At 49.7% G+C, this 122,829-nt stretch overlaps 5 protein-coding genes, 2 long non-coding RNA genes and 4 pseudogenes across 17 annotated transcripts; 7 read left to right on the forward strand and 4 right to left on the reverse strand.

The window, feature by feature from the left end:
- The first annotated feature begins 7,565 nt into the window (after window positions 1–7,565).
- MIF (macrophage migration inhibitory factor) lies at window positions 7,566–8,404 on the forward strand. The gene is made up of 3 exons (XM_045364408.2): window positions 7,566–7,767; window positions 7,957–8,129; window positions 8,225–8,404. The coding sequence occupies exons 1-3, from the start codon at window positions 7,660–7,662 to the stop codon at window positions 8,289–8,291; spliced, it is 348 nt and encodes a 115-aa protein (XP_045220343.1). The 5' UTR covers window positions 7,566–7,659; the 3' UTR covers window positions 8,292–8,404.
- A 27,998-nt stretch (window positions 8,405–36,402) lies between these two features.
- Window positions 36,403–40,204, forward strand: LOC102141452 (uncharacterized). The gene is made up of 3 exons (XR_006690191.3): window positions 36,403–36,565; window positions 38,728–38,803; window positions 40,069–40,204. It is a non-coding gene; the product is annotated as an uncharacterized lncRNA (long non-coding RNA).
- A 525-nt stretch (window positions 40,205–40,729) lies between these two features.
- On the forward strand, window positions 40,730–43,124 carry LOC141407862 (uncharacterized). The gene is made up of 2 exons (XR_012418941.1): window positions 40,730–40,951; window positions 41,226–43,124. It is a non-coding gene; the product is annotated as an uncharacterized lncRNA (long non-coding RNA).
- Window positions 43,125–63,420: 20,296 nt separating this feature from the next.
- On the reverse strand, window positions 63,421–63,915 carry LOC102141047 (eukaryotic translation initiation factor 4E-binding protein 1 pseudogene; annotated as a pseudogene).
- Window positions 63,916–64,856: 941 nt separating this feature from the next.
- On the forward strand, window positions 64,857–70,579 carry LOC102140658 (glutathione S-transferase theta-4). Its single transcript, XM_005595379.5, has 5 exons — window positions 64,857–65,084; window positions 65,369–65,456; window positions 67,587–67,737; window positions 68,676–68,852; window positions 70,245–70,579. The coding sequence occupies exons 1-5, from the start codon at window positions 64,961–64,963 to the stop codon at window positions 70,440–70,442; spliced, it is 738 nt and encodes a 245-aa protein (XP_005595436.3). The 5' UTR covers window positions 64,857–64,960; the 3' UTR covers window positions 70,443–70,579.
- A 5,441-nt stretch (window positions 70,580–76,020) lies between these two features.
- On the forward strand, window positions 76,021–80,308 carry LOC135965316 (glutathione S-transferase theta-3-like; annotated as a pseudogene).
- A 1,880-nt stretch (window positions 80,309–82,188) lies between these two features.
- Window positions 82,189–83,232, forward strand: LOC135965259 (D-dopachrome decarboxylase-like; annotated as a pseudogene).
- A 4,564-nt stretch (window positions 83,233–87,796) lies between these two features.
- LOC102140262 (D-dopachrome decarboxylase) lies at window positions 87,797–90,833 on the reverse strand. The gene is made up of 3 exons (XM_005595378.3): window positions 90,701–90,833; window positions 90,179–90,354; window positions 87,797–88,043 (listed from the first exon to the last, which is right to left on the reverse strand). Exons 1-3 carry the CDS (start codon window positions 90,806–90,808, stop codon window positions 87,971–87,973), a joined length of 357 nt encoding a protein of 118 aa, XP_005595435.2. The 5' UTR covers window positions 90,809–90,833; the 3' UTR covers window positions 87,797–87,970.
- A 2,491-nt stretch (window positions 90,834–93,324) lies between these two features.
- On the reverse strand, window positions 93,325–95,307 carry LOC135965472 (glutathione S-transferase theta-3-like; annotated as a pseudogene).
- A 1,652-nt stretch (window positions 95,308–96,959) lies between these two features.
- LOC102142224 (glutathione S-transferase theta-2B) lies at window positions 96,960–100,443 on the forward strand. 3 transcript variants are annotated; one of them, XM_045364386.2, is made up of 5 exons: window positions 96,960–97,183; window positions 97,815–97,902; window positions 99,177–99,327; window positions 99,420–99,593; window positions 99,943–100,443. In XM_045364386.2, exons 1-5 carry the CDS (start codon window positions 97,072–97,074, stop codon window positions 100,150–100,152), a joined length of 735 nt encoding a protein of 244 aa, XP_045220321.1. In that variant the 5' UTR covers window positions 96,960–97,071; the 3' UTR covers window positions 100,153–100,443. The 3 variants fall into 3 exon arrangements, 2 of the variants coding, with proteins under 2 accessions (XP_045220321.1, XP_065378445.1); XM_065522373.2 differs by lacking the exon at window positions 96,960–97,183 and having other exon boundaries at window positions 97,543–97,902; XR_012418940.1 differs by lacking the exons at window positions 99,177–99,327; window positions 99,420–99,593; window positions 99,943–100,443 and adding an exon at window positions 98,536–98,669 and having other exon boundaries at window positions 97,815–98,210.
- A 6,614-nt stretch (window positions 100,444–107,057) lies between these two features.
- Window positions 107,058–116,403, reverse strand: LOC102142998 (glutathione S-transferase theta-1). 9 transcript variants are annotated; one of them, XR_012418942.1, is made up of 6 exons: window positions 116,249–116,403; window positions 114,411–114,495; window positions 113,142–113,229; window positions 110,793–112,052; window positions 107,741–107,917; window positions 107,058–107,536 (listed from the first exon to the last, which is right to left on the reverse strand). XR_012418942.1 is itself a non-coding variant. In XM_045364382.2 (6 exons), exons 1-6 carry the CDS (start codon window positions 116,358–116,360, stop codon window positions 107,342–107,344), a joined length of 747 nt encoding a protein of 248 aa, XP_045220317.2. In that variant the 5' UTR covers window positions 116,361–116,403; the 3' UTR covers window positions 107,058–107,341. The 9 variants fall into 9 exon arrangements, 7 of the variants coding, with proteins under 7 accessions (XP_045220317.2, XP_073860293.1, XP_065378446.1 ...); XM_045364382.2 differs by having other exon boundaries at window positions 110,793–110,882; XM_074004192.1 differs by having other exon boundaries at window positions 110,793–110,943.
- Window positions 116,404–122,829: the final 6,426 nt, after the last annotated feature.

Here is a 122,829-nt window from a genome sequence, read left to right on the forward strand (position 1 = left end):
TAAGGACACCAATCCCGTTCATGCAGGCTCTGCCCTCATGACCTAATCACCTCCCAAGAGGCCCAAAGGCCCTACCTCCAAGTACCATCATATGAGGGATTAGGTTTCAATGTATGGGGAGGTTACCTGGGGAGGACATAAACAGTCAGTCTAGCTTTTTGGGTAAATGAATTGCTGGGCTTAATAATAAATGCATATTTAACTGTATACAAATTGTTTTCAAAAGTGATTGATTATACTATTTCACATTCTCGTTAACAATGTGTGAGAGTTCTGGATACTCCAAATCCTCACCAGCACTTGGTGTTGTCAGTCTTTTCAATTTAGCCATTCTAGTGAGTGTGTAGTGGTATCTTGTCATTTAATTGTGGTATTTCCCTGATGACCAATAATGTTAGACATCTTTTCATGGCCATTCGTGGGTTTTCTTTTATGAATAATTTGTTCAAATCTTTTGTCTACTTTTTTTTTTTGAGACAGGGTTCTCTCTGTTGCCCAGGCTGGAGGGCAGTGGAATGATCTCAGCTCATTGCAACCTCTGCCTCCTGGACTCAAGCGATCCTCCCACCTCAGCCCCCCAAGTAGGGGGGACCACAGGTGTGAGCCGCCATGCCCTGCTAATTTTTGTATTTTTGGTAGAGATGGTATTTTGCCATGTTGGCCAGGCAAGTTTCAAACTCCTGACCTCAGGTGATCCACCCACCTTGGCTTCCCAAAGTGCTGAGATTACAAGCATGAGCCACCGCACCCAGCCCTTATCTGCTATTTTTAATCAGGTTGGTTGTCATTATTTTTGAAATGTGGACATTTTTTATACATTCTGGAAGCTAGCACTTTGTTAAATATATAGTATCATAAATATTTTCTTGCAGTCTGTAGCTTGCCTTTTTTATTTGCTTAATGCTACCTTTCTAAGAGCAGAATTTATTTATTTATTTATTTTTATTTATTTGTTTTTTGAGACAGTCTTGCTCTGTCACCCAGGCTGGAGTACAGTGTCGCAATCTCAGCTCACTGCAGCCTCTGCCTCCTGGGTTGAAGCAATTCTCCTGCCTCAGCCTCCTGAGTAGCTGGGACTACAGGCACACGCCATCACACTGCTAATTTTTTTGTACTTTTAGTAGAGACGGGGTTTCACTATGTTGGCCAGGATGGTCTTGATCTCCTGACCTCGTGATCCGCCCGCCTCGGCCTCCCAAAGTGCTGGGATTACAGGCATGAGCCACCTGGCCCAGCCAAGCAGAAATTTTTATTTTGGTAAAGTCTGATTTATCAATTTTTGGTTTTTGTGATTCATGCTTTTTGTGCCATAAGATATCTTTGCCTATCCCAATGTTGCAAAGATTTTCTTCTAAATGTTGGATAGTTTTAGCTTTTACACTTATGTTGCTGATGTTGAATTTCAAGTTAATTTTTGTGTATGGTGTGAGGGGTTGAGGTTCCTTTTTTTTTGGAACAGGGTCTCACTGTGTGTTGCCCAGGAGTGCAAGTAACATGATCTCAGCTCACTGCAACCTCCACCTTCCAGACTCAAGCAATCCTCCCACCTCAGCCTCCTGAGTAGCTGGGACTACAGGTGCATGCCACCATGCCTGGCTAATTTTTGTTTTGTTTTGTTTTATTGTTTGTTTTTGTAGAGACAGAATGTTGCCATGTTGCTCAGACTGGTCCTGAACTCATGGACTCAAGCTATTTGTTTGCCAAAGTGCTGGGATTACAGGAATGAGTCACAGCGCCTGGCCCTTTTTTCTTTTCTTTCTTTTTTTTCGGAAATGGCTATCTGGTCGTACCAGCACCGTTTGCTTAAAAACAGCCATCTTTTCTTCATTATTTTACTTTGGTGCCTAAATTAAAAAATCAATGGACTATTGTTGTATAAGAAATAATTTCGCTTTTGTCAGGAAACAGTGACTGTTAAAGAGAAATGGTGGCAGTGGGTTCTCTGGAGAGAGAAATATGTGGGTCAGGGGATCAGTAGGGGTCTCAGGGAGATGGTGACTCTGAGCTGGCTTCCCAAGGATAGGCTCAGCTGGGAGCCTTTTAAAAGCTAGAGCCTTGGTGGCATATGCCTGTAGTGCCGGCTGAGGTGGGAGGATCGCTGGAACCCAGGAGTTGGAGATTACAGTGAGCTATGATTGCACCAGTGCACTCCAGCCTGGGCCACAGAGCAAAACATTGTTTCTACCAAAAAAAGAAAAAAAAAAAAAAAAAAAAAGCTGGAGCCACTCGGAGGCAGCAGCGTTGCGGGATGGGAATGAAGCCCCCGTGTCCAGTCACTGTGGAGTCTTCAGTTGGCAGGGGCAGCCCTCCCAGGAGCCCTGTGTGTGGTCACTCTGACCCTCTGTGTCCATCCACCCTGATCCTGCATCTGTTGACCTGCTCCCCAGCTTACCTTTGTGCTCCAAATGGCTTCCCTGGCCGCCCTGGCTGCAGACCTCCAATGTAGAGTCATGAGTAAGAATCCGTTGACAAGCACCCCTGAGATCCTGGGGTACATGCCACAAGCAGAGCAGGCATCAGGTGACACCCAGGTCCCGGCCTACCTCAGACCCACTTGGTGACCTGGTCCCCAGCCGGAGCCCTGCCCTCTCACTCACCACCCACCCAGCCGCAATTGGCTCTGGCCACTCTGGGAGCACAGGGTGGGGGTTGCAAGTCCCTTGTTGCCCAGGGAGCCCCTCAGTTAGGGAGAGGAGACAGGATCTCAGGACAGGACCTTGAAGACAAGGAAGGGCAGCGCAGAGAGGGGCGGGAGAGCCAGACTGGGTTTCTAGGGGGTGGTCCAGGGTGGGAGCTGACCTGTCTCTGCTGAGCCTGCGTTCCAGGTGTGAGCATCGATGTCTAGCTCATGTAGCTGGAGAGGAGCCACAGCCATGCTCCCCAGCTCCAGCCCACCTCCCCAGACCCCAGACCCAGTGTGGCCTCTCCGCACCTCCCAGAGCATGTGATCAAGCCCCTCAACTAGCCCGAATCCCTCCAGGACCTTCATGTCCCAGCTTCCCAGGGCCAGGAGACAGGGCCCAGCCCATCTGGCAGGCTCGAGTTGACTGCCTGGCCGCCAGGATCCAGGCGGCGCTCACAAGGATCTGGGCTTGCACAGCCTGCAAAGGGCCGCTGTCCATTCTCTTGTATTTGCTCTCATCCTCTCCTTTCTTGGACCCTCTGAGTCTCTGGTTCCCTCTTGTTGGGACCCAGATCACTCTGTACCTCAGCTGAATCATTTTTCCCTTCAGTTCACACATATCCACCTAGGGTCCACTACATCCAAAGGCTTCCGCCTCAGTCCTTGTCCTCAGGCTGTGCCCAGGCTTATGAGGATGGCAGTCATCCTTACCTTGCAAAAAGTAAAACAGTCTCCCAGTGACAACAATGTTCAGGGATAACATCTATGGAGGGCTTTCTACGTATCAGGACCATTCTGAGTGTCTTCCAAGTGTTAGCTCCTTTAATCCTGGAAAGGACCCCATGAAATTAGTACTTTTATCCCCCCTGTTGTACATATGAGAGACTGAGTAGAAGCCGGTGGCTTGTCTAGGGTCACCCAGCTAACTGGAATGGCCAGGAGTAGACCTGGTGACCATGGACCCCAGACCTTGATCACTGCACACGCTGCGTCTGGGGCCTCACCTGGTATCTGAGGTCCGTGGCACGCTGGTGCTGATCATTCAGAGTGCTCATGGGCAGTGTAGTCTAGAGTCTGTGTGCTTCCTGATTTCCTTGATCTCCATTTTATTGAGGAGGCCTTTAGGCCACCCAAGGGGTCCAGAGTGACCCGGTGGATTAGCAGTGGAGCTGAACTTGAGCCAGTGCTCTTCGAGGCTCGTGTTCTGCCCCCACTCTGGTTCATTCTGCAGGTAGCAGGGAATCATTGAAGATTAGAGAGAATCAAACACCTAGAGAGAGATGACTCTGCCCGGGGAACCCAGGCTCCTGTCTGGGTGCACACTCCAGGGCTAGATGGTGACTTCTCAGCTACTCTAGCTTCATAGGCTCATACGTGCATGTGAGCATGCGTGTGGACACACACACACGTGCACGCATACACACATGGACACACACACACACTGCTGTCTTTAGAATCAGACCATGAAAATGCTTCCTCAGAGGCCTAGGGGTGAGAAAACTGACAGGTGGGTGGTGCCTCCAGCTGGATGTGCTAGGATGGGGTGGGAGATGAGGTGACCACACCTGGGTGGCAGGGGCTCTGGGGCAGTGAATCTTCTAACTAACAGATCTGGGATGCTGCCATGAGGAAGAAGAGGGAGTCAGCAGCCATGCCTGCCAATGCCTCCTGGAGCATTTGCCCATGGTTTGCAGATAATTATTGTGTCCCTATGGGTCCCAGGTTTATTATTTTTATTGCTGTTATAACAAATCAACACAAACTTTTAGCAGCTTCAAACAACACACATTTATTATCTCCCAATTTCTGTGGGTCAGTAGTCCAGCGTAACGTGACTAGGTCTTCTGCGTCAGGACTCGCATGGCCAAAGTCAAGGTATCGGAAGGGACAAGGGAAAAATCCACTTCCAAGTTCAATCTGGTTGTGAGCAAAATTCAGTTCCTTGTGGTTGGTTATACCATGAGGTCTCTGGTCCCCTTCATCTTCAAAACCAGTAATGGACATCGAGTGCTTCTCTTGCTTCGAATCTGGCACTCTGGCTGGAGAAAATTATCTGCTTTTAAGAGCTCATGTGGTTAGATTGGGTGTACCCAGATACTCGATGCTAATCTCCCTATTAGGTCCATAATCCTAATTGCATCTGTGAAGTACTTTTTGCCAGGTAACATAGCATACTCATAGGTTCCAGGGATTAGTGCTTGTCCTCCTCCTGCTATTCTTTAGTGGGCAGGGGGTCATCTGCCTACCATGGAGGTAAGGGGTCAGGAGGTAGGCATACAGCAATGCCCAAAAAGAGACTGTCCCCACTGGCACGGAGTTTACCGCCTAGACATGCAGTCTTAACTCAGAAATATGGAGATAGCCTTGAAGGACAGGACAGGTGCTGGGCACATGTGGGAATGGACCAAGCCAGGTGCTCCAGGGGCTTTCCCAAGGACCTGAGGCTGAGTCAAGAACTGGAGGATGAGTTGGAGTCAGACAAGGGAAAATGTGGGCAAGCTGGATTTTAGGACCAACCCCAACCCTGGAGCCAGGAGCCATGGTACTGAAGGACAGTGTGCCATGACTCAGAGAACAAGGGAGGGTTGGGGGAGGCTCACAGGGCCTTGTGACAGTACAATCCCTAGTATCAGAGGAGACTGTTACTGGCATTTAGGCCACTTGGTGCTTATAATACCTCTATGTCAGGTGAACACTATTGTCATCCCCAAATTACAGATGGGGAAACTGAGCCAAATGCCCATGCTAGTAAGAGGCAAATCATATCACTTCTTTGGGTACCCTTCTAGAAAGATGAGGCTGACTGCCACTGGAAACAGCTGGGGAGGGTACAAGGAGATGACAAGTGGCTCAGAGGCTGTCCTGGCTGTAAGAATTAAAGAGGAAAGAAACATGGTGGCTCAACAGTCAACATGGACAGGTTTATTTTAGAAAACAAACTTGAGAGGGGCTTCTGGTCGAGTTAGGTCAGAGCCACACTCTCTTACAAACTAAGGATACTTAAGGGTTTTGGAGGGGGTGCTTATCATAGGTTCCAAATGTTTCTGTGTGAGGGAAAGTTTATTGCAGGGTTGGAATGTCTCTGGTTGGAGGGGAGGCTGTCTCGGGGTTGGCATGTTTCTGGTGAGAGAGGGGTTTATCTTAGGTTTGGAATGTTTCTGGTTATGCTGACATTAGCCATTAGGCTGATGTTTTGGGGCTGGATTTAGGCAGCTTTTAATTAAGGGGGAACTTAGAATGGTGGTGTTTGTTCAAGGTGGCAATGCTCCTGCTCCGTCACTGGCCAGGTAAGGCAACCCTCTGTTATGATAACAACCTGAGATTGGCAGGGGCTCACATCCAGGGGGAGCTCAGGTGCTTGCTGGCGAGGCTGCACCTTGTCATTCAGGTTCACAGGGAACAGGTCAACCAGGCCCTGGCTCTTCAGTCTTCTGCCTGGAGTGACTTATGTAATTCTGTTCAGCTTTCACTGGGCACAGGGAGTCATAGCTAAATCTGCTGCCTGGGGCTGGGAAACAGACTCCTCCCTCGAGAAGCAGCAGTCCACCATAGGGAAGTCACAGTGGTCCAGGCCAAAGGCAATGCAGCTAGTGCAGACTAGGCAGTAGTGCAGGGAATGGAGAGAAGTGGGAATAAAGGGATAGTGAAAGGAGGCACATTTCACTGGCAGGTGATCAGGTGTAGGAGGACAAGTCATATATCTGGACTTTACAGAGCAGTGGACACTCAGTCGGCTGCTGTCAGCGCCTGGGGCTTAGGGGAGTGCCCCTGGCTGGAGACATGGCATGGAGTGCCATCATTTAGGGAGCCCTGGACACAAGTAAGAGAAGGTGCGACAGCAGGAGGGAAAGAGTCTGGGGCCCAGCTGCAGGAACCAACACCCATAGGCTATTTGTATAAATGGGCCATGGGGCCTCCCAACTGGAGGCTTGGCTGGTGCCACGAGGATCCCACAGGCATGGGTGTCCCTACTATATCACATGGCCTTCACCGAGACTGGTATATGGACTGCACCTATCAGAGACCAAGGACAGGACCTCCCTGGAAATCTGAGGACCTGGCCTGTGATCCACTTGCTGCCTTGTCCTCTTCCTGCTATGTCATGGCTTATCTTCTTTCACCCATTCATTCATTCATTCATTCGGCAGTATTAAGTCAATGTCTCTAGTATGCTTGGCACCTGCTAGATGGTCCCCGAGTTTACCATTAGTGGAAAAGACAGTTAAGAAATTCAGCAAGGGCTCTATGAGAGGGCATACACGGTGGACCTGACTAGGGTGTGGCTTCCCTGAGGAGCTGAAGTTGCCCAGAGGCCCAGAGAAGTGGAGCTGCGCACGTTTGAACCACTGAACCTGGTCTCGACCTCATCTCCTTCCCTTCGGTGCCTCCCAGCATCCTATCCTCTTTAAAGAGCAGGGATTCAGGGAAGTTCCCCGGATGGTGATTCGCAGGGGCAGCTCCCCTCTCACCTGCCGCAGTGACTGCCCCTCCCCATCTCAAACACACAAGCTAACGCGTGCAGGGACTGGAGCCCTTGGGGACGCGTGGCCCAAAGACTCAGGAGGTACAGGGGCTCAGTGCGTGCAGTGGAATCAACTCGGCTTCATCTCTGGAAGGGCAAGGGGCCATCTTCCGAGTTCACCACCGCATCCCCACTGCCGGCACAGCGCCTCCTGGCGACTATCATCGGTGACTTAGTGAAAGGACTAAGAAAGACCCGAAGCGAGGCCGGGACAGGCCGATTTCTAGCGGCCAGGTGGAGAACGGTTTGGAACAGTGCGCCGGGCTTAGCGGCGGTTGCTGGAGGAACGGGCAGAGTCGCCCAGGGTCCTGCCCTGCGGGGCGGAGCCGAGGCAGGCGGTGACGTCCCCACTGGAGGCGGAGCCGCAGCCTCGCGGGGTCGGGGCCTGGCGCCGGTGGTGGCGTCACAAAAGGCGGGGCCGCAGTAGTGTCCGAGAAGTCAGGCACGTAGCTCAGCTGCGGCCGCGGCGCGTGAGTTTGTGCTTCTGCGCGGGTGTCCGGGTTCTTCTGCCATCATGCCGATGTTCATCGTAAACACCAACGTGCCCCGCGCCTCCGTGCCGGACGGGTTCCTCTCCGAGCTCACCCAGCAGCTGGCGCAGGCCACCGGCAAGCCCCCCCAGGTTTGCCGGGAGGGGACAGGAAGAGGGGGTGCAGGCCGGACGAGGGGGTCCCGCGCTGGGAGCTGGGGAGGCGACTCCCGAACGGAGCTGGGGGGACGGAGCGGGGGGAGGACGGTGGCTCGGGCCCGAAGTGGACGCTTGGGGCTTGGCGAGGTCGCTGGGGCGGGCTGACCGCGCCCCTTCTTGCAGTACATCGCGGTGCACGTGGTCCCCGACCAGCTCATGGCCTTCGGAGGCTCCAGCGAGCCTTGCGCGCTCTGCAGCCTGCACAGCATCGGCAAGATCGGCGGCGCGCAGAACCGCTCCTACAGCAAGCTGCTGTGCGGCCTGCTGGCCGAGCGCCTGCGCATCAGCCCGGACAGGTACGCGGAGGCGCGGAGGCGCGGGGGAGGGGCGGCGGCGCGCGGCCAGGCCGGTGACTGAGCCGCCCGCTGAGTCCAGCCTCCTCCCCGCGCAGGGTCTACATCAACTATTACGACATGAACGCGGCCAACGTGGGCTGGAACAACTCCACCTTCGCCTAAGAGCCGCCGGGCCCCACGCGGTCCGCGCTGGCTGGACCCGGGAACCCGCCGCACGCAGTGTTCTAGGCTCGCCCACCCCAACCTTCTGGAGAAATAAAACGGTTTAGAGACCAGGAGTGCCTCGCTGTTCCTTGGCTTGCGGGAGGAATTGGTGCAGAGCCGGGACATTGGGGAGCGAGGCCAGGAACGGTGTTGGGGACGGGGGTCAGGGTGGGGTTGCTCCCCTCGGAGCCTGTTCGGGAGCCCTTTTGTCCAGTCTTTCCCTCCTACGCTCCCAACAGAGAAGCCCCAGTGTCTTTCCATTCTGTGGCCTATGAAGGGATGAGGAGAAGTTGGCACCCTGCCCTGGGCTGCAGACTGGGGATCTAAGGCGCTTTGCCCGCCCGAATCTGTTCTACCTAGGGCCACCACGTGGGGTGCTTGAGGTGAGCCCACTACGGAAGTGGGGGAGGAGGAGTTGGAGTTGAGAGTCCCAGGTCTTCTAGGCCTAGACCTTTCTCTCAGCCCCACCTCCCCCAGCCTTCTTGATGGGCAGAGGATAGCCAGAAGACAGAAAGATCCCACCCAGAGCCATTCACTGCCATCTGCTTTGTTAAGTGACTTCAGTAGAGTTTTCAGGCGGGTGGGTGGGGGAGGTGCGGAGTTCTTGGTTATATCGCTCGGTCCACCCCTGAACCCTACGCCTGGGTTCTGCTCCCTTCAGCCACCCAAGCCCCCGCCACAACAGTTCCCTGAGGAAATTGGGCGTGGGGTTTCCACTGAGACCGTTCGTGTTCTGTGGTGCCACAGACATGTCTGTAAAGCCTTCAGTTATGTTTGGGCGCGGTGGCACACGCCTGTGATCCCGGCACTTTGGGAAGTCGAGGTGAGTGGAGTGTGACTCCTCTGCTTCTCTTAGTCTCCAGCCACGTCGCCTCCCCAGTCCCGTGTTCACTCGGTCATCCCGCCCAGCACCGGACAGCAAGATCTCCTTCCAGAAGAGCAGTGGGGCTGGGTGGGGTGAAGATTAGAAAGAGGAAGGAGAATAGAAGCTCCAGGGAGCCTGGAAGGGTGGCACCCATCTTGGGGTGGGGTACCCCTTCCATAAAGGTCTCTAAAGCAAGGCCCTCCTTAGCTTACTTCCTGCCAGCCGAGGTCCCCAGTGTCACTTCAGTCTCGTTAACTCAGTGAGAGGGCGGTGGAACCCCTTGTCTGCCTCCCGGGTGGGGGAGGCATGGGGGGCATGGCATGGCTCCAGCTGTAGCAGAAGGTCCCACTCCTCTCAGCCTGGCTTTCCGGCTGGAGGTTTCCTTCTTGGATCTGAGTACCTGCGGTGTAACAGGCACCCTCCTCGGCCCTGGCCTTTGTCACATCCCCTCAGCTCCTGGGTGCCCCCAGCTCCAGCCTCCCAAGGCCTGAGGCAGAGCTTTGCCCAGGACCCCAGTTCCCCCCACAACAAGCTCTTTCTGCCTCGGGCCCCACACCCCACCAAGCCCTGGCTGGCCCCCGGCCCCCACCCCACCTCAGCAGTCTTCTCTCTCAGCTGTGCCACGGATGGGGAGAGCAGGGCCGCAGGGCTCCATGAGCATCTAATTCAACTCCCTCATTTCACAGATGAGGACACTGACCCCAGGATCCAGGGCATGGCCGTACACTCAATGCCATGCCCCCTACAAGGGCCCTGGCACCTGCTGTGTGAGGGCAGGAGGGTTGATGGGAGAGTCGCCCTCCAAAAACAGGTGAGTGTCTGAGGTTCTGTGGCCCCCTGGGGGCATCTACAAGGTCATGGCTCCTTGGACTGCAGGAACAAAGTGAATGTCTATGGGTCGGGGACCTATCCACTCGCCCTGCTGAAAGTGTTCCTAAGTCCCCTGGACTGCCTGCTGGGGAGGGCAGCTGCTACATCCTACCTTCAAGCCATACTTGCCCCCGTCGACCCCCATCCCATGGCCAGCTCCATTTCCTCCAAAGCACAGGCTCCACTGCCCGCCAGGTGGTGGGTCTCTTCCTCAAACCCCGGTTTGACTGCCCCAGAACCTGCAGGGTCAGCCTTGGAAATGCATTTCCAAGTAACACCACAAACCTCGAGGTACAGGACAGACAGGTGTGGGGCCATCATGCTGCCTGTTCTCCATCACTCTGGTGGTACCATGTCATCTGCTGAGAAAGACTCCTGGCCTACAGGGTGACCCTCACTTTCCTCAGGGCCACTGTTTGCAATGGACAGACAGCCTGGCAGGCCTTGAACCTCATTTTGTAGGTTCAAGGCCTGTCCCCCATCTGTCCACTATAAGTCTCACACACACCATTCTTCCGGGATACCCTCCCTGAGGCCACCTGGTCAACGCCCACAGGCCCTTTTGCTTCAGCCCAGGTCCTGTTAGCCGAGATTTCCCTTTCTGGGTGTGTCTCCTGCACGTAGCTCCACCCAGTTCTGTCATCCGTTGAGCTTGTGGCCCCAGGGGCCCCCTCGGTACTTGTCCATTCTGGAGAGTCCAGCAATGTAGGCTTTTCCCAAGACTTCCCACCCTGCACGTCTCCCACCTCATCCCCTCCTGGAACAGCTTCGTTGCAGAGACTCCCTCCCCACCACCCCTCACTGCCAGCCTCCATTCAGACCCCACTCCCTTCTGGGAGCTCGATTCCAGCAAGATCAGGATCAAGCCCCCACTCTGCTCCTTCTCCGGGCCTCAGTTTTCCCCATCTGTGAAATGAAGGGATTCATCAGAAGTCCTTCCCACATACTCAATCATGTAGGCATGACAGGGACATGTCACATCCTCAGAGGCACGATTAATCCAAGGAACGCCATGGGAGGGGAGGAGAGAGCAGGTGGCCTGTGCCTGCACTCAGGTCTTGATAAATTGTGAAATCTCTCCCTTACCCCTTCCTCAGAGGGCACTATTGTTCCTGATGTGCCAGCCTTGATGGCAGTGGATAGGGAGGCAGGGACAGAGACAATGTGGAAGTGTGGTCAGGTATCTACTTAGAAGTCTCCAGATGGAGCCGGGAAGTGCTAGGAGGCCAATGAGGCCAGTCTGTGGAGCAGTATCCTGCTGGGATGCAACTGAAATGCATTCACTGGGAACTGCTCCCCCACCAGCCCCACACTGAAGGGCTGGCTCTACCCCTCACAGGAACTGGCAGGGCAGGCAGTGAGACAACCCTACAGCCTCTAACGCAGTAGATAAGATTAATGCAGGGCCAACCCTCATATCAGAGTGGTTTTTCAGTTACCTGGACAAGTACTGAGGGAGGGGCCCCTGGGGCCACCAGCCCAAAGACCACAGAATTAGGTGGAGCTCTCTCTATGCAGGAGACACACACAGAGATCAGCTGATCCCTGGAACTTGGGATATCTCCAGGATTTTTGGGCCACTGACACTATGTTTCTATAAAGCCCTCTTTGGCCATCTCAGTTCCTTTCCAGGCTGAGCAGTGAAAGCCAAGTCTTAGTTCTCCAGGCCTGGGCCTCCCTGAGTAATTTCCAGGACAATGTGGGGGACAGTGTCAACCCACCAGCCAACTGCCCAGATTTCCCCTCCTGGTGAGTGAGGCCAAGCCACTTCATTTCTGTGTTTGAAGCCCATGTAAAAGAGACAGAGATTGTCCGTTTCAGAAACTGACTCTGTCCCTTCAGTCCTGGAGCCTCAGGCGTCATCTGGTGACCATGGGGTCTCAACTCAACAGTTTAGCTCTCAAAACAGCCAGATAGAGCACTGAATTGAAAGGCTACAAATGAGAAGCTTCATCCCCCATGTCGTCCCCCCCGCCCCAGTGACTTGGCTTCTTGGGTACCTAGCTCTCTTCTCAGTTTAATAGGTAATAGATTTACATAGGTCAAATTCAAAGCATGCCAAGGGGCTCCAGAGAGAAGGCTCCCTCCTGTTGCCTTCCTCCACAGGGTAATCCTCTCTCAAATTCACCAGATCACTGCATCCAGACAAGGAGACACTGGATCTCTTGGTTATCATGGTTGCTTTCTTACCCCTCTCTAATTCCTTCCCAAACATAGCTACATCCCTTCCACTGTTATATAATCCTCCAATTTTAGTTGGTCAGGGAGATGGATTCAATACTTATCTCCCATTCTCCTTGAGTGCAGCACCCGAATAAAGCCCTTCTTCCCGGCAGTGATTGGCTGTGCAGCAAGCAATGGGACCTAGATGAAACCCCTGGTGTTTCGGTAACACATTCAGACTGCGGAACAGATTAACCCCAGCTCTCTATAATTTGTTTTCTGAAGAAGAAACAAACACAGCAATAATGTCTTATAAAAAGGCATGAGTAACCCTAAGCCTGTAAACCCCATCCATCTGTAGGGCACCCCATCTCACAGCAAAGCATGAGTGACAGCTATGTGCTGAGAAGAATCTGAAAAGTAGCCATGCTTCCAAGAATGTCTCCCTCATAACATGATGGGATGAGTCCTTAGTGAATTGCCAAACAAAACAAAAAACACAGTTGCTAAAAAAGAAGGTTCCTCCTTTAGAATCCTTGTACTATCATATCAAAATATTGAGAAGGAGCATCTCTTAATTGACAGTAAGGACGCTGATGACTATTAGTGAATAAAAAGCCAGAAGAAGACATGAAGGACAAGAACTTATACACCTTTAACATTTCGGCCAGGTCAAGTAACTACAATAACCTATATACAAGACAAACAAGACAAAGTATATTTAGAATACATGCGATGAGTATTAATGCAGAAATGGACATTTCTCAGAATAAGATATGACTTTACAGATTACCATACAGAGAATATGATTTCATGCAGATGGAGAAGATGTGGGAGTTGTAGGGGAGCAATAGAAAATAAATTTCCTGGTTGGGTGCAGTAGGTCACGTCTGTAATCCCAGCACTTTGGGACGCCAAGGCCAGGAGTTCAAAGACCAGCCTGAGCAACATAGTGAGACCCTGGTCTATATAAAATATTTTTTAAAAAGTTTCCTGTACCTAGAAACAAATCCAAGATGTACTCTACAGAGAACCTCTACAGAGAAAAGTAACACCCTAAAGGTTATTGGGGAACTAAATAAATGAGACTGACCATGTCTCTGTGTTGGGAACAGGCCCCCCAAAATCTGGCCATAAACTGGCCATAAACAAAATCTCTGCAGCACACTGTGACATGTTCATGATGGTCATAATGCCCATGCTGGAAGGTTATGGGTTTACCGGAATGAGGGCAAGGAACACCTGGCCCACCCAGGGCAGAAAACTGCTTAAAGGCGTTCTTAAACCACAAACAATAGCATGCGCAATCTGTGCCTTAAGGACATGCTCCTGCTGCAGATAACTGGCCCAACCCATCCCTTTATTTCGGCCCATCCCTTCATTTCCCATAAGGGATACTTTTAGTTAATCCAATATCTATAGAAACAATGCTAATTAATGACTGGCTTGCTGTTAATAAATATGTGGGTAAATCTCTGTTCGGGGCTCTCAGCTCTGAAGGCTGTGAGACCCCTGATTTCCCACTTCACACCTCTGTTTCTCTGTGTGTGTGTCTTTAATTCCTGTAGCGGCCACTGGATTAGGGTCTCCCCTACCGACCGAGGTGGTCTTGGCATCTCTGTACTGGAGGCAATATTGTGCTGGTAACAGTTCTGTCTGGTTGATGATTCAGCACAGTCCCAATCGAAATTCCAACAGGTTTTTCTGTGGAAATTGACAACCTAATTCTAACATTTATATGAGACTCTAAATGACCAAGAAGAGTCAAAACATTTTCTTGAAGGAGGCAAGATGTGAGGACTTGCTTTCTCAATATCAAGACACATTATCAAGTTACACAATTAAGGCAAAGTGGAATCAGAACATAGCAGACAACAGACCAATGGAAAAAAGAGTAATCCAGAAACAGACCTCTCCACACACATGGACACAATATCATACTGGGGGAGCATTGAAATTCACGTGAAAAGAAGAACTCATTCAGCTAGGGGTGCTGGGCGGCTGGCTACCATGTAAGAAGAAAGATCAAACTGGACTCCTATTTAACTCCCACACAAAAGTCAATTCTACATAGATTAGAGCCATAAAGAAAAGGCCACAAAGATCTTAAAAGATGATGTAGAAGAATATCATCTTTATGATTTAAGTAAGATAAAATGAGTACATACAATAAGGAAAGATTGACACACTGATGTTAGTAAGACACCGTAAGAATAAAAGACATGGTACAGTTTCTGCAACTGGTCTTAATGCAAGTGAGCCCCCCAACTGGGGCTCAGCCTGAGAGCGTTCTTGGCTTTGCACAGGAAATAATTTGTGACCCAACAGAAAAAAGTGAAAGCAAAGCAGGTTTATTAGAGCACCAGAGTACAGAAAAGTGGGTTTCACAGAGCATCCATACAGATAGATGGGGTTTAGAGGGCTACCCCACAGGCAGAGCAGCATTCCTGGACTACCAGCTCTCTATATGTATAGCTACTTCTTAATTATATGTTAAATAAGGGGCAGGTTTTTCATGAATTTTCTAGAAAAAGGATCCGGAGTTCCTGGACCTGAGGGTTCCTCCCCCTTTTAAACCACATAAGATAACTTTTGGGTATTGCCATGGCATGTGTAAACTGTCATGCTGCTGGTGGGAATGTCTTTTAGCATGCATTATCACTAGCATATAATGAGCAGTGAGGGCAACCAGAGGTCACTTTTGTCGCCATCTTGGTTTCAGCTGATTTCTTCATTGCATCCTGTTCTGACCAGATTCTGTTTTGATCAGCGGGGTCATGACCAAGGTCTTGACCAGTGCTTGGAAAACAAGTTCTGCTGATCTCCTACCTCAACATTACATTATTAGGAAACCCTATTAAACAGTATGAGCAAAGGACTTTAGAAGCCACTTCACAAAACAGAATATCCAATGGAAAACTTGTTCATCCTCAGTAGAAATCAGGGAAATAAGAACCACTATGACACACCACTACCAACCCCATCGGCTGTAACTAACATGCCCACAATCCCACTCCTCGGTATATCTATCCTGGAGAAACTTGTATCTGGAAGCAACCCAATGTCCATCAAGCATTGAATAGATAAATTATGCTTGTTCATTCACGGAATTATTCAACAGCAGTGAAATGAACAAGCTATAGGTACGAATATCACCACAGACAAATCTCAAACACATTGAACAAAAGCCACAAGATGCATATAATGCAGTTCCATTTATATGAAGTTTGAAAACAAGAAGCCCCAAATTGTATTGTTCAGAGGATGATGTGTAGGTCGGAAAATTGTGAAGAAAGCCAGGAAAATGGTTTCTATCACGGTCAGGACAGCAGTCCCATTGACCAGGGGCATTTGGGAGGTGACGGGGTGCTGCAGTATTTTTCTGTTCTTACAAGTGTCTGTGTATATTTATTAAACCTTATGCATTTTTCCATATCTCATATTCCCTGATACAAAAGTTAACATGCACAGTAGAAGGGAGTGAACAGGAAGTGAAGAGCACCACCACCAGGTCGACGGTTGGGTACTGTGCCATGCAGAGGCACTGCCCAACTGCCCCATCCTTCTAAGACCTTGCCAGTCACTGGCCCATATGGAGGGCTGTTCCCACTTTGTTGGCCTCTTCCCCAGCCCACCTCCAGCCTCCCTGAGCTTCCCACCACTGTTTCTCCTGGGATTGGGGGCCTCATCCTCCTCACCTCCTTGTTTCCCCATGAGGTGCTTATGTCCCTAAACAAGCACCCCCTTAGCGCCCCCTGTCTAGCTCAGCCTTTCGGGGCCCTGCTTTGCCGTGTGCTCCCTGCCTTCTGGCAAGTGCTGTGACCCTCACAACTGTGGTGGAGGCCCCAGGATTGGAATGGGAAGAAAGGCGTGTTCTATTTAAGCCCCCTTAAATCCAGCAGAGGCTTTGAGCTTTGAGTCCTCAAGTAACCACATAAAAGTCTGAGGCTTTGGGATGCCTGGTGTGTGCACCAGGGCTTCACGGGGACCACACTGGCTTCTGGCCTTGGCAGTTCCCCACAGTGCTTTGGAGCCATGAGCTGATCCTTATGGTCTTAGGGTTGGCTTTTAACTAGTGGCCCAGGCCGGAGGTCCCACCTTGCTGATATAAATAAGGTCCATGTGGGGGTATGACCTTGGCAACTCAGGACAGTGCTCTGGGGACGGTCACGGCTCAGAGCCATGTTCTCTGCCTACCGCACAGGTCTCCTATTAATCCAAACAGAGATGGTGCAGAGGAGGCTACAGAACCTCTGAGGCATGAATGGAGGAGGGCAGGCCCAGGCTTGCTGCCTTTCCTGTGCTCTCAGCCAGGTCTGAGGTCACCACTTCCAACTGCGAAGGCAGCAAGGGGCCGGTGCACCCTGGTATGACTCTTGTACCACCCACAGTGGAGTTGTGCCAGATGAGCTGCCCCCGAAGCCTCCTGCCAGAACAGGGACTGGGGAGGGTCCCTCCTGAACCCACAAAGCACATCCCTAGGCCTGCTGAGTTCGTCCCCTTGTGCGGCTCAGCTTTGCTGTGGATTTGTGCCTTATGTACATTTTGTTTTTATTTGTTTTTTCTTTTTGGAGACAGGGTCTCACTCTGTTGCCCATGCTACAATGCAGTGGTGCAATCAAGCTCACAGTAACCTTGAACTCCTGGGCTTAAGTCATCTTCCCGCCTCAGCTTCTTGAGTGACTGAGACTACAGTTTTGTACCACCATGCCCAGCTAATTATATTTTTATTTTTGTAGAGACGGGATCTCACTAGGTTCCCCAGGCTGGCCTCAAGTGATCCTCCCGCCTTGGCACCCCAGAATATTACAGGGATCACAGGTATGAGCCACCGTGCCCAGCTATTACATACATTTTGACCCAGGAGTTGGGAGAGTCATGGCTTTGCCCATAGAAAGGCAAGAGTTTGTTAATGGACAACAGCATTAAAGGGAATCAGAGCCCTTCAGAGAATATGCTGTTTTCTTGGGTTGAGATAGAGAAACAATGAAATCAATACACATCTAAAGTTAGCAAGGGCCATCCAAATGGCTTTTGTTGAGAACCGCCTGTCCCAGGGAATTGGGTTTACTTAGGAGATCCAGAAGGAACTGGAATAGTTTGAAACACACACCACAGTCTTACCCTTAGAAGGGTAGCAGTGGTGTCAGGAGGCAGGTTGGGCAGAGATGAGGGATCATGGGACCCTGGAGTGGGCCAGACCAACGTAGGGGACAGGAAAGCTCCCTGATGTGAGGGGAGGGCAGACGTTGGGAACAGACAGGGTCACCACCAGGGAACCAGGTGACCCAGAACACTCTTGAGGGGTGGCCATTCAATGCTGCAGACAGTGACTCTGTAAGAACCAGAAGCCATTCCATGAGCCAGGGCAGCCCTCAGAGGCTGTAGGAAATTTGGACAAATTAAAGGACAGAAGATCAGCATCAAACATTGAGAATATTTTGGGTACACTTGGGGAAAGCGCAGTTACTGTGGGTGGGTGCCTGGGGTTGCTCAGGTCCTAAGGGAATGCATTTTTTAAATGTAGGGATTAGGTGGCAAGGAGGGTTCAGTGGAGTCCTCCCTGAGGAGAGCACAGCCAGTCAGGAGAGAGGGGCTGACGGCAGGGAGGCTGATGGCCACGGCCGCCATCTCTTGGGTGCAGCCGTGGGACTGTTTCAACGGCAATTCTTGTGGCAAACCTGGGATTGCCTGGTTTTGCTTTCTGTTGCCAGGGGAGACCCCCAAGTGACAAAATCTAGAGGAATATGTCAGAAAAAGTAAATATATGGGCCGGAAAGCAAAGAGAAAGTAAAAGGAGGGAAGGCACTGGGGTTGAACACAAATGACTAGCCCTCTGTGTGAAGACGGCCAGCAGCCAGCACAACTACCAGGAGCCCAGCTGAGCCGTGCTGGGGATACGAGCCAGCAGTCGCGTGAGGAAGCACAGCTGTGGACATCTGTCCCTAGCTGCTGACAACTGTGCTGCAGAAACTGTGCTGCTTAGTTAGGGCTGGGAACATCCCCAGTGGAGGACAGCTAGTGTCCTGAGAGCCAGTGGGACATAACCACTGCTCCCTGGTGCTCAGCTCAGCAACCTGCCGGGCTGCGCTCCACTGACTGGGGCGGGATCTCTTAGGGCCGAAGACACCCATGCAATGGGCACACAGAGAGAAATGGAAATGATGAGATTTCACACATATGAAAAGGAAGGTGGTGTTATAAATAAGACCCAGGCAGATGATGACTGCTTGTACACAGACGCTCAGGGAGGAGGACAGCAGAAGTTGCTTCCTGCTGCACCACAGCGGGGTCGCCAGGGCTAATGCTAACCCTCCACCTGGTCAGCTATGCCATGGGGTCTAGGGTTTGTCTTCCCTGTCTACTCTCTTTCCATCAGCTGCCAGGGCATTCCTGCTGGAGTACTAAGGTAGCAGGAAGAGAGGGCTACGTGGGGCTGGGTCCGGGATCCTGGAGACATCTCATGGCCTGCACGCTGCTCTAAGGACTTCCCTGTGGTTGGCGAGCAGGAAGCTGAGGCTATCACCATCCGCTCATTCCTAGTAACCCTAAGTCTTTTAAAACTGGAGCACATGGCAGGCCAGTGAAAATGCTGAGATGTGGAGAGAAGGATCTCACTTTCCAGGAGACACCCAGCCCTCCCGTGCCCACGGGCCACTTTGCTCACTGGGTAAGCACAGAGCCTTGGAGAGGAGGTTAACGCCACTGGGCTCTAATGGGCCCCTGGGCTCTCTTTGAATGCTTTGGGCTTGAATCCTTTGACCTTAAGACTTTTTTTTTTTTTTTTCCCCCTTTGGACTTTAACCTAAAAGGACAAGGGAACTTAATTTTTTTACTTGAATTTGACCCTAGGAAATTTATGAAAGACATTTCTAAGGTTGACTTTTTATCTAGGTATCTGGCATATTTGCAGAACCTCTGACTCCAATTTGAACTTTGAGGTTGGACCTAATTTAGGATGGGAAAGTAGGAAGAGTAGTAAAATAATTTGTAGTCTGGGGTCCAAGCTACCCTTGGAATCAAATAGCATTGAATGATGACTCATTCCAAGTCCTAGGTGGGGGGAATCTATGCTGCCCCACGTCTCCAGCGGGGAGTGGATAACACAGGGGCAACTGGGCTTAGCAAGTAGCAGCAATATCGCTGACCCCTGAGGTTCAGGAGCAGGGGGCAGTTTCAACTCAGCTCCCCGGGCCTTCCCTTGGGATTTGGCCACTTTGCCATGTGGGTATCCTGTGGTGCCCTCTAACCTGGAGTGAAGCAGAGCAGCCTGCCCAACTTGTGAAGGTCTCTCTCCACCAACCCAGACCCCTAGGAACTCCCAACTGGCTGCTGATATCAGACTTCCTGCCTCCTTCTGGGCCCTAAAGAAGTGGTGTCCTATGTGGTCCCCACCCCACTCTGGGACTCCTCCTTTTAATCCCCAATGCTACAGTCAGCCTCAGTATCACTCCCGATTTCCACAGGCCTGTTCCAGAACCCCTTACACCTATTTTTTCTTCTGGAAATGAGCCCTGAACTATCATTTTAAGTAATTTTTTTTAAAGACCCACTCTGTCCATATTGCAACAGGCAGAATATGTTCTGATAGTAGAGGCCATGGGGAGCGGGAGAGGGAAGAGGAGAGCTTACAACAGATATCACCCACTGTCCATGCTGTGAGCGTGCGGTCCCCTGCTGCTGGGGCCTCTGCAGGGAGTTGGTGAGCCTGATCCCTGGGCCTAGAGACTGAAGTAAGACTTTGGCTTTGCAGTCCCTTGCTGAGTGAGACCCCTTGTTGATCCCTGCCTGGTGGGCTCCCAAAGCCCCCCGTTGCAGCCCCTGCTGAGCATCCTCCTGCATGCAAGTTCCAACCTTGGGGGACCCTTCTCCTGGTACCCCCAGCCTCAGCTGGTTCTCTTCCCTGAAGGCGCTTGGAGGGGTAGGCTGGGCTACCCCAGCAGCGGGGACCTGGCTGCATCAGCAACTCAGTTTTCCAGGTGCAGGTTCTAGGGTACCCATACGTTGAGCTCAGTCCCTCTGACTCCCAAGCCAGGACTCTCTGACGGCACTGCTTCGGTCAGGGCGTGGGAGGTTGGCTCGGGCAGGACTCTTCCTCCTAAGGTAGGGTCAGTGTTGAGTAAAGGCCAGGGCCATTTCCCCAAACAGGCAAGGCAGGGCCCAGGCCTGGGTCCAGGGCCTCTGAGTCCACATCCCCACTTTGGCCAAATGGGTCATGAGCAGTTTCTGTGTAAGTGGCCTTTTACACTTTCCCAAGCAATTTCCCCCGATGTTACCTCATGTTATCCTCATGAGGACCACCCTGTGAGGTAGGAATTAGCAACCCTGCTTTAAAGGGGAAACTGAGATAAGGTATCAGGCTTTCCTGGCAGGGCCAGCCTCCGGCACGGCAACAGGGGGACAGTGAGGATGGCCTGATCTGGGTGCCCCTCCACACTGCCCTCCCTTCCAAGCTACAGTCTTTTATTCCAATTCTTCTACTCTTTTTCTCTCGTTTCCCCTCCCCTACTGCCACGTTTTTATGCTTGTGGACGTCTTATGTAAGAGTGTTCAATAGCTCCTCCCAACAGTCTTAGAAGGCAGTGTAAAGGTGACCAGACGCGGAACCCCGAGAGTTCATTCAGGGTTCCCAAAGGCATGTATAGGATCCAACGTGTTTTTTCTGCCTCCCACTCTGCCCCCTTTCAAGAAGTGCACCTGTGGTTCAAAGTTCAGCTTTGACTGCCCGGGCATGTGCGGCATAGGACAGGGCAGGCTACAGCCCTGCTAAGGGCCAGAGAATCTCATCCCGCCCAGAGGAGGGTTCTTTTAGGGGGTGGGTACAAATCTCAGAACCTCCCCACTGTATGTGTTGAGAGTGGGGTGAGGTGGGACATGTTGGGGGGAAGAGCAAGCTGCAACGGGTGCAGCTGCAATTATTCAGAGCAGAGGTGGCTTCACAGACAACATGAAGCTTACCCCTCAGGGGTCCTCTTTGCCTTGGGAGGAGCCCTATCAATGCTTTTGTCATGTGCTTTTGGAAAATATGTAGAAGACATTTTTACAAGTTGGTTGAGGCCCACTCTCTCTTTTCAGTTCATATTCTCCCTCATGCATCTGTCCTGTTGGAATGACTGTGGCTATTTTGGATATGGCTAAGGGAGAAGGTAAAATTGGGGATCATTTTGTGTGTGTTTAAGTGGGATGGATTTCTGGGCTTTGAAGTCACTTCTGTATCTACTAAAAATTGCTATAGTTATCTTTGTGCATAAATTATTTCCGGCTGACGCAGGCGAACCCCCATATAGGGACTCAGCCCGGAGGGTTTTTGGCTTTGCTCAGGAAAGAATTCAAGAGTGAGCTAACAGACAAAACTGAAAGCAAAGTAAGTTTATTAAATCAACACTGTACAGCAAAATGGCTGCTCCATAGACAGTAGCACTCCAGGATCGCTGGCTAGCTATATTTATTCCCACTGTTAATTATATGCTAATTAAGGGGCAGCTTATTCATAAACTTTCTGGAAAAGTAGCAGGAAGTTGCTGGAACCACATACGGTAATTCCTGGGTTATTGCCATGGGATCATTTGTAAACTGTCATGGCCCTGGTGGGAGTATTTTATGCAAATGCATTATAATTCCTAATCCGAACTGGTTTTGGCCGTTATTTGTTATTGTTATGTTCTGTTTTGATCAGCAGAGTTTTGACAGGTGCTTGAAAAGTCCTGCTGAGCTCCTACCTGACAGGGACATGCCTACTGCCAAAGGAGAGACAGAATTCTCTCTCTATTCGCTCCATCGAAAATATTACAAAATCACTGTCACACAAAAATGTGATCAGAGTCTGCAGCCAAAAAATATGGGGGGGACAGAGTATTTTAAAGGCGCAGATGGGTCTGTCACTTAGTAAAAATGTCAGGATGTTTTTTTCCCGGAGTTTGTGGTGTTTGTCGGCTTTTCAAAATTTGTCGTTCCTTTTCTTAATCTAAATAATCACTTTATAGAGAAAAAAAATTACTCATCAGTGTTGATGATGCCCTGGTTTTCTGTTCAACTTTGTTTTCCAATCAACTCTTCACCCAAGACTGAATCCTCCACCCTCCAACTCTTCACCCAAGACTCAATCCTCCCCTCCCAGTGCTTACTGATCAGCCTCTTATCAGTTATTAATGGGACCTCAAACATTCTCTATGGCTCTGTTCTCATGCCATGCAATCTGCTAATCTCTAGGAACTGAAGACCCCACTTAATGCAAATGTGACCCAATCGCTTCTTTATCCTAAGCTTATTGATTCCTATAAGAATCATCATCCTCAAGTTGCACATGAGGAAACTGAGGCCAAAGCCAATGCTAAGGCTGATGGAAGTGACAGATGTTGAAGATGACACAGCATGACACGAGGGATGAGGTCAAGGCTATTGATGAGGTCAAGACAGCTGCTGTGCTTTGTCCCAAGGCCATTCCAGTTGGTGACAAAATAACTGTAACAGATTCCTGACCAGGGCTTCTCCCTCAGAGCAGCTGCCTCCTACTGGAGCCAGAAATGCCTTGGTTTATACAGTTTCATTCATAGGCTATCTTAGCTCTATTTAAGCAGGAAAGGACTGAAATGACTTGCCCAACATCACTCAGATAGTAAGTGATAGATGAAGGTTTCAAATCCAGGTCCCTGGACTCAGGGCAGGGCCAGGGAGAATGAGGGCAAACAGACTGGCAGCTGATCAAACTGACACAGCCTTCCTGGTAAAGGGGACAGTGAGGAGAAATTGACAATAGCAGGAGGCTCTGGCCACAGCAGGCTGCCTCCAGTCTCTTCTCTCACCAGTGGCTCCCAAAGCCACGTGAGCTGGGTTTTCTGACAACACTTTATCGCATTTGCAGACCCTACACACTTTAAACACGCTTTTAGTATCTCACTGGGTCTCTAACAACCCCAGGAGTGGGCAGAGCAATAGTTATTTCACAGTTGACAAAGCAGCTTCACAAAAACATTGGAAGCTCAATAACTTCCCTATCGCGATGCACCCCCAGGAGCTGTTCACTTAATGTCACAGCAGGTTCTGTAGGGAGAAAACCAACAAGGTCTTCCCTGTGGGACATGGGCTTAAATCCAAAGATAACCTACACCATTTTGTAAGCCTCCCAACATTTCCCATCCAAGTACTAACCAGGCCAGACCCTGCTTAGCTTCTGAGATCAGAAGAGATTGGGTGTGTTCAGGGTGGTATGTGAAAGATTCTCCCCAGCACCTGAAAGCTTAGGGGGATGAATAACTCCTCCCTTCTCAGGCCCAGTCCCAAGGCTCAAGGCCACTTGCGCTAGCTAGCAGCATGTGTCAGCAAGATAGCAGAAGCAGGAAGAGAGCTGGCCAGAGGACAGGTACCCCTGAAGATCGAGAGAGAGGTCAACTGGGTACCACATAGCCATTACGTCGGACTGGGACACTTCCTGTTTACAGGAGACTATAAAACCCCTGCCCCATCCTCACTTGGGGCTGATGCCATTTTAGGCCTCAGCCCGTCTCCACCCAGGCGCTCATTAAAACAGTGTGTTGCTCCACACTGCCTTGTGCTGTTTGTTGGCGCGCTCTCGGGGTTTGAACCAATGCAAGAGCCTTACAGTATGGCCATAGACATTTCCCAACATTTCATAGACCCTGGTTGGAGTAAAACATTCCATGGGGGTTCAGGCCGTAAAGAAAATATTGCCTAACTACCTAACTATAGGAAAACCTCTATCAAATCCTCCTGGACGAAGGGCCCAAGGAACATCTTCAACATCCTGCTGGGCAGCAAGCCATACTGCCTATTCTCCCCGCTTCCAGACCTATAACTGACAGAGCAGGAGCACTGCCATCTTGAACAAACACCACCATTCTAAGTTCCCCCTTAATTAAAAGCTGCCTATATCCAGCCACAAAACATCAGCCTAATGGCTAATGTCAGCATAACCAGAAACATTCCAACCCTGAGATAAACCCCTCTCTGACCAGAAATATGCCAACCCCAAGACAGCCTCCCCTCCAACCAGAGACATTCCAACCCCGCAATAAACTTTCCCTCACACAGAAACATTCGGAACCTACGATAAGCCCCCTTCCAAAACCTTTAAATATTCTTAGTCTATAACAGAAGTTAGTCTGAGCTAACTTGTCCAGAAGCCCCTCTCAAGTTTGTTTTCTAAAATAAACCTGTCCTTGTTGACTGCCCAACCACCCTTTGTGTTGCTTTCCTCTTTCTTACAGTAACTGTCCCAGTCTGTAAGCGGGACTCGTGATCTGAGACTAAGCTGGTCCCCACTCCACAGGTTTCTGCTGGCAATAAACCTGTGTTGCTGTTAAGCTGCCAACTCTTTCTTCAACCCTCACCTTTCCTTTAAAACCTAACAAGGATGAATGAGGCATGATCATCAAGACAGAGGTCAAACCCAAAGAGCAAATTCCATGAGAAGTTTCCCTATTGACAAGGGTTACTAAGGATGGGGTCTTCTCTGGACCCCCGGTCTTAGACTTAGTCCACCACAACCAGAAGCTCTTGAAATACGATTGCAGTGCTTCCAGCATAGCCAAAGACATAGATTTCTCTTAAAATCAGTGCCTAGCTCTCCCCAGGCTGGGCCCTCACTGTTAGTCCAAGCTGTATTATTTTGTAAATCTTACCAACATTTCATAGACCCTGATCAGAGTGAAACATTCTGCAGGGGTTTGGGCTGTAACATCCTCCCCAACTGTCTGACTTCTTTATCACATCTCGTTGCGACAAAGGTTTAAGAAATATTTTTATTAACATCCTCTTGGGCAGTAAGTTGTACCATTCCAGATCCCTCATCCAGGCCTATAATGATTCCAGGCTGTAAGTGCTAGTGGGGCTTTGGCATTAAGTTAGTCCCCACCTCTCTAGGATGTGTTAATAAACCTGTGTTGTAGAGTCGTCAACTCTGTCTTTAACTTTAACCCTCGTCTTTTTTCAAAAACCTAACACTCATGTGTCCTCTCCCTCACCTTCTCCTGGCATTCCTTGTCACTGTCCCTCTTTCCCTTCCTTGACCCGAAGGGAAATCTCTCCCGAAGGTAAAAGTCTCCCAGGGGTTAAAAGGGAGCTTGAGGCACCAGAAAGAGCTGCAGTCACAGCCACCTGTGAAAGCCGTCTCTGAGGTCCCTTCCTGTCCAAGAGCTGGGCTCCTGACTCAGACCAAGACAGCTTTTGTTTCTTTTCCTTTCTAGCCCCCGACTCCCCACCCACCTTTCTGCTTTCTCATATGGGCTCATTATGGTTTACAGGGCTAAGTAACGTTGCCCCTTCTGCCCGCCATTTCTCCCATCTCCCATCTCCCTTCTTTCGCCTCCACCTTTTCTGAGTCCACCCCTTTTCCCTTCTCCTTCCTTCCCTTTGGGACGCTGCACAGTTCCTTCTAGACTCTCTCTGAAGGCACGAAAGTATTTCCTTCCCTCCCTCAGACCCGAGCTTTCGGCCCTTGATTCAAAACAATCTGAGGTCCCTAGGCCCTTCCCTTTCCGCCTCTGCACTCTCCATGGGGTCCGGGGTAGTTTTCCCGCCCCTTCCCTGCAGCTCCCGAGGCACTCGGACACAACGGAACCATCCAGCGCCCTCAGAAGCCCTGGGCACACTGGCAGATGGTCACCGCCTCCTAACGGAGCAGCGCGCGCCCGTTGCCCGCTGCCGGTTGCCAGTAACCGGTAGCCCCGTGGGGCGGGGCTGGCGAGGAAAGTGAGTCCGTACTTTCCCAGCATGCTCCACGCGGGGCCGGGGCTCCAAGGGGCCAGGGAGGGCGGGACTGGCGTGGTCAAACCAACCTATCAGCCTCCAGCATGCTCCTTGGCGGGGCGGGGTTCCCGGGGGCGGGGTTCGGTTTGTGTGCCCTTCCGGCGTTTCACCCGTCCATTCTCTGAGATGCTCCCACGCAGATGTATGGGCCTAATTCGCTAATTTCCACTCTATATCATGTTCCATCCTCTTGTAATGTGCGTTTGGAGAGTTGCCAATTATTTGCTCTTATAATGATTGTAATAGCGTATTAAATAACTTGAACATAATTTGATTGTAATAACATTAAATATAGCATCTTAAACATACAATTTGAGCGTGCCAACCTGATGGGTGTGGAATGTAATATTCATCATAACTTTGATTTTCATTTCCCTACTTTGAGTAAGTTTGAACTTTTTTTTTTTTCTTATTTTTTTTTGAGACAGAGTCTCGCTCTGTTGCCCAGGCTGTGGTGCAGTGGCTCAATCTCGGCTCACTGCAAGCTCTGCCTGTCAGGTTCACGCTATTCTCCTGCCTCAGCCTCCCGAGTAGCTGGGACTACAGGCGCCCGCCACCACACCCAGCTAATTTTTTTGTACTTTCAGTAGAGAAGGGGTTTCACCCTGTTAGCAGAATGGTCTCGATCTCCTGACCTTGTGATCCGCCCACCTTGGCCTCCCAAAGTGCTGGGATTACAGGTGTAAGCCACCACACCCGGCTGGACTTCTTTTTATGTAATTATTGGCTACTCTGTTTTCATATTCTGAGGATGCCTGTTTATATTTTTTGCCCATTTTTCTATTGGGTTGTGGTTTTTATTGACTGGTAGTTCTTTATAATTTTATGGATACCAGTTCAGTGCATTAATTGCAAATATTTGCTCCTACTCTCTGGCTTGCTTCTTTTCCACCCCTAATTCCTAGGGTGTGTTTTTGAATCTCAAATTTAAAATTGTAACACAGGCGACTATCAATCTTTTCCTCTATGATTTGAGCATTTTGTGTTTTGCTTAGAAACTCAGCCCTTGTCCCAAGGTCATAGAGATATTCTCTTGTATTTTCTACTGATTCACCCCCCATATTTAGGTCTTTGGTCCATCTGTATTAATTTTTATGTGTGATATGAGATAGGGATCCTACTTTATCTGTATTGTGTTAACCAAAAAATAACTGAGACAGGTGTCTCAAGCAATAAAGGTTAATTTAGCCAAAGCTTGAGGTTATGCCCGGGAAAAATGCAAGTCTCAGTTCCTAATATTAACCCCTTGCATTTAGTAGAAATGACCTTCAAGGTTCTCTGTAGCAGAGATGTGGTTGAAGAAGGAAATGAAGACATGGGGTTTGTAGATGGCCGTAGCTTCATGGAAAGAGACGGAAGAAGGGCAGGATATGTGGTTCTCTCCCTATGGAAAACCACAGAGGCCAAAAGCCTCCCTGCCCAAACTTCAACCCCAAAGACTGAGATAATAGCCTTAACCAGAGCCCTGGCACTAAGAAAGGACAAGGCTTTGACTGTTTTTACAGACTTGAGATATGTGTTCGCTGTGATCCATGCCCATGGTGCAATCGGGTAAGAAAGGGGACTTCTAAATGCCAATAACAAATAAATCAAATATGCAATATAAATATTAGCACTACTGCACAGTGGAAATGACTAGACAGATCGCGGTGGTCATCTAATGGGGGACTTTGAAATAATGAAGGGAAGCAACCTGGCACGCACAGGGAGGGAAAGTCCCTGCTTCATTCAGAACCTCTTTATGAATATAAACCAATAAACCAAGACACTCCCCTGGGGAATTACAGGAAGCCATGCGAGAGGGAGATCATCAGAGTTCCCTCTCAGAGGGATGGGCCCTAAATAAGAGAAGCAGGATTTGGGTGCCCAGAAATCTGAGTTGGGCTATTATAAAGCCTGTCCATGATCTCTCAAACTATGGCAAGGAGGCTATGCACACCTAGCTCCTCAGGATAATAAGGACCCTAAAAAGCAAAGAAAATGATAGGTAAAGTGGCTGACCAATGTGTCTATTGTCAGAGAAACAATGCTTAAACCAGACCTCCCATATCTCCCTTGGCCAAGGTGGTACAATTCAGGGGAGCCATGTGAGGGGAGGGACTAGCAAATTGACTCCACTGTTACGCCTATGTCTTGTAGAGGATTTAAATATCTCTTGGTGCTTTCTTGATGCCTTTACTGGTTGGATAGAGGCTTTTCCATGCTGGACTGAAAAGCAGAAGCCATGAAGGCTTTACTAAAGGAATTTATCCCTCGATTCAGTCTCCCTGAGTCAGTCCAGAGTGCTAATGGACCTGCATTCACTTCTAACATAGTGGTAAAAACTACCCAGGCCTTGGTCATACAGTGGAAGTGGCATGTAGCCTGGAGACCAGACTCCTTGGGAAAGACTGAAAGGTCTCATAGAACTCTCTTTTTTTTTTTTTTTTTTTTTTGAGACGGAGTCTCGCTCTGTCACCCAGGCTGGAGTGCAGTGGCTGGTGGCCGGATCTCAGCTCACTGCAAGTTCCGCCTCCTGGGTTTACACCATTCTCCTGTCTCAACCTCCCGAGTAGCTGGGACTACAGGCACTCGCCACCACGCCTGGCTAATTTTTTTGTATTTTTAGTAGAGACGGGTTTTCACCATGGTGGCCAGGATGGTCTCGATCTCCTGACCTCATGATCCACCCGTCTCGCCTCCCAAAGTGCTGGGATTACAGGCTTGAGCCACCGTGCCCGGCCCTCATAGAACTCTCAAAGGTATCCCAGCCAAGTTATGCCAGGAGGCCCAAGATAATTGGTTAAAGCTGTTACCCATAGCCTTGGCCCAAGTATGGGTAGCTCTCAGAGGAAGAATGGGTCTTAGCTCCTTTGAAATGTTATATGGGGCTGGGCGCTGTGGCTCATGCCTGTAATCCCAGCACTTTGGCAGGCTGAGGCAGGTGGATCACTTGAGGTCAGGAGTTCAAGACCAGCCTGGCCAACATGGTAAAACCCCATCTCTACTAAAAATACAAAAAAATTAGCTGGGTGTGACGGCATGTGCCTGTAATCCCAGCTACTCAGCAGGTTAAGGCATGATAATTGCTTGAACCTGGGAGGCAGGGGTTGCAGTGAGTCGAGATCATGCCACTGCACTCCAGCCTGGGCGACAGAGCAAGCCTCCATCTCAAAAAAAAAAAAAAAAAAAAAAAAAAATAGAAAGAAATATTATATGGGGTTGGGTGTAGTGACTCACACCTGTATTCCCAGAACTTTGGGAGGCGTACCCGTGAAGAGGATCACTTAAGCCCAGGAGTTCGAGACCAGTGTGGGCAAGAGAACAAGACTCGGTCTCAAAAAAAAAAAAAGGAAGCATTATATGGGGCCGGGCGTGGTGACTCACACCCGTATTCCCAGAACTTTGAGAGGCCCGCCCATGAAGAGGATCACTTAAGCCCAGGAGTTCGAGACCAGCCTGAGCAACATAGTGAAACTTCATCCCTATTTAAAAAATAATAATAATAACCAGGCATGGTGGTGCGCACTTGTAATCTCACCTACTTGAGAAACTGAAGGAGGAACACTGCTTGAACCCAGGGAGGTCAAGTTTGCAGTGAGCTATGATGACACCACTGCACTCCAGCCTGGACGACAGACCCGGTCTCAAACAAAAAGAAATGTCATACGTAAGGCCTTATCTAGGCATGGCCAGCCCCTTCTCTTGCCCAGATGGGGAGATAGAAAGGGTGATGAAGCATTTCATATTATTCATCTGGAGTCATTGGTTACTGTTGTCAACCACCTCTGCAACCCCAGCCTCCTGGTCCCCTCTAGGGTAAAACTTCATCTGTACAACCCAGGAGACTGGGTATGCCTCAGGACCCGGAAGGCTGAGTACCCCCAGGACCAGCTCAGCCTGGTATGGATGGGGCCCTACCTAACACTTCTAACCACTCATTCTTCTCTTAAACTCCATGAAGTAACCCCTTGGATCCATCACTCAAGAGTGAAGAGGCTGGGCATGGTGGCTCACACAGAGTGGGGAGGATCACTTGAGGCCAGGAGTTCAAGACCAGCCTGGGCAACATGGTGAGACCTTGTCTCTGCAAAAAATAAAAGAATGAGCCAGGCACGGCTGATTGGTGGTGCACGGAGGCTGAGGCGGGAAGATCCCATGAGCTCAGGCGTTCAAGGCTGCAGTGAGCTGTGAGTGAACCCCTGAACTCCAGCCTGAGTGATATAGCGAGACTCTGTCTCTAAAAAAACGAGTGAAGAAAACCCAGAAGCCCCCAGAAGATGCCTCCCCAGCATACATTTGTGAACCCATCTCAGACCTCAAATTGATTTTTAGAAGAAAAGGCTCAGACAAGTCAAGCGTGCCCCTTACGCTTCTCTTGCCATAGTAGGCATCTTCCTTATCCCTGCAGGAACCCTCATGGTGTTGCCCTTTTACACTGTGGAGATGCTTAGGTGGTGGCAAATCCCTTCATAAAACATCTTAAAATGGCCCCTCTCCTTCCCTTATGCTTTTTGGCCCTTTTGGTTGCCATGGCCAGTGGTCTCTGGGAGGCCAATGTAATAGTCAAGGTCTCCCGTATCACAGCTGGTGGGAACAATCTGTTCGAATGTTGGATGTGCCATAGGCATCCCCACACTTCGATGGGATGACCTGTTGCTTATCCTTTGAGAGGAGTTGTTAACATCACAGGGTTGGCCAGGCGCGGTGGCTCATGCCTGTAATCTTAGCACTTTGGGAGGCCGAGGTGGGCGGATCACAAGGTCAGGAGATCGAGACTATCCTGGCTAAGACGGTGAAACCCCGTCTCTACTAAAAATACAAAAAAATTAGCCGGGCGTGGTGGCGGGCGCCTGTAGTCCCAGCTACTTGGGAGGCTGAGGCAGGAGAATGGCATGAACCTGGGAGGCGGAGCTTGTGGTGAGCAGAGATTGCACCACTGTGCTCCAGCCTGGGCAACAGAGCAAGACTCCATCTCAAAAACAAAAAACAAAAAACAAAAAAACAAAAAAAACAAAACATCACAGGGTTGTGTGGACCTCACTTGCTAGGGCAATGTCACTAGGAGAATAGGCCAAGTTTATTTACATTGTTCAGGAAAAGGAGAAAAGAGGCAAACATACTACAAAAGAGTATTTACAGTGTCTCACCCTTGTTTAGGCAATGTAATATGCCTAGGACAGTATACTGTGGGCTTTCTGGGGCCCCTCGGGGTAGCAGCCCATAATGCAACCAGCCATCATAAGAAACCAAAAAAAAAAAAAAAAAAAAAAGGCAGGGGGCGCTATTGGACAAACCGTGGAAGCTGCCAGACTTGCTGTGGGGTGGCCGCCCTTTCTTGCAGGGGGGTTGCCTGTTATGAGGTCACTCTAAGAAATTTAATCTGAATACCCAAGGCTCTGGCAGCTTAAACTGGAGAGGTTCTCCAAAATATGCATATTTCTCTAAATTCACTAGCCAATGTAGTGTTGAAAAAGCAATTGGTCTTAGACTATTTACTAGCAGAACAGGAGGGTTGTGTGTGGCACCAATACCTCCTGGTGCACTTGGGTAAATACCTCCAGAGGAAATAGAGGCTAATGTAAAAGAAATATTCAACACTTTGGGAGGCCAAGGTGGGTGGATCACTTGAGGTCAGGAGTTCAAGACCAGCCTGGCCGACATAGTGAAACCCGGTCTCTACTAAAAACACAAAAAATTAGCTGGGCGTGGTGGTGCACGCCTGTAGTCCCAGCTACTCAGGAGGCTGAGACAGGAGATCGATTGAACCCAAGAGACAGGGGTTGTGGTGAGCCGAGATTGTGCCACTACACTCTAGCCTAGGTGACAGAGTAAGACTCTGTCTCAAAAAAAAAAAAAAAAGAGGCCAGAAATCGTAGCTCACACCTGTAATCCCAGCACTTTGGGAGGCTGAGGCAGGCAGATCATGAGGTCAGGAGATCGAGACCATCCTGGCTAACACAGTGAAACCTGGCTCTACTAAAAATACAAAAAATTAGCCAGGCGAGGTGGTGGGCGCCTGTAGTCCCAGCTATTCAGGAGGCTGAGGCAGGAGAATGACGTGAACCCAGAAGGCGGAGCTTGCAGTGAGCTGAGATCGCACCACTGCACTCCAGCCTGGGCGACAGAGCGAGACTCATCTCAAAAAAAAAAAAAAAAAAAAGGAAATATTTAAACAAGCAGAACAGCTGCATTCCTTCAACCAGAAGGGTAGCTCAACCAACGAGCTACCCTTAGAATGCAGTGAAGTCTGCTATACCTCACTTCACCTCATTGGTACTGTGGCCTCTAGTGGCCTCTGTTCTGTTCCTTTTCAGTCCCTGTATATTTAAACTGATAGTAAACTTCGTGTCCTCATTTTGTATAACAGCAGCAATACCAGCTCCTTTGAGCAACTTCAGGTGACCCAAAAACTTATTTGAACTCAGGACCGTGAGAGTTTCACTCCTCTAACTTTAGTAGCCTCACTGCTCCCTGTCAGCATGAAGTAAATAGAGAAGAATGACCTTCATCCCTAACCCCTCAAGAATGAGGGGTGGGATGTTTCGGGGGGGTTTGTAACTGCATCCAACCCAATCTGGCTTAGCTTTTGTGTGTGTGCATGTGTGTCTGTGTGTGTGTGTGTGTGTATGTATGTGAAAGAGTCTTGCTCTGTCAACCAGGCTGGAGTACAATGGTATGATCACAGCTCACTGCAGCCTTGACCTTCTAGGCTGAAGTGATCCTCCCACCTTAACCTCCCAAGTAGCTGGGATTACATGTGTGTGTCAGCATGACGAGCTAATTTTTTAAATTTTTTTTTGTAGAAATAGGGTTTTGCCACATTGCCCAGGCTGGTCTTGAACTCCTGGGCTCAAGCAATCCTCCCACCTCAGCCTCCCAAAGTGCTGGGATTATAGGTGTGAGCCATGGTGCCCATCCTGGCTCAACTTTTATGTAACAAAGTTGTGAGTTTTTTTTCAGTTGCCGCGGTCCTCAGGTTGAATTTGAAGGTCATTTAACCTGACTATGTCCAGATGAACCAGGTATGCAGCTCACAACTAGTTGCTGTAAAACAGCCTACCCCTGCCTGGCATGGTGGTTCACACCTATAATCTCAGCACTTTGGGAGGCCGAGGTGGGTGGATTACCTGAAGTCGGGAGTTTGAGACCAGCCTGACCAACATGGAGAAACCTTGTCTCTACTAAAAATACAAAATTAGCCAGGCATGGTGGCACATGCCTGTAATCCCAGCTACTAGGGAGGCTGAGGCAGGAGAATCGCTTGAATCTGAGAGGCGGAGATTGTGGTGAGTTGAGATCGTGCCATTGCACTCCAGCCTGGGCAACAAGAGCGATACTCCATCTCAAAAACCAAAACCAAAACCAAAAAAAAAAAAACAGCCTACCCCCTTCCATCAGTTCTGATCAATAACCCACATCTGTTCCCTTGGTTACCTGCAACCATTGTTCCCCTAAAACTGCATGTCTCACACTCTTCACCACTGTACCTCATGCCCACCTTCCCTTCCATATTTAGAACAATATTTACAAATAGCCAATCAGGTCAGCTCAGATTGTGTAGTCTGACCCCAGCCCATGGGGGAGTGACATAGAGGTAAGGACTATGTGTCAGAGATTAAAAAAACCCTTGCTCTCCTTTGTTTGATGTGCTCTTACGATCTTGATTGATGTGACTGGCACACTTCTGCAGAAGTAAATTGCCTTGCTGAGAAAACTTTTGTCTGACTGCTGGTTTCACTTTGCGGCACCAAGCATTTATTCCTAGAGCATTTTTGTATCCAACATTTCTGGGGGTTCCTCTGGGATCCCCTTTCTCCTTTGGGAAGGGGTCTTTGGTCACCCCACCCAGGGGAGATGTGTCCCACTGCCCCCGTTGTGGTGGCCTCAGGGATGGAAGGTCGAGACCCACCCGTTTGGACGAATAAACCCGGACTCCCAGCAATGTGGGGAGGAAAGGCTTGCAATACTGCGGTGACCAGGTAAACTCTGTGCATAGACCAAGGTAGGAAATGTCACAGGGGTGACAAAGTACTTCCTTGGTGGTCGGGGGAGGTCAGGGCATTCTGGAGGTTGAAAGTGTGAACAAGCACTACTGCTGTGTGGAGTGAGTGAGTCTAATCTGCGGTTCTGTGGTCACCTCATATGGCTTAGGGTGGCCCTCCAGGGGTCCCCTCAGGGGTTTATACTGACCTGCCTTAATGCTAAGAGGGACCTGAAATATTCCTGCAAGGGAAGTGGCCAGAGTGGACAAAGTGAAAGAAGGATGCAAGGAGCTTTCATCAGGTGGGGTTAAAGGATAGGCAAGACATCTCTAATATGTGAGAATTGAGCCTTAGTAAAGCTTCCAGTGAAGGATAAGCAAGATACCCCCTAATATGAGGAGCTGAGCCATAGGGAACCCCCAAAATTGGCAAGAAATCCTTAATATGAAGGGTTGAGCCACAGCAAGCCTCTGCTAGGCAAGAAATTCCTAATACAAGGGATTGCACCTAGCCAAGACCCAATATGGGAAATATTACAAGCAAAAAGGATAAGAATCTTAACAAAGATATACCACCTGATAGTCCCTAGATCTCATGAGAAAAAGATAAGAATAGTAACAAAGATATACCACCTGATAGCCCCTTAGGTCTCATGCTAAAATGTTGGAAAGATAAGAACTAAACATAAGAAAAAGCAACAAATGATAAAATACTGCTGTTATATTTGGACTCAAAGACCTATCCTTAATGCCTCAATCTTCTGGCCAAAGTTTGGGTTGACTGAGGATATACTATGTCAACTTTTAATTCAACATGTGAATAATAAAAGCCCAGTTTCTAAAAAAGAACTGGACTATGCTCTTTGTTGGAGCATAAGACCTCTTTGTTGGAGGCAAAGACCATCCGGGGTCTTTTCCCTTATGCACCTGCCCCTACTGTAAAGACAGTGAAGAAAGGGGCTCAGGGGATCCTGGCAAAGAGAACAGCACACAGGATCCCCTAGACCATCCTCCACCTAATATCCCCAAACCTTCCCCTAGTCCCCCACCTAGTATCCCCTACCCTTCCCCTCAGGCCCTGCATAAGTCCCCTTCCCTGAAAGGACACCAAGCTCCTGATTCGCCAGATGGCTTTTGCTGGGCTAGCAACATCAAAGATCCGCCACAACATGTTGTTGGCATTATCCGGCTCATAGTGCCCCCGCCATGAGAGGCAAAGCCCATGCTCCTGCCCCCCGGCTGGCCCAGAGTCCCGGCACCGTATCGACAGTGGCTCTGTGGGACACGCGGGCCAGGCCACAGCCTATGCCCCAAGCAGACACCTGCCTTACTTTTGCCAGGGCCAAGTAGTACAGGGCTTCAGCCATAGCTCCAAGCAACTAGGCATCCCTGCAGCTAAGTTTCCTAAGCAAGTAATAGATAATCTTTCAGCTGATATATCCACTAGCATTTATTGTGGTCAGGCCAGTGTTAAAGGTAAAAATAGCCACTAGAAAAGAAATTTGATTCTCTAAAGTCACTTGTATTAAAATGTACCACCAGAAAAGTATTACATGTGTATAAGTATGAGGCTCTTCTGTTAAAAAGGATGATCTAACATTAGCTTCTGATAATTCACTTAACCTAGCAGGTTTCTTAACAAGAGATCCAAATCTAAAAAGAAAGCACACATGTTTAGATTTAACTAATTACCATACAAACATCTGGTCAAACTTAAGAGAAACCTGCTTCGAGAGTGATTAAGGGATAAAGGACACAACAGGTGTTCAGTAATGAATAGAGAAGTTCCTAGAGAAATAAAGTGAAAAAAATTGTTTAATAATTAGTCCACCCAAATTTTAAGCTGTTTGCACTTAGTCAAGCTTTAAAGTACCTGCAGGACCAGAAAAAGGAACCATCTATAGTGATCTATACTGATTCTAAATACGCCTTTACAGTAGCTCCTACATTTAGAAAATTTCAAACTGAATTAATAGTAAAGGTTAAAGCCTTGTTCATAAGGAGTTAATCACCCAAGTGTTAAATAACCGGTTACTGGAAAAGAAGAAATAGCTATTGTCCATGTCCCCAGGCACCAGAAAAGCCTGTCTTTCAAAATAACCTAGCAAATAAGATAAGTGGAACAGGCTGCCGTTTCTCCTATAGGCACTAAAGAGAACTCAGAGAAGTGTTATTCAAACCTTTTATGAAGGAAGTCCTATCCCACCTATATTGGGGGACTCATTAAAGACCCCAAGCTATGTATAGCACAAAGTTTAATTTATACCCTTAGCCAAGTTTGCCATAGATCAAATGTCTTCTATCCTCCTATTCCCCTAGTAAGAATGCAAACTACCTCTCAAAACAATCCACTGACAACATTCCTACATACTTGGCTTATCTTCCACTTTCTCTTCCTTCACAGCTTAAAATTTTCCAGTACAGGCGCTGCCCCTAGAGTTCCCAGTACATCAACACCAGCCTGAGGAGCCGGCCTAGTTCTTCTAACCACTGAAACTGACGTCCAAACAGCAAGGAAAGATGGAGCCGTCACACCTGAGTCAAGAAAGCACTGCCAACCCTGAAGTCGTGGGCCATTATCCAAGGGAAAAACCCCCTCAAACTAAGGTTAGGAAAAATTTAACTCTCTTTTATCTATACTATTACCCTTTCTTCTTTCCTCATTCTATTGCTGACCTTGTTATCAATGTAACTAAGCCAGACTCACCCCAAATCATTACCTTTGATGCTTGCCTTGTTATACTTGTTATACCTTGTGAGGAGGATGAACAATGGCAAAGGTATGTTTCTACTTTAGAAAAATACCTCTACCGCTTCAGAGAAGCCACTGACCCTGCACCTTGTTCATGGAGGGGGTACCAAGGCACCCAAAGTTAGGAGATATGTTTTCAATGGGCAAATGTCATCCTGACTACCAGTGAACACGGTGGGACCTCCCCAGAAGGCTATACTGACCTAAAATCTTACCTCCACCTTACCAAAGGAACCACCACCTCTGACTGTCAGCCTTACCATTGTAACCCAGTAATTATCCCTATTAACGCCCCTACCTCCACCAACCCTGCACCCCCTTTAGAACGTTTTTATGGCTTAGGAACAGAGGTCAATGGATACAACCCTATAGGCTTCTTTAAAATAACACTTTATTGACCTCCCTTCTCCTTCTCCTTCTAAACCTTCTATCCTGCCCCAAAACAATGCCAAGGTAAATATTGTAGAAGTGAAGGCTCTAAGACAAACTCCAGCAGCTGCAACAGGGTATCAAGATGTAAATACCTGGTTGGAATGGATTCAATATTCCGCCCGCACATTGAACAAAAGCAATTGTTATGCTTCTGCACACAGCAGACCAGAGGCCCAGATTGTCCCCTTTCCACTAGGATGGTCCTTCAGTCGACCAGACAGCTCTTTTCCAGGATTCCACAGCCAGAGGCAACAAGTTGTGTTGCCTCTCTCTCTATCATATCCTGAAGTTTAACACCCTGTGGGTCAGCCCTCAAGGGCCATCCAGCTTCCGTCTCCCAACATCAATTTCACCTCGTGTCTCACATGACAGGGGGAGAATTTGGTGTTCCTTGGAAGCTTAACAGGATGTAGTGAGTTCAAGCCCTTCCAAGAGTTTACTCATCAGTCTGCCCTTAGTCATCTTCAAGCGGATGTACAGTAGTATTGTGGTGCAAGTAACTGGAGAAGCACTTGTGCTCTTGTCCAATTGGCTATCCCTTTCACCCTGGTATTTCATCAACCTGAGAAAGAAAAACTACAACACCAAAAAATAAGAGAAGCCCCTTATGGGTCCTTTGACTCTCAAGTTTACATGGATGTCATTAGGGTCCCCCAAGGAGTGCCTGACAGATTCAAAGCCCATGACCAAATAGCTGCCAGATTTGAATCCATATTTCCACAGGCAACTATTAATAAAATATAGCTTGGATAAATTACATCTATAATAATCAGCAGCGGTTTATTAATTACACGAGGGATGCTATCAAAGGAATAGCCGACCAATTAGGGCCTAATAGCCAAATGGCTTGGGAAAACAGAATAGCTCTAGACATGTTATTAGCTGAAAAAGGGAGTCTGTGTTATGATTAAGACCCAATGTTGTACCTTCATCCCAAACAACACTGCCCCCGATGGGAGCATAACAAAGCACTTACAAGGACTTACTGCTTTACCCAATGAATTAGCTAAAAATTCTGGAGTCAATGACCCTATTTCAGGATGACTAGGAAATTGGTTCAGTAAATGGAAAGGAATCATAGCCTCAATTCTTATGTCTCTTGCAATCGCAATAGGTGTACTCATTCTTGTTAGGTGTTGTGTCATACCATGCATCCGTGGGCTAATACAAAGGATTGTACAAACAGCACTTACTAAAGCCTCCCTTAGTTCTCCTCCACTTTATTCAAGTAAGCTTTTCCTTTTAGAAGATCAAATTGAACAGCAAAGCCAAGACGTGTTAAAAAAGTTTGAAGAGAAAGAATCGTAAGAAAATTAAAAGGGAGGACTTGTAAGATACAATGAATTTCTCTGAGTTTCTCTTCAAAGATTTAGTCTGCTAACTTCCTTGTCCTTTGTTCTCAAACTCAACTTTCGTGTTCTTTCTTGCCCCTGGTTACTGTAAAACAGCCTACCCCCTTCCCATCAGCTCTAATCAATAATTCACATCTGTTCCTTTGGTTACCTGCACCTGTTGTTCCCCCAAAACTGCATGTCTTACATGGTCCATCACTGTACCTCACATCCCCCTTCCCTTCCATATTTAGAAAAATATTTGCAAATAGCCAATTGGATCAGCTCAGATTGTGCAGTCCAACCCCAGCCCATTGGAGTGACACAGAGGTAAGGACTATGCATCAGAGATAAAAACCTCCTGCTCTCCTTTGTTCAGTGTGCTCTTGCAATCTTGATTGACTTGACTGGCACCCTTCTGCAGAAGTAAATTGCCTTGCTGAGAAAACTTTTGCCTGAGTGCTGGTTTCACTTTGTGGCACCAAGCATTTATTCCTAGAGCATTTTTATATTCAACAGGCTGGGTGCTGGGGCTCACACCTGTAATCCCAGCACTGTAGGAGGCCCAGGTGGGCAGATCACCTGAGGTCAGGAATTCGAGACCAGCCTGGCCAACATGGGGAAGCCTGTCTCTACTAAAAATACACAAATTAGCTGGGCGTGGTGGCAGACCCCTGTAATCCCAGCTACTTGGGAGGCTGAGGCAGGAGAATCACTTGAACCTGGGAGGCAGAAGTTGCAGTGAGCTGGGATTGTGCCACTGCACTCCAGCCTGGGTGACAGAGTGAGACTCTGTCTCAGAAAAAAGACTTAAGGAAAAATCTGTTAGGAAACTGAATTGAAGGGAGGAAAAGCATTACCTCTTGCCTTTACCTCTTATAAAGTTTAGAATGCTGCCAATGGGAGGCATGGATTAATTTCTTTTCAATAGTGCTTGGTTGCCCTTTGCCTATTGGCATCTCTAATCCTTTCATTCCTGGATCGAGTGATCCCTGGATTGTGGGGACTTCTTAAGTGAACAGTGCAATGCTATGACAGCTACATAAAGGAACTAACTAGTAATCTTGGAGCATATAAATCAACAGGTAAAAAGGGCATAGCTTCTGCCAACTAACAAGTCTTGCCATCCTTTTTGACCAGGAGATTAGGTGTAAATCAAGGTTTTTAGAAGAAAGCATGCACTGTCACCAATGTTTCAGTCAACAATGGACCAAATATACAATGGTGTCCCCATAAGATTACAATGTCAGTGAGCCACCACACCTGTTATCCCAGCACTTTGGTAGGCAGAGATGGGTGGATCATTTGAGCCCAGGAGTTTGAGACCAGTCTGGGCAACATGGTGAAACCCTGTCTCTACAAAAAATACAAAATAAACCAGTCATGGTGATGCACACCTGTAGTCCCAGCTACTTGGAAGGCTGAGGTGAGAGACTCACCTGAGCCCAGGAAAGTCGAGGCTGCAGTGAGCTGTGATGGAGCTATTGCACTCCAACCAGGGCAACAGAGTGAGATCCTGTAAAAAAAAAAAAAAACAAAAACAAAAACAAAAAAACTATAATACCATATTTTTACTGTAGTTTTTCTATGTTTAGACACAAAAACAATCATTGTGTGGGCTGAGTGGGCAGCCAATTGCGCAGTGTCGGGACTGATGGGTGAGCCAGTCTGGACCCCCATCCACTCACCCGCCACCTGTGGGCCACCTGAGGACTCTGACCCCAGTCCCACCGCCTGGAGCCGCCTGATGGATCAGGATTGGCTAGCTTGGGGCCACCAGCGCCGGAGGTGAGGCTGCCAGGAAGGGGTTGGGGGCACGTGAGCATCCCTCTCTGCCCTCGCCTTCTCCACTTCTCCACCCCAGCCCACCATGACTCCCGGCAGTCTCCGGAGCCCGACGCGGACTTCTTGTGGTAGCCAGATGTTATCATCCTGTAATACAATGGAACCGTGTTCATCATTAATTTTTCCAAGCCCTTTATTATGCCGAACAAGCATTTTAAAAAATGGAAAACTATTTGAGACATACACAGTTGTGCCATGTAATTTTTGTTACTGGTGATTGCGAATTCCAGCTCACAGACTGGTGCTCTCCTCTGGCTCAGACTATTTTGCTGCCATGTTTACTAATGATGTCACAGAAGCAAGACAAGAGGACATAAAAATGGAAGGTATAGAACCAAATTCATCATGGTCCTTGATCCAGTATGCTTATACAAGCCACCTTGAATTAAAAGAAGATAATACTGAGTGCCTGCTATCTACAACTTGCCTTCTTCGGCTTTTGCAGGTTCTAAAAGCATGTTGTAAGTTTTTTTTGTTTGTTTGTTTTGAGACAGAGTCTCGCTCTGCCACCCAGGCTGGAATGCAGTGGTGCAGATCTCAGCTCACTGCAACCTCCGCCTCCCAGGTTCAAGCAATTCTCCTGCCTCAGCCTCGCGAGTAGCTGGGATTATAGGCACCTGCCACCACGACCAGGTAATTTTTTGTATTTTTAGTAGAGACGGAGTTTCACCATGTTAGCCAGGCTGGTCTCATGCACCACTAGCTTTCTACCCCCACGTCCTCATGCCCTCACCTGTTTACCCTCACATCCTCACCACCTGCTTCTTTGTTTGATCACCAATAAATAGTGTGGGCTCCCAGAGCTCCGGGCCTTTGCAGCCTCCAATCTAGCGCTGGCCCCCTGGACCCATTTTATGCACTTCTAACTTGTCTTTTCTTATTCCTTTGACCACACCGGACTTTGTAGCCCCCATGGCCTGGTGTTGGGCCTGATCACCCCAACATGTTCACTGTGTGTACAGATGTCAAAAAGGAGAGGTGGCATAGGAGTAACGACCTGGAGCGGACTGCTGTATGCTATAGGGGAACACGATGCTCTCGCATCCAACTTGACTTCCAGACTCTCTGACCGTGTGGAGACATCTGATCCCAAAACAGATATGTGGACTACAGTAGAATCAGTAAGCATCAGCAGAGATGCAGTGGGGGTCTGTTTACTTGGTGATAAGTTATATGCCATTGGGAGGTATGATGGACAAGCATACCTGAATACGGTGGAGGCTTATGGTCCCCAGACCAATGAGTGGACCCAGGTTGCTCCACTGTGCCTAGGAAGAGCTGAAGCTTGTGTTGCGACTGTAAAATTATAATTTAGTGCTCTGTTTTCTACATGAAGACACTCTTCCTTTATTAATTTAGTACAGTTATTCTACTATCAATGGATACATTTTTAGTAAACATGCATTGCCACAATCCTGGGCACAAAGTGCCTGATCTCAAAGCGAAGATGGTAAAATCAGGGAGGAAGGAGTGGATGGACCAGGATTAATTGCTTTCATTTCTTAGTAAATGAAAACTGCAGCTGGTGGATTGTGAACATACATTCCTGACATAATATATTACAACAAATGCACTGCTCTGGCACATAGCCCACTGCTAGCAGGGGATTCATTTATTCAGTCAAACACATCTTACTCACATCCAGATTTATTTTCTTACAGTGCAAACACACCAGATGGAACTTCTAAAATGTTGCTTTCTGTAAGTTTATCATATATGAGTTGTAGTAATGTGTTTGTTTGCTTGTTTGTTTAACCATAACCACTATTTGAATGATATACAAAAGATAATATTATTTAGTGTTTTCAGAAACATTGGCATTGTGTGTGTGTTGGTTGTGGATTTTGTTTCTAAAATTGGCTTAGTCCAATAAATAAAGAAAAGCATTAAAGACTTAAAGTGATGATAACCAAATACAAACTTGATAAGATCTTTGAAGCCGATTTAAATATTCATTCCATCTAGACTCACCAAAAACTATACGTCAAGAAGTTGAAACATGATGTTTCACATTAAATTTAAGATGTGCAGCCAGGCGTAGTGACTCACACCTGTAATCCCAGCACTTTGAGAGGCCGAGGTGGGTGGATCATGATGAGGTCAGGAGTTGGAGACCAGCCTGGCCAACGTGGTGAAACCCTGTCTCTACTAAAAATACAAAAATTTGCCGGGCATGGTGGCGCACACCTGTAATCCTAGCTATTCAGGAGGCTGAGGCGGGAGAATTGCTTGAACCCGGGAGGCGGAGGTTGCCGTGAGCTGAGATCGTGCCACTGCACTCCAGCCTGAGTGACAGAGCGAGACTCCGTCTCAGGAAAAAATAAAAATAAAAAATAAATAAATTTAAGATATGCAAATGTATGTAGAGAAAATAAATGTTATATACCCTATAATGTTATTTCACCTAATTAGTACTTAACTATATGGATTTCTTTTATATTATAAAAGATGTTTAGATTTTGTCTTTTGATATTGACAAAATTGTTTGGATATTCTTATGTTCTCAAGTCAGCATCTGCCTCCCCTGCCTTATTTCTTTTGTTTTGCCACAGTTAACCCATTGTGCTTCTTTGCAATCAAACAGTTTGGGGAGGGGGGAGAAGGGGCTTTGGGGAGGGGGAGAAGGGGCTTACTGAATGTCTATAAGTTTAAAGTGTTTGTTACCCAAAGTTTGGTACATTTGTAAACTCTAATTACATATGTGAATGTTAATACTCTCAGTGAATTGTTAGTTTGCAAAAATGCACTGGGCAGTAACATTTTGTGATAAATCCTACACTACAAGATATAAGTAAAAGAAAATACTTATCACTGTGTTACTCTGTGTACAGTATTCAGTACACTAACACGCTGTATGGGTTTGTAGCCGGGGAGCAGGTGGACCACACAATATAGCCTAGGTGTGTAGTAGGCTATATCATCTAGGTCTGTGTAAGTACATTCTGTGATGTCTACACGACAAAAATACCTAATGATGCATTTCTCAGAATGCATCCCTGTCATGAAGCAATGCCTGGCTATACTGCTAACCACCTACACTGCCATCAAGTTAGGGAAAAGTCCTCCTGGATTCCTGTGAATCACACCAAGCTAGACCCAGATCAGCACTCTGAGGACAACTGGAAGACAGACCCTCCCTACAGGTGACCTTGAAGTAACCATTTCCCAGACTGGTTCCCAGGCCTCAGAAGCAGATGACATTTTAAAGTAGATAGCTTTTCTCAAGATCATGGATCAAGAAACTTCACTTCTACCTATTTTCTCACATTGGGACTCCTTGTCCAAAAAACAAAAGCCAAAAGAACCTCTTCCTTTTAATGAAGCCTCTTTTTTCTCTGGCCATTTTTTTTTTTTTTTTTTTTTTTGAGACGGAGTCTCGCTCTGTCGCCCAGGCTGGAGTGCAGTGGCGCGATCTCGGCTCACTGCAAGCTCCGCCTCCTGGGTTTACGCCATTCTCCTGCCTCAGCCTCCTGAGTAGCTGAGACTACAGGCGCCCGCCACCGCGCCTGGCTAATTTTTTGTATTTTTAGTAGAGACGGGGTTTCACCGTGGTCTCGATCTCCTGACCTTGTGATCCGCCCGCCTCGGCCTCCCAAAGTGCTGGGATTACAGGCGTGAGTCACCGCGCCCGGCCTCTCTGGCCATTTATTAAAAAGCTGACTGGAAATTGCTTATGTCAATCCTGTCCTCTGATTCTCCCTCTGATCCTCCACTCTGGGTTCTCTTTCAGATTGTGTCTTATTCTTAGGAACCCTTACTGTTTTCTCAACAGGTCAAAAACAGAACTGACACCCCTCTACACCAACTCTCCAAATCCTGTCCACTTTAATTAATCTGATTGCTGGTTATGTCAACATCTAGATCATGCAGAAGAACTTGAACCAATTTTCATTCCTGCCAACGCCAGGACTCAGTGGGCCAACTATGAAAACTGGGTATGTGACAAGGTGTGGCATCCACAACTGAGAATACAACATCGCTTTACTTCTTTTGATGGATTAATTGGACATGGACAAACCTCTATGGAAGCTCAAGGTCTGTCCTGTGCTCAGGTAGTCATTAGAAGGAAATTTGCCAGGTACGGTGGCTCAAGCCTGTAATCTCAGCACTGTGGCAGGCGGAGGTGGGCGGATCGCTTAAGCTCAGGAGTTTGAGACCAGCCTGGGCAACATGGTGAAAACCTGTCTCTACACAAAATACACAAGAAATTAGTAGGGTGTGGTGATGGGTGACTGTGGTCCCAGCTACTCAAGAGGCTGAGGTGGAAGAATCGCTTCAGCCTGGGAGGTGAAGAACGCAGTGGGCTGTCATCACACCACTGCACTTCAGCCTGGGCAACAGAGCAAGACCCTGTCTGAAAAAAAACAACAACAACAAAAAAACCACACACACACACACACAGAAAAGGACATGTTCCTTTTGTTTTAAAAACAGGTATGGGCCGGGCGCGGTGGCTCAAGCCTGTAATCCCAGCACTTTGGGAGGCCGAGACGGGCGGATCATGAGGTCAGGAGGTCGAGACCATCCTGGCTAACACAATGAAACCCCGTCTCCACTAAAAATACAAAAAAATTAGCCGGGCGTGGTGGCGGCGCCTGTAGTCCCAGCTACTCGGGAGGCTGAGGCAGGAGAATGGCGGGAACCCGGGAGGCGGAGCTTGCAGTGAGCCGAGATCACGCCACTGCACTCCAGCCTGGGCGACAGAGCGAGACTCCGCCTCAAAAAAAAAACCAAAAAACAAAAAACAAAAAAAAACAGGTATGGTGCTGAATGATTTATAGGTGACATAGCAAGATGATATTACAGTTGAATCCTGTGATTTGGTTCCACAGTATCCTCAAGCCTCCCATGAAGGTTATAGAAGGTTCTGGCACTGACTCTTATGGTACAAATACTTGTCGTATCACCAGATGTTACAGTAAGCTCACAATCCTCCTGTGTGTAACATGGCGTAGCTCATCTGCTCTCTTCGTTAGACTGCCAAACACCAGACATTAAATATGGGTAGACTCAAAATCTGGATGAACTTGATCACATGACAAAACCAAGCCACATACATGCAAAGGCCAAACTGCAGGCCTCCTATATCAGATATTTTACATCCCATTCTTCTCCTATAGACTGACAAAGACACATGGAAGATGGACGTGTGCAGATGCCTACATGATAGGTGACAAGACACCAGCCCCCAACCTGGTGGGTCATGAGTTCCGCTCTGACCTTATCTGTCAACAACACTGATCAAAAATTTTTATCTTATGTGGCAACAGATTATATAAAGGTTCTCACCTAAATGGTCAGGTCAATGTAGACTTGGATACCCAACACCTTCTGTCACCAGGTATCACCTTAAATGCCAGCCAAATCACACACTTGGGCTCGTTTATACACAAAGTAATACTACATAAACATACTAGATATGACATCATGGAAAACCCACTTGTGCATTACAATTCTAAGTTATTTTCAGTATTGAGATCCTTTTTTCCAGGTGTTGGAAATTATGTGATGGAAAGGGCAGTTCTAAATCTTTCCATAGTAATAGAATAAGAATTCAGTATTACTCTGCAAAAATTGAAAGCACTCCAATTAGAAGTTAATAGTTTAGGAATTTGTGGCCCAGGGAGGGGCAGTCTCTCTCGGATCAGCAAGGCCTCAGGATGTCAAAGCAGTCCGGGCGCGGTGACCCACACCTGTAATCCCAGCACCTTGGGAGGCTGAGGCAGGAGACCCACTTGAGGCCAGCACTGGGCAACATGGCAAGACACCAGTACTACAACAACAACAACAAAAATTAAAAATTAGCTGAGTGTGGTGGTGCATGCCTGTAGTCCCAGCTACTCAGGAGGCTGAGGCAGGAGGATCACTCGAGCCCACAAGGTCAAGGCTGCAGTGAGCTATAACTGCACCACTGCACTCCAGCCTTGGTAACAGAGTGAGATCCTGTCTCAAAAAACAAAACAAAACGTACGAATGAACCTAGAAAATCAATCAAAACCATAATACAAATTTTAATTAAAAGTAATGGCATGCCAGGCACGGTGGCTCACGCCTGTAATCTCAGCACTTTGGGAGGCCAAGGCAGGTAGATCACTTGAGGCCAGGAGTTTGAGACCAGCCTGACCAACATGGTAAAACCCCATCTTTATTAAAAATACAAAAATTAACTGGGCATGGTGGCACGCACCTATACTCCCAGCTACTTGGGAGGCTGAGTCAGGAGAATCACTTGAACCCAGGAGGTGGAGGTTGCAGTGAGGTGAGACTATGCCACTGCACTCCAGCCTGGGCAACAGAGTAAGACCCTGTCTCAGATAAACAAATACAATAAAAATAATGGCAAAAACCACGATTACTTTTGGATCAACCTAATATAATTGCACCACTGCACTCCAGCCTGGCAGAGTGAGACCCTGTCTCTACACAAACGTAAAATAAACATTAAAAAATGTTGGCCGGGCTCGGTGGCTCAAGCCTGTAATCCCAGCACTTTGGGAGGCCGAGACGGGTGGATCACGAGGTCAGGAAATCGAGACCATCCTGGCTAACACGGTGAAACCCCGACTCTACTAAAAAATACAAAAAACTAGCCGGGCGAGGTGGTGGGCGCCTGTAGTCCCACCTACTCGGGAGGCTGAGGCAGGAGAATTGCGTGAACCCGGGAGGCGGAACTTGCAGTGAGTGGAGATCCGGCCATTGCACTCCAGCCTGGGTGACAGAGCGAGACTCTGTCTCAAAAAAAAAAAAAAGAAAAAAATGTCAAAGCATGATAAAGTACAGGCGATAAAGACCATGATTAATCTAAGACCCATCACTCCAATCTTTGCCTCTGTTCTGGCGTTCCCCTATGTGTCTTCCCATCACCCTCCTTCTGGGTGACTCCTTTGTGGCGTGTTTTGTTTGTTTTGTTTGTTTGTTTTGAGATAGATTCTTGCTCTGTTGCCCAGGCTGGAGTGTAGTAGTGTGATCTTGACTCACTGCAACCTCTGCCTCCCAGGTTCAAGCGATTCTCGTGCCTCAGCCTCCCGAGTAGTTGGGATTACAGGCATGCGCCACCATGCCCTGCTAATTTTTGTATTTTTAGTAGAGATGGGGTTTTGCCATGTTGGCCGGGCTGGTCTCAGACTCCTGGCTCAAGTGATCTGCGCACTTCAGCTTCCTAAAGTGTTGGGACTACAGGTGTGAGCCACCGTGCCCGGCTACCCCACTCATTTTGAATGTAAGTAGATTACCAGTTCTGAAATGGGTTTTGAGCAGTAGCAACATTGACACAAATTTATAATATTTTCAATAAGATACTTCCTTCAATATGTAAAATACAACAGATATCATTTGCAATCATACATATATACATACACACATATATATGCGTGTGTGTGTGTGTGTGTGTGTGTATATATATATATATATATATCACCATGGAATAAGTTTGAGCTGAAATATGCATTACTTAAAAAAGAAAAAGCTTATAGACAGGATCTTGCTCTGTCATCCAGGCTGAAATACAGTGGCATGATTGTGGCTCACTGCAGCCTCGACCTCCTGGGCTCAAGTGATCCTCCCACCTCAGGCTTCCAAGTAGGTGGGACTACAGGCATGAGCTACCTCGCCTGGCCTGCATGACCTTTACGAATAATGTCATAGAAAGTTTTTTGAAAGCCATTAAAGTTGACCTAAACAAGTGGGGATCTGTGCTGTATGCCATGCTATTATTGGGGAGGAAAAAATTCTCCTCTACATTCTTAGGGTCTCTGGAGATCTGGGCCTAAGAATTAAACTGAAATAAGATAGATTAACAGAAGAAAATCATTCAAGTTTTATTAAATTTTCAGTGTACATGGGTACTTTCACAAGAGAATGAAGGCCTAAAGAAGTGACTAAAGTAGAAAAATTTTCCATCTTTTAGATAGAAAAACAATGGTTCTTTCTTTCTCTTTCTTATCTTTTCTTTCTTTTTTTTTTCTTTTTTTTTGACAAGGCCGGGTGCGGTGGCTCATGCCTGTAATGCCAGCACTTTAGGAGGCCGAGGCAGGCAGATCACAAGGTCAGGAGATCGAGACCATCCTGGCTAACACAGTGAAATCCCGTCTCTACTAAAAATAAAAAAAAAAAAATTAGCTGGGCGTGGTGGTGGGCGCCTGTAGTCCCAGCTACTCGGGAGGCTGAGGCAGAAGAATGGCGTGAACCCGGGAGGCAGAGCTTGCAGTGAGCTGAGATTGCGCCACTGCCTTCCAGCCTGGGCAACAGAGCGATACTCTGTCTCAAAAAAAAAGACAAGACAAAGGGGTTTGGATTATAGGCAGTAAATTGTGGAGAAGGGACTAGGACATATATGGGGGCAAAATTAAAAGATAAGGATTATTTTGGTTGTGTGTTTATACAGATCCATTGGAACCTTGATTCACAGTCACTTGTGATGACAATGTTCTTCTCTTCCTAGTAAAGGGAGGGTGCCTTTCTTGTGGGCAATTGTGCGGCCTATTCTTAGGTAGAAAATGGCAGCCCAGAGAGGCTTTCCTGCATGTGCTATTTCTCAAGTGCCTTCAACTCAAAATAACTGATACTCCAAAGCAGCATATTTGGGATGACATGCCCTGAATTCCTTCATTTCCCCTGCTGCAGACTTTCCTAGAAGTTTCACATATTAAAAGCTGAGTTGGTGGCCATGGAGATAAGAGCCAGATTAATAACCAGGGATCTCCAAAGGGGGAGAAGAGCATAGATTAGAATAGGAATGAATAAGCTGAAAGGAACAGATCTAAGCACATTTCCCCATAACCTGTCAAACCAGTATCCCATTGCTGGGACTAGGTCAGTGAAACAGAATTAATGCACCTCTTTTATTTGATGGAGAGTGTTTAGCTTGTTCTTTAATAGGTGCAGCTTAGGCGCTATTTGTCCCAATGGATTTACAAAGAATAGCCGTATCCACCAATGATCATGCAAACTCCTCCTTTTGAGGCTGTTAGTGTGTCGAGGGTGCAACAATTTTGGAATACATCAGAAGCTAAGCTATTAACTTCTTTTGTTGTTGTTGCTGTTGCTGTTGTTTTGAGACAGAATTTCGCTTTGTTGAGTGCAGGCTGGAGTGCAGTAGTGAGATCATGGCTCACTGCATCCCCGGCCTCCTGGGCTCAAGTGATCCTCCCATCTCAGCCCCCAGAGTAGCTGGAACTACTACTACGCCCTGCTAATTTTAACATTTTTTGTAGAGACAGTCTCACTATGTTGCCCAAGCTGGCCTCAAACTTCTGGGCTCAAATGATCCTCCCTTCTCAGCCTTCCAAAGTGCTGGGATTAGAGGTCTGAGCCACCATGCCTATATTGCTTTGACATCTCGAGGCCTTACTGATCCAAGAGAGACTGCCCCTCCCTGGGTCAGCTAATTCCTACAGAGAATAAGTGATTTACTTATTATGTGCCTTTGATGTGCCAACCAACCAATTCATATCTTCAACGTAACTTTACCAGCCACCTTTCAACAGGTTCCTGCAACCTGCAACTATTTCCCTGCCCCAAATCACTCCAGGGACAGGTACCAGGTAACAAGGGACCACTCCTATAGCCCAGAGCCCATCAAAATTATTCAAACTAGCCAGTCCTAAGTCTGTTTATCCTGTCTGGCCTTCTTACAAAAAACACAGTAAAGCCTTTTGTCCACCTTTTGCCCTCACTCATTCTGCCTCCTGACTTACCCTGGTGCTTCCCCATGGCCCTGCATGGTATGGCATGTCCCCCCATCGTCTTGGGAACTGTGAGTAACAAACTGTCTTTTAAATGGCTATCACCTCTGATCTGTGGCCTCACCATACCTGAATAAAGCCAAAATCCCAGGTACATTTTAAAACAAGTCTACAAGTCAAGGAATGCCAAGGATTTCCAGCAACACCAGAGCTAAGAGATAGGCATGGAACAGATTCTTTTTTAGAACTTTCAGAAAGAGAATAGCCTTCTTGATACCTTAATTTTGGACTTCTGGTCTCCAGAACCATGAGAATAAATTCCTGTTGTTTAAAGTCACGCAGTTTGTGGTACTTTGTTACAGTAGCCCTAGGAACCTAATACATTGTGTTTCTTGAATTTGAAGGTTCATGTCCTTCATTAATTTTCACCATTCTCAGACTCCATATCTTCAGTATTGCCTCTCCCTGTCATTTCTCCTCTCTCCTACTGGAACTTGAGTTAGGCATATGTTAGACTTCACTCTGTGTTCCCATCTCTTCTCTTTCATACTTTTTACTTTTTCTCTCTGTGTGCTACGTTCTGGGTAACTTCTTCAGATCTTCATGAATTCTCTCTTTAGCTCTTTTTACATTTAATGATTGTTTTTGATTTCTAGAAGTCACATTTGTTCTTTTTCACATCTACCATGTCTTTTTTGATTCATTGCTCAAGTTTTAAACTGTCTTTTGTTTCTTTAAATATTTTCACTGGGTGCAGTGGCTCATGCCTGTAATCCCAGCACTTTGGGAGGCCAAGGCAGGCAGATAGCCTAAGTTTAGGAAGTTGAGACCAGCTTGGAAACATGGCAAAACCCCATCTCAGCAAAAAAATACAAACATTAGCCAGGCATGGTCCAGCTACCTGGGGGGCTGAGGCCAGATCTGGGGCTTGTCAGGGGGTGCGGTCCGAGGCTACAGTGAGCCATGCTTGTGCCACTGTACTCCAGTCTGGGTGACAAAGCAAGACACTGTCTCAAAAAATTTTTTTCAGTATACTTACTATGTATTCTACATTTTATAATTCTAATATCTGACACCTTTTGGTGTTCTATTTCTGCCTCTGGTCTTACCATTGCTCTTTACTCACACTGTTTGTTTCTTCTGTGGTTTATGACTTGGTTATGTAACCTTGAGACAGCCCAAACTGGTCCTACTTTGTTGATAACACAGTGACCTTGTAGGTATAACAGGGCCAAAAGCTGCAAGTCCTATAGTCCAAGCATGCACAATAGAAAAAGCTTTGACCGGCCGGGCGCGGTGGCTCACCCCTATAATCCCAGCACTTTGGGAGGCCGAGACGGGCGGATCACGAGGTCAGGAGATCGAGACCATCCTGGCTAACCCCGTGAAACCCCGTCTCTACTAAAAAAATACAAAAAAACTAGCCGGGCGAGGTGGCGGGCGCCTGTAGTCCCAGCTGCTCGGGAGGCTGAGGCAGGAGAATGGCGTGAACCCGGGAGGCGGAGCTTGCAGTGAGCGAGATCTGGCCACTGCACTCCAGCCTGGGCGACAGAGCGAGATTCCGTCTCAAAAAAAAAAAAAAAAAAAGAAAAAGAAAAAGAAAAAGAAAAAGAAAAAGCTTTGACCTTTAACAACACCCAGAACCAGTGATCCTCCCCTCAGAACCAAGAAGACAGAATGTGACCAGAACCACCTCGAAATTTCTTTCTGTCAGTGGTCAAATTTAGAGCCCTCGAATCAAACCCTGCTTAGCCCACATTCCTAAATCCTTTCCCTGGCCCTCTGAGCCCGTAAATTTGCTGCAGACCCCAAATCGAGGAGACAGATTTGAATCCACTGTGGTCTCTTTGCTGACTAGTTTTGCAAGAAAGCCTTGCTCTTGTCAGAACCCAGTGCCACAGGTTATTGGCTTTTGTGCACCTCGGGCAGACAGCCTATTTGCTTCGTAACAGTTCTAAGGTTGTATATAAGCATTTGGAATTTACAGGTCAGAGTCCTGTGAGGCCTGGTTAAGGGGGTGGGGTGGTGCCCCTCTAAAACAGATTTATGTTGGCTTCTGAAAAGTGCCTTGAAAGTGCTACCAACCGGAGGCCACAGAAAATTAACGTGTCAGCTTGGGGTTTACGGAATCATTCAAGTAGTGTAGCACTGCACCCCAAACCCATGAGTTCAGCCTGTGGTGACAGGTTCTCAGGGGGTGATTTCGTGTTTGCTTCCACCAAGAAGCCCAGGTCAAGATGGGCTTGTCTTTGGTCTCTGCCGAGATCTGACAAGATCCTTGTCTTTGGTCTCTGCCAATGGGCATGTTCCTGAGCCCCAGGCTCTGGGTGGAGTCTCAGTTCCATATCCCCACGGGGTAGCACAGACCCTGGAATTCTAGGTCAAGAAAGACAGGTTCCCCAGGCAGTAGCAGCTTCAGTTTCTCTCCCCACCTAGATCGTACTGCTTTTCAGCCCCTTCTTAATTATCAACTCTCTAGGCTTCTCTTCTTTTTTTTTCTTTTTCTTTCTCTTTCTTTTTTTTTTTTTTTTTTTTTTTGAGACGGAGTCTCACTGTGTCACCCAGGCTGGTGCGCAATGGCGTGATCTTGGCTCACTGCAAATTCTGCCTCCCGGGTTCAACTGATCCTCCTGCCTCAGCCTCCTGAGTAGCTGGGATTTAAAGGGATGTTAGTTCAATCACATACAGCATGTTGAGGTAATTTATAGCAGTAGGACATTTTAGGTTACCCATCCCTCTCATTACTGCTGCGTATATTTTATTTTATTTTATTTTATTTTTATTCCATTTTATTATTATTATTTTTTGAGACGGAGTCTTGCTCTGTCACCCAGGCTAGGTGGTGTGATCTCAGCTCACTGCAACTTCCACCTCCCAGGTTCAAGCAATTCTCCTGACTCAGCCTCCCGAGTAGCTGGGACTACAGGCACCCGTCACTGCACCCAGTTAATTTTTGTATTTTTAGTAGAGGTGGGGTTTCACCATGTTGGCCAGGCTGGTCTCAAACTCCTGATCTTGTGATCCGCCCGCCTCAGCCTCCCAAAGTGCTGTGCTGGGATTACAGGCGTGAGCCACCGCACCTGGCCACGTATATTTTATTTTTATTTTTTATTTTTTGAGACAGGTCTGTTGCCCAGGCTGGGATTGCAGTGGCACAATTAGAGCTCACTGCAACCTCCGTCTTCTGGGCTCAAGCCATCCTCCCATCTGAAACAGATGTGCCACCAGGCCCAGCTAATGTATATATATATACATATTTCTTTTTTTGGTAGCGACGAGGTTATCCCATGTTGCCCAAGTTGGTCTTGAACTCCTGGGCTCAAATGATCCACTTGCCTTGGCCTCCCAAGTGTTAGGATTACTGGCATGAGCCACCACGCCTGGTTACTGTGTATTTTTTAAAGACTGCCTTAGAGGGTCATGCTAGATTTTCTCTGATTTTCCACCACCAGCTCTAAGATTCTATGATTTGTGGTCAAAATGACTTTTCAATGCTCCCGTTCCCCAGTGCCTGTTTTCCAGTCAGCGCTCTGGACTGCTTCCGACACATCTCTTATTGGTGCAAGATGGACATACTTCCCTGGGCACAAATTAGAATTTTCAGAGAGGACCCTGGAAAGGGCAATGCATGCATTACCAATCAGGATCTGTGGGTTGCTCATTAAGCTGCCTTCTTCATTGGCACTTCCCCCAGCCCAGAGGACTGTTGGGTATCCAGGAAGTCTCAGTAAATATTTGCTGTAAAGAGTGACCCTATGGGAAATTTCAGATACCTGTAGTCAGACAAATTAGAGTAAAAAGAGTCATATTCACCTACCCATGTACATGGCAAATGCACACATATATGTTTTTACACACACACACACACTCACATATATGCAGAGAGATGCTCAATATATACATACACATATACTCTTACATACACATGCACGTGTACATATGCACTCTCACAATGTACAAATACGTATGCACGGATACATGCACACACACACAAATACACATAGATCTATACTTTCATACACATGCACACACACACATACACACACAAACACACAATTGTCTTCAGACCTCAAGGCTTTATTTCTCCATGTTGTTCTTTGCAGCCAGGCATCTGCCCAGAACTGGGGGCTGGGCTCCTCTTCCTCAGAGAACAGGACACTCTCTTTAGCCTGGGTGCTGCCAGCAGTGTCCCTGCTCTATAATCCCCCAGACTTCTGTCCCCTGCCACTCCTGGGCCCTCCACCCGTCCAGGTTTCTCCTGTTCCCAGGTGATGCAGGGGCCAATCTCTTTGCTCTGATCTGTCTAGACCTGTGCTCTGTTGTGTCTCAGAAGACAGGATTTCAGGGACTTCGACTTCCATTTTTTCTGCTTCTCTGTATTTCCTAATTTTGGTACGATGATAATCTATTATTATTATTATTATTATTTTTGAGACAGGGTCTGGCTCTGTCACCCAGGCTGGAGTGCAGTGGCACAATCTCGGCTCACTGCAACCTTTGCCTCCTGGGCTCCAGTGATCCTCCCACTTCAGCCTCCTGAGCAGTTGGGGCTAACAGACACGTACCAATGCCCAGCTAATTTTTTTCGAATTTTTGGTAAAGACGAGGTTTTATCATATTGCCCAGGCTGGTCTCAGACTCCTGGGCTCAAGCAATCTGCCCACCTTGACCTCCCAAAGTGTTGGGATCACAGGTATGAGCCACCATGCCCGGCCCAATTTTTACAGATATTTTAAAAATTATGTCTTACAGCAGACCTATAAGTGTCAGAACTCTCATTTCATTTGACAGCAAGGATACCAGGACTCAAAGTAGTTAATGGCATACTTGAGCTAATGAATGACAGAGTCATTCATTATGCCAGCCAAAGTCAGGATTTAAATTCAGGGTCTTGGCTGGGCGTGGTGGCTCATGCCTGTAATCCCAATAAGGGAGGAGACCACCCCTCATATTGTCTTATGCCCAATTTCTGCCTCCAAAGAAAGCAGTAAAAACTAAAAGGCAGAAATGAAATCCACAGGCAGACAGCCCAGCGCCACACCCTGGGTCTGGTTAAAGATTGACCCCTGACCTAACCAGTTATGTTATCTATAGACTCCAGACGTTGCATGGAAAAGCACTGTGAAAATCCCTGTCCTGTTGTGTTCTGTTCTGTTCTGATTACCGGTACACGCAGCCCCCAGTCGTGTACCCCCTGCTTGCTCAATCAATCACGACCCTCTCACACAGACCCCCTTAGAGTTGTAAGCCCTTAAAAGGGACAGGAATTGCTCACTTGGGGAGCTCAGTTGTTGGAGATGTGAGTCTTGCCGAAGCTCCCGGTCGAATAAAGCCTTTCCTTCTTTAACTTGGTGTCTGAGGGGTTTTGTCTGTGGCTTGTCCTGCTACACCAATACTTTGGGAGGCCAAGATGGGCGGATTACTTGAGGTCAGGAGTTCAAGACAAGCCTGGCTAACATGGCAAAACGCCGTCTCTACTGAAAATACAAAAATTGGAGAAGGGTTTCGGGATCATAGCAGACAGGAGGCAGAACTAGACTGCAGTTCTGGAAGAAGCAGCATGCGGAGGCTTGCACTGTAAATTTTAGCTCCAGATCGACTGAAAGAACAAACCAGCAATCCTGAGAGGATCCACAGACCCTCTGAAGGAAACAGACCTGCTCCTGCGGGGCCTGGGAGACACTCCAAATACTGTGAGTGCCCCAACTATGGAAGTGGGAAAGGGAGACCCTCCTCTTCTGAACACACGCACCCACTGGAGAAGCTGAAGGTCTGTTCGTGGGAGAAGTTTCTGACTTTTCCTGGAGCTGAGTCAAGTTAGAAAACTGAGCTGAGCAAAATACAGGGGTCAGAGGAGGCAGCAGAGAGGCCCTGGGAGCTCACTGGGTCCCCAAGCAGCCCATTCCTGCCTGGCACCACAGGGATCCATCAGGAGGGTGGCCAGAAAGCAAGGGGTAAAACTCCACAGCTCCACAGGGAGAAGGAACTCGCTAGCTGAACTTTGTAACAATTTGAATGGGGTGAGAGGCCTCCTGGCCAGAACCCAGGGGAGGACGTGAATCTGGCTTGCAGACTTCACAGGCCGGGGAAGAACTAAAGCCCTTTTCTTTCACAGCTGGGAGGTGGAAAGCCTCAGGCAAGCTTTCAAGTTCGTCTAGTCGTGCCCTCCACCTGGAAACAGTCTGGGGGCTGTTTGTGGGGCTTGGTGGGAGTGAGACCAGCCCTTCATTTTACATGGGAGCTGAAGGAGGTCTGGGACGGCTGGCTTTCCCCCACTTCCTTGACAACCTGCATGACTCAGCAGAGGCAGCTGTGATTCTCCTAGTATAGTGCTGTCAGTGGAGTATTGAAGTCCCACAAAGGACTAATATACAGAATCTCCAACAAACTCAAACAAAAATCAGTGAGAAAAAATTCCATCAAAAAGCAGGCTAGGGACATGAATAGACAATTCTCAAAAGAAGATACACAAACGGCCAACAAACATATGAAAAAAATGCTCAGCATCACTAATGATCAGGGAAATGCAAGTCAAAACCACAATGCAATACCACCTTACCACCTGCAAGAATGGCCATAATTAAAAAGTTTTTAAAAAGTAGATGTTGGCATGAATGCGGTGATCAGGCAACACTTCTACACTGCTGGTGGGAATGTAAACTAGTACAGCTGCTATGGAAAACAGTGTGGAGATTCCTTAAAGAACTAAAAGTAGAACTACTATTTGATCCAGCAATCCCACTACCAGGGGATTAGTCCTTTGTGGGACTTCAGTACTCCACTGACAGCACTATACTAGGAGAATTACGGCTGCCTCTGCTGAGTCATGCAGGTTGTCATCTACCCAGAGGAAAATAAGTCATTGTTTGAAAAAAAAACTTGCACACGCATGTTTATAGCAGCACAGTTCACAATTGCAAAATCGTGGAACCAACCCAAATCAATCAACAAGTGGATAAAGAAAACTGTGGTGTGTGTGTGTGTGTGTGTGTGTGTGTGTGTGTGTGTGTGTGTGTAATACTACTCAGTCATGAAAAGGAATGAATTAACAGCATTTACAGTGACCAGGATGACATTGGAGACTACTATTTTAAGTGAAGTAACTGAGGAATGGGAAACCAAACATCGTATGTTTTCACCGATATGTGGGAGCTAAGCTATGAGGACGCAAAGGCAGAAGAATAGACTTTGGGGACTTGAGGGGAAGAGTGGGAGGGGGGTGAGGGATAAAAGACTACAAATATGGTGCAGTGTATACTGCTCAGGTAACAGGTGCACCAAAATCTCACAAACTGCTACAAAATAACTTACTCATGTAACCAAATACCACCTGTACCCCAATAACTTATGGAAAAATAAAATAAAATAATAAATAAATAAAATAAAAATACAAAAATTAGCCTGTCATTGTGGTGCGCACCTGTATTCCCAGCTCCTTGAGAGGTTGAGCCGGGAGAATCACTTGAACCTGGGAGGCAGAGGTTGCAGTGAGCAGAGATTGCGCCACTGCACTCCAGGCTGGGTGACAGAGGGAGATTTTTGTCTCAAAAATAAATAAATAAATAATAAGACTGGGCATGGTGGCTCATGCCTGTAATCCCAGTGCTTTGGAAGGCCGAGGCTGGTGGATCGCCTGATGTCAGGAGTTCGAGACCAGCCTGATCACCTGAGGTCAGGAATTTGAGGACAGCCTGACCAACATGGTGAAACCCCGTCTATACTAACAATACAAAAATTAGCTGGGCACGGTGGCACATGCCTGTAGTCCCAGCTACTCAGGAGGCTGACGCAGGAGAATCACTTGAACCACCCCGGAGGTGGAGGTTGCAGTGAGATCGTGCCATTGCACTCCAGCCTGGGTGACAAAGCGAGACTCTGTCTAAAAAATAAACAAATAAATTCAAGATCTTTCCACTGTGCTCCCCCCACCACGCTACACACACACACACACACACACACACACGGAGTTCAAGCCCCTGTAAATCTGGTTGTCCATGGATAAAAGTCTTGAGTGATCCCCAGGACAGGGATAGAATTGTGTTTTCCAAACCGCGAATCTTCTAATTTTAGCATCTTTTGCAATCTGCACAGGCTGATAATTTCCCAAATCATAAAACCTTGGTTTCTTTTTGCTTAAGAGCTTTTTCCTCACTTTATCACTTTCCTCTTGCTTTTTACCATAAACAGCAAGAAGAAACCAGGCTTCACCTTCAAAACTTTGCTTGGAAGTCTCCTTAGCTAAATATCCAACTTCGTTGCTTCAAGTTCAGCCACCACATAACTGTCTAACACAATTCAGCTAAGCTTTCTACCTCCCTATGGGCTCCCTTTATAGGAAATGATCCTCTTTCCTCCTCTTTCCAGAAACACATTTCTCATTTCTTCAGTCCTCAGCAGCAGCATTTCCTTTTTTTTTTTTTTTTTTTTTTTGAGGCAGAGTCTCGCTTTGTCGCCCAGGTAGAGCATAGTGGCGCAACCTTGCCTCACTGCAACCTCCGTCTCCCAGGTTCTAGCAATTCTCCTGCCTCCGCCTCCTGAGTAGCTGGGATTACAGGCACCCATCACCACACCCAACTAATTTGTGTAGTTTTGGTAGAGATGGGGTTTCGCCATGTTGGCCAGGCTGGTCTTGAACTCCTGACCTCAAGTGATCTGCCTGCCTCGGTCTCCCAAAGTGCTGGGATTACAGGTGTGAGCCACCACGCCTGGGTGGAGACCAGAAATTTAAAATGGATTTCTCTGGACCAAAACCCAGGTGCCAATAGGGTTGCACATTCTCCAGAGGCTCTGAGCGGGGAAATGGTTTCCTCGATTTTTCCAGCTTTTGGAGCTGCCTGTCTTGGGTCGTATAGTCCCTTCTTCCATCTTCAAAGCCCACAGTGTAGCGTCTTCAAATCTCTCTATACTTCCATCTTCTTCGGCCTTCTGTGTCAAATCTCCCTCTGTCTCCTCTTATACAGACACTTGTGATTGCATTTAGGGCTCACTCAGATAATGCAGGACAACGCCTCCATCTCAACATTCTTCATCCATTCGGCAAAGTTCCTTCTGCCACAGAACGTAATATTCACAAGTTCCAGAGATAAGGACTTGGATATCCTTAGGGGTCATTATTCAGCCTACCACAGGAAGGAAAGAGAAGGTGTCCCTGTGCTATGGTTTGAGTGGGTCCCCCACAAAACATGTGTTGGAAATGTAATCCCCAATGCAACAGTGTTGGGAGGTGGGGCCTGATGAGAGCTGTTTATCTCATGAGGCCTCCACCCTTATGAATGGATTGATGTGGATTCCAAAAGGACTTTGAGGCTGTGAGTTCAACCTCTTGCTCTCTCTTACCCTCTCTTTTTCCTTTCACCATGGGATGATACAGCAAGAAAGCTCTGACCAGATGCTGGCCCCTCGATCTTGGGACTTTCCAGCCTTCAAAACCATGAGCCAACAAATGCCCACTCCTTATAAATTATCACTGGGCGTGGTGGCTCATGCCTGTAATTCCAGCACTTTGTGAGGCCGATGCAGGCAGATCACCTGAGGTCAGGAGTTCCAGACCAACCTGGCCAATATGGTAAAGCCCCATCTCTACTAAAAATACAAAAATTGGCCCGGCACAGTGGCTCACGCCTGTAATCCCAGCACTTTGGGAGGCCTAGGCAGGCAGATCATGAGGTCAGGTGATCCAGACCATCCTGGCCAACACAGTGAAACCGTCTCTACTAAAAATACAAAAAACTAGCCGAGTGCAGTGGCGGGTGCCTGTAATCCCAGCTACTCTGGAGACTGAGGCAGGAGAATCGATTCAAACTGGGAGGGGTCCCGGTGCCAGGGACCTTACCCGTTACCCTGACCCAGAAACGACTGGGCCCCGCATTCCTGGAAAGGCCCCAGCGCACGGTCATCTTAGGTTTGAGGTTCGTTCAGAGTTTTGTTTCTCGGCACTGCAAGGCGGCGGACGGGAGGGAGTGAATGGGATCTTCTAAAAGGGATCTTAGAGTTTCACCCAGTTGGATGTGACACTTGCAGGTGTCCCAGACTGGTGGGAACCTTGACTGGAAGGCTACGGTTAAGGATGAACTTTCTACCGTCCAGACTGTCCCCTGCAGAGCAGCTGCTGCCAGACAGCGGGAGCTTCCGCTTTGTGCACAGGACGAGGCAGGGAGCCCGCAGCAGCCACAGGGGGCAGGAATGACTGCGCGGGAACCTCCTTTCTTCTCCCTGAATCCCAGCCCTGGCATCTCACCATGGGGCACAGTGATGGTCCAGGGCTGGGCCCGGCACTCTAGCAGAATCTTTCAGAGTATCCCATCCCTCTGGCCAGTGGCCCAAGTGACTGAACCAGAATGCTTCCTTCGGGGTTTTGAAATTGGAACTGGAGAGAGGAGCTCCCTATGGGGAGGTAAATGGGAGCTGGGGCCACCTGTAGTGACATTTCCTGAGTTCATGGAGTAGGCGAGTCTCAGAGAGAAAAGCTGACTCAGAAAAAGGGAGTGGTAGCCAGGTGTGGTGGCCCACACATGCAATCCCAGCTACTCAGCTCAGGAGGCTGAGACCCAATGATCACTTTAGGTCAGGAGTTTGAGATCACCGTGGACGACATAGGGAGACCCTGTTTCTCTCTCTTTTTTTTTTTTTTTTTAAGACAGAGTCTGGCTCGGTTGCCTGGGCTGGAGCGCAGTGGCATTATCTTGGCTCACTGCAACATCTGCCTCCTGGGCTCAAGTGATCCTGCCACCTCAGTCTCTTGAGTAGCTGGGAATACAGGCATGCGCCACCATGCCTGGCTAATTTTTGTGTTTTTTGTAGAGACAGGGTTTCGCCATGTTGCCCAGGCTGGTCTTGACATCCTGGGCTCATGTGATCAGCCCACCTTGGCCTCCCAAAGGGCTGGGATTGTAGGCATGAGCCGCCGTGGCGGGCCCAAGGTTTTGTTTTTGTTTTTGTTTTATTAGTGGGTTATGGTGGTGTGCACCTGTAGTCCCAGGTACTCCAGAGGCTGTAGGGGAATGACTGCTGGAGCACAGGACTTGGAGATTGCAGTAAGCCATGATCATGCCACTGCACTCCAGGCTGGGTGACACAGCAAGATCCCAGGTCAAGAAAGAGATAGAGGCTGGGCACGGTGGCTCATGCCTGTGGTCCCAGCACTTTGGGAGGCCGAGGCGGGCAGATCACGAGGTCAGGAGATCGAGACCATCCTACGTAACACAGTGAAACCCCGTCTCTACTAAAAATACAAAAAATTGGCCGGACATGGTGGCGGGTGCCTATAGTCCCGGCCTTTGTGGCAATGGAGCAGCTCTCCCTGGAAGATTGATGCTGACGGAGGTGAAGCTCTCCTACCCACCTGCCCTCTGGGGAGACTCTGGGCATGGGGCTGAGCCCCAATCCCAGCTGTCCTGTCTTCCCTGCCCACTGCTGTTGGCTGTGACCTCTGCCAAGACTGGCCCAGGCTGGCAGTGTGGCAGACCCATGTGGAGGCCGCCCTGGGTACTGAGCTCTTCCTGGAGGCCCATGAGCTCATTCTCTAGCCTCAGAACCACAGTGAGGCTCGGCGGGACCCCCAGCTGGCCCAGAAGCAGGTGCAGTTGCTGCAGGAGTGGCTCTGCTGAGTGGGTGTAGCCCACTCCAATGCACCCTGCTGTCTGCAATAAACACACTGCATACTCTTCGCTTGTCTCCAGGCTTACTCTGTCACTGGAAGTGGGGTCAGTCCAGTTTCTGAGCCTAGACATATTAGATCACACAGCATAGAGTGAGTGGCACTCAGTCCCCCATGTGGGGCTCTAGTTACTTTCCTGGGCCACCAGGTGCACAGTCTGGCCACTGCAGCCCCAACCCAGGCCAGAAAGTTTCCAGGCTCCTCTGCATGGCACACACTGGAGGATTAATTAGTACAGGAAGGGTATAACCACCATTTTTGGGGTATGGGCCCGATAACTTACTTAGCTGACATTACTGTGGGGTGATAGGATGTGGTGTATTAGGTAGCACGGAGAATTTTGGATTCTCACGGGTAGGTTCAATTCCTGTAACTCGAGAAATAAGAGGGTTTAAATCTCTGTAATTTATTCTATCAAAGTAACTCTTTTTTTTTTTTTTGAGATGGAGTCTCGCTGTGTCGCCCAGGCTGGAGTGCAGTGGCGAGATCTCGGCTCACTGCAAGCTCCGCCTCCCGGGTTCATGCCATTCTCCTGCCTCAGCCTCCGAGTAGCTGGGACTACAGGTGCCCGCCACCACGCCCGGCTAGTTTTTTGTGTTTTTAGTAGAGACGGGATTTCACCATGTTAGCCAGGATGGTCTCGATCTCCTGACCTCGTGAACCACCCGCCTCGGCCTCCCAAAGTGCTGGGATTACATGGGTGAGCCACCGCGCCCGGCCTTCAAAGTAACTCTTTTGTGGGACATATTTCTTATGTTTGGGGTGGGATGCTGGAGGTTAGGACTGGCATGGAGAAATGTCATATGAAAGTACTAGTGTGAGTGGTAGAAAATTTTTTCATAGGAGATGTATGAGCTGATCATAATGGGATCGGGAGTATGATGTTCCAATTCATTAAAAAAGACTTGTTAAAATGAGAGTTCGAGTGACAAAATTTGTGGTATAGAGTTCTGGCATATATATATTATGCAGTGCTCCTAGGAAGACAATAGTGGTTAGGGTGTTTATTATTTATTGTTTATTTATTTTTTGCCCTAGGGCGAATGTGGCTTTTATTTCCTCTCTTAGGGAAGGAGGGGAGGGGAGCTTTCCCAGGCACATCAACCTAAGGAAGGGGTGGTTGGGCCCCCAGCAGCGAGGGGCTGGAAGAGCTGATCATTTGGAAGGGTTTGTTCTTGTCCATTTCCTGGCCTTCAGCTGCAGGGTATGCTGGCAGGGGTCACTCCCCTTGGGGCAGCAGCTCCTGCATCAGCAGAGGCAAGGAGCTACCTGCTGGTGTTCACAAAGAGGAGGGGGCAGGTGCCCTGAGTGAGGGAGAGAGGGCTGGGGTGGCCAACCCCAGGCCAACGCTTGCCCAGTATGATCACTTTCATAAGGTCTGGCTGGTGGGACTCCTCCGGGAAGGGCCTGAGGGGTCCCTTGGCAGTGCTCCACACAATGGCTGGTTTTTTTTTTTTTTTTTTTTTTTTTTTGAGACGGAGTCTCGCTCTGTCGCCCAGGCTGGAGTGCAGTGGCTGGATCTCAGCTCACTGCAAGCTCCGCCTCCCGGGTTTACGCCATTCTCCTGCCTCAGCCTCCTGAGTAGCTGGGACTACAGGCGCCCGCCACCTCGCCAGGCTAGTTTTTTGTATTTTTTAGTAGAGACGGGGTTTCACCGGGTTAGCCAGGATGGTCTCGACCCCTGACCTCGTGATCCGCCCGTCTCGGCTCCCCAAAGTGCTGGGATTACGGGCTTGAGCCACCGCGCCCGGCCGGCTGGTGCTTTAAATGTCCATCTGAAACTGTGCTTCTTCACCGCCCACCCCTCTTATCTTCTGGACTACTGCGCAGGTGGCCCTGGTTGGCTTCCGTGGAGGGGGATCATCACTGGCAGAGCTGATGACCCCGGAAACAGCGGGCTGATCCCTCGGGGGTGTTTTGGTCACGGGTCAGTTTCGACACTCCATCAGGAATTTCCGGTGTTAGATGACCCTGGTACCTCCTGGAGTGGTGCTGAAGAGCATGCCGCTGGGGGCCAGTCATGCTGTATTCCCCGGACGGGCCGGAGCTGCATGCCTTTTCCGAGCACCACCTGGCAAGTGGCGGGGGTGGCCCGGCTTGGGGTCTGGCTGCAGCTGCTTGCCGCAGACATGGTCTCCTGTGCACTGCACCCAGAAACCTCTCGCGGCCCTCCGGGCATTTATTATAATGATATTTATATACTGTGCTGTAGGCAAATGGGCCTGCAGCATATTTGACATTAAAGCTCGAGACTAATTCTGATTCCCCCTCTGTTAGGTCGAAAGAGGCTCAGTTGGTTTCTGCTAGTATGGAAATAAATCATATTACGGCCGGAGCTCATGATGGTAGGAGCAGCCAGAGAAATTCTTGTGTTACAATGAGTATATACAAATTAAATGAACCACTTATTAATAGGACTGCTAGGAGGATAATAGCTAGAGTGACTTCATATGAGATTGCTTGGGCCACTGTGCGTAGTGCACCTATTAATGCATATTTCCAATTAGATGCTCATCCGGATCACAGGATAGAGTAGACAGCTAGGCTTGATGTGGCTAATATAAACAGGAGACCTATGTTAACATTAACTAGAGAGTGGGGTATGGGCAGAGGGATTCATGTGAGGAGGGCAATACATAGGGCTAGAGTTGGAACAATAATGTATGGGGGTGTATTTTTATACATTATTGTACATTATACAACAATATGTTAAAAGTTTTATTGCATCTGTGACTTTTATTGCCGCGTGCCCCCTGACTTCCTGGTGGTGGTGTCCCCACTACTCCCGAAGCTCCTGGGCTCCTGTGTCTCTTTCTCCCAATTCCTTTTCAGTCTAGTTCAGGCTCCATTCACCTGTGGATACTCCCAGTCTCTACTTCTAGAATCTTCCAGGGATCATTCTCGTTGCCTCTTCCTCATTCTGGACCCTGCAAAGCCCCTTTCGTCAGGTTCTGCAATGCAAGTCCAGCCATGGGAATTCCCAGACATAATCCCTTCTCAGACAGGGTGTCTGTGAGGTGGTGCCACAGGGCACAGGCACACGTGGAAGAGGGAGAGAGTAGGGTCACAGCTGCCACACCTTTGCCACAGGTCTCTCCCCAGTGTACTCCTGGGCCTCCTTAGAATCCTTGCTGCCGTAAGAATTGGAGGCTTCCTGGCCTTATGACAACACAAAGGGGAACAAGAAGTTTCCCTGGGAAACACAGGGTCCTGGGCCCATATTGGAGAGGGCACAGGGCCAGGGACTCTGGCCAGACATAGGCCCAGGTCTGTGGCTGGCCAGCTGCGGCTGTGGGGCCCTGCATGTGTCTCAACATGGCCCTGGAGCTCTACATGGACCTGCTGTCAGCACCCTGCCGTGCCGTCTACATCTTCTCAAAGAAGCATGACATCCGGTTCAACTTTCAGTTTGTGGATCTGCTGAAAGGTTAGCTCCCAGTGCTACCCGGCAGGCCTGGTCCTGGGGGAGGCAGGGCACACACATTGGGCTTGTTTTTTTCTTTTTCTTTTTCTTTTTTTTTTTTTTTTGAGACAGAGTCTGGCTCTGTCACCCAGGCTGTAGTGCAGTGGCACAATCTCGGCTCACCGCAAGCTCCACCTCCCAGGTTCATGCCATTCTCCTGCCTCAGCAGGAGGCATTTGTGTCTCTGGGAGTCTCAGTTCTCTCTCCCCTGGAGTCCCACAGCCTCAGACCTTCCCTGCCCCTCCCAGGCCACCACCACAGCAAAGAATACATTGACATCAACCCCCTCAGGAAGCTGCCCAGCCTCAAAGATGGGAAATTTATCTTAAGTGAAAGGTAAGTCTTCCCCAGCCAGGGCCCTTGCACCATCTGTCTCTGCTCCTCCTGGGAGACACAGTGCGCGCATTTGTCTATTTCACCATGGAAAACCTCACACATACACTAAAGGAGAGTGAATACTAACTAATGAGGAGCATGAGGAACCCCACAAACCCATTGTCCAGCTCCGACTGTTGCCAACTTGGGGTCCATTTTACATCATTTCTGTTCCCCTGCTTTCCAGATACCCCATCATTCCAGTCATAAATGTTTAGGGGCCAGCACACACCTGCAATCCCAGCACTTTGGGAGACTGAAGCGGGTGGATGGCCGGAGCTCAGGAGTTCAAGACCAGCCTAGCCTGGACAACATGCCGAAACCCCCATCTCTACAACAAATATAAAAATTCGCCAGCATGGTGGCCCACACCTGTAGTCCCAGCTGCTCAGGAGGCTGAGGTGAAAAGACTGCTTGAGCCCGGGAGGCAGAGGTTGCAGTGAGCCAAGATTGAGCCATTGTACTTCAGCCTGGGCAACAGGGCGAGACCCCATCTCAAAAATAAAAACAAGTAAGTAAATAAATCAATCAAATGTTTAGGAACATACCTCTCAGAGATAAGAGTTCTTTAAAAAAAAAAAAAAAAAAAAAGCAACAGGCTGGGCAAGGTGGCTCATGTCTATAATCCCAGCACTTTGAGAGGCTGACACGGGAGGATTGCTTGAGGCCAGGAGTTCATGACTGCAGTGAACTCTGATTGCACCACTGCACTCCAGCCTGGGCTAGGATAGAGGGTAGGAACACTACATTACCATTAAGATACCTCATAAAATTAACAATAAGTCCTGGATTTTATCTAATGTCTGGTTCCTGTTCAAATCTCCCTGATTATCTCGTAAATATTTTCTTGGCAGTTTGTTTGGATCAGGATCCAGACAAGTTCTGAATCTTGCAGCCAGTTGCTGTCTCTCCCGCCACTCTCTAATCGGTAGCTCTCTCCATGCCCTAACTTTTTTACCTTGGCAAGGTTGCTGTTGATGATAACAAAGGAGCACTTGTCCTGTGGAGGTTCCCACACCAGCCATCAATCAGCAAGGCCTAGGATACCCCTCCGAAGCATGTCTCCCCTCCGTCCCCTTCCCTCTGTCCCCATGACCTCCACCATTCCCGGACACCACAACCTTCCTGATAGTTGCTGGCCCCACTGTTGTCCATTCTGCCCCCTCGGGCTCACCCTCCATCCAGCACCAGAGAGATGGATCCTTTCATGCCCTGGCTCATATAACACTTAATCTTATGGATTAAGTCCATAACCTCCCTGCATCTCCTGGGGCTACCCTCTGTGGCCTCCACAGTGTCTCTTGCTGCCTCGCCACTCCCCAGCGACCCCCACCCTCCTTCCAGTTGCACCCACCTACTCTCCGTTCTTCAGATTCACCTTGCTGCCCTTACCCTGGTATTTCAGCATGTGTTTTTCTTTGTTGGTTTTTTGAGACGGAGTCTTGCTTTGTGGCCCAGGCTGGAGTGTAGTGGCACAATCTTGGCTCACTACAACCTCTGCCTCTCAGGTTCAAGCAACTTCTGTGCCTCAGCCTTCCAAGTAGCTGGGATTACAGGTGTGTGTCACCACACCCAGCTAATTTTTGTATTTCATTTTAGTAGAGACAGGGTTTCACCATGTTGGCCATGGTCTCCAACTCCTGGCCTCAAGGGATCTGCCCACCTTGGCCTCCCAAAGTGCCAAGATTACATGTGTGAGCCATCGTGCCCGGACTGTTTTTGTTTTTCAAAAAGGACTTGCTCCTTCACCCAAGCTGGAGTGCAGTGGTGTGATCTTGGCTCACTGCAGCCTCAGATTCTTGGACTCAAGCGATCCACCCGCCTCAGCATCCTGATTTGACATGTGTTGTTCCCCTTGCTGGCCTACTCTTTGTTATACTACCAGCCCCCAACTCCTACTCACCCTGCAGGGCTCCTTCCCTGCCCTTACTGACTGTCAGACAGACAGCCCTGGTGAAGGCCTTTCCCAGGGCCATTTGGGCTTCTCCTTGCTCTGGAAGCCCCAGCAGTTGGGCCCAGTCCACACCAGGGTAGTTGACGCAGTGCACTCAGGAAGGCAAGGGCAGTGCCCCTGACCGGCCCTTTCTGCAGTGTGGCCATCCTCTACTACCTGTGCCGCAAGTACAGCGCTCCATTACACTGGTACCCGCCAGACCTGCACACACGTGCCCGTGTGGAGGAGTTCATGGCTTGGCAACACACAGCCTTTCAGCTGCCCATGAAGAAGATAGTCTGGCTCAAGGTGAGCAGGATCACTTCCGGGGCCTGGGGACAAGGGCACAAGGGAGTCAGGGAGGCTGGTGGCCAGTTCTGGCCCTGTTGATTGCCGGTGAACTCTAGTAAGTAAGTCTCCCTCCCTCTCTGGGCCTCATTTCCTCAGCTCCTTCTCCTGCCTGCCTTACAGAGCTGTCAGGGGTGTGAACTGAAACAATGGGCATGAAAGAGTCTTATTAGGGTGAGGGGAAGGGCATACAGGAGCGGCTGATATGACTCACCCAGGACAGCATTCGAGGCATTTCATTCCGAACTAGAGAATCTCAGCGTCAAAAGGCCCACAGAAGGCCGGGCGCAGTGGCTCACAACTGTAATCCCAGGACTTTGGGAGGCTGAGGCAGGCGGATCACTGGAGGTCAGGAGTTCAAGACCTACCTGGCCAACATTGTGAAACACTGTCTCTACTAAAAATACAAAATTATTCACTGTGTGTGGTGATGGGCACCTGTAATCCCAGCTACTCAGGAGGCTGAGGCAGGAGAATAGTTTGAACCCAGGAGGTGAAGTTGGCAGTGAGCCAAGATTGTGCCATTGCACTCCAGCCTGGGCAACAGAGTGAGATTCCATCTCTAAAAAAAATGAAAGAGAGAAAGAAAAAAGAGAAAAGGCCTATAGAAAATTGGAAGATGACAAATAACCAGTACATGTGTTCCTACTTCGAATTCTATGCCTGTGATAGGCATCACTAAACAATCACAGGATTTACACCTGCTGAGCTCCCCAAATCCTTGTGAACACATGGTTCCCAGCAACTTCCACCAATCAGAACTGCTACAAGAGGTGAAACTACTTTATGTCCTGGGAACTGTCCAATATCTATCCAGCAGGCAAGAGTACAGAGACCAGGCAGGGCAGGTGGCCCTGGAGTGCAGCCTCCTCTTCCCTCCTCTTCCCAACCCTGGCCAGTTGCTGATCCCAAAGATAACAGGGGAGGAAGTTTCAGCTGAGAAGATGGAGCATGCAGTGGAAGAGGTGAAGAACAGCCTGCGGCTCTTCGAGGAGTATTTTCTGCAGGATAAGATGTTCCTCACCGGGGACCAAATCTCACTGGCTGACTTGGTGGCCGTGGTGGAGATGATGCAGGTGTGGGTTGGGGTGGAGGAGGGTTAGACCTTGGGCAGAGGTGGGACTCCTCTGTGACCAGTGGGGCCATCACTTGAGGATAGGCTGGAGAGGCGGGAAAGGCAGGTAGAGCTGCCATGGGGGCTGTGGGAGCCAGGTCTGGGGGCCTGGACTCAATCTGGGGGCAACAGGAAGCACAGAATGTTATCAATCAGGGAGGATCACAGTTCTCCACATTTGACAAAGATTCTTCGGTGTGGGAGGAGCTGGAGGGTGAGCCTGGGATAGAGAAGAACACTGCATTTCCTGGTCAATCCACCAGCATCCCAGATACCGCCTCCTCTTGCTGGACTCGCCAGGAAATGTTCATTGGTGCCGTGGGGGTCCTTCTGGCCCTGCCTCGTTCCCAGAGCTCCAGACAGACAGCTATGGAGGACAGCTCTCCTGGCTGGGTCTGAGGGGCATCCACTGTGCATTTGGAGGCACACCTGAGTATGGGGCATTTATGTGGCCTCTCCATGCAGGGGAGGGTGACCAGTTCTGCCTCTCAAGACACTGGCCAGGGTCTAAACTGGCCATCCTGAACACCAGCTAGGGCACTGCACACTGACCGAAGAGACTAATTTTCATATCAGCCAGAGCTATGCCCAGGAGGAGGCACCTGGGATCCTGATGGCTTGGCCAGGAAATGCAGTGTTCCTTTCCTCATCCCAGAGATCTCTGGCTCATATGAAAATTAGTCTCTTTGGTCTGTTTGCAGTGCAGACCAGCACCAGGAAAAATCATTCTGGCCTGCCCCGAGGGCTCAGACATATGCTTTGCCCCCACCCCTTACATTTCACCCACCACCCACCCCTTCTTGGGCTTCCCAAAGACCTTGGGTGCAAAGCCAAAGTCCAGGGTAGACTGTCTTAGTGAACCAGCCAAACTGCAGGGTAGACTGTCTTAGTGAGCCAGCCAAACTGCAGGGTAGACTGCTTGCCAGGTCTCCCATTCTAGCCCCTGAGCCTGATCACAGTGGGAGGTTAAACATGGGGAAAAAAACCTGAGTTCTCTCCCTCATCCACACATACACCCCTGGGATAAGGGGTTTCCTTGGAAGAAGGTAGGATTCATGCAAAGTCACCATCTGGAGAAGTGGGAGCTGCCTGGGCCAGGAGCCCTCTCAGCATGGTCCAGAAGGCTTAGAGCAAGAAGATCAGTGACTAAGGACCCTGAGGGATTCTGCATCCTCCATCCCCAACTACATCTAGTACATAGTCTGTAACCCAAAGCTCAGGCCTTGGGGGTCAGCAGCCTAATTCTTTGCAGAGGCGGATGTTGCTGGGGGAATGGGGGCCTGAGGCTATGGGAGAGGACCGAGGTGGGGCTGGTCCCCAGGCTGACCACATCTTCCTCTTTGTCTATCCACAGCCCATGGCAGCCAACTACAATGTCTTCCTCAACAGCTCCAAGCTAGCCGAGTGGCGCATGCGGGTGGAGCTGAATATCGGCGCTGGCCTCTTTAAGGAGGCCCACGATCGACTAATGCAGTTGGCCAACTGGGATGTTTCAACATTGGATCCGATGGTCAAGGAGAATATTTCTGAGTTGCTGAATAAGAGCAAGTGACCCTAGGCCCAGCCCATCCTGCAGGGCCTGGCTGGCTTAGCAATCTGAGCCACCTTCCTCAAAGGAAATGCTAAAAAAAACACAAACACAAACAAAAAAACTGTTCTTTGCCTAATAAAGAACTGGAACAACCATCACAGCTGCTGAGCAACAGACAATTGGCGCATGCATAGGGTCTGATGTGGGAGTGGTTGGTGGTTCCAGATCCTTCCAGTGTCCAAAAAGAATTTTAAAAGTAAAGGGTTAATATGGTTACATTGTCAGTAATAATAGTTGGTGACTTCAATACCTCACTTTCAGTAATAGATAGAAAAACTACAGAAGATCATCAAGGAAATAGAGGACTTGAAAAGCCCTATAAACCAATCGCACACACTAGACATGAACAAAACGTTCTACCTGACAAGAGCAGAATAAGCATTCTTCTAAAAAGCACATGGAATATTCTCCAGTATAGAACATATAATTGGTCCTAAGTCTCAAATTTAAGAAGATTGAAATCATACAAAGTATGTTCTCTGGACATAATGGAATAAAGTTAGAAATCAAGATCAGAGGGAAAAGTGGAAAATTAACAAGCACATAGAAATTAAACAACACACTCTTAACCAATGGGTCAAAGAAGAAAGCCACAAGGGAAGTTAAAAAGTATCTTGAATGAATAAAAATGAAAACACAACATGCCCAAATTTATAGGATCCAGCAGAAGCAGTGCTAAGAGGAAAATTTATAGCTGTAAACACATAAGTTAAAGAAGAACAATCTTGAATCAATAACCTAACTTTATACCTTAAGGAACTAGAAAAATAAGAGCAAACTAAACCCAACACCAGTAGAAAACAGGAAACAATAAAGATTAGAATGGAGATAAATGAAACAGAAAATAGAAAAACAATAGAGAAAATCAATAAAACCAAAAATTGGATCTTTGCAAAGATCAACAAAATTGGCAAACCTTTACTTAGAATAGCCAAGTGAAAAAAATAAGGCTCAAATGATTCACCAAGAAAGAAAGTGCAGGCTGAGTGCAATAGCTCACACCTGTAATCCCAGCACTTCAGAAAGCAGAGGCAGAAGGATCACTTGAGGCCAGGAGATTGAGACCAGCCTGGGTAACACAGTGAGACTTTTTTCTAAAAGAAAAAAAAATTTTTTTTTAATTAGCTGGGTATGGTGGTGCATGCCTGTAGTCTTAGCTAATTGGGTGGCTGAGGTGGGAGGATCACTCGTCCAAGAGTTCAAGGTTACATTCTGGGCAACACAGAAAAACCTTATCTCAAAAAACAAACAAAAACAAAAACGAAAAAATGAAATGGAAACCAGAAAGAAAGAAAATGGAGACATCACATTGGTCATAGAGAAATACAAAGGTTTAGAAAGAAATACCATGAATAATTATATCTGAACAATTCAGACAACGTAGATGAAAAGGGAAAATTTTAGAAACACACAATCTACCAAAACTGACTTAAGGAGAAAGATAACATTTTAATAGACGTGTAACAAATAAAGAGATTAAAATATTAATTATTTATTTAAATTCCACAAAGAAAAGCCCAGGACCAGATGGCTTCCCTGGTGAATTCAACCAAAAGCTTGAAGAACTAACACCAAGCCTTCACAAACTCTTCCAAAAAATAGAACAGGAAGAAATATTTTTCAACTCATTCTATGAGGCTAGAATTACTCTGATACCAAAGAGAAAAAGACATTACAAGAAAATAAAGTTACAAAGCAATATCCTTATAAATATAGATGTAGAAATCCTCAGTAAAGTATTAGCAAATCAAATTAAGCAGCATATTAAAAGGATTATACACCTTGACCAGGTAGGATTTATCCCAGGAGTACAAATGCGGTTCAACATAGAAAAATCAATTGGCCGGGCGCAATGGCTCACGCCTGTAATCCCAGCACTTTGGGAGGCCGAGACGGGCAGATCACGAGGTCAGGAGATCGAGACCATCCTGGCTAACATGGTGAAACCCCGTCTCTACTAAAAATACAAAAAAAAAATTAGCTGGGCGTGGTGGCTGGCGCCTGTAGTCCCAGCTACTGGGGAGGCTGAGGCAGGAGAATAGCCTGAACCCGGGAGGTGGAGCTTGCAGTGAGCTGAGATGGCGCCACTGCACTCCAGCCTGGGCGACAGAGCAAGACTCTGTCTCAAAAAAAAAAAAAAAAAAAAAAAAAAAAAAAGCTTTTCTTGAGGGACTGTGCTAGGCTCTACAGCCACAAACATCATGGAGGAAGCTGTCTGCCCATTAGAAGCCCAGAGCCTAGAGCAAATCCTCACTCTCATTGGAGCTAGATGGGAACACAAAACTATCTGATAACTAAGATGCAATTTTACATCTCTTACCTTGTTTAATCCTCACAACCACCCTGGTGAGTAGCATTATTATCCCCATTTTGTAGATGAAGAAAAAAATTCTTCAAGGGGAGGGAATCCTCAGAGTAGCATATGAATGAGAGGCAGAACCGGAGTCAGGACCTATATCTTGTCTTTTCCTCCCTAAAACTAGAGAAGTACCCACAACCAGGCAATGTTTTTGGTGCAGAGGAAGCAGTAGTGAACAAAATAGACAAAAATCTCTACCTTTAGTGCTCACATTATTGTGGAGAAAGACAAACAATAAGCACAGTAGAGAAGTAAAAATTAGAATGTTTTGCTACAAAGTCCATACAATTATTATTCAGCCATAGGAAGGGATGAAGTACTTTGATATGCTACAACATGGAATGAACCTTGACAACATTATGCTAAATGAAAGAAGCCAGTCATAAAAGGCCACATATTTCATTATTCCATTTGAATGAAATCTCCAGAATAGGCAGATACTTCCTGTCCACAGAGGTAGAAAGTAGATGAATGGTAACCAGGGGCTAGGGGAAGAGGGAAAATGGGGAGTCACTCTTTATTGGGTACAGAGTTTCTTTTTGGGGTGATGAAAATGATCTAGAATTAGATAACTGTGATGGTGACAAAACTTGTTAATATACTAAAAACCACTGAATTGGTTTTAAACCAATTGAATTTGAAAGTATACTTTGAAAGGGTGGATATTATGGTATAGGAATTATATATCATAATGAAAATAAGATTACATTGTTCAAAAGCATATGGAAGCAGCTACAAAAATATGAAACATAAATTGTGACTCTTTATATAAAAGTGTAGAAATTGAACATTTATCTCGAGATATAAAACAAAAACGAAGAAAGCTAAAAGCCCTTCCATTTGGCCATCTTGGAGTAAGACCTACCGCAGTCCAGCGCCTTTTACTCAGCCCCACAGCCTAGCCTATTCTTTGGATGAAACCCTGAAGCTTCCACTCCTGTTTGAGTGTTGGGTGTAAAGTTATGAGTGACCATATTGGGGGAAGGGAGGAAAACTCCCCATAAAAGTATATCCTGGGAGCCTGAGGAGAGACTTTGACCCAGGTATCAGAATGTGATATGCATTCTTGTCCCTATCTCCTTGTCCACATATACAGCTTGGAAGATGGCCATGTATTGTATCATGTGATTTCCAACCAATGAGCTGATTGGCTTCTTCAACAAGAGCCCAGGTAGAGATTGGTGTCTAGAAGAGCCCATCAGATTCTAGAGAACCAGGTCTTTGGCAGTGGAAACTCCCCTAAGAAGATGTCATAGGGTCCTCAGGATCAGACACAGAGAGAAGGAGACATTGGGACAGAGAGAAGAGCCAAGAAAAAAAACGTGCCTTGCAGTCTGTGAGGAACAGGGTGGCCCCTGGTGGCCTCTAGCCCAGGTTCTGGATCAAAGCTCCTCCAAGTTTAAGGCACATTTGGATCACCTGAGGATCTTATGAAAATACAGACTCTGTCTGATTCAGTAGGTCTGGGTTTAGGGGTGGGAGCCTGGTAGTATATTTCTAACAAGCTCCCAGGCAAGGCTGCTGCTGCTGCTCATCTAATGAGCACAGTTTGAGGCTGGACAGAGTGGCTCACACCTGTAATCCCAACACTTTGGGAGGACAAGGCAGGAGGGTCTCTTGAGGCTAGAACTTTGAGACCAGCCTGGGCAACATAGCAGGACCTCGTCTCTAAAAAACAAGAGAGAAGAAGAAGAAAAAGGAAAAAGAAGACCTCAACTAGAGTAGGAAGCAGCTAGGCCACATATCTCTTTAACGGAGAAAAGAGTTTTTTTCTTGAGTAAATTTGAGTGTAACCATGTTCCTTGTCAATGACAGTAACTTTAAATGTCAAGAATGTGAGGGAGGCCAGGGGCGGTGGATCACGTCTTTGTAATCCCAGCACTTTGGGAGGCTGAGGTGGGAGGATCACTTGAGCCCAGGAATTTGAGGCCACCCTGGGAAACAAAGTGCAAACTCGTTTCTACAAAGTCAAAAAATCAGCCAAGCATGGTGACATGCTCTGGTGGTCTGAGTTACATGGGAGGCTGAGGCAGAAGGATTGTTTGAGCCCAGGTCGAGGCTGCAGTAAGCTAAGTTTGCACCACTGCACTCACTCCAGCCTGGGTAACAGCAGGACCCTGTCTCAGGAAAAAAAAAAAAAAAGAATGTGAGAGACCACGGGGAAGGTGTGGCCCTGGGGTAGGGGCTGGGAGACGGGAGAACAGCTGTTAGTGGCCACATCACTGCCCAGAGCAGACAGTGCCCTGTCCACCCTCATGAGCTCTTCGGACTCCTTGGACAGGACTGGCTACACATGAAAATGTGGGGACCCTTATTTTTAAATTGTTAAGAATGTCAAGATGGCAACAGCAAAGCTTTAAACCAAGTGCATGGCCCTTCTGCGTTGTAGGCCCACGAGGCAGGCAGACTGGTATTCACATCCTTGTATGGCCCCCTCCCCTTGAGTGTGGCTGGGGTCTGTGCTCTATTGCTTGGAAGCAAGGCTTATCCCTAAGCCTCATTTTCAGGGAAGTGGGTTTGAGAGCTATTATCCCACATCCTTGCTTGGTGCCCTGTGAATAAATCTTTTCTCTTTTGCAAAACTTGTATCATGTTGATTAATTTACTATGAGATGCCAGGCATTGTTGGAAACCTCCGGGTAGGCCTCACAGGGCCTCAGCCATCTGGGGGAGGCATTAGCTGGACTGTAATAAATGCGACTGGGGAGGGACAGTTCATTCTTTCATGAGGTGTGGGGCTGGCAGCCCCGCAGGCAGCCATCTACCCTTCCTCTCTGGCCTCCATCCTGGGCACTGGGCCAGTCACTGGGCAAGGAGGCTGCTGCTCTGCCTTTCTCCTCTTCCCTTTTTCTGGGAAATATACCTGCAGCCTAGATTCCCAGAAAGGAGTGGTGAGGGTGCAGACACGCCACTGATTGACCCAAAGTTCTCCGGAACCAACGGATGAGTGAAGAGGGCGTGGCCGGACTCAGGGCTCCTGGTGTGGTGCACCGCTGCAGGCTCGAGACCCAGCAGTTCCTGCCCAACCCTCACCTAGCCCCAGCCGTTGCTGCCTGCCGCCCCCCACCAGCCATTCCTGCCCACAGTTCCTGTTCCTGGGCCTGTCCCCGGGGCTTGTCCCCAGGACCCGTTCCCTAGGTTTAGGTCTGCCCTTCCACGCCCCACCCCATTGCCCCTGCCATGGGTCTGGAGCTGTACCTGGACCTGCTGTCCCAGCCCTGCCATGCAGTCTACATCTTCACCAAGAAGAACGGCATCTCCTTCGGGCTTCCCACAGTGGAGCTGACTAAAGGTGGTCTGGGCAGCTGGGCCCAGGGGATATTGGCTCCGGATCCCCGCCTGTCCACACTGCTTTGCAGTCGGGCCAGGAATGCAGACTAATATGAAGACTCAGACTCTCCAATGTGGAAACTATTGCATAATTTTCTATTTTATTATTTTTACTTTTTGGAGACAGGATCTAACTCTATCACTCAGGCTGGAGTGCAGTGTCATAATCATGGCTCACTGCAGCCTCGACCTTCCAGGCTCAAGCGATCCTCCCGCCTCAGACCCTCAAGTAGCTGGGACTACAGCTGCCTACCAATATGCCTGGCCAATTTTTTATCATTATTATTATTATTATTATTGAGAGGAAGTCTTGCTGTGTTTCCCAGGCTGGCCTAGAACTCCTGGGCTCAAGCGATCCTCTTGCCTTGGCCTCCCAAAGTGTTGAGATGACAGGCATGAGATGCCGTGCCCCACTGGTTGTCTATTTTAATCGAGGCTTTATCTTTGCTTTGTGAATACAAAACATTCTTCAAAATACAGGTTAAGAGAGGGCAGAGCAGGTGCAGAAGGAGGGTAGGGAAATGGAGAGGGGCCAGAATCTCTTCATTGCATGTGCTTGAAAAAAACTATGAAACTGCCTCTTTGTTTCCTAAGTAAAATAGTCCCTGTCTACCCCTGCCTGTGTCTCTTCCACTTTTTTATTATTTATTTATTTATTTATTTATTTTTTTACAGTGTCTCACTCTGTAGCCCAGGCTAGAGGGCAGTGGCATGATCTCGGCTCACTGCAGCCTTGACCTCTCAGGTTCAAGCCATCCTCCCAACTTACTGCTCCCAAGTAGAGTAGTTGGGACTACAGGCACGCCACCGCGCCCAGCTACTTTTTTTTTTTTTTTTTTGGTATGTGTAGACACGTGATTTTGCCATGTAGACCAGGCTGGTCTTGAACTCCTGAGCTCAAGTGATCTGCTTGCCTCAGCCTTCTAAGGTGTTGGGATTACAGACATGCACCACCGTGTCTGGCCCTGGGTCTCTTCCACTTTTATGCATTTCTTGGCATTCTTCTGCCTTTTCTTTTTCCTGCATCTGACTTGCTCTATCCCATTGGGGTTCTCACCCAGCTGAAGGGGCTACTCCTAGAGGCTAGAGGCGGAAGGGCCCTGTGGCAGGGCAGTGGGGGAGGCCAGCACCCTCACCCTGAGCTCCAGTGTTTGCTGGTCTGGCTGGCATAGAGAGATGCAGCTGGAGCAGAATTCAGTGGAGGAGGCAGGGCTATAACTGGGCAGTAGGACAGAGAGCAGCGTCAGAGCCCCCTGGGCAGGCCAGAAGGAGGCCCCTGCTCAGCTGACTCTTCCCAACTGCTACCCTTGGTACAACCAGCGTGAGCCACCTGCTGCAGAACAGGGGCTGGACACGGGGGCAGTTTGTGGAGGGAGAATGGGCAGAGGTGTGCATGTCCATTCAGCAGAAGGGCAAAGAGGCCCACATGTAGGCCTATGATCAGACTGGAGCCTGGCTCGACTGAGGCCCTCCGATCCAAACACATTAACCAGTCACCTAATGCGGCCTCCAGCACTGGCCTGGAGTGCTAAAGTGAGTCAGACCTGGGAACCCCCAGTGGGGAGGCAGCCTTGAGAGTTTGGCATAGGAAAGGAAGAAGAGCTGAGCCACTGGAGGCTGAGTGGCTGAACGGGGCAGGGATTCCCAGCAAGAATGAGGTTGGTCTGAGGGTTGGGAACGTGTCTGGCTGGGGCTCTGGGGTATTGACAAGTCACCCAGCCTGGTCAGAAGGGCCTAAGTCACCAGCTGGGATAGGAAGCTGAATCAGAGGGGGCAAGCCTAGACCTCAGGGAGGAGGCTGGAGGGGTCTGACCTATGGATGGAACTGACTGGGGGTGGGGTGTGAATTACAGCTCCAGGGAATTGTCCTTGACCCATGTTTCAAGGAGCTGGACACAGGAAAGGTGGACCTCTGATGGGGTCAGGGTCTGTGATCCAGTGACTAGCAGACAGGCCTCCTCTTCCCTGATGCCTCCCAGACAGGGGCCTCAGAAAGCTGGTGCTGGGATCTTTGGGGTGTGGGTGGGCAGGGACCTCAGAGAACTCAGGGTTCTCCCCACTCACCTCTCTGATCTCGCCTGCAGGCCAGCAGCACAGCGTTGCTTTTGCCCAGGTGAACCCTCTGAGGAAGGTGCCGGGCCTTGAAGGATGGGGACTTCACCTTGGCTGAGAGGTTACCGGTCCCTGGGCTGCTGCCAGGCCTTGTGGGGCCAGTCAGTCATCTGTCTGTTCACTGTTGATGGCTTGGATCATGGACTGTGGGCCCTGCACCAGCCCCAGGGTGAAGAATGGGCTGAGGCAGGCAGAGGTGCCCAGTGTTGAGAGGGGCTATAGAAGTCCCCTCCTGCATTGTACAAATGAGGAAACTGAGGCTGGAGGAGGGGAGGGACTTGCAGAAGGCCAAAGGGCCCAGTCTGCTCCAGGCCTCCTCACCGCCAGCCCAGCCCTCTGAAGGAAGGAGAGTGCTAAGTTTCGAGGAGCGGATCTACCAGGCATCTTAGTGCTACCATTTTGCCCACAAACCCTGTGGGGCAAGTACTGTTTCCCTGGAGAGTCGAGGGACCACTCAGCGAGCTTCAGTGGCTATTTGCTAAACACCCACCAGGGCCAGACCCCATTTCAGCCCTGGGACTTGAGCAGCGAACGTGTCTACGCCCTTTCCCTCATGGGATCACATTCCATTAATACAAGGGGGAGCTGACAGTAACCCATGTAAACATGTAACATATCAGATGTGGATGGATGCCATGGAAAAAATACACAGGGTAAGAGTGGGGGCATGTGTCGTTGAGTAGGATGATGAGGGAAGACTCCCTGGAGGAGGTGGCATCTGAGCAGAGAGCTGTAGGAAAGCACAAGGCATGAGGGGAAGGGTGTTCTGGCTGGAGGGAAGAGTGAGGGCGAAGGCTCCAGGTGGGCCAGGGCGGGTGCAGTGAGCAGAAAGAGCAGGAGGTCAGGACAGAGCGTAGCATGGGATACGGGGAAGGCTTTGGCTCTTACCACAGGTGGACTGAGTCGCCAGAGGGTTTTGAGCAGGGGAGAACTGTGATCTGACTTACGTCGTAAAGGATCCCCTGGCAGGGGTGAGACAGCTACTGCAGTCATCCAGCCCGCAGCACTGGAGCCCCAGACCAAGGTGGTGGTGGTGGTGCAGGGTTGGGGGGCGGGGTGGTGGTCGGTTCTGATTTTTCTTGAAACTCTAACTGCAGGGTTTGCTGAAGGGTCGGAGGTGGGCGGGAAAAATGAAAACCAAAAATGGCTTCCAGGTTGGTGGCTGCATGGTGGCGTCCTTTACCGAGGCCATGCAGTGCCTCCGTGGTGCAGCTGGATTCACATTCAGAGCCTGGGATAACTGGAGGGTCCGACACCCACAGAGGCACAATGAGCTCTGGGGGTCAGACTGCACAACGCTTCACCATAGGTGGACAGGGGATGGGACAGGGTGGGAAGCAATGCTGCCATGTCACCTGGAAGGCTCTCTCCTGCTGGCCTTGCTCCTGGCCCTGTCCATGCTTTGGATATGTTGGGGAGATACCCAACTTGCTCTCATTCTTCAGACTCACACTGGGTGCCCCTTCCTCCTGGAAGCCTTCCCTGATCCCCTGCTGAAGTTCATGACATTTTGTTTCTTACTTCCTGCCCTTAGTTCAGATGATAGTCTGGCCCCGTGGAGGGCTGTGTGACCCTGGGCAGTTACCTAACCTCTCTGAGCCTCACGTTTCTCCTCTGCATCATGGGGATAGTGAAAATGCCCCAGAAAATGCCTGAAGAGTGACCAGGGCATGTCTTCTGCCCCTGCCATGTCCCCTCAGTGTGGCTATCTTGCTGCATATGAGCTGCATGCACAAAGTGCCTGACCACTGGTATCCCCAGGACCTGCAGGCCCGCGCCCGCGCGCATGAGTACCTGTCATGGCAGCACATGGCTCTGCAGAGTAGCTGCTGCTGGGCCATGTGGCAGAAGGCGAGCCATGGAGGGCAGGGACACCTCCCAGGATGCCCAAGGGACGGTGCTTTCACTTTACAAAATCCTGTTTAGACCTGAGACGAAATCCTGGAATGCCAGAGACTGCCTAATTCACTCAACTTGTTTCATAGAAGGGAAACCAAGGACCAGAGCCAAAGAATGATTCCCCTAAAGTGCCTTAATTCCAGAGCTATGAGCAGTTAATCCTATGCTCTTTTGCATACTCTAGGTTGCCTGGGAATCTTGCCTTAGGGGTAGAAAACAAACAAACCCTCACCTTGCTAGACACATAATTCCTAGATGGAGAAGTATTAAGTGAAAAAAGTCAAACTAGGAAGAAGTGAGGAGACATTTCAATAAATGTTCGTCTGATATCTGGGTATGAAAGGACTTTCTAAGCCTCAGAACAGTGGGAGAGCTCAACAGAGAAAAAACCAATACACGCCAGCTGCGGTGCTCATGCCTGTAATCCCAGCACATTGGTGGGGGGGGAGTGGATCACCTGAGGTTGGGAGTTCGAGACCAGCTGACCAACATGGAGAAACCCCATCTCTACTAAAACTACAAAATTAGTCGGGTGTGGTGGCGCCAGTATGCCTGTAATCCCAGCTACTCAGGAGGCTGAGTCAGGAGAATTGCTTAAACCCGGGAGGCGGAGATTACAGTGAGCTGAGATCACGCTATTGTACTCCAGCCTGGACAACAAGAGCAAAACTCTGTCTCAAAAACAAAACAAAACAAACAAACAAAAAAACATATACAGGGACATCTTGTGTAAGAAAAAATTGATTAAACATAAAACAAGCAAAAAACTGGGAGGGATCTTGGTAAAAGATAGGTCAGAAGGAAGTAATGTTCTTTAGGATGCTCTTAGAAACCCGTAAGACAGGCCTGGCGTGGTGGCTCACCCTTGTAATCCCAGCATTTTGGGAGGCCAAGGTGTGCAGATCACTTGAGGTCGGGAGTTTGAGACCAGTCCCGGGCAACACGGTGAAACCCCATCTATATTAAAAATACAAAAATTAGTCAGGTATGGTAGCACACTCAGGAGGCTGAGACAGGAGAATCACTTGAACCTGGAAGGTGGAGGTTGCAGTGAGCTGAGACCATACCACTGCACTCAAGCTCCAGTCAGAGCGAGACTGTCTCAGAAACAAACAAACAAACAAACAAACAAACAAAAATAAGAGAAACCCATCAGACAAAGAGACAGGGAAAAAATGAGTCATAGTTCACTGTAGCCTAGATCTCCTGGGCTCAAGCAACCCTCCTGCCTCAGCCGCACAGGTAGCTAGAACTACAAGCGCACACCACAACACCAGGATTCCTTTTTTTTTCTGTAGAAAATAAAGAAGGGAATCTTGCTATGTTGCCTAGCCTGGTCTTGTACTCCTGTACTCAAGCAATCCTCCCTTCTTGGCCTCCCAAGTGCTGAGATTACAGGTGTCAGCCACTCTGCCTGACCACAATTTCAATCATATTTAAAATGTACAATTCAAGTGATTTTGCCACACTAATCACAGACTTGTGTTTAAGCCACACCAACAGATTTCCATGTTTTAAATAACATATTTTGCCACCCCCTGGTGAACAGTGGCTCACCATCGGCACAAGAGGCTACACAGGCAGCTGTCAGTGGGGACTAGGCGGGGACAGGGAATGTTGTGAACCCAAGGGTCCCTGCCCAGCCCCACTTGCGCCCTCACATGTAACCACATCTCCTGACTGCCCCAAGAGAAGCGTAGATTTTCATACTGAACATAAAATTGCCTGACTTCGAAATGGTGGCAAATCATTCAAAAAAAATTTAAACTTCCGTTGCACTGTTTATTAGGGTCGAACTTGGGGAAGACCCCTATAGGAGTGTGTGTGCGTGTCTGTGCGTTAGGGGTGTTCAGACCTTTAACAGAGCTAGGAACCAGGCGACCACAGCGCGGAAAGCTTAAGGGAAATCCACCCGGTGCCAGGCAAGAGAGTCGGGGAAGCGACAGGGTGTAGCCACCACGCGGTTAAAGACTGGTAGTCAGTGGGGCTACACATAGGATTGGGGCGATGGGACTTTTGGAAAACAGAGCCGGCACACGTGACTTTTGTTTGCGGAAGCGGGATGTACTCTAGGCAGCCAATCGGGAAGCGCTGAGAAGCGCTGAGTCTCTGTCCAGCCAATGAGAAGCCAGGTTGCTGTGGTGCCTCGCCCCTCCTCCCTGGTCCGCGAGCCTCGGGTACCCAGAGCTGCTTCTCCCCCAGAGCTGTTTTTCTTTCTCTGCCTGCTATACCCTTCCTAGAGCTGGACAGGAATTTGCCCAACAACCGAGTGCCCGCAGGGCTGGAGAAACGACTCTGCGCCGCCGCTACCTCTATCCTGGGCAAACCTGCGGACGTGAGCGTGGGCCAGGCAGCACAGGGCGAGGGGAGGTTGGTGGGCCAGGGGTCCAGCCCTGTCCCTGCTCCGCCTCCCCTACAGCGACCCCGACCCTTTTCCCCATGGACCATTCCCCTCTCCTTTCCGCACGCCAAGTTCTGACTTTCTGTGCTCCAGGATCCCGCGGCTCCCCCTCCGCAGGTCTTTCCCTTATCGTCCTCCCCAGTCATGAGCCGGACGTGACCTTCAGGGGCCTCGACCTGTACTGGGATCCCTGTCCCCACGAACACTGCGCGTTTCGGCTTTCCCGCGCTCGGGTCGGGTCCCCTAGAGGTAGCCCTGCCGGCCCCAGCTTCAGGTAAAACTTTTCATGTCCCCTTCAGCGCGTGAAAGTGACAGTGTGTACAGGCCTGACTATGGCGCTGAGCGGGTCCACCAAGCCCTGCGCGCAGCCGTCCGTCTCCTCCATCTGCGTAGTGCTGAGGACAACCGCAGCCACAGCGCCCACTTCTTTGAGTTTCTCACCAAGGAGCTAGCCCTGGGCCAGGACTGGTGCGTAGGGTAGTAGAGGATCCATTTGGGACTGCCGCAGACTGGAGCCAATGATCCTGCCTCAGGGGGAAAAAGCCATTTATTGCCCTGCCCAGTAAGAACACATCAGGGTCTGGGGCCCTGGGGCCCCCTGACCCCTCAGGTTCCTGATGGTAGGACTGTGCTCAGCGCCTCCTCGGCCTCGGCGCCCATTCTGTTGGCGCCTGAAGAGCCCTTCAGCCCGCCACGGCACTGTGGAAGCCCCTCTCTGGGCTAGCTGAGGCCGAAGCTGCCTCCCTTTACTTGTGGGGAGGTGTGGAGGGAGAGGCGCGGGTGGGAACCGGGGCTGCGCTCGCTGGCCTGTGTGAATTCCGGTGGGCGCGGGATCGGCGGGCCCCGCACACCGCCGGCCCAGGGCAGTGAGGGGCTTAGCACCCGGGCCAGCAGCTGCGGAGGTTGCACCGGGTCCCCCAGCAGTGCCGGCCCGCCGGCGCCGCACTCAAATTCTCGCGGGGGCCTTACCTGCTTCCGGGCACGGCAGGGCTGGGGACCTACAGCCCGCCATGTCTGAGCTCCCCACCTGCGGTAAGCTCCCGCGCTGCCTGAGCTTCCCGGAGGGGCGCCGTCCCCTCCTCCGTGGTGCTGGTCCCATGGCCAGCCCAGGGGCTGAGGAATGCAGGCGCCGCTCCGGACTGGCTGGCGGCTCCACATGAGCCCTGGTGCAGGATCCACTGGGTGAAGCCAGCTGGGCTCCTGAACTGGATGGGGACTTGGGGAACTTTTATATCTAGCCAGAGGATTGTAAATACACCAATCAGCACTCTGTGTCTAGCTCAGGGTTTGTGAATACACCAATCAGCACTCTGCCTAACTCAGGGTTTGTAAATACACCAATCAGCACTCTGTGTCTAGCTCAGGGTTTGTGAATACACCAATTGGTACTCTGTATCTAGCTAACCTAGTGGAGACTTGGAGGACTAGCACTCTGTGACTCTCCGACTAGCTTAAGGATTGTAAACGCACCAATCAGCACTCTGTCAAAATGGACCAATCAGCTCTCTGTAAAATGGACCAATCAGCAGGATGTGGGTGGGGCCAGATGAGGGAATAAAAGCAGGCTGCCCGAGCCAGCCAGCTGCAACCCCTTCTACGCTGTGGAAGCTGTGTTTTTTGTTATAAATATTGTTGCTGATCACTTTTTGGGTCCACGCTGCCGTTATGAGCTGTAACACTCACCGCAAAGGTCTGCAGCTTCACTCCTGACGCCAGCGAGACCACAAGCCTACTGGGAAGAACCAACAACTCCAGACGCGCTGCCTTTTAGAGCTGTAACACTCACCATGATAGGCCTACAGCTTCACTCCTGACGGGGAGACTACCAACCCACCAGAAGGAAGAAGCTCCAGACACATCTGAACGTCTGAAGGAACAAACTCTGGACGTTACCATCTTTAAAAACTGTAACACTCATGACGACGGTTTGGGGCTTCATTCTTGAAGTCAGTGAGACCAAGAACCCACCCATTCCGGACACATTTTGGCGACCACAGAGGGACTATCAGCTATCGCCTGAGCAGTGGGACATCAACTATCACCAAGTGGTGAGAACCAACGGACCCCTTTTGCTTGCTATTCTGTCCTATTTTTCCTTAGAATCTGGGGGCTAAATACTGGGCACCTGTCGGCCAGTTAAAAGCAACTAGCGCAGCCACCGGACTCAAGATACGACTGTCAGGCTTTCTGGGAAAGGGCTCTCTAACAACCCCCGAGTCTTCGGAGTTGGAAGGGTTGGTTTGCCTAGAAGCAGCTTCCGCTTTTCCTGTACTACTGGGCTGAGCCCAGGGTCGACTGAGAGGAAAGCCACGCGGCTCCGGGATCCCGACAAGTTGGTTGAGCCTGTGGCCATGAGTGGAACTCTCAAAGGCCTGTCACCCAAGCGAGACTCGCCCATCTATTCTATCTACCCTAATCCTTGCCACCCTGGGTCCTAATGCCTGCCAGACAAACCTCTTCTCGTCTCTCTTCTCTGAGGTTGGTCCTGCTTCTAAAAACCGCTCGCTGTCTCTGGTGCTTTTCTAGTTTCTCCTGTAAGAATGACTTCTAGGCCGGGCGCGGTGGCTCACGCCTGTAATCCCAGCACTTTGGGAGGCCGAGGCGGGTGGATTACAAGGTCAGGAGATCGAGACCACAGTGAAACCCCATCTCTACTAAAAATACAAAAAATTAGCCGGGTGCGGTGGCAGGCGCCTGTAGTCCCAGCTACTCAGGAGGCTGAGGCAGGAGAATGGCGTGAACCCGGGAGGCGGGGCTTGCAGTGAGCCGAGATCGCGCCACTGCACTCCAGCCTGGGCGACAGTGCGAGACTCCGTCTCAAAAAAAAAAAAGAATGACTTCTAGTGTGAACTCCAGGACTCTGTTACCTTCTTTAGGCACCTGGGCTCACCAATCAAAAAGACATAATTTTTGCCCAAATCCCTGTTTTGGGGGGACTATCTGGAATTTTAGGGTCCCTCAGAGTAACAGGCCTAACAAAAGCTATTCCTGAAGCTAGGATATGGGGAGTCTCAGCAATTGTATCCTTCCTATTCATGTAAGTGAGGACAAAAGGTGTCACTATTCCAACCCTGGAGATCCATTCCCTCCCTCAGGGTATGGCCCTCCACTTCATTTTTGGGGCTTAACATCTTTATAGAACAGGGGTAAAGTTCACTTATGGTACAGACATTAGTGGTGGTGGGGTCACCCTGTGCCCAGCCTTTGAGAAAACAGGTGGCTGAGGCACTATGCCCTTAGGGAGCCTGCAATTAGGAGGCGGCAGGTTGCCCTTCAGCCCACAAACTGATAGAGATGAGGGAGTGTACAGTGCACACACTGAGGCTACTGTGTTGATGTTGAGTGTCTGTCCTAGGTGGGTCATGCTGATGTGCAGCCACCATCTGACACCCGAGTGTCCCACTGCCCTGGTGGGAGTTGGGGGAAGATCATTACCGGGATGAGCAGCTTTGCAAAATGGGCTGAGGTGGGAGGATCACTTGAGCCTAGGAATTCAAGACCACCCTGGGAAACAAAGTGCGACCCCATCTCTACAAAGTCATAAAATTAGCCCAGCATGGTGGCATGGGCCTGTGATCCAAACTACATGGGAAGCTGAGGCAGGATTGTTTAGGCCCAGGAGGTTGAGGCTGCAGTAAGTTGAGTTTGCACCACTGCACTCTGCACTTGCTCCATGCTGGCTGCCTTTGGATTTCCTAATTGCATGGTTTTGCTTTCAAGAGACACTCCAATAAAATACATGAAATAAACAGTAAAGTTAAACAGTCAGTCCCAGTGCTGTGTAGGCAGCAGTAAGTCTGGGAGAGCGACATCAGCTGCACTAACCATGCTGTGCATCATTGTTAAGCAGGGCCAGCAGGATCCTCAGGTCACCTGGCAGGAGGAGGGGCAGGGAAGGGTCCTGAGAAGTGACCTTGAGTTCCACTTAGTGCTCTTGGCAGAGGGAAGGGCTTGGGCTAGCGCTGGAGGCATGAAGATGGGGTGTGTTCAGGGCTCTCCAGCTGTCCAGGCATGGGAAGGGGACGCTGTTGCAAAAGTTGAGGCGACACTGGGAACTGTAGCAAGGTGAAGACTGGCTTTTGGCCATGTGATTGAATTGCCTGTGTGTGGTACGTGTGTATGTGTGAAAGTCGGTGACTGAACGTGAGTGAATTGTGTGACTGTTTACGTGCGGGTGTATATGTGTGTGATGCGAATGAACTGTGTGTACATGGGTGTATATATGTGTGAATTTTAGTGAATTGTGTGTAAATGTGAGCAGTGTGAATTTGTATGTGGGTATGTGTGTGAATGAGTGAATTGTGTGATTTTGTTGAATTGTGTGCATGTGTGTGAGGGGGGGTGTATGTGAGTGAACTGTGATAACTGAATGTCAGTGAATGGTTGATTGTGTATGTGGGTGCACGTGTGTGGGGGTTTGGTCTGTGTGAATTTGAGTTGTGTGACTTTGTTGGATGTGAATTGTGTGATTGGGTGTATATGTGTGTAAATGGTATGATTGTATATGTGGGTGTATGTGTGACTGATGAATCGTGACTAGATGTGGGTGGATGTGTGAATGTGTGGTTGTGTGTCCAACAGTTAAGTGTGCAGGTAGCACCGTTGCGACAGGAGAGAAGACACAGGAAACCTTACAGGCCTGCCATGTGTCCCCCCAGCCATCCTCCCGGCCTGGGGGCCCCTGGGCTGGAAAGGTTGTGAAAGCTGGTGCTACTGCCAGGAAGGGGCGATGGGGCGGCTGGGAGGAGGGTTGGAGTCTTGCCAAAGGGAGGGAGACAAGGCTTTGCAACCCTATGGAGGAGAAGCAGACTGGGGACCCTGCTTTTGGAAAACCAGTGACCAACCCTCAAAGGGACACAGGCAAACCCTGCCTCCACTCTACAGAGGTGGGGAGAGGGGCGTGGCAGGCTGCCCAGCCAGGTGTGGAGGGAGTAGGCTTCAGGAGTACAGAAGCCTCAGGTCAGCAGTCTGCAGGAAGGGCCCCAGCTGGACCAACTGCTCACACCTTCCCACAGGCCTGCAGATGGGTGTGGAGAGCAGAGCCTCCAGGCTGAGGCTTCCACCCCCAGATCTGAGCAGTCTTAAACATACCGAACAGTAGCCCTGAAGATGGAAATCATCCCCCTCCAGGTTCCCTATGGGCTTATCCCCCAGCCCTGCTACCCATGGTGGCCCAAGATGCCCAGGAGGGATAACAGAAGGTAAGAAGTCATGTTTGAACGAGGAAGCTCTCATTTATTTCATATGAGGATGAAGAGGATTATGTGATCACAGGAATGTTGCATGTGGCATAATCCAAAGCTGGTTATCACTAGGCCCTCACTCTGCCAGGAGATCTCTCTGGAAGAAGCAGCCAGCTCACAGATGCCCCGGATGCCTCCGTGCCAATCATAAAAATGTCACGACCGTCCCTATCTTGCCAATCTGCCAGGACTCCAGGGGGAAAAAGCGGATAAGTATCCTTCAGGAGACAGAAAAAGATATCATCAGCTCCTTGACTAACACCACATCTTGCAAGACCCCTGCCAGGTACTCCCACTGTGGGTACTCAGGACAGCCTGCCGCAGTCCACCAGGCATTTTGCAAACCTGCTCATCCCAGTAATGATCTTTCCCCAACCCCCAGCAGGGCAGTGGGACACTCAGGTGTGGGATGGTGGCTGCACATCAGCATGACCCAACTAGGACAGATACACAATAAAGTAGCTTCGGCATCTGTGCCATATACTCTATCATCTCCGTCAGTTTGTGGACTGAGGGGCACCCTGCCTCCTAATTGCAGGCTCCCTAAGGGCACAGTACCTCAGCCACCTGTTTTCTCAAAGGCTGAGCACAGGGTGACCACCCCACCCCCAGCCCCGCCAACCCCCACCACTAATGTCTGTGCCATAAGTGAACATGCTCCTCTCAGAGGTAACAGCAAGTTTCCAGTGAGGAGCACCAGAGCTTGGGATAGCCTGGCTTCGGGGGCAGAAGTATGAACAGCCTCAGTCTTCTTATAAACTTGGCATACCTCATGGGGGGGGATAGCATGCCTTGTCCGAGCAAAGGGAGAGTGGACAGGGATTGTAAGGATCAAATGGGATCATGAGTGTACAGTACCTGTAGAGTACCTAGCACATGGTAAGCATTTGTATAATACTTGTTAGAATAACAGTTTTCCCTCAGTATCTATGGGAGATTTGTTCTAGGATCCCCAGAGGAAACCAAAATCTACATTTGTTCAAAACGGTGTATTTGCATATAACCTACACACATCCTCTCACTTTAAATTTCTGGGTTACTTAATAATACCTAATATAATGTACATACTACGTAAATCGTATTGTTTAGGGAATAATGACAAGGAAAAAAGTCTATACATATTTTCAGTATAGATGCAATTACGAATTTTTCCTCTGATATTTCAATCCATCAAACAACAGAGGATAATTCAGTGATTAGCATCTGTTGCGGAACCAACAGATGCGGAACCTAGTGATACAGGGGGCTGACTGTATGATTCCTCTGTAGCTTGAGGGAGGACCCAGCAGGATCAGCCATTCCTCATTGGCCTTCATGGACTAACAAAGGCTCCATTTCAGAAGGTCTTTTTTTCTGAGACACGGTCTCACTGCCACCCAGGCTGGGGCGCAATAGCACAATCAGCTCACTGCGGCCTCAACCACCTGGGCTGAAGCCATCCTCCCACCGTAGCTTGCCAACTGAGACTACAGGTGCACACCACCATGTCTGGTTAATTTTTAAAATTGTTTTGGGGGATGGCATCTCACTATGTTACCCAGACTGGTCTCCAACTCCTGGGTCAAGTGAACCTCCCGCCTTGGTCTCCCAAAGTGCTGGGACTACAGGCATGAGCCACCGTGCCTGGACAGTGTCCTTTCAAGCTTTTCATGCCCTTATTTCCTCATAGGCATGGATGTGGCTCAAGATCATCTTTTACCCAACAAGAAACTTTAACTCGGTCACAGAACGCCAGGTTTGGGTTGTAGAGGCTTCTTGTGGGGGAGGGCGGTCCTTTCCCTTGTTTTCACAGAAGAGGAGGTTGCCAAGTGGAGATGGTTCATTTCCAAGTTTGGGGTCCCCGAGCTATGCAGGACCCAGAAAGCAGATGTCTAAACATCCAGGCCAATGCTCTTTCACTACTCTGTGAGCCTCCCCTGAACCTCACCTGGAACCTGGTTGGGACAAAGGTCCAAAAGATAGCTTCAGAACATACCCAGAATTCCTTCTGACCAGGCTGGAAAAGTTCCAGAAAATCACACTTCAGCCAAGGCGTCTGTACCCTGCCAGGTGCCAAGGCAGGTACAGCACACAGACAATCCCACATGACCCTTGCACTGCCCCTGGGAGTGCTGAAAGAGCCTTCCCGGTTCACAGACTTACGCACTGAGGAGCAGAGCCAGAAATTCATTCAATCCTGCTCACACTTTGAAGATGGTCCTACCAGGAACCTGAGGGGTCAGGGGGCCCCAGGGCCCCATACCCTGATGTGTCCTTACTGGGCAGGGCAAGAAATGGGTTTTTCCCCTTGAGGCAGGATCACTGGCTCCAGTCTGCCGCAGTCCCAAATGGATCCCCGAGTACCCCTACGTACCGGTCCTGGCCCAGGGCTAGCTCCTTGGTGAGAAACTCAAAGAAGTGGGCGCTGTGGCTGCGGTTGTCCTCGGCGGTGCCAACTACCCCGATGGAGGAGACGGACAGCTGCGCGCAGGGCTCGGTGGACCCGCTCAGCGCCATAGTCAGGCCTGGCCGCACCGTCACGTTCACACGCTGAGGGGGACATGAAAAGTTTTACCCGAAGCTGAGGCCGGCCGGGCTACCTCTGGGGACCCGACCCGAGCGCGCGAAAGCGGAAACGCGCCGGTGTTCGCGGGGACAGGAATGGACCTGAGGATCATGTCCAGGTCATGACTGGGGAGGGCAATAAGGGCAAGACGTGCGGAGGGGGAGCCGCGGGATCGTGGAGCACGGAAAGTCGGAGCTTGGTGTGGAGAAAGGAGGGAGTGGTCCCTAGGGGAAAGATTCGGGGTCACTGTCGGGGAGGCAGAGCAGGGACTGGGCCGGACCCCTGGCCCACCAACCTCCCCTCGCCCAGTGCTGCCCGGCCCACGCTCACGTCCGCAGGCTTGCCCAGGATGGAGGCAGCGGCGGCGCAGAGTCGTTTCTCCAGCCCCGCGGGCACTCGGTTGGCGGGCAAATTCGTGTCCAGCTCTACGAACGGCATGGCGGGCAGAGGAAGGAAAATTGCTCCAGGGAAAAAAAAGCTGGGGGTACCCAAGGCTCGGGGACCAGGGAGGAGGGGCGAGGCGCCACAGCAATCTGACTTCTCATTGGCTGGACAGAGACAGCGCTCCCCGATTGGCTGCCTAGGGTACATCCCGCTTCTGCAAACAGAAGTCACCTGTGCCGGCTCTGATTTCCGGAAGTCTCGTCGCCCCCGCTCTAGGTATAGCCCCACCCACTACAAGTCTTTAACGTTGTAGTGGTCCTACTCTGTCTCTCCCCCAACCCTCTTGTCTGGCGCCAGGTGGATTTCCCTCAAGTTTTCCGCGCTGTGGTCGCCTGGTTCCTAGTACTGAGGTCTCAACACTCCCAACACAGACACACACACCTATAGGGGTTTTCCCCAGGCTCGACCCTAATAACCAATGCAACGGGAGCTTAAAAATTTTTTGAGGCCGGGCGCGGTGGCTCACGCCTGTAATCCCAGCACTTTGGGAGGTCGAGGTGGGCGGATCATGAGGTCAGGAGATGGAGACCATCTTGGCTAACACGGTGAAACCCCATCTCTACTAAAAATACAAAAAAGTAGCCGGGCGTGGTGGCGGTCGCCTGTAGTCCCAGCTACTTGGGAGGCTGAGGCAGGAGAATGGCGGTGAACCCGGGAGGCGGAGCTTGCAGTGAGCCGAGATCGCGCCACTGCACTCCAGCCTGGGCGACAGAGCGAGACTCCGTCTAAAAAAAAAAAAAATTTTTTTTTTGAATGATTTGCCACCATTTCGAAGTTAGGCAATTTCATGTTAAAGTATGAAAATCTGCGCTTGGGCAGTCAGGAGATGTGGTTACACGTGCAGGTGCGGGTAGGGCTGGCCAGGGCCCTTGGGCTCACGACATTCCCTGTCCCCACCATTCCATGTCCCCATTGACATCTGCCTGTGTAGCCTGTTGTGCCGGTGGTGAGCCACTGTCCACCAGGGGTGGCAAAATATGTTATTTAAAACATGGAAAGGCCGGGCGCGGTAGCTCACGCCTGTAATCCCAGCACTTTGCCAAGGCGAGGCGGGCAGATCACCTGAGGTCAGGAGTTCGACACCAGCCTGGCCCACATGGCGAAACCCGGTCTCTACTAAAGATACAAAAAGTAGCCAGGCATGGTGGCAGGCGCTGTAATCCCAACTACTCGGGAGGCTGAGGCAGGAGAATCGCTTGAACTGGGGAGGCAGAGGTTGCAGTGAGCCAAGATCATGCCGTTGCACTCCAGCCTGGGCAACAGCAACACTCCATCTCAAAAAAACAAAAACAAAAAAACATGGAACTCTGTTGGTGTGGCTTAAACAGGAGTCTGTAGTCAGTGTGGTAAAATCACTTGGATTGTACATTTCAAATATGATTGTAGTTGTGGCCAAGCAAGGTGGCTCACACCTGTAATCTCCGCACTTTGGGAGGCTAAGAAGGGAGGATTGCCTGAGCCCAGGAGTTCAAGATCAGGCTAGGCAACATAGCAAGATTCTCTTATTTTCTACAAAAAAAAATCTGGGTGCTGTGGTGTATGCCTGCAGCCCTAGCTACTTGGGTGGCTGAGTGAGCTATGTCTGCCACTGCACTCCACCCTCGATGACCGAGTGAGACCCAGGCTCCCCCCTCCCCCGCAAAAAAGAAAAAATGTGTAGGTTTATATGTACAATTTCAGCTACATGTATAAAATTTTAAGTGTGCATACTCAAAGGAGCCTCCACTGAAAGGCCGACAGAGTCTCTGTCATGATCTTGTCCTATTAGCAGTTTATTAGATGACTCAGATATCAGAAGGTCTGAGACACATGACAGGTAAATATGACAGTCCTAAGGAAGAGGGCAGGGACAGGTGGCAAGTCTGGGACCAGGTGTGGGGCATGGACAAGCCAGTGGTCAGGGAGTGGGGTGTAGAGAAGACTGTGGTCAAGGTGATGAGGAGGCATGAGAGAGGGCCAGGAAATCGCCAGGGACTTCCCTTCCTGCAAGGAGGTCCACGAACCAGCCCTGCACCCCACTTGTGGGACACATCGCCCTTCAGTGAGGAGAGAGACCTAGGAGACCAAGGCTGATCCTGATTCAGACATCTTTTCACCAGGTCACCCCTCATCTATGATACATGCTCAGTCCAGGGGTATCCCCCGCAAGGAAACCCTGGGGCTGAGGTGCCCAGAGAGGTCATCTGACCTGAACTGGGGTTGGGGAGTTCAGGGAAGTCTCCTTGGAGAAGAGACGGTGCCAAATGCCAAAAGACCAGGAAGGGCACCAGGCAAAGATGAGGGAACAGCATGAGCAGAAGCCAAGGTGGGAGCCCAGAGAGGGGTATAAAAATGTGCAGGCAGAAGGGGCCACCTGGAGGAGTGGGAACAAGGCCTTGAATGCAAAGTTCAATGACTTGTACTTTAGCCTCTGGGCAGTGAAGAACCATAGAAAGTTCCACACAGAAGGACAGGGTCAAATAAGTGTTGGCCAAAGCTGTTTTCAGAGGTCGCATGGAAGCTAGAAAGGAATGGGGTAGGAGACAAAAGGAATGCAGGCATGATACCTGGAGGAACTGTGGACCAGAGCCGTGCAGGTATGTCTTCTTTACAACCAAGGAGACAGACGCTCCATGTCTTGATTCTACTAACACAGCATCACCTCAGTGGCTCAGCAAGTCCGGGACACGCACGCACAGTAAGAAAAGCTGCATTAAGGGCTTCAGATTCTCTTTAACAGCAGGTTCTACTGGAGGCAGGTCTTTGGCCTTCAGGACAGCTGCGAGGGCCTCCTGGAAGAGGTCCTCCCCCACTGCAGTCTCCACACATTGGGCGCCATGCTGCCATTGTGGGTCTGCTTTCAAAGACTCAGCAGCCAGCGCTGATGGGCTAGGGGAAGACAGAGTCAGCGGAGAGGCTGGGCATAGCCAGGCGTAAGGCAGCATGACCTGCTTTAGGGGTTCTCTGATTGGATTTTCCCTCCTCCACCATGTGTGTGATGGGCTGGGGTGTCCCCCTCCCTAGGGACACTTGGAAGCCTCTTAATATATCTGCGGCGAGGGTTTGTAAAGCCCCATTTTATAGATGAGGATACTGAGGCTCAGAAGGAAAAGTGACTCACACAGGGTCCCACATCCAGAAAAGACAACCTGAGCTGGGATGTCAGTTCCCTTCCCGGATACCCCACTGCCCAGCAGGCACCCTACCCCATGGCACTCACATGCATCAGCTCCATGATTGCCACCAAGTCAGCCACAGAGATATGGGACCCAGTAAGGAAGGCCTGGTCCCACAGGAACTTGTCCTCAAGCAGCTGTAGGCACCCGTCCAGCTCAGCCAAAGTGGCTGCCAACACCTCACATGGCACTGACTCGCCCAGGAACACAGGGATTATTATCTGGTGGGCCAACAGGCAGACAGAGGGTTCTGGGTCTGCCCAAAGCCCATCCTGGTTCCCACCCTCATCCTGTCATCACCAGTCCTTTGGATTTCTGCTCACTTCTTTCCACTAATGGCCACTAGTAGCCCTCATCTCCTACTCAAACAGGGACAGCCTCCCCTTCTCCCTGGGTCATCACACAAGGCAACTGGTGGGATCCTTCTGTAATCTCAATCTGCCCATACCCTCCCTTGCATAAAGTCTTCCATGGCTCCCCACTGCCCTCATGAAAACGGCCTCAACACAAAGTCAGCCTTCTCCAGTGCAGTAGCCATCCCCTCCCCACTTCTCACCTCCTACTACCCCCCACTTATCAAATGGGAATGTGTATATGAATCCCCCCTGGAATCTGGTTAAAGTTTATGCTCCCAATCAGTAAAGTCAGAGTGGAGCCTGAGCCTCCGTATTTCCAACAAGCTCCCTGGTGATGCTGATACTCCTGGTCCATGGACCACACTTCGGGTAGGAAGAGTCTACACTTACTCTACTCAACTTCTCTCCATTCTGTCCTCAAACACACCATGCTCCCTTCCCCACCAGCTGGAGGGGGCTCTGCTCCCAGGCCTCAAGACAGACACAGTTAAGGTGTGAAAACCTCCTTATTACCCAAGGGATCCTCCAGAGAGGCAGTCCCTTACTTTCAGCAGGGCGCGACTCTACCTATTTCATTCTCACACAGGGTGCCACCCCTGTGCTGGGCACTGCGAAGTGCTCTGTACATATTAATTGGGAGTACTCATTTCCAAAACATGTACACATTTGATAAAAACAGTGTGCATGTTGTGTTGATGTGTGCTTACTTGATTATTACTGAAGTTAAACATGTTTTCATCCATGTATTGACCATTTCTCTCTGTCCTTCAATGAAACATCTGCTGATTTCCTTTGCTCATTTTTTTCCTCTCTTTGTCTGATGAGTTTCTCTTCTTTTTGTTTGTTCATTTGTTTGTTTTGAGACAGTCTCACTCAGTGGCCCGGCTGGAGTGGAGCGGTATGATCTCAGCTCACTGCAACCTATGTCTCCAAGGTTCAGGTGATTCTCCTGCCTCAGCCTCCCGAGTATGCCACCGCACCCGGCTAATTTTTGTATTTTTAGTAGAGACGGGGTTTCACCATGTTAACCAGGCTGGTCTCAAACTCCTGACCTCAAGTGATCCACCCACCTCTGCCTCCCAAAGTACAGGGATTATGGGCGTGAACCACCACACCCCGCCTGTCCGATGAATTTCTAAGAATATCTTAAAGAATATTACTTCCTTCTGACATATCTTTTACCAAGATCCTTCCCAGTTTTTTGCTTAAGTTTGATCCATTTTTTTCTTCCACAAAATCTCCGTGTATATGTATTAGTTTTTTCCTTTGTTCAGTTCTTCCACTGTTCTGAGGCTTAGAAAGTCCTTTTATACCGAGACATCAGACAAACAGATCCCATGAGAGTAGCTGGGATTGCATGTGTGGGCCACCCCTCCCGGCTATCACTTCCTTTCTCTGAGTCAGCTTTTCTCTCTGAGACTTGCCTACTCCATGAACTCAGGAAATGTCACTACAGGTGGCCCCAGCTCCCATTTACCTCCCCATAGGGAGCTCCTCTCTCCAGCTCCAATTTCAAAACCCCCAAGGAAGCGTTCTGGTTCACTCGCTTGGGCCACTGGCCAGAGGGATGGGATACTCGGAAAGATTCAGCTAGAGTGCCGGACCCAGCCCTGGACCAGCACTGTGCCCCATGGTGAGATGCCAGGGCTGGGATTCAGGGAGAAGAAAGGAGGTTCCTGCGCAGTCATTCCTGCCTTCTGCGGCTGCGGGCTCCCAGCCCCGTCCTGTGCACGAAGCGGGAGCTTCTGCTGTCTGGCAGCAGCTGCTCTGCAGGGGATGGTAGAAAGTTCATCCTTGGCCGGGCGCGGTGGCTCACCCCTGTAATCCCAGCACTTTGGGAGGCCGAGGCGGGCGGATCACAAGGTCAGGAGATCGAGACCACGGTGAAACCCCGTCTCTACTAAAAATACAAAAAATTAGCCGGGCGCGGTTGTGGGCGCCTGTAGTCCCAGCTACTCGGGAGGCTGAGGCAGGAGAATGGCGTGAACCCGGGAGGCGGAGCTTGCAGTGAGCCGAGATCGCGCCACTGCACTCCAGCCTGGGCGACAGAGCGAGACTCCGTCTCAAAAAAAAAAAAAAGAAAAAAAAAGAAAGAAAGTTCATCCTTAACCCCAGCTTTCCAGTCAAGGTTCCCACCAGTCTGGACACCTGCAAGTGTCACATGCCGCTGGGTGAAACTCTAAGATCCCTTTTAGAGGATCCCATTCGCTCCCTCCCTTCCGCCGCCTTGCAGCGCCGAGAAACAAAGCTCTGAAAGAACCATCAGATATCCGTACGCTGGGGCCTTTCCAGGATGGCGGGGCCCCGTCGTTTCTGGGTCGGGATGACGCCTGGAACCAGGCGGGGTCCCTGGCACCGGGATCCCGAAAAGCAGACTTGCTTCTCCTTGTCCAGCTCGTTCCTCTTTCCCTTGCAGTCGGCCCCCTGCATCTGCCGTCCTCCCTCCCAGTCGAGGGCCCCCAGCTCCAACTCCACCCTCCCATCTGTGCGTTCGTAGCGACCGCCCTCCCTGTAGCGGCACACGGACCTGGTGGTGGAGTCTTGGTCTCCAACAAGGCTGGCCAGGATTGGACAGAAACCGAAGGGGCGAGGCGGGTCCGGGGGTGCTGCGCTCCAATTGGGTGCTGTCCCAGGGAGTGGGGCCTGAGCCCGTATTTCCCGCGGCTGCCCTGAGCCTGCCACAGCCGCTGCCCACACCGCCATCAGCGCCTTCACTGCCATCCCCGCTGTCCTTGCAGCCCCCGCCATGGGCCTAGAACTGTACCTGAACCTGCTGTCCCAGCCCAGCCGCGCCGTCTACATCTTCGCCAAGAAGAATGGCATCCCCTTCGAACTGCGCACTGTGGATATTATCAAAGGTGGGCCCAACCCGTTTCCTCGCGTGTCCACAAATCCAGTGCACCCCCAGGCCCCTTGCCCTGTTCCGCCCTGAGCGTCTCGCCGCCCGCACAGCCCCCTCACCTCCTCCTGCAGCGTCTGCCACCAGAGAATGCTGTCGATTGAGTGACCTTGGAGGGATCACAGCCTTCTCTGAACCTTAGCTTGCTTTCTGAAAAGGAGGATAATGTTGCCTTCTGTTCTGTAGGGGTGGAAAGAAAATACTTAATGGAGTTTTCAGAATTCTTGCGTGGAATGCACGCATTTAAATTCACAAAGCCCGGAAAACGTTGGGAAGGACGTGCTGTTGTAAGAATTAAGAGATGGGAAGAGATGAGCCACCCCAGTTTGCCTCCCTTCCCCTGGCCCACCAGAGTCCTGGCTAGAAAACTTCTCTGCATCCACCTGCTGCACCTGGCCCCACCCACCAAAGCCCCCCAGCTGCCCCAGAATGTGGCAGGGCAGGGAGGCCCACCCAGGGAATGGGGTTGATCCAGCCCTCTGGAACCAGACCTTGCTGTTTCTCAGGGGTGTGGAGCTCTGCTTGGGGAGGGAGAGGGAGGGTGGAGAGGTGCAGCTTTTTTACTCTGAAGACCTTGTCTGACTCTTCAGGGCAGCACAGAAGCAAGGAGTTCTTCCAGATCAACAGCCTGCAGAAAGTGCCTGTGCTCAAGGATGGTGATTTCATCTTGACCGAAAGGTGCCCTCCTTCCCTCTCCCCTCCCACATCCGGAGCACATGTGACCCTGGCTGTCCCCACTGTGGGCCCTCCCATACCCCATGGGGCAGCAAGAGGAAAGGAGAGGGATCTGGGGAGAAGGTACAGCTTGGGGTGTGCCTGGGTTGAGCAGGGGCTGACAGAGCATGTCCCCGCACCTCTCATCTTTGGTGTCATCTGAGCCCCAGGGCCTCTCTGCTCCCAGACTGAAGGATATTGGAAGAGAAGACAAGGGAACATTTTTCCAGTGTTGCACAGAGTGGGTTCAACAAATGCAAGCTGAAAAGAGCCTCTAGGCCGGGCGCGGTGGCTCAAGCCTGTAATCCCAGCACTTTGGGAGGCCGAGACGGGCGGATCACAAGGTCAGCAGATCGAGACCATCCTGGCTAACATGGTGAAACCCCGTCTCTACTAAAAATACAAAAAACTAGCCGGGCGAGGTGGCGGGCGCCTGTAGTCCCAGCTACTCCGGAGGCTGAGGCAGGAGAATGGCGTGAACCCGGGAGGCGGAGCTTGCAGTGAGCTGAGACCCGGCCACTGCACTCCAGCCTGGGCGACAGAGCGAGACTCCGTCTCAAAAAAAAAAAAAAAAAAAAAAAAAAAAAAGAAAAGAGCCTCTAGTGACTTGTGGCACACTACCCCAATCTGCCCAGGCCAGGCCTAGAGGCCAGTGCCATGGCCCAAGGGCACAGCTCGTGGTGAGGTCCAGCCGCTGGGCAGGAAGAGGACAAGAGGTCAGGTGGCTGCCGAAGTGATGGCTGTGGGACCTGTCAGAGGAGGGCCGAACGAAGACCTGCCTCCCCTCGTGATCCCTGATCCATGCGCATGGGCACGCAAGTGACTCCACGGAGCATCCACTGTGTGCCGGCCCCATGCTGGGTTCCAGTGGTCCAGGGAGCCTTTTCTGAGCTGCACTGCCTCAGACAAGTCACTTGACCATTCTGACCTTGAGTTTTCTCTTGTGCTAAAGGGCTAACGGGAGTCTACCTCATAGGGCAGCTGCTGGGATATCACAGAGATGAGGTTCTCAAAGTGCAAAGCAGAAGGTCCAGCCAAGAGTCGGTGCCTAAGAAAACAAAGACAGGAGGAGACTCGGGGGAGGAGGGGTTGGTGTTGGGGAGCTGGAGATGGAGGGTGAGGCTGGAGGGCAGTCCTTCAAATGCAGAGAAACCCCCAGGCCCCACTGGCGGATGGGAGCAGCTGGGGGTAAAGGCCTGGTGCCAGTGTCCTTACAGCCACTGCCCATTCATTCCCAGCTCAGCCATCCTGATTTACCTGAGCTGTAAGTACCAGACGGCGGACCACTGGTATCCATCTGACCTGCAGGCTCGTGCCCGTGTTCATGAGTACCTGGGTTGGCATGCTGACTGCATCCGCGGCACCTTTGGTGTACCCATGTGGGTCCAGGTGAGGAGAGCCATCTGGAGAGTGGTTGGCTTTCAGAGAGTAGTTTGGAGTAGGCAGGGGCCATCCACTGACCCACTCTCTGCCCCCATCAGGTGTTGGGGCCACTCATTGGGGTCCAGGTGCCCGAAGAGAAGGTGGAACGCAACAGGACTGCCATAGACCAGGCCCTGCAATGGCTGGAGAACAAGTTCCTGGGGGACAGGCTCTTCCTTGCTGGCCAGCAGGTGACGCTGGCTGATCTCATGGCGCTGGAGGAGCTGATGCAGGTGTGAGCTCAGCCTGTGGGCAGTGTCCCTCTTCGTGCCACACCCACGAGGCAGACGGAAACACTGAGGCCTGGAGAAAGCCAGGGCTTTGCTCGGAGTCATAGAGCAAGTTTCTGGATGATCTGGGGCCAGAACCCTGAGCTTCTGCCTCCTGCCTGGGTGTGGGTCTCACCCCGGCTGCTCTTGGCCTCTAAGGCTGAACATACTGCCTGGGCCTCCATGGTCCATTCATCGGGGCTGGGGAATGGACCATGTCTCTGATACATTTGCCTATGGTTCCAGCATTCGGGTTGGCAGTGACAACTGGGAAAGTTATATCCCCACAACCTTTTCATCCTTGTTCCTGCAGCCGGTGGCTGTCGGCTACGAACTATTCAAGGGACGGCCACGACTGGCAGCATGGCGTGAACGAGTGGAGGCTTTCCTGGGTGCTGAGCTGTGCCAGGAGGCCCACAGCCTCATCTTGAGCATCCTGGAACAGGCGGCCAAGAAAACCCTCCCAACACCCCCACCAGAGGTCTATCCGACTATGCTACTTCGAATTGCCAGGATCCCCTGAAGGGTCTGGGATGGGGCCCAGGAGATTCGCCATGAGGATTCATTCTGTTACTTACTTGCCCCTGTTTATCTTTCCATCTTGCCCCAGTCCCTTGTCTCCAGCTTCATGTGAAGCTCTGCACAGGCAAGACTGTGTCCTTGGCAGTGCTGCTTCTCCTTAGGTACAGCATACATAACCAGTAAGAGACTAAATCTGCAATACATAAAAAACTCCTACAAATCAGTAACGTAATTGGTAAATGTCATCAGTGTTTTAAATATAATAAAGATCCCAAACACTTTGAATAGGGAACCAAGAGTTACTGGTTTTACTACGTTGTTGTGTTATGCATATGGAGTAAAAGTCGGTGCTAGTAACCCTCATCATGGTTAACCAAACTAACTTCACAATAGCAAGTCAACATAATTGTATCACCAGGGCAACAAAATATTAAGTAAGTAACCAATTCGAATTGCCAACTATTAAAGGATGTAGGGGATGTTTCACAGGGCATAGCAACCGTCTTTGAAGTCTAGGAAACTTAGAAGATTTCTTTTAACAAGCATTCATATCTTCTAGGACAGTTTTGTAATAACAGCAAATAGTAGGATTGTACATTGTCACACAGACTTCCATGTATATCCATGGGATGGACCTCATCACAATCATTTTAACAGAGAGAACTTAATATAAAGAATTGGTAACCAGGCATTAGAGAACTCCAAAGACAGAGAATCCAGATTAACATGGAGGTAAACACTGCAAGAAGATGCTACCCCTAGGGCTGGGTGATCAAGGGAGGACATTGGAATTAGGAAGACCAAGATGCTGGAGGGGCCCTGAGGAATTCAAACCTCTAAGAAAGGTGTTGCTCATCCCCCTAGCATCACCTTCCAAGAAGGGCAGAGTTCCCCAGTTTGCCCTGAGGTCTTCACAGGAGGCCATCTGGCTGTGGATGCAGTTCTCAAGTGTGACAGTAGATGTCACTGCTGACCAATAAACACGCTATTTCACACACCCACTGGGCTACTTGCCCACACGTCTTGTGGCCTTGGTGCCCCCACTTCCCATGCCTGCCCTGTGCCCACCATGTGCCACTCCTAGCCAGAAGTATTCCAAGCAGCAACCATTGCAACTGCCCTGCCTTAAGGGTGCCTAGTGGTGGCTTCTGTCTTAGGTCCCATTCCGAATGTCTCTCTCTTGAGCGATTTCTCATACTTTGGGGGACACTCTGGCCTGCTTTCCTGGGCCTTTTCCATTACCAATCCCTCTCCCCATCAGACATTGGGGATTGCGGCCACAGCCCGTGCCTTCTTGATCCCTGCTGGCTGCCTTTGGATTGTTCCTAATTGGATGGCTTTACTTTCAACAGACACTCCAATAAAAAACACGAAATAAAGAATAAAGTCAGTCAGTCCCAGTGCTGTGTAGGTGGCAGTAAGTCTGGGAGACCGACATCAGCTGAACTAACCATGGTGTGCTTCATTGTTAGACGGGGCCAGCAGGATCCCCAGGTCACCTGGCAGGAGGAGGGGCAGGGAAGGGTCTTGAGAAGTGACCTTGAGTTCCACTTAGTGCTCTTGGCAGAGGGAAGTGCTTGGGCTAGCACTGGAGGCATGAAGATGGGGTGTGTTCAGGGCTCTCCAGCAGTCCAGGCATGGGAAGGGGACGCTGAGGGCCAAAGGCTGAGGCGACGCTGGGAAGGGAACCAGAGCAAGGTGAAGACTGACTTTGAGCCATGTGACTGAATTGACCGTGTGTGGTGCGTGTGTATGTGTGTGAATGTCAGTGACTGTGTGTGTGTGAATGTGAGTGAATTGTGTGAATTGAGTGAATTGTGTGTGTGTGTTATGTGTGGGTGTATATGCATGTGATGGGAGTGAACTGTGTGTACGTTGGTGTATATGTGTGTGAATTTGAATGGTGTGTAAATGTGAGTGAGCAGTGTGAATTTGTGTATGTGGGTGTATGTGTGTGAATGAGTGAATTGTGTGATTTTGTTGGTGTGAATTGTGTGCCTGTGTGTGTGAGAGGGTGTACGTGTGTGTATGTGTGAATTGTTTGGGAGGGGGTTGGTGTGTATGTGTGTCAGTGTGAGTTGTGTGACTTTATTGAACGTGAGTGAATTGTGTCATTGTGTGGGTGTATATGTGTGTGTACATGAGTTAACTGTGTTACTGTGTGAATGTGTGTAAATGGTATGATTGTGTATGTGGGTGTATATGTGTGCGAATGTGATACATCGTGTGACTGTGTGCATGTGGGTGGATGTGTGAATATGCGTGGCTGTGTGTCGATGAGTGTGTGAGTGTAAGTGTGCAGGTGGTAGCTCAGGATTTAAGGCACTTTAGGGGAATCATTCCTTGGCTATGGTCCTTGGTTTCCCTTCTATGAAACAAGTTGAGTGAATTAGGCAGTCTCTGGCATTCCAGGATTTTGTCTCAGGTCTAAACAGGATTTTGTAAAGTGAAAGCACCATCCCTTGGGCATCCTGGGAGGTGTCCCTGCCCTCCATGGCTCGCCTTCTGCCACATGGCCCAGCAGCAGCTACTCTGCAGAGCCATGTGCTGCCATGACAGGTACTCATGCGCGCGGGCGCGGACCTGCAGGTCCTGGGGATACCAGTGGTCAGGCACTTTGTGCATGCAGCTCATATGCAGCAAGATAGCCACACTGAGGGGCCATGGCAGGGGCAGAAGACATGCCCTGATCACTCTTCAGGCATTTTCTGGGGCATTTTCACTATCCCCATGATGCAGAGGAGAAACGTGAGGCTCAGAGAGGTTAGGTAACTGCCCAGGGTCACACAGCCCTCCACGGGGCCAGACTATCATCTGAACTAAGGGCAGGAAGTAAGAAACAAAATGTCATGAACTTCAGCAGGGGATCAGGGAAGGCTTCCAGGAGGAAGGGGCACCCAGTATGAGTCTGAAGAATGAGAGCAAGTTGAGTATCTCCCTAACATATCCAAAGCATGGACAGGGCCAGGAGCAAGGCCAGCAGGAGAGAGCCTTCCAGGTGACATGGCAGCATTGCTTCCCACCCGGTCCCATCCCCTGTCCACCTATGGTGAAGCGTTGTGCAGTCTGACCCCCAGAGCTCATCGTGCCTCTGTGGGTGTCGGACCCTCCAGTGATCCCAGGCTCTGAATGTCAATCCAGCTCCACCACGGAGGCACTGCATGGCCTCGGTAAAGGACGCCACCATGCAGCCACCAACCTGGAAGCCATTTTTGGTTTTCATTTTTCCTGCCCACCTCCAACCCTTCAGCAAACCCTGCAGTCAGAATTTCAAGAAAAGTCAGAACCGACCACCACCCCGCCCGCCAACCCTGCACCACCACCACCACCTTGGTCTGGGGCTCCAGCACTGCGGGCTGGATGACTGCAGTAGCTGTCTCACCCCCGCCAGGGGATCCTTTACGACATAAGTCAGATCACAGTTCTCCCCTGCTCAAAACCCTCTGGCGACTCAGTCCACCTGTGGTAAGAGCCAAAGCCTTCCCCGTATCCCATGCTACCCTCTGTCCTGACCTCCTGCTCTTCCTGCTCACTGCACCCGCCCTGGCCTGTTGCTCTCCACTCTGCACCCCACGCATTGTCCCACCTGGAGCCTTCGCCCTCACTCTTCCCTCTAGCCAGAACACCCTTCCCCTCATGCCTTGCGCATTCCTACAGCTCTTTGCTCAGATGCCACTTCCTCCAGGGAGCCTTCCCTCAACATCCTACTCATAATGACACATGCCCCCACTCTTACCCTGTGTATTTTTTCCGTGGCATCCATCCACATCTGATATGTTACATGTTTACATGGGTTACTGTCAGCTCCCCCTTGTATTAATGGAATGTGATCCCATGAGGGGAAGGGCGTAGACACGTTCGCTGCTCAAGCCCCAGGGCTGAAATGGGGTCTGGCCCTGGTGGGTGTTTAGCAAATAGCCACTGAAGCTCGCTGAGTGGTCCCTCAACTCTCCAGGTACTTGCCCCATAGGGTTTGTGGGCAAAATGGTAGCACTAAGATGCCTGGTAGAGCCGCTCCTTGAAACTTAGCACTCTCCTTCCTTCAGAGGGCTGGGCTGGTGGTGAGGAGGCCTGGAGCAGACTGGGCCCTTTGGCCTTCTGCAAGTTCCTCCCCTCCTCCAGCCTCAGTTTCCTCATTTGTACAATGCAGGAGGGGACTTCTATAGCCCCTCTCAACACTGGGCACCTCTGCCTGCCTCAGCCCATTCTTCACCCTGGGGCTGGTATAGGGCCCACAGTCCATGATCCAAGCCATCAACAGTGAACAAACAGACGACTGACTGGCCCCACAAGGCCTGGCAGCAGCCCAGGGACCGGTAACCTCTCAGCCAAGGTGAAGTCCCCATCCTTCAAGGCCCGGCACCTTCCTCAGAGGGTTCACCTGGGCAAAAGCAACGCTGTGCTGCTGGCCTGCAGGCGAGATCAGAGAGGTGAGTGGGGAGAACCCTGAGTTCTCTGAGGTCCCTGCCCACCCACACCCCAAAAATCCCAGCACCAGCTTTCTGAGGCCCCTGTCTGGGAGGCATCAGGGAAGAGGAGGCCTCTCTGCTAGTCCCTGGATCACAGACCCTGACCCCATCAGAGGTCCGCCTTTCCTGTGTCCAGCTCCTTGAAACATGGGTCAAGGACAATTCCCTGGAGCTGTAATTCACACCCCACCCCCAGTCAGTTCCATCCATAGGTCAGACCCCTCCAGCCTCCTCCCTGAGCTCTAGGCTTGCCCCCTCTGATTCAGCTTCCTATCCCAGCTGGTGACTTAGGCCCTTCTGACCAGGCTGGGTGACTTGTCAGTACCCCAGAGCCCCAGCCAGACACATTCCCAACCCTCAGACCAACCTCATTCTTGCTGGGAATCCCTGCCCCGTTCAGCCACTCAGCCTCCAGTGGCTCAGCTCTTCTTCCTTTCCTATGCCAAACTCTCAAGGCTGCCTCCCCATTGGGGGTTCCCAGGTCTGACTCACTTTAGCACTCCAGGCCAGTGCTGGAGGCCACATTAGGTGACTGGTTAATGTGTTTGGATTGGAGGGTCTCAGTCGAGCCAGGCTCCAGTCTGATCATAGGCCTACATGTGGGCCTCTTTGCCCTTCTGCTGAATGGACATGCACACCTCTGCCCATTCTCCCTCCACAAACGGCCCCCGTGTCCAGCCCCTGTTCTGCAGCAGGTGGCTCACGCTGGTTGTACCAAGGGTAGCAGTTGGGAAGAGTCAGCTGAGCAGGGTCCCCCTTCTGGCCTGCCCAGGGGGCTCTGACGCTGCTCTCTGTCCTACTGCCCAGTTATAGCCCTGCCTCCTCCACTGAATTCTGCTCCAGCTGCATCTCTCTATGCCAGCCAGACCAGCAAACACTGGAGCTCAGGGCAAGGGTGCTGGCCTCCCCCACTGCCCTGCCACAGGGCCCTCCCATGAGCCACAGTGGCTCACGCCTATAATCCCAGCACTTTGGGAGGCCGAGGCAGGCAGATCACCTGAGGTTGGGAGTTCGAGACCAGCCTGACCAACATGGAGAATCCTTGTCTCAATTAAAAATACAAAAGTAGCTGGGCGTGGTGGTGAGTGCCTGTAATCCCAGCTACTCGGGAGGCTGAGGCAGAAGAATCGCTTTAACTTGGGAGGTGGAGGTTGTGGTGAGCTGAGATTGCACCACTGACCTCCAGCCTGGGTAACAAGAGCAAAACTCTGTCTCAAAAAACAAAACAAAACAAACAGACAAACAAACCAGTAAGGGTCATGTTCTGGGAGGCTAACTCAGCCAACTGTTAGGTCACCATGACTATAGCCAACAAATGTGGGATGCTGCTGGGCCCCGGGCTGTCAGATAAATTACTTTCTCCGAGAATTAGAAGGCTACAGGAAATGTATTGTTTTTTGTTTTGTTTTGTTTTGTTTTGTTTTGTTCTGGGTTTCTTTGCGTGTTTTTAGAGACAGGATCTTGTTCTGTTGCCCCAGGCTGGAATGCTATGGCTCAATCAGAGCTCACTGCAGCCTCGAACTCCTGGGTTCAAGTAATCCTCCCACCTCAGCCTCCCGAGTAGCTAGAACTACAGGCATGCACCACCATGCCTGGCTAATTAAACAAAAAATTTTTTTTGGCTGCATGTGGTGTCTTGGCACCTGTAATCCCAGCACTTTGGGAGGTAGAGGCGGGAGCATCTCTTGAGCACAGGAGTACAGGGCTAGCCTGGGCAACATGGCAAGACCCTGTCTCTACAAAGATAAAAAAATTAGCTGGGCGCGGTGGGGTGCACCTGTTGTCCCAGCTTCTTAGGAGGCTGAGGTGGGAATATTGCTTGAGCCTGGGGCCTCAAGGCTGCAGTGAGCCATGACTACCACTGCACTCCAGCCTGGGCAACAGAGTGAGACCCCATCTCCGAAAAAATATTTTTTTGGGGAGCCAGGCACAGTGGCTCACTCCTATAATTCCAGCACTTTCAGAGGTGGAGACGCGCAGATCAGTTGAGGTACAGAGTTTGAAACCAGCCTGGCCAACATGGTGAAACCTCGTCTCTTCTAAAAATACAAAAATTAGCCAGGTGTGGTGGTGCATGCCTGTAATGCCAGCTGTTCAGGAGGCTGAGGCAGGAGAATCACTTGAACCTGGGAGGCAGAGGTTGCAGTAAGCTGTGATCGTGCCACTGCCCTCCAGCCTGGGCAACAAAGCAAGACTCTGTCTCAAAAAAAAAATTTTGTTTTGAACTCCTGGACTCAAGCAATCCCCCAACCCGGACCTCCCAAAGTACTGGGATTATAAGCATGAGCTACCACACTCAGCCACATTTATTAATTTCACTCTTGGCAAACATCAGGGAGAAGCTGACCCAAAAGGCCTAGGAAGGGGGATTGTCTTTCGGATAGAGACCAAGACTAGGGTTGGGACAGAGGAAAGTCAAATAAATCACACATTAGAGTTAGAAGCAGAGGCTCAGGCTGAGCCCAGGTTTATTATTCAAAATGAAAATGAAATGCAGTGATTAAAGGACACAGGGTCTCAGTGTGCATCATTCTCATGATGGCTTTCAGGCGGCTGTGGAAGACAGGGTAGGGATGGTGGCCTCGGGAGCTGAGGCGCTCTGGGACTTGGGCAAGTCTTAGGCAAGCCATTCCTGCTTTCTGGGCCTGGCTCCCATGGGTCATTAGAAATGAAAGTGCTTTGTGGACTGTTGAGGGCAGTGCAGGGGTAAAGCTTCCCAGCTCACCGGATCATGGCCAGCACCCAGGGCATCAGCTTCTGCTTTATGGTGGGGTCTGCAGGTGGGAAGTCCTTGGCCTTCAGAATGACCTCATGGGCCTCCCGGAAGAGGTCCTCCCCCACTGCTGCCTCCACGCGCTGCCGCCATGTGGCCAGCTTGGGTCGGCTTTCGAAGACTTGGCAGCCAGCACCCACAGGCTGTGGGGAAAAGGGGACAGAATGGGGATGGATGGTTGCGAGGGCAGAGATGGGCAGCATCTGATTTGGGGACCATAGATCTTCCGGAGGGGTTTGCACACACACTTAAGCACAGTGCTATAGCCAGGTGTGGCAGCATAAGCAGGACTTCAGCAACTAGCCAGGGCCCCCTGCCTAGCGGGCCCACCTGCCCACAGCACTCACATGCATCAGCTCCGTGATGGCTACCAGGTCAGCTAAGGAGATGTGAGGCCCAGTAAGGAAGGCCTTGTTCTGGAGGAACTTGTCCTCGAGCAACTGCAGGTTCACATCCAGCTCTGCCAGGGTGGCTGCCAGTGTCTGGGGAGATACTGGCTCGCCCAGGAAAACAGGGAACATCACCTGGGGATTGGGCAGGCAAAGTCAGGAGTTAGTGGGGTAGAGAGTTAGTTTTGATTTGCATTTCCCTAATGATTAGTGATGCTGAGCATCTTTTTTTGTACTTGTTGGCCAAAATGAGAATATTCTCAACACATTGGGTTAAGTAAAATATATCAATTTCCTTTTATTCTTTCTTTCTTTCTTTCTTTCTTTCTTTCTTTCTTTCTTTCTTTCTTTCTTTCTTTCTTTCTTTCTTTCTTTCTCTTTCTTTCTTTCTTTCTTTCCTTTCTTTCTTTCTTTCCTTCTTTTTTCTTTCTTTTCTCTCTCTCTCTTTCTCTCTCTCTCTCTGTCTCTCTCTCTCTCTATGTCTATCTCTCTCTCTCTCTTTCTTTTTTTTTGAGACGGAGTCTTTCTGTGCTGCCCAGGCTGGAGGTGCAATGGCATGATCTCGGCTCACTGCAAGCTCCACCTCCCAGGTTCACGCTATTCTCCTGCCTCAGCCTCCTGAGTAGCTGGGACTACAGGCGCCCGCCACCACGCCCAGCTAATTTTTTGTAATTTTTTTTAGTAGAGACGGGTTTTCACCTTGTTAGCCAGGATGGTCTCAATCTCCTGACCTCGTGATCCCCCGCCTTGGCCTCCCAAAGTGCTGGGATTACAGGTGTGAGCCACCACACCCAGTCTTACTTTTTATTTTTTCTTTTGAGACGGTGTTTAGCTGTGTCACCCAGGTTGAAGTGAAGCGGTACCATCTCGGCGCACTGCAAACTTTGCCCCCTGGGTTCAAGTGATTCTCCTGCCTTAGCCTCCTGAGTAGCTGGAATTATAGGCGCAGGCCACCAAGACTGGCTAATTTTTGTGTTTTTAGTAGAGACAAGGTTTCCCCATGTTGACCAGGCCAGTCTCGAACTCCTGACCTCAGGTGATCCACTGCCTCGGCATGCCAAAGTGCTGGGATTACAGGCATGAGCCACTGTGCTCGGCCTCTTTTTATTTTTTATTTTTTTTATTTTTTTTATTTTTTTGAGACGGAGTCTCGCTCTGTCGCCCAGGCTGGAGTGCAGTGGCCGCATCTCAGCTCACTGCAAGCTCCGCCTCCCGGGTCTACGCCATTCTCCTGCCTCAGCCTCCCGAGTAGCTGGGACTACAGGCGCCCGCCACCTCGCCCGGCTAGTTTTTTGTATTTTTTAGTAGAGACGGGGGTTTCACCGTATTAGCCAGGCTGGTCTCGATCTCCTGACCTTGTGATCCGCCCGTCTCGGCCTCCCAAAGTGCTGGGATTACAGGCTTGAGCCACCGCGCCCGGCCTCTTTTTATTTTTTAATTGTGCCTACTAGAAAGTTTAAAATTACGTATGTGGTTCACATTATACTTCTATCAGACAGCACTTGACTAAATGAACTAAATTCCAGAGAGGCATAACCCGTTCCTAGATGAGCTACTTTCATTTCAATTTCATTTTCTTGGATCCAAGCAGGCAGGGAGAAAGACTGCCACAGGCACGGGCTTTTCTGACTGAGCAGCAGTTTGGGAACTGGGGACAGGGCTGAAAAGCAGAGAGATCTTATAGGCAACATAGTAGTTGGTGATTAGATTTTAAAGCCATGCTAGACTGAGCTAGTGACCTGATCTCACATTCAAGAAATCTGAAACCAAAGATAAACTGAAACCAATTAAACCTGCAACCCAGCCCACCTCCTGATTAGCTAGAAGAGAACAGCCTCGCATCCTGGTTACCTGACAAAGGGAAGTGCAAGCCCTTTCTTGGGGGTATTTATTATGCAATTTAATCTCTGTTCTTCTTTTATCATAATGTCTGGCACACAAGAATACATCATGAGGCCAGGCATGGTGGCCCACGCCTGTAATCCCAGCACTTTGGGAGGCCGAGGTGGGAGGATCACCTGAGGTCAGGAGCTCAAGACCAGCCTGGCCAACATGGTGAAACCCTGTGTCTACAAAAATAGAAAAATTAGCCACGTATGATGGCGGGTGCCTGTAATTCTAGCTCCTTGGGAGGCTGAGGTGAGAAAATTGTTTGAACCTGGGAGGCAGAGGTTGCAGTGAGTCAAGATCACGCCATTGCACTCCAGCCTGAGCAATGGAGTGAGAGTCCATCTCAAAAAAATAAAAAATAATAGTAATACATCATGAGACAAGCAAAGAAGCAGGCAAATGTGACCCATAATTAAGAGGGAGAAAAAAACAATCAATAGAAATAGACCCATAGGCTGGGTGTGGTGGCTCATGCCTATAATCCCAACACTTTGGGAGGCCAAGGAGGATGAATCACTTGAGGTGAAGAGTTCAAAACCAGCCTGGCCAACATGGTGAAACCCGGTCTATACTACAAATACAAAAAATAGCCAGGTGTGCTGGTGGGTACCTGTAATCCCAGCTACTCAGGAGGCTGAGGCAGGAGAATCACTTGAACCTGGGAGGTGGAGGTTGCAGTGAGCTGAGATCTTGCCCCTGCACTCAGCCTGGGTGACAGAGTGAGACCCCCATCTCAAAAAAACAAAACAAAACAAAACAAAACAGATCCACAGAACACCTACGTGTTGAGATTAGTTGACAAAGATTTTTAGGTAACAGTGATAAATATGTTAGAGAATTTAGAAGAAAAGACAGATAAAATGGATAAACAGATGGTGAATTTCAGCGGAGAAGTGGAAATTCTAAAAACAACCAAATGGAATTTCCAGAGCTGAAAAATACATATCTCAAACAAAGAATGTATTGGATAGGCTTAATAGCAATTTGGCACAACAGAGGAAAGAATCTGTGAAGGCAAAGACAGGTCAGTAGAAATAATCCAAAACTGAAAAGAAGAAAATGGTGCCTGAGCACTTCTGGGGAATGTTCTCGCCGCTGCCCCCAACACTCCCAGCCTCACCTTATGCCACAAGGCCCGGAGGCAGCTTCTCCGCAGAGTCGTGTGCTGCCATGCCAGGTACTCATCCACACGGGCACGGGCCTGCAGGTCCTGAGGGTACCAGTAATCAGGGACCTTATATTTGCGCGTCAGGTAGAGCAGGATGGCCACACTGTGGGTGTGGGGGAGTCATGATAGGTAAGGGAAGGGCACTGTGCTGGGTATTCTATACGTAGTTTTTTTTGTTTTTTTGTGTTTTTTTGAGATGGAGTCTCACTCTGTCACCCAGGCTGGAGTGCAGTAGTGCGATCTTAGCTCACTGCAACCTCCACCTCAAGAGAATTCAAGAGATTCTCCTGCTTCAGTCTCCCAAGTAGCTGGAATTACAGGCGCGTGACACCACACCTGGCTAATTTTTTTGTATTTTTAGTAGAGATGGGGTTTCACCCTATTAGCCAGGATGGTCTCGACTCCTGACCTTGTGATCCGCCCACCTCGGCCTCCCAAAGTGCTGTGATTACAGGTATGAGCCAACACGCCCGGCCTTTTTTTTTTTTTTTTTTTTTTTTTTTGAGACAAGGTCTTCCTCAGTCACCCAGGCTGGAATGCAGTGTTGCAATCTCAGCTCACTGCAGCTTCAATTTCTACAATAGTGCACCACCGTGCCTGGCTTTTTTTTTTTCTTTTTTGTGGAGATAGGATCTTACTGCATTGCCCAGGCTGGTCTTAAATTCCTATCCTCAAGCAATCCTCCAGCCTTGGCATCCCAAAGTGCTGGCATTACAGGCACGAACCACTGTGCCCAGCACACTTCTTTAAACTTTCTGACAATTTGCCAAAGTATTAGCCTCATTTTCCAGAGAAGAAAACCAGGCTTAGAAAGGCAGAGACTTGCCCTAGGGCACACAGCTCTTAATGGTAGAGCTGAGAATCTTTCTGAGGCTATACCCAAGCTTTTCCTACCACCAGGCAAAATCCCACAACAGAATGTCTTGCCAAATGCTTAGAGACAGTTTCTGATCAGAGAACCAGAGAGAGCTTCCAGGAGGATGGGTCATCAAAGCTGGTCTTTAAAGAAGCTCGGTTCTTTCCATTCTGCATCCACTCTCATCTGCTGGGATTCCGACCAGCCTGTGATGGCCTGATTGTTCAAGAAGGCTCCCATGTCCTTTTGTTCTTTCTATCATTCTTTCTGCCAAGAATCCGCTCCCATCTAAGCCGACTGAGGTAATTTGGCTCCCTAAAGCACCACTCAGGAAACACTCTTGCAGCTGCAGGATCCTAGAACAACAACAGACAAGGCCCCCTGGCACTCTCTTCCTTCCCTGGGTTTTGAGGGCCGCCATGGTGATGGGATGAGCATGGACCTGGAAGGGCACCAGATGTGTCCATTTGGAGACACAGAAAAGCTTTCAGGAACTTGGGGTTTCCCAAGAGTTGGGCATGCAGGCCAAAAGGGCAGAAAACCTGTGTATCTGCCACTGGCCCATATTCTCTATTAAGCTGGGGCTACGCCCATGTCCCAGCTTAACGACTCCATTGTCTGTGCAGGGTGCCCAGGAGCTCCTTTTGCTCCAAGCCAGTTGTTCAAGTCATCTCTGAGGAGGGCTGCAGGTCCCTGTGAGCCACAGACCTCCTGAAGGTGAGAGTAGTGGCAGAGAAATGCAGAGATTGCACATTGACTCTGGCTGGTACCTGGGAGGCACAATGCTGAGTAACACAAGGACTCAGGACACCTGGGGCACCAGGAAGGAAGAAGGTCCCTGGCAGAATGTCAGAGGAATTCATTGGAGGTGCATCCATCCTGAGATTTCAGAGATGAGCTCTAAAGCACAAACTCCAGGTTCTCTTTCTTATGGGAAGGGTGACTCTGGTGACAAAAGGGGCAGAACTGGGGAAAGGTTGGCCTTTCCTGAAGAGGATTCAACTTCTTGGGACCTGCTGTGATGTAAGACGTCCATATCTGGTGGCTCTCCCATGGGGGAGACCCATCCTGGGAAGCTGCAGCCCAGAGATGGAGCCACCGGGCAGCCCAGATGCCACTGAGCCATCGCCACAGAAGCTTGGCCAGAGGACTGCCCCGTGGTGGCCAAAGCTGCCTTCCTCCACTGGCTTGCCCTGCCTCAAGGATACTCTCACCAGCAACCAAAGGACTGGTGCGGAAGTAAAGTAGATGTTTGCTTTTCCAATCATCAGGGTGAACTGGAATAGCAGGAAGCCAGGGGCCCGGGGTCCAGTACTGACTCTCTGCGGGATGCGGGGCACAGAGACTCTCTGCCTCTGAAGACTTTAGTTTCCTTGTCTGTGAAATACAGGGTTAGAGCAGGATGGTTCCAGCAGGCCTGGCAGCAGCCCTAGCGTCCCACTTACCTCTCCGTCAAGGTGAAGTCCCCATCCTTCAAGGCTGGCACCTTCTTCAGGGGGTTCACCTGGGCAAAAGCATCGCTTAAGTGCTGACCTGGGAAGAATCCAGCATGGTGAGTGGTGGGAGGACAACGCTGAGCCCGCCATGGCCTGTGCCCCTCCCTGCAATGCTCAGGCCCCAGTTTCATAGCTCTTCTTCCCACCAGTCTGCACTCCTGGTTGGCAAAGACTGGAAGGGCCCCTGCGGGAGGAGGAGGAGGCCACTCCACTGGCTGGTACAAAATAGACAACATCCCTTGCTAAGTCCTGTAGGCACAGCCTCCTTCCATAGCCTGCCCCTCTGCAACAGAGCTCACTGTGCAGGGTGTGGTTCCTGGACCTTGGCATGCACCCTACCCACCTCCTCTTTCCACTATTGCCAGCTTCATGAACTTACAATCAGAGTGTCCCAAGCTGCAGGATAGGTCACCTGAGGGGACTCTGGCTTACTACCTTGTCCCTTCCACCATTAACTCTAAGGCAGGGTCATGAAACACAGAGAAGTGGCCTTTTTCTGGTATCTACCTACTTAGAAGCAACTTCTACTGGCTCTGCCATGTCCCTTTGTTCACCCTGCCCTGGGCATTGTGGAGCTGTCTGTAACATACCTGCTACCACCTTCCGTACCCTGGCCTTTTATTCTCCTTACAGATGGGGTCTCGCTATGTTGCCCAGGCTGGTCTTGAACTACTGGCCTTAAGTGATCCTCCCACCTCGACCTCCCAAAGTGCTGGGATTACAGGTGTGAGCCACCATGCCCAGCCTGCTACCCTCTCTTTACCCTCCCTTCAGACTGTTCCTTCACCAGGAACACCCTCCTCTCTTTCCTAGTAAAACATGCTTCCCTCTGCACCACTATATTTGACAACCAGCTCGGACATCCTCTTGCCTCCCATTCCCTTTCCTCTGCCCCATACTCTGCAGAGGAAGTCCTTGTGCAGGACAGTGGGCAGTCTCCAGTAGAGACTAGGTGGAGAAGTTTCAGGCAGAGGGCCAGCCATGGAGTGGGAGCCCTGGGCAGAAGGCTTAGCCAAGTAGAGTCGCCTTACTTGCCCAATCAGCCATACCTGGGTTCTGCTTCCAACCCCTCCTACTACCCCACCCCGCACTGGGCCTGGGCCTGCCAGCTGAGTCCTCAAGGGCCTTGGAGGCATGCCAGAGAAACAACAGGGTGTAGGGCTCACCAAGCTCCAGGGTCCCCCTTCTGCTCCCAGCATACCCCCTGGGGCAACCTACCTCCCCAGCAGGAACAAGATGCAGAGGACAAGGTTTTGGGAGGCAGAGGTTGTAGTGAGCTGTGATCCTGCCACTGCACTCCAGCCTGGGTGACAGAGCAAGACTCCGTCTCAAAAACAAACAAACAAACAAAATGCCTTGGGCCAGGCACAGCAGCTCATGCCTGTAATCCCAGCACTTTGGGAGGCTAAGCCAGTGGATCATTTGATGTCAGGAGTTGGAGAACAGCCTGACCAAAATTGTGAAATCCCATCTCTGTTAAAAATTAGCCAGACATGGTGGCACACATCCATAATCTCAGCTACTCAGGAGACTGAGGCAGGAGAATCGCTTGAACCCGGGAGGCGGTGGTTGCAGTGATTTGAGATCCATGCCACTGCACTGTGACAGCAAGGGTAAGATTCTGTCTCAAAAAAAAAAAGAAGTGGAAAACAAGGACAAGGTCAGAGGCAAAACAGGAGGAGCAGAGGAAGGAAGGGACAAAGAAGAACCCCAATGCAGACTGGACGAGTGCAGAGGGCAGGGACAGAAAGTCACGTCCTGAGCTGTTTGCTGTTGCAGAATCTCAGCAGCTGGGCCACAAAGAAGGGACTTGATCCCGCCCCAGTCTCTACACTTGGCACCCTTAACCTCTCTCATCCCGCCTTTCCCTAGGCCCAGGTCACACGCGTTTTCATTTTGTTTCTTATTTTCATTTTAAGATGGGGTCTTGCTAGAATGTCCTGACTGGAGTGCAGCGGCTATTCAAGGACACCATCATAGCGCCCTGCAAGGGGAGCCCTGACAGACGGCACCTGGAAAATTGGGATGCTCCCACCCTAATACTGCGCTTTTCCAACGGCCTTAGCAAACGGCACACCAAGAGATTATATCCCGCGCCTGGCTCCGAGGGTCCCACTGCCACTGAGCCTGGCTCACTGCTAGCACAGCAATCTGAGATGAACTGCAAGGCGGTAGCGAGGCTGGGGGAGGGGTGTCCCCCACTGCTGAGGCTTGAGTAGGTAAACAAAGCGGCCGGGAAGCTCGAACTGGGTGGAGCCCACCGCAGTTCAAAGAGGCCTGCCTGCCTCCGTAGACTCCACCTCTAGGGGCAGGGCATAGCTGAATAAAAGGCAGCAGAAACTTCTGCAGACTTAAACGTCCCTGTCTGACAGCTTTGAAGAGAGTAGTGGTTCTCCCAGCACGGAGTTTGAGATCTGAGAACGGACAGACTGCCTCCTCAAGTGGGTCCCTGACCCCAGAGTAGCCTAACTGGGAGCCACCTCCCAGTAGGGGGGTGACTGACATCTCATAAGGGCGGGTGCCCCTCTGAGACGAAGCTTCTAGAGAAAGGATTAGGCAGCAATATTTGCTGTTCTGCAGCCTCCACTGGTGATACCCAGGCAAACAGGGTCTGGAGTGGACCTCCAGCAAACTCCAACAGACCTGCAGCTGAGGGTCCTGACTGTTAGAAGGAAAACTAACATAGCGCCCTGCAGCCTGGAACTCCTGGGCTCAAGCGATCCTCCCACAGCAGCCTCTGGAGTAGCTGGGACTACAGGCGTGTGCCCCTGCACGCAGCTGCGCCTGTTTTTGTCCTCCGGTCTCGCTTCTCTTCATGATCCAAACCCCTTTATTCGGCCTTAGGGGAACCCCGTGGTCTATTCCGTGAGACCGAGCAGAGTTTGGGGGAGGCCCCATTCTTGGATCTCCCTGCTGGCTCTTTCTCCGTTCGGTCTCCAAACCAGACCAGCAAGGGCCCCAGGAAGAAGGTGGCGCCGGGAGAAGTTCCCTAAGCTATGTATGCCTACCTGTCCCTTCCTGACTTTTCAGTTCCCCAAACCCGAGGCCAGAGCTACCTTTAATCAGATCCACGATGCGCAGCTCGAAGGGGATGCCGTTCTTCTTGGCGAAGATGTAAACAGCGCGGCAGGGCTGGGACAGCAGGTCCAGGTACAGCTCCAGGCCCATAGCGGGGACAGACCGACCAGAGGGGAAACCAGCGGGAGAAAGCAAACTCCAGTGCCAGGACTCGGGTCTCAGACCTCAGGCCACGCCCCTGAGGCCACGCCCCCCGACCGCGGTGCCCCATTGGGCGGCTCGGGCGCCTGGGGACGCTGTTTAGTCCAGTCGTGGGCGGCGGCCGGCCTGTCAGAGGGCTGGGCCAGCCTGGCTCCTGCAGGATCAGGGCGGGTGGCCAAGAGACGGTAGTCCCTCAGGGGGACGCACAGAAAGGCCCCAGTTCCATCCCTTTCGTGCCTGGCTCTCTCATTTCACTTAGCATAATGTCTTCAAGGTGCATCTGTGTTGAAGCGTGTGTCAGAATTTCCCATCGTCCCCATTTTAGAGGAGGAGATAAACACTGAATGATTATAGACCCAGAAAGTCTGGCTCCAAAGTCCATCCTCTTGGCTCAACACTGCAGAGTCCTTGGTGCCAGCAAGTGGCAAAGCCTCAGGGCTTACGTTCAGTGTTTTGTGGCCACTTGCTTCACTCCAGTCGCACTCCCTGGAATGTGACAGCCTTGGTCTTCCTGCTCCTGCCAGCATAGTGCCATCCCTCGCATTCCCTGGGTTTATTTCTTCCCTTCTCCAGGCCTGTGTTTCTCTATCTTTAAAATGACAGGGAAGCTAGAGCCCTCCTAAGTCCTTGCAAGTGCACACCCCTAAATTCATCTGCCAAGTTGTAAGCCCAGGCCTGCCCCTTGCTGCCAGGGAGCCCCCCAAGGCCTGTCATGGAGCCTGTCAAATAGTATCAGGGTCACATATCACTTTCTAAAACAAATCCCACTGAAAGCATGTCAGCCAAAGCATAATGTTTTCTAGAGAATAAGGAACATTTCTGCAAAGAAAGTGGAAGTAATAACTATTTTATTTTATTTAGATAGAGTATCTCTCTCTTGCCCAGAGTAGAATGCAGTGGTGTAATCACAGCTTACTACAGCCTCCAACTCCTGGGCTCAAGCCATCCTCCCATCTCAGCCTCCCTGAGTAGCTGGGACTACAGGTGCGCACCAAGATGCCCAAGCTAGTTTAAAAAAATTTTTCTGTAGAGGCAGGGTCTCGTTGTGTTGCCTAGGCTGATCCTCCCACCTCTGCCTACCAAAGTGCTGGGATTAGAGATGTGAGCCATGACAGCTGGCCAGTAATAATGATTTTTTAACTGGAAAAAAATTAAGGAAAGATGAGAAATTCAGATTTCCATGTTAAAGTTTTGAAAGGAGGTAGACACTCAGAGAAGGCAACGGCTGCCTTCCCCTCACCTCTGGATAACTTCAGTCAGAGGCCCGAGGAGGAGCTGTCAGGATTCTGGTCCAAGGCTCAGCCTGTCTTGCAAGTTCAAAACCTAATTTGGGGTGCGAGTGGTGGCTCATGCCTGTAACCCCAACACCTTGGGAGGCTGAGGCAGGCAGATCACCTGAGTTCAGGAGTTTGAGACCAGCCTGGCCAACATGGTGAAACCTTGTCTCTACTAAAAATATAAAAATTACCTGGGCGTGCTGGCATATACCTGTAATCCCAGCTACTCGGGAGGCTGAGGCAGGAAAATTGCTTGAACTCTACAGGCAGAGGTTGCAGTGTGCCGAGACTGCGCCATTGCACTCCAGGCTGGGTGACAAGAGGGTAACTCCACCTAAACAACAACAACAACAACAACAACAACAAAAAACAATTAATTTGGTCCATGTTTCAGGGTTCATCATTTTCTTTGGGTCTGACTCACATAAACCAACTCACAAAGGCTGTATTTATTAATTTATAGAAAACAAGGTAAAAGTGAAAGTATGTGGGATTCTTTTTTTTTTTTTTTTTTTTTTTTGACTTAGCCTCTCTCTGTCACTCAGGCTGGAGTGCAGTGGTGCAATCTCTGCTTACTGCAACCTCTGCCTCACGAGTTCAAGCGATTCTCGTGCCTCAGCCACCCAGGCAGCTGGGATTTCAGGTATGTGCCACCATGCTCAGCAAATTGTTGTATTTTTAGTAGAGACAAGGTTTCACCATGTTGGCCAGGCTGGTCTTGAACTCCTGGCCTCAAGTGATCTGCCAGCGTCAGCCTCTCAAAGTGCTGGGATTACAGGCGTGAGCCACCGTGCCCGGCCTGGAAAAAAGAGAAAAGTCATTTAGACAGAATGCTCCCAAACATTGCTCAGTGCTCTCTTGGCTGTATAGTCTCCTAGAAAGCCTTGTGGGTGTTACTGGCCAGGACCAGGTCCGTTCTGCCCATGCACAGTAAATTAATCACTGTGACACTAGTTTTGCAAAAGAGAAAAGATTTATTCACAGGGCACCAAGCAAGGAGGTAGGATAATAGCTCTCAAATCCACCTCCCTGAAAATAAGGCTTAGGGATAAGCCTTGCTTCCAAGCAATAGAGCACAGACCCCAGCCACACTCAAGGGGAGGGGGCTATACAAGGATGTGAATACCAGTCTGCCTGCCTCGTGGGCCTACAACGCAGAAGGGCCATGCACTTGGTTTAAAGCTTTGCTGTTGCCATCTTGACATTCTTAACAATTTAAAAATAAGGGTCCCCACATTTTCCTGTGTAGCCAGTCCTGTCCAAGGAGTCCGAAGAGCTCATGAGGGTGGACAGGGCACTGTCTGCTCTGGGCAGTGATGTGGCCACTAACAGCTGTTCTCCCGTCTCCCAGCCCCTACCCCAGGGCCACACCTTCCCCGTGGTCTCTCACATTCTTGTTTATTTGTTTGTTTGTTTTCTGAGACAGGGTCCTGCTGTTACCCAGGCTAGAGTGAGTGCAGTGGTGCAAACTTAGCTTACTGCAGCCTCGACCTGGGCTCAAACAATCCTTCTGCCTCAGCCTCCCATGTAACTCAGACCACCAGAGCATGCCACCATGCTTGGCTGATTTTTTGACTTTGTAGAGACGGGGTTGCACTTTGTTTCCCAGACTGGTCGTAAATTTCTGGGCTCAAGTGATCCTCCCACCTCAGCCTCCCAAAGTGCTGGGATTACAAAGATGTGATCCACCGCCCCTGGCCTCCCTCACATTCTTGACATTTAAAGTTACCGTCATTAACAAGGAACATGGTTACACTCAAATTTACTCAAGAAAAAAACTCTTTTCTCCGTTAAAGAGATATGTGGCCTAGCTGCTTCCTACTCTAGTTGAGGTCTTCTTTTTCCTTTTTCTTCTTCTTCTCTCTTGTTTTTTAGAGACCAGGTCCTGCTATGTTGCCCAGGCTGGTCTCAAAGTTCTAGCCTCAAGAGACCCTCCTGCCTTGTCCTCCCAAAGTGTTGGGATTACAGGCGTGAGCCACTCTGTCCAGCCTCAAACTGTGCTCATTAGATGAGCAGCAGCAGCAGCCTTGCCTGGGAGCTTGTTAGAAATATACTACCAGGCTCCCACCCCTAAACCCAGACCTACTGAATCAGACAGAGTCTGTATTTTCATAAGATCCTCAGGTGATCCAAATGCGCCTCAAACTTCGAGGAGCTTTGATCCAGAACCTGCGCTGGAAGCCACCGGGGGCCACCCTGTTCTTCACAGACTGCAAGTCACGTTTTTTTTTCTTGACTCTTCTCTCTGTCCCAATGTCTCCTTCTCTCTGTGTCTGACCCTGAGGACCCTATGACATCTTCTCAGGGGAGTTTCCACTGCCAAAGGCCTGATTCTCTCTCTTTTTTTTTTTTTTTTTTTTTTTGAGACGGAGTTTCACTCTTCGTTGCCCAGGCTGGAGTGCAGTGGCATGATCTCTGCTCACCACAACCTCTGCCTCCCGGGTTCAAGAGATTCTCTGGCCTCAGCCTCCCGAGTAGCTGGGATTACAGGCATGCACCACCACGCCTGGCTAATTTTTTGTGTTTTTGGTAGAGACAGGGTTTCTCCATGTTGGTCAGGCTGGTCTCGAACTCCTGAACTCAGATGATCTGCCCACCTCAGCCTCCCAAAGTGCTGGATTACAGGCATGACCCACTGTGCCCAACTGCCAGAGGCCTGATTCCCTAGAATCTGATGGGCTCTTCTAGACACCAATCTCTACCTGGGCTCTTGTTGAAGAAGCCAATCAGCTTGTTGGTTGGAGCTCACGTCATATAAAACATGGCCACCTGGCCGGGCGCGGTGGCTCAAGCCTGTAATCCCAGCACTTTGGGAGGCCGAGACGGGCGGATCACAAGGTCAGGAGATCGAGACCATCCTGGCTAACACGGCGAAACCCCGTCTCTACTAAAAACACAAAAAATTAGCCGGGCGAGGTGGCGGCGCCTGTGGTCCCAGCTACTCGGGAGGCTGAGGCAGGAGAATGGCGTGAACCCGGGAGGCGGAGCTTGCAGTGAGCTGAGATCTGGCCACTGCACTCCAGCCTGGGCGACAGAGCGAGACTCCGTCTCAAAAAAAAAAAAAAACAAAAACAAAAACAAAAACAAAAACAAAACATGGCCACCTTCCAAGCCCTGTGTGTGGACAATGAGATAGGGACAAGTAGGCATATAACGTTCTGATACCTGGGCCCACGTCTGTCCTCAGGCCCCCAGGATATACTTTTATGGGGAGTTTTCCTCCCTTCCCCCAATATGGTCACTCATAACTTTACACCCAACAGTCAAACAGGAGTGGAAGCTATAGGGTTTCATGAAAGCAATAGGCTAGGCTGTGGGGCTGAGTAAAAGGCGCTGGACTGCGGTAGGTCTTACTCCAAGATGGCCAAATGGAAGGGCTTTTAGCTTTCTTTGTTTTTGTTTTATATCTTGAGATAAAATGTTCAATTTCTACACTTTAGAATAAAAAGAGCCATACTTTATGTTTCATATTTTTTGTATGCTTCCTTCCATACTCTTTTGAACAATGCAATCATATTTTCATTATAAGGTGTAATTCACATACCATAATGTCCACTTTTTCAAAGTATACTTTAAAATTCAATTGGTTTAAAGTCAATTCAGTGGTTTTTAGTATATTAACCAAGTTTTGTCACCATCACAATGATCTAATTCTAGATCATTTTCATCACCCCAAAGAGAAACTCTGTACCCATTAAACAGTCACTCCCCATTTCCCTCTTCTCCTAGCCCCTGGTAACCATTCATCTACTTTCTACCTCTGTGGACAGGAAGTATTTGCCTCTTCTGGACATTTCACTCAAATGGAATAATGAAATATGTCGCCTGTTATGACTTGCTTCTTTCATTTAGCATTATGTTGTCAAGATTCATCCATGTTGTAGCATATCACAGTACTTCATCCCTTCTTATGGCTGAATTATATTCTATTTTATGTATACACCACATTGTGTTTATCCATTCACCAGTTGATGGACTTTTGCATTGATTCTATGTTTCAGCTATTGTGAATATTGCTGTGATGAACGTTCATGTGCAAGTTTTTGTCTGGACATATGTCTTCAGTCGTCTTGGGTATATACCTAGGAATGGAGTTGCTGGATAATATAACTCTATGTTGCCCGGGCACAGTGGCGCACGCTTGTAATCCTAGCACTTTGGGAGGCTGAGCTGGGTGGATCACCTGAGGTCAGGAGTTCGAGACCAGCCTGGCCAACATTGTGAAACCCCGTCTCTACTAAAAATGCAAAAGCTAGCTGGGCATGGTGGTGCCTGCCTGTAATCCCAGCTACTCAGGAGGCTGAGGCAGGAGAATTGCTTGAATCCAGGAGACGGAGGTTGCAGTGAGCCGAGATGGCACCACTGCACTTTAGCCTGGGTGACAGAGCAAGAATCTGTCTCAAAAAAAAAAAAAAAGAAAGAAACAAACCAAAAAACCAAACTCATATATATATATATAATGTAATATATACATAATATATTATATATACATTATAATATATATATTTAACTTTTGGAGGAACTGCAAGCTGTTTTCCCAAGTGGCTATACATTTTACATTCTCAGCAGCAGCACACGAGGGTTCCAATTTCTTCACACATCTTCAACAATACTTTTAATCTGTCTTTTCTATTATACCCCTCGTAGAGTGTGTGAAGTGGTATCTCATTGTAGTTTGATTGGCAATGTCTTGATTATAGTAGCTTTGAAGTAAGTTTTGAAATTGGGAAGCATGAGTCCTACAACTTTTTCTTTTTCAAAACTATTTTGGAGATTCTGAGTCACTTTAATTTCCACATGAATATTAGGGCCAATTTGTCAGTTTGTACAAACAAGCCAAATGGAATTTTAATGCAGATTGTGTTGAATTTGACATCTTAACATTACTATGCCTTCCAATCATGAACATGGGATGTCCTCCCATTTATTAAGGTCTTCTTTAAGTTTCCCCCCAACTTTTAAATTATGAAAACATTTAAAATCCAGAAAATGAAAGGACTAGTACAACAGCACTAATATATGCAACCCCAGTTTCAACTTACTGTTTTTTGAACGTAAGATACCAACATCATGACACCCCACCTAAGGACTTTTTAGCAAAACATTCTAATTTTTTACTTCTCTACTGGGATTATTGTTTG

The sequence above is a fragment of the Macaca fascicularis genome, chromosome 10, assembly GCF_037993035.2.
Source record: "Macaca fascicularis isolate 582-1 chromosome 10, T2T-MFA8v1.1".
NCBI classification, from domain to species: domain Eukaryota; kingdom Metazoa; phylum Chordata; class Mammalia; order Primates; family Cercopithecidae; genus Macaca; species Macaca fascicularis.

Excerpts from the sequence above, each read along its gene's own strand:
- LOC102142224 (XM_065522373.2), top strand. The coding sequence starts at position 97,685 with ATGGGGTTGATCCAGCCCTCTGGAACCAGACCTTGCTGTTTCTCAGGG. Across the intron at positions 97,903-99,176 it reads GATTTCATCTTGACCGAAAG|CTCAGCCATCCTGATTTACC; the intron begins GTGCCCTCCTTC and ends ATTCATTCCCAG. Across the intron at positions 99,594-99,942 it reads CGCTGGAGGAGCTGATGCAG|CCGGTGGCTGTCGGCTACGA; the intron begins GTGTGAGCTCAG and ends TTGTTCCTGCAG.
- LOC102142998 (XM_045364382.2), bottom strand. The coding sequence starts at position 116,360 with ATGGGCCTGGAGCTGTACCTGGACCTGCTGTCCCAGCCCTGCCGCGCT. Across the intron at positions 114,496-116,248 it reads CATCGTGGATCTGATTAAAG|GCTGGAGTGCAGTGGCAGGA; the intron begins GTAGCTCTGGCC and ends TCTGTCACCCAG. Across the intron at positions 110,883-113,141 it reads GACTTCACCTTGACGGAGAG|GACCTGCAGGCCCGTGCCCG; the intron begins GTAAGTGGGACG and ends TGGTACCCTCAG.
- LOC102140262 (XM_005595378.3), bottom strand. The coding sequence starts at position 90,808 with ATGCCGTTCGTAGAGCTGGACACGAATTTGCCCGCCAACCGAGTGCCC. Across the intron at positions 90,355-90,700 it reads TCCTGGGCAAGCCTGCGGAC|CGTGTGAACGTGACGGTGCG; the intron begins GTGAGCGTGGGC and ends TGTCCCCCTCAG. Across the intron at positions 88,044-90,178 it reads CTAGCCCTGGGCCAGGACCG|GATACTTATCCGCTTTTTCC; the intron begins GTACGTAGGGGT and ends TGTCTCCTGAAG.
- LOC102140658 (XM_005595379.5), top strand. The coding sequence starts at position 64,961 with ATGTGTCTCAACATGGCCCTGGAGCTCTACATGGACCTGCTGTCAGCA. Across the intron at positions 65,085-65,368 it reads GTTTGTGGATCTGCTGAAAG|GCCACCACCACAGCAAAGAA; the intron begins GTTAGCTCCCAG and ends TGCCCCTCCCAG. Across the intron at positions 65,457-67,586 it reads AAATTTATCTTAAGTGAAAG|TGTGGCCATCCTCTACTACC; the intron begins GTAAGTCTTCCC and ends CCCTTTCTGCAG.
- MIF (XM_045364408.2), top strand. The coding sequence starts at position 7,660 with ATGCCGATGTTCATCGTAAACACCAACGTGCCCCGCGCCTCCGTGCCG. Across the intron at positions 7,768-7,956 it reads CCACCGGCAAGCCCCCCCAG|TACATCGCGGTGCACGTGGT; the intron begins GTTTGCCGGGAG and ends CCCTTCTTGCAG. Across the intron at positions 8,130-8,224 it reads CTGCGCATCAGCCCGGACAG|GGTCTACATCAACTATTACG; the intron begins GTACGCGGAGGC and ends CTCCCCGCGCAG.